This window comes from Sorex fumeus, unplaced genomic scaffold (genome assembly GCF_029834395.1).
Source record: "Sorex fumeus unplaced genomic scaffold, SorFum_2.1 ptg000008l, whole genome shotgun sequence".
In the NCBI taxonomy this organism is placed as follows: Eukaryota; Metazoa; Chordata; class Mammalia; order Eulipotyphla; family Soricidae; genus Sorex; species Sorex fumeus.
This window is the reverse complement of record NW_026606065.1, coordinates 5,587,501-5,712,500: the sequence shown is the minus strand read 5'-3', so window position 1 is coordinate 5,712,500 and position 125,000 is coordinate 5,587,501. Positions and strand designations below refer to the sequence as shown.

At 43.4% G+C, this 125,000-nt stretch overlaps 1 protein-coding gene and 1 non-coding gene across 2 annotated transcripts; one reads left to right on the top strand and one right to left on the bottom strand.

Annotated features, from left to right (window-relative positions):
• Positions 1-40,132: 40,132 nt before the first annotated feature.
• Positions 40,133-103,219, top strand: SH3BGRL2 (SH3 domain binding glutamate rich protein like 2). Its single transcript, XM_056109909.1, has 4 exons — positions 40,133-40,234; positions 78,466-78,651; positions 94,410-94,490; positions 98,133-103,219. The coding sequence occupies exons 1-4, from the start codon at positions 40,190-40,192 to the stop codon at positions 98,142-98,144; spliced, it is 324 nt and encodes a 107-aa protein (XP_055965884.1). The 5' UTR covers positions 40,133-40,189; the 3' UTR covers positions 98,145-103,219.
• Positions 47,649-47,755, bottom strand: LOC130019437 (U6 spliceosomal RNA). The gene has a single exon (XR_008791767.1). It is a non-coding gene; the product is annotated as a U6 spliceosomal RNA (small nuclear RNA).
• Positions 103,220-125,000: the final 21,781 nt, after the last annotated feature.

Sequence of the window (125,000 nt, the reverse complement as noted above, 5' to 3'; positions counted from 1 at the left end):
GAGACGTTACTGGGCCCGCTCGAGCAAATCGATGATCAACGGGAGGGCCTTTAAAGGATTTCTAAAAAGGGGCTTTCACAAGGTTAATATTTATTCTTATATTTGTATTTTGTCTGATCTCCTGGGCTGGAGCGATAGCACAGCGGGTAAGGCGTTTGCCTTGCACGTGGCCGACCGGAGTTCGATTCCTCCACCCCTCTCAGAGAGTCCAGCAAGCTACCGAGAGCATCTCACCCAAACAACAAAGCCTGGCAAGCTCCCCATGATGTATTTGATATGCTAAAAACAGTAACAACAAGTCTCACAATTTGTTGTGAGACGTTACTGGTGCCCACTGGAGCAAGACTATGAACAACGGGAGGACAGTGCCACAGTGCAGAGGCAAAAAGATACACAGATTAATGATGGAAATGTAATGAAAAAAAGTTTTCCTCCCCTACTTACCCTTGTAGGTCCTTGCTGAGATGCATCTTGTAATACAAGCAGAGAAATGGGAAGAGGATCAACTAAATTTTATAGTATAAGAGTCCCACAGCTATGACATCTCCTGTTAGGAAAATAAGGCTTAAAAACCTCCCTCTAGGAAGAAGGGAATAGGGGTCAGGACTTCAAAGTAGAGGAAAACTAAAGGACAATGTAAAGAAAGACGGAGCTAGTGTTTAGGATCATGCCATGCCATGAAGAGACAAGGAGGCACAAGAATTTGAGTGAAGAGGTGTTATAATGTGTCTTCCAGTCTCCAAACATAGTTCATCATTTTGTAATATGTGATAGCTGATGAGAAACTGATGTGGTGATAGCTCTCTGGTGATGGCTCTCCTCCTGGTAGGAAGCTCTAAGTGACTTCAGGCAGATAAGAGGAAGGTAAGAAGAAAAGCTTCCAGAGTTTTCTGTTTCTTTCAAATAATCAGTCTAAAATACCCCTTGTGCCAAAAAGACACACTTTAGGGTGGAATACTGTGTTTCCCTACAGAAACTTAATAATTCAGACTTGGATTATGGTCTGAATAATTCAGGGGTTGAAAAACCAGGGGGTGGAGTTATGTGAAACTTCTTTTGGTGTTTTAATTTTTAAATTTCAGAGAAGAATACAGCAGAAAGATGGGGCAATAAGATGGGATTAGAGAGAGAGAGAGGAAGGGAGAGAGAGAGACAGAGAGAATGGGAGGCAGGGAGGGAGGGAGGGAGGGAAGGAAGGAGGCAGAGAAAGAGGGAGGGAGAGGGAGAGAGCACCTCTGCTTTAAAAGGAATTTGACGTTGACAAAAGCCGACAGGCAGTAAATAAGCCTAAGTATTGTTGCTATGGAAATCACTGTACCATCTGTGTTCTTGCATATCCTACAACAAAGGGTTTTATAGCCTAGTAAGCAGCTAAACATTGAAATGAACCTAACAGTGGAGCCAATTATTTTTGTTATTTTCAAAAGGATAATTGTAAATCAAAATGAAATGCTACACAACTTCTCTCCATGTCTGCCTCCATAGGAAACGCTCTAGGATATAAATACAAATTGTCTTGAGGACTTTAAGGAATAGCCGAAATTCTGGCCCCAGTTACCAATCCTTGGGCAACTATGGTTCTAATGTGATTTACAATTAGGCAACATCACAGCAGTTGACTACGTAGATATATTTTTCCATTGCAATTGATTTCCAATAAATTTAAGGTGCCCTGACTAAGGAAATGAGACTCGCCATTGGCCAAAAAAACCCAATTCCCTTCCCCGGTGGGAGCATGCAAAAAATTGAATGTAGCACAGAGAAGAGAAAATTCTAAATACAGCTGTCACTAGAATCAAAGCTTTGTTGTGTATGTACACAAAAATGAACACATTGAAGCCCTAGCCAATCCGGGCATTCAAGACAATACATCAGGATCCACCGTGAGCTGTATTGCGGATTCACTACCAGGATCTCACCATTCTACAAAGAAGTAATCGTTGATGTCAAGAGAGGGGTGCGGCAGGGTGATACCATTTCACCGAAACTCTTCAGTGCCACCCTCGAGAACATCATGCGACGACTGGAATGGGAAGGAATGGGAGTGAAGATAGATGGTCGGCAACTACACCACCTCCGCTTTGCTGATGACATTGTTTTAATAACACCAAACATCAGCCAAGCGGCACAAATGCTGGCCGACTTTGACCGTGAGTGTGGAAAGGTAGGACTACAGCTGAATCTTACGAAGACAATGTTTATGAGAAACAGCCTCGTTCCTGACACCCCATTCGCTCTCAACGGAACAACCATCTCCGAATGCAACAGCTATGTGTACCTAGATCGAGAAGTCAACATGACAAATGACCTGGCACCCGAGCTGCGCAGGAGGAAGAGAGCGGCTTGGAACGCCTTCAAGAACGTCGAAGAAATAGCTAAGAGGACGAAGAACCTCCGGCTCCGGGCACATCTCTTTGATTCCACTGTTCTTCCTGCATTAACATATGCCTCAGAGACCTGGGCCCTACGCAAACAAGATGAGAACGTTATTCAGGTCTCCCAAAGAAGAATAGAAAGAGCTATGCTTGGAATATCACGTTTCACTCAAATGAGAGAAAGAATCCGGAGTTCTGACATCCGTCGACGATCAAGAATCAGGGACGCTGTCTCATTTGCCAAGGTGTCGAAAATCAGATGGGCTGGTCACGTAATGAGATTTAAAGACGGCCGCTGGACTAGAGCTGTTACCGACTGGATTCCACGGGATGTCAAAAGACCGCATGGCCGCCCACCTACCAGATGGTCAGACTTCTTCGTCAAGATCATGAACGATCGGTTTGAGGCTCTTCATGTTCCCAGAGCGAACAGATGCCATTGGGCTACACTAGCACGCGACAGGGACAAATGGAGATGTTACTGGCGCCCGCTCGAGCAAATCGACGACTAACGGGAAGTTAAGTGATTAAGTGAAGTACACAAAAACTCTAATAATTGTTCCATCGCCGATATGGATTACTCATGGCCTGCAACATGAGGCATGAGAGATGTCAGCCACAGATAAGTAACTTAAAGTCATCACAAGTTAGAGTTGAGCTGCTGTGGGATTTTGCCAGAGTTCCATCCACATCAGTTTCTCAATGTCAAGGCCCCATGGAAGCGAGTCAATACGTCTGTATTTCCAGCGATCACTTTTCTTCTACAAATATCAATGAAGGTACCTCAAACACACGTCTGAAGAGTAATTCAACCTTTCTACCTCCTATTACTTGTTCTGCTTTCTTTGTCCCAGTTTATATTCAAGCTGGAAAATGCAAAACTACCCCAATTTTCCATCTTACAAACACTTTAGCCACGGTGGATTCAGACTTGAATAATGTTTGAATAATTCAGGGATTTAAAAACCGGGAGGGGGGCTGGAGCGCTAGCACAGCGGGTAGGGCGTTTGCCTTGCACACGGCTGACCCAGGTTCGATTCCCAGCATTCCATATGGTCCCCTGAGCAACCACCAGGAGTAACTCCTGAGTGCAGAGCCAGGAGTAACCCCTGTGCATCGCCAGGTGTGACCCCCCAAAAAAGCAAATAAATAAATAAAAAACCAGGAGGGTGGAGCTATGTGAAACTTCACTTAGGAGTCTCACCTGACAAGTCTTTAGTTTGAGTTTTCCTCAATTTATTTTTGGGGTTTTTGTTTGAGCCTTGGGCCGCACAAAGCAGTGATCATGGCTTACTCCTAGCTCTGTGCTCAGGAATAAGTCCTGGTGAACTCAGGGGGCTAGAGGATGGAACCCAGGTCAGCCTCATGCAAAGGAATTGCCTTACCTGCTGTACTATCTTACCAGCACCCTCCATTGCTTTTTTCTCAAGTCAGTGTTGAAGGGTGAGAATATGGCAAGAGGGTTCGGATTAGTGTTTAGCACTGGTTAATGCTCAGGGAATGGAAATGGTTTCATATGTAGGTTACCCCCTCACATATGACATCAATGGCTCCCAATCCATCTTCCTGACAGCCGAACCGCCCTGCTTGTTCCAACTTATTCTCTGCTCTCTATGGGCCCCTGTGCTGCTAGGAATATAGTCATTTGTCTAGTGCAGATTCCTATCCTTGTGTCACTCCAAAATGGGTGACTGGGAGGCAAAATTCTGATTAAGTTGCAGATTTCTAGCTGCAAGAAGTCCAGCAGAATGACTGCGCTTGAGAGCACAAGAGCCCAGCCCCCCAGGATTGTACCAATGGAGGTGACCAGACTTCCACTTGGAGAGGGAGCCACTGGTGCGAGGAATGAGAATCCTTAACACTAGGGGGTGGAGTGTGTCCACGTGTTCCCCAAAATGGTTCCATCCCAATCTCCCATCCTGATTTTTTTTTTTCAATGTGACTTCACCACTTTTCTCCTCAAAAGGTGAAGACTGGCATCTGTTGAATCTGGGCTGGCTTCATGACTTGCTTTGACTACTAAAATGTGGCATCAGTGAAATAGGACTTTCAGCATCTACTTAAAAGGTCTTCATGGGTTTTGGAATGCTGCATTGAAACTACCACACTATAAGAAACCCCAAATTGGCTTTGAGAGAGGCCAAATTCTGAAAGATCAATGTGCCGTGACTAATAACCCAGCCAAGTTCAGCCCCCAACCAATCTGACACATGGGTACCGCCGCATGAGTGATGCCAGGAGAGATAAGTGGGAGAATCACCCAGGCAACCCACAGAATTTTGAGAGAAATAAATAAATCATTGAGCCATTAATTATATGAATGAATGCCTTCACAGTTATCTCCCAATTTTCCATTACCACTGATTTTCCTCTCCTCTGCCCTTACAGTTGCTTGAGAAATTATTCAGACACATATTAAGATCACAACTCTGCAGAATACCGTTCAAAACCACATTGACTTTTCGATGCTGTGACAAAGCTTTAACACTTTAGTAAAATTTTAAATGAGGGAAATTAATTCAATGTTCAAAAGCTATGTGTGAATATAAAATCTATGGGTTGGGAATTCAAGCATCTGAACAAGCTTTGTTATTATTCATTGACTGCTCACATGTGAAAGTCAAATGTAAGTTTGTGAAAAAAATCTTTGAACATATGTGGTTATTATAACCAGTATGAGTAAACATATTCGAAGAGAAATTATTCCCTATCAGGGGAAGTAGCCTAGTGGTAGAGCCCTTGCCTTGTTGCCTTGTGTATGTGAGGCCCTAAGTTCAATCACTCATGATACACACACACACACACACACACACTCGGTGTGCTAAGGGCCAGAGATGACTGAGTTCCAGGTTCAATCCGCAGTCTTGTGTGCTCCTGAGTACCACCAGGCATGACCCCTGAGCATCTAGCTAGAAGTAGATCCTGGGTGGTTCCAAGTATAGCCCAAAACCAGAAAGAGAGAGAGAAAAACAGACAGACAGAGAGAAGAAAGAAAGTGGGCGAGAGAATTAGTTTTCTCTTGAGTAAATTAAGAAACAAAATCAAGTATCTGAAGATATTATTATAGGGCTGGAGCGATAGCACAGCGGTAGGGCATTTGCCTTACATGCAGCCAGCCCGGCTGAGCCGGGTTCGATTCTTCCACCCCTCTCGGAGAGCCCGGCAAGCTACTCATGATGTACTTGATATGCCAAACACAGTAACAAGAAGTCTCAAAATGGAGACATTACTGGTCCTGCTCGAGCAAAATCGATGAACAATGGGAGGAGAGAGAGAGAGAGAGAGAGAGAGAGAGAGTGTGTGTAAGATATGATGGCAGAGTTGGTCACTGAGAAGCAAATTTCACCTAAAAATATAATATTGATCAAAATTCTACTTTGCTTAATTCTTCTCCTAGGCATAAGATGGTCGATAATGTAAAGTCATATCCAATAGAAGGAATTCAGAGGTTTCTAATCTAACATAAATAATACTGTAATGAGGGGATTCTTCAGGATACCTCAGTTGACTAAAGGGACTTCCTGGCCAGTGAGAGGCCTTGATCCATCCCTGGAGGAACATCCACATGCGCTGACCTGATCCTGGGAGCTCTGTTATATGGTCACCACCGACCCCCTCCCTATCCACCCGTTCCATGCCACGACAAATGTGTGTGATCTCTGGAACACAGACAGTGTGGGAGCACCACAATTCCCTCCCAGGGATCATGACAGCCAAGCATTTGGGACCAACTCGTGTCACCACAACTACTGCACAACTGCAACAAACGGAAAAGAAGGGCATGGGAAATATTTTTCATCATAAAGAGAAATCATGGAAAGCAAACTTGTAGTACTGCAAGACTTCCCTTCAAAATCTGATTTTACAAGTCGGAAATATCATTCATAAAGGATAGAAAAGCCCTTCTCAGACACAGAAACTGGGAAGTCCGAGAGATCATAGATGGGGATTACAAATTGCCTCTTTTGCTTTTCTTTCTTTCTTTTTTTTTTGGGGGGGGGGGCGTTGTTTGTTGTTTGTGTTTGCAGAAGCAGGGAAAAGCTTAACCCACTTAGTTATGCTTTAAGTCAGGAAAATCCCTACAAGCGATATTTAGAGTCAACGTGGTGAGGCAAATACTTTTTTCTCCGATTCTTCTTTAGTACGTACACACAGCTACCTTGTTTTGTATGCCCTAGACTCTGAAGACTTGGTTTCTTCATGCTGGGCACTATGTATCCTCACTAGAAGAAAGTTAACAATGCTTTTACACCCCTGAGAGCCCCTGAGTTGCTCTAATTGGCACTGACATTGCTGCTTCCTGCTTCTGACCCCAGGTGCCTCGCTGGTTGGTCAACTCTGTAGAAATCATTTGCATTTTTATTAAAATGTCATTATGTTAAAAAAAAAGTTCATCTTAGACTTTTTAAGAAATAAGCCCGTCCTGCCCCTTCTTTTTACTAGATCCCATCTTTTGGTCACGTTTATCAGTATTAGTTCCTTTTTCGTACTTTCTATAAATAACAACCTTTATTTTTTATTTTTACACAAATTTAAAATCAAAATCTTGCCAATCATATATACTTATAGTAATGCTACTACCTTCTACCACATTATTTTTTTCTTTTCTTTAAATATTTTCTTTCCCTGCCTTGGGGCCACCTCCACAAATACTTAAGGGTTACTCCCAGCTCTGTGTTTGGGGGTCCCTCCCACCAGTGCTCAGGGAATCTTGTGATCCCAGGAATCAAACCCAGCATTTTTTCCCCCTTGTTTCGAAGAAAATTGTTTCCCTTTTGAATGTCTCTGTACTTTTAGAATTAAACCTTGGCTTCCAGCTTTGAGACAGACATGAACATTTTTTTTTTCTGGTTAGGATGAAAACATACTTTGCTTTTTTATTAGAAAATCAAATTCTCCTCCACAGTGCAGTTTTGGGATTCTTTAGACCTTTAAAAGGACTTTGTGGTGGACTTGAACTCTATACATCTTTCCCCCCAGCACGAGTTTTATAAGAATGTAATTAAGCTTGTTCCACAGTGTGCCCTTTTCCTCATGGGCCTTGGTGGTTCCCAGACTTACTGTCTTCGTACTTGATGCAGTTTGTTTTAGCTGGTCTTGTCTTACATTTTTCTGGTTTGATGTTTCTTGTCCCTGGTTGATTCCTTGACCGTTCAACAGCACAACAGCAGAAATTAATCTTACAATGAGCATGTATGAATAAGAGAACCGCAGTCTGATGGGCAGATCTGGAGATGCAAAGCAGTGCACTGGAACATTAGGCACAGAATGCACAGCTGGGAAAATAGGACTTACTGGCCTCCCAGTGTACTAAGCAGAAAATTTGGCTTTTCTTTCTTTTTCTCTTATTTTCCACTATCATCATCTCCTCTCATTATTATTACTATTATTATTATTATTATTAGCTTTGGAATCACACCCAACAATGCTCAGGGGTTATTCCTGGCTCTGCACTCAGGAATTACTCCTGATCGTACTAGGGGGCCTGCAAGTTTGTCCAAAGTAGGAATGAGATAATAAGATATCATAAAAAGATGTCCTGATAAGATGCCGCGCGGCAGCGACAAACTTGCAGGCTATCGAATGTAGCCTGCCCACAGGGCAGAGTCTGGCAAACTCCCCGTGGCGTACCCAATATGCCAAATACCAGTAACAATGATGGGTCTCATTCTCCTAAAGAGCCTTGAATATAATCTCAGGGCTAGGATGAAGGAGACATTACTGGGGCCTGCTCAAGGCAATCGACGAATAACAGGATGATGAATGAATGAAAAGTGTACTAGGGGGACCATATAGGATGTGGGATCGAATCTGCGTTGTCTGTGCACAAAGAAAATGTTCTACCCACTGTACTATCTATCCAGCACCCCAACTATCTCCCTTCTTTAAGCATATGGTTCTGTGGAATGCAAACTCAGATCTACGACCTCCCTTGGTATGCCAGTCTCTCTCTTAAAATCTTACCTCTAGACCTGAACATGCTTTCGTACTGCCCAGTCCTAGCCTGGCAGATGCAGTTGTACCCTACATGGATGTATTACACTCTGGATATTTTGTCCATTCTGAGAAATATACAGCAGGAGATTGGAATAAGATCCTTCCCGGCCTCCCAGGAAGAATTAGTATAAGCCCCTTACTAAGGAGGACCAGGAGCACCCCTTTGGCAACACCAGTTCTGTCAGACTTGAGATCATCTTCAAATTATTCATGTCCAAAAGTCTTGTTTTCCAGGGTCTAGATTCAATGTTGGCTGCCTGTGAACAGAAAACACATTTACTACATTGTGTTGCCCAAGGGACTTTGCATGTGTTGACTGCTCACCAAGTTCTAACTTTATAGGATCCAGAGTTTCCTTCAAAAAGATTGTAATTCCAACTGAGGACAGTAACTCAGTAACATGGTATTGGGTAACATTGCCTTGTCCTTCCACAAGAAGCTTAGGTTTATCTGGTTACACCCATTAATCTGGTTAAACCCATCACAGTGCTCCTGAAGCACTTCCACATCCATTGTGTTTATCTGTAAACAGTCTTCCCTAGGCTCTCCTTCCCACCCAGTTAATCAGCTTTCCCCTTAATCAGACACTGTTAATTTGTAAGATCAGTTTCCCAGAAATCTATGATTTTATATGTATGAGTGAAATATTGCCTTTCTCCTCTCCTTATGCCTTATGAACAGTTTACTTTAAAGCAATATCCTTTTGTATAGATACAGGAAGACCGTTAACATCATGCTTTATAACTTAGGATTTGATTGGCCTTGAATATTATTCACTCCCGGGCATCTGCTTTCTCGACTTAAGCCTCAGTTGCCCTTAGTTCCTAACACCCCAAAAGCAGGGTCCCGACGAGGGACTGAATAGACCCAGGGCAAGCGGTGAGCTACCCTGGCAGCGAAATGGGCCAGGCCAAAGTGCCACGATTCTTAACTATAAGTTAAGAGTTTGATCATAGACAAATGCTGTCATGATCCAAAGGTAACGACAAGACTAGGATCCTGCTAGGGATGGGAAAGATTATCTGGCCTGAGCACCGTAGTCTGAGATCGAGATGGCCCTAGGAGAGCAATTCTATAAGTTTAAGATATTTCTTACTGTATCTATACAAAATGATTTATATTATAGTCTTATATGCTTGTGGATCTGGATTTTATAGTCTCTGAGTCTTGGCCGCTGATGGGATTACACAGCGCCAGGGGGCCAGGTGGTGGGTGTGACCCCCGCCTACTGGAATTTGGAGGATCTGGGTGGAAGATGCTCGACTCCAATTCGAGTAGGCTTGGAGGTCTCGGCCCCAGAACCCGCGTGGCTTTGTCCCTCTGCCAGTACCTTCATGTGTGCGGAGAGTGGTCTCAGCATGGTGGTGGCTGGTCCTGGAGGTCTTCGGCTGCCGGAGCCCTAGTCGGGGTGGGGAGGAAAGCTCAACTCGCTCCCCTCCAAGGGGCTCCGGGAAGGAACACCCAGGCGCGGGGGCAGAAGACTGCACTGTTCTCGTTCAAAGCCACACGGGTTCCGGGGCCGAGACCTCCAAGCCTACTCGAATTGGAGTCGAGCATCTTCCACCCAGATCCTCCAAATTCCAGTAGGCAGGGGTCACACCCACCACCTGGCCCCCTGGCGCCGTGTAATCCCATCAGCGGCCAAGACTCAGAGACTATAAAATCCAGATCCCGGGCGAGAACAGTGCAGTCTTCTGCCCCCACGCCTGGGTGTTCCTTCCCGGAGCCCCTTGGAGGGGAGCGGGTTGAGCTTTCCTCCCCACCCCGACCAGGGCTCCGGCAGCCGAAGACCTCCAGGACCAGCCACCACCATGCTGAGACCACTCTCCGCACACATGAAGGTACTGGCAGAGGGACAAAGCCACGCGGGTTCCGGGGCCGAGACCTCCAAGCCTACTCGAATTGGAGTCGAGCATCTTCCACCCAGATCCTCCAAATTCCAGAGACTCAGAGACTATAAAATCCAGATCCCGGAACCGCGCGGCCGCATTTGCGGCCGCGCGACATCTTATCACAACCTTTTTTTTTTTTTTATGACATCTTATTGTCTCTTTACTACTTTGGACAAACTTGCAGGCTATCGAATGTAGCCTGCCCACAGGGCAGAGTCTGGCAAACTCCCCGTGGCGTACCAAATATGCCAGATACCAGTAACAATGATGGGTCTCATTCTCCTAAATAGCCTTGAATATAATCTCAAGGCTAGGATGAAAGAGACGTTACTGGGGCCTGCTCGAGGCAATCGACGAATAACAGGATGATGAAATGAAAAATGAAAATATGCTTGTGGACAAGAAGAGGAAAGGCACGCCCATGGGATTATGCTCTAGGGTGGGTCCTCCTGCTGAGGAAAGATCTGTCCTAGGGGCGGCCTTCCCTGAGGCTAAGATTTCTACCCCTATTGATTGTGACCACACCTATGTGTAATTGTTCCCCCAATTCCTCTTGGAGAGAGATATAAGTAGACGATAGATTGGGCATGGGGGGCAGAGACAGAGAGAGACAGGAGCAGAGACAGATGAGGAGAGAATCAGAATAAACTACGACTAATACCAACCAGCCTGGCCCTCGTTCCTTCCTCCGCCTGACCATCGCCATCGACTTCTCCGGGGTGGGAGAAGGGTGAGACTGCCGAACGCGGGCGGCGGGAGAGATAGAGCCACCACCACCGTGTGAGTGCCGTGTGCCCCCTTTTGTGTGCGTTTACACAACATGGGGCATTATGATAATGTGTCTTATTCTTTATAAAAATATTCCTACAATGTTTTAATGTTTATGTGGTGGCAGAGGGGAATCTGTGCTATGACCTACAAAGTCTTTTGTCTTCCAAAATGCAATCTAGGATTCTAGAGTCCCGTCCTGACTGTAGATGAGAACCCTGTGAAATTACAACCGTCTTGCTGCTGCTCCCATTTTCTTTTTTGTTTGTTTTTTTTTCTTTTTTAAAAAAATTTTTTTTATTGAATCACTGTGAGATAGACCCTTACAAAGTTGTTCGTGATTGGGTTTCAGTCATACAGTATTCCAACACCCATCCAGTGTACATTTCCCAGCACCAGTGTCCCCAGGTTCCCTCCCATCACCCCCCACACCCACCTCCTATTCTTCTCTCTCTCTCCTCTCTCTCTCTGTTTCTCTCTCTCCTGCAATATGTTTATTTATTTTTATTATTAAAAATTTTTTTAATAGTGAGACATCATGAGGTACAGTTGCAGACTTACACATTTTTGTGCTTGGGTTTCAATTATACAATGATCAAATACCATCCCTCCACCAGTGCCCACTTCCCACCACCATGGATTCCAGTATCCCTCCACTCCCTGTTTTGATTCACTAGATATGGGAAGGGCTAGAGTGATAGCACAGCAGTAGGGCATTTGCCTTGCGCACAACCAGCCTGGCCGAGCCGGGTTCGATTCCTCTGCCCCTCTCAGAGAGCTTGGCAAGCTACTGAGAGTATCTCGCCCGCACGGCAAAGCCTAGCAAGCTACCCATGACGTATTCGATATGCCAAACACAGTAACAACAAAGTCTCACAATAGAGACATTACTGGGCTCACTCAAGAAAATCGATGAACAACGGGAGGACAGTGACAGTGTCAGTGACAGATATGGGAAACAGTTGGGGGGAAATGCATTTATTTGTGGTTGTCCAGGTGATTTTGTCATGTCCAATATACGCAGGTCACTATATATGAGCCACTATCTCCAAAGCAATGCAGAAATTCAGAGTCATGAGCTAAGAGAGTGATGAGACTAACTTGTCTGTACTCTACAAAATTACTTGGGAGAAGGAGGGTGCAGCCCTCTGGGGTCCTATCAGTCAGCTTCCGATTGAAGCTGAAACAGGCATGGGTGGAGGTTCAAGTTTATCATTTCCACTAAATATACATTTATTGTTGCTGCTCAAGATGCCTCATTATTAGTAAACAATAGAAGTTTGCTGGTGTCATAAGCTCTTTTTCGATGCATGACATTGGACATTAAGATATGTATTTGAAGTTGGTGGAGCGATAGCACAGTGGTAGGGCGTTTGCCTTCCATGAAGCCAACATGGCCAACCCAAGTTCGATTCCTCCGCCCCTCTCGAAGCGAGAGAGTCTCGCCCGCACGGCAGAGCCTGGCAAGCTACCCATGATGTATTCGATATGCCAAACACAGTAACAACAAAGCCTCTGATGGAGACGTTACTGGGCCCGCTCAAGAAAATTGAACAACAGGAGGACAATGCAGTGGACAGTGCAGTGCAGTGTGGAAAGTAAATTAGGTAGCTCTTTTTTCAAATGAAAGTTTAAAGGGGGGGAATGCATATAAAGAACTGAAAGTATGGACCACTCGAAAAGTCTCTGTGTGCTGCACTGGATCTGGCCTATACAAGTTTGGCTACAAAAAGAGGAATGACCATCCTCAGTACTGGCTCAGATTCGGGAATGGGTCCTGCCTTATTCGGGAATGTGTCCTGCCTTTCCAAGCCCAGAGTCCCAACCTGCACCAGTTCTACCTTCTCTGCAGACAGGATAAGCTCCCAGTTCGAGTTATCTCTTTTTTTTTATTCCTCATGTTTCTCATCCATCCCCAACTCCACAGCCTGATGAGACCTTTCTCTGGGGATCGACATAGAAAGATTGCATTCATCTGGGGAACATAAAGTAACAAAATAGGAGACTGACACCCAAGAATGGCTGAGATTAGTACCAGGAATTTTATTCCAGGGCTTGGAGGCCAGCCACACATGCTGGGGGAAAAGGGAGCTCAGATAGAGAAGGGAGCACCAAATAAAGGGTGTTGGGAGGATCCTCCTAGGATGGATAAATCATGCTGAAAATGACTATAGACCAAACATGATCGCCACTCAGTGCCTCTTTTGCAAACCACAGCACCCAAAAGGAGAGAGAGAACAAAAGGGAGTGCCCTATCACAGAGGTAGGGTGGGATGGGGCAGATGGCGGGTGGGAGGGATACTGGAATCCGTGGTGGTGGGAAATGGGCATTGGTGGAGGGATGGGTATTTGATCATTGTATAATTGAAACTGAAAAATAAATAAATAAATAGAAAATCTTATAAGTATATAAAAGGTACTTCAGAAAGAAATAAAACACAAGTCCCTTCTAATAACAACAACAACAAAAAAGACCTTTCTCTGTGAATTCTAATTTTCTGTTAAGTCAACAGAAACATCTGAGTCAGCACAATCCTTTCTCTCTGGCAATTAAGAATGTTTCCTTTATAGTTAATTCAACAGACATATCAGTCTAAGCAGTCATGTAGTTATATTTCCATTTGCTGTCAGGATTCCAAAAGACTGAGTCAGTCATGTCTCAGCCTGGCCACCTTTATTTTAAAAACAATCTCATTTTCCACTAATGCAGCAAATATGCTTGTGGACACAGAGTAAGAAGAAGAGACTGGCTAGACTCTTATCCATTTATCTGACCAAAGGAGGCAACCATTCAAGTTTCATTTTTCGTGTAATTCAATACACAGAATTATTATTACTTTCTGAGGCTGGAGAGATAGGACTGCAGGCAGGGTGCTCGCCTTGCATGTTCAACCCTGGATGTGGCCTGAAAACAAGACAAACAAACAAACAAAAAAAGAATTATTATTGCATCTCTGTACACGGAAGACACATTTCCAATGCCACATTGGAGCACTTTAGAAATGCCATTATGTAACTTGTTGTAGTGTTAGACATATGCTGCCTGACAAAATGTCTGCCTTTTTATATACTGTGATTATATTCGCTGCTGCAAAGATTGTAAAGAGATTCCGCTGACACCTCTGTACTGGAATAAAGAAAGACACACTGTTAGTATACAGTGTCCAATGACTCCAAAGAAACTAATTGTTTTCACTGGGAGTATGAAACATATTGGATTGAGGCTTCAAGTCTAAGACTATCACTAATTAGTTATGTAACCACTTAATTCTGTAAACTCTCTTTTTTCAAGGCCAGCATTTTTCTTCCCTTAAAATTGTGTGCAAATGATCTGGCGCTTGGAGACAAAAGATTTTCACAAAGTGCTTCTGGGTGTATGCTTTTGACTTAAAGAGACAAAGTTCTCCTACCCTTGAAGTCAGTGGCAAAGTGGGACCCAAAACCTATCATCTCATTTCCAGGGGCACTGCTCTTGTCTGAACAGACACTCCCAGCAGTTCACAAGTCACAAACCCGATTATGGCCTTCATTTTAGAAACAGAGGCTTCTTGATATTTGCATTAGCTCATTCAAAATCATCAAAAGTTCTAAATTTAATGTCATGCAAGACAAGTCATGTCAAAAGCAACTTAGAACGGTATCAAGGTATACTTGATGCTCCAGCCCTCATCTCTCCATTCAGGCTTCAGACAGGGCAGGTTGAAAATTCTTTCCCTGATCATCGTCAGTCCCATTACCTCATTTTCACATCCCTGGTCACGTAACCTTGTACAAGGTTTAGGAATTATGTGCCCATCTGCCTTCGGGTCTCCCAAAGAGGAATCGAAAGAGCTATGCTTGGAGTATCACGCTTCACTCAAATGAGAGAAAGAATCCGGAGTTCTGACCTCCGTCGACGATCAAGAATCAGGGACGCTGTCTCATTTGCCAAGGCATCAAAAATCAGATGGGCTGGACACGTAATGAGATTTGGAGACGACCGCTGGACTAGAGCCATTACCGACTGGATTCCACGGGAGGTCAAAAGATCACATGGCCGCCCACCTATGAGATGGTCAGACTTCGTCAAGACCCTGAACGACTGATTTGAGGCTCTTCATGTTCCTTGCCATTGGGCTGCATTAGCATGCGACATGGATGAATGGAGACTTACTGGTGCCCACTTGAACGAATCGATGAATAACGGGATGTCAAGTGATCAAGTGCCACATTTTACATTTCAAGAAAAAAAATAATTGTGTGGCACATTAATATTCCCTGGACAGAGGTGGGGTGGAGCTACATGAACTTTGGTCTCATTTCCTACTTTCTATCCAAGATCTGAAAGAAAAAGTCCCAGGCGAGGGAGATATCAGAGCTAGCTATGTAGGCACATGGCAACCCCTCAAGTAACATTGATTGATCCTGGATCTACTGCTAAGTACATACTGTGTGACTTGGATGGCAAGTTTCTAAACCTAAATTTCCCCATATAAAATGTGAGAGTTATATTAGATCACCTTGATAATGCTTTTCAGCTCTAATAGTCGATTGTTTTGTTATTTTATATCCTATACTTACTCTTCTTGGACCCACAGCCTAGTCTTCGTAAATTTGGCCCTTGGCCCCTGAACTATTCCATTAAAGTGGGGTAGATGACTTTTCAGAGTTTCCTTGTCCTCATCTAAAAACAGAGACAACAGCCCTAGGCTCTTTTATGATTTATAGGAAATAGCTGTGAGATGCCTTGAAGCATTTCTGACTCATAGAAGGTACCTAAAAAATTGTTACTGTGTTCATTTTTGGCATCTTCCTTCCACCCTTAGCAAATATAGCATAGCTGAAACAACCAGCTTTCAATTAATTACAGTATGTTATTCATTTATTATTTGAAAACATTTGGTCATTGAATCCAGCATCAGTAAACCAAAATTCTAAAAATAATTCACCTACAATTTTATAATATCTTAAAAATCAAAGTAATTTGTGAGTCCATATTTACTGAAGTGCTATTCACAACTGCCCAAAGTTAGAAGCATCTCAAGTGTTAGACCACAGAGGATGAACGAACAAAATGTGATATAGTCACACAATGGAACATTAGTCTTTAAAAAAGCAAAAATTTATGACACCTGCTACATGAACAAATGTTGGAGACATTATTTGTGAGATAATAAGTGAGATAAGTCGGTCATAAAAGAATTAATGTTGCATGATTCCGTTTCTATGATGTACCTGGAATAAACTCATAGAGAAAGGGAATATGGTATTTTCTAGGAGCTGAAACAGAAGGGAACAAGAACTTAGTGTTTATCAGGTATGGAGTTTCAGTTAGAAAATATAAAAACCACTTAGCAATGTAAGTATACTTAACAGCAAACAATTGGACATTAAGTTAATTGAAAAAAAAATTCATCTATGTAGCTGTTTAAACCTTGAGAGCTGAGGGTAGCCCCTTGAGCACCGGCTAGTATGGCTTGAAAACAAAAACAGTTATAATCACAAATCCAGGACGTAAATAAGGCTGAACTGGGGTTTTGTTGCTTTTTTGGGGGGGGGGGGGGAGTTTAAATGTTTTTAAATTTTAGGCACTTTGTGGTTTACAAAACTTTTAATGGTACTTCTTCATGTATAAACAGTCCAGCACCAGGGGGTCGGCTTCCCTCCACCATCTCCCAGCATCCCCAGCTTTCCACCCCCCCTCCTCTCTGTAAACCTCCTCCCAAAGAGCAGCTCTCAGTTTCTGTTGCCTTTGGGCATTTGTTATTGACCTACTTTGTTTCTTCATATCCTGAATAAGAGAGAGCAAACAGAAGCGAACGTAAACAAATGGGACTGCATCCAACTATCAGAATAACAAGAAAAAAAAAAAAAACATCCCACAGAACTGGAATCCTATGACTCAGAATGTGAACCCTCACTCAGGAATGGAACCCTGGGCGCTTTGATCTTGAGGGATGAGAAATACCTGGGTCATCCAGTTTGTTTCCTTGTAATAGAAGTCCCTAACTGACTGACTCACACAGGCAGGATGTTAAAACACACACACACACACACACACACACACACACACACACACACACATAATTGAGAACCTCAGATGTGACGTAATGGCAGAGCACTTGCATATATAAGGTCCAGGCTTTGATTCCTTAGAAGGAAAACAAATTGCAAACATTATCTTGACTCAGTCTGATCATTTTAAACCGTCTGTGAGTCTCCTTTTCAGAGTCTGATGTAACCCCAGAGGGGAAGAAAGATCCTAATTTTAACTGGATAGAAGTACAACTCTATTCAAGCAGATAATAGGAAAAAATATTTGTTGCTGAAGCACATTTTCGATTTAAGAAAGATGTCAGTAAAAATTCTGCAGGGGCCTAAGCATTTCTGTATTCGGACACAAATTCATTAGCTGATACCATTTTCTCCTCACGATGGAATTAGAAGGTGGACCTTTGGCAGTGATTAGATCACTAAGGCAGAAGTTCACAAATGGGACTAGTCTTTGTGAAAAAGGATCCCACAGAGCTTTCTCGCTCCTTCTACCCTGAGGACTAGTCTCACACTCTGAGAAGTCTGAGGCCTGGAAGAGCCCCCACCCACCTCTTGCTGCCACGTTGATCTCAGACTTGGAGCTTCCAGAACTGTAAGAAATAAATTTCTGTTGCTTGTAAGTCACACAGCTTGTGGTATTTTTTTTTTATATAGTAGCTCCGAAGAACTAAGATAGATAGTTTTCTGTTTTCAAACTATTCTAAATTTAAGTTTTAAAGTTTCATAATTTTCTGTGGTTAAAGCAAAAATAAATGCAACTCTTCTCTGTCTAAAAGTTTTGATTTCCCCCCAAATATCATATGCATGTTGAGCTGGTTATCTTGGCTCAGAGGAATTGCTTTTCTGGTTTTGTGCTACCTTTTAAAATATATATGAGCTTTAGGAATTCATTTAACCTCCCCTAACCTGCAAGTGTTCACCTGCAATATCAAGAACACACCTACTGAATTAAGAATAGCTAAGCGCAAATTCAGGAACTGATATTCAGTCTCTGACCGTTTTGCTCTTGATCTCCGTGGCAATGTTGCATATGAATTTGCTTCTTTGCTTGTACCTATAAAATGCTGGGTCAACATTTGGCATTTTTAAAACAAAAAATAAGGATGATCCCTCTCTCCTTCCCTCCTTCCCTCCTTCCCTCCTTCCCTCCTTCCCTCCTTCCCTCCTTCCCTCTTGCCTCCCTTCCCTTCCCTCTTGCCTCCCTTCCCTTCCCTCTTGCCTCCCTTCCTTTCCCTCTTGCCTCCCTTCCCTTCCCTTCCCTTCCCTTCCCTTCCCTTCCCTTCCCTTCCCTTCCCTTCCCTTCCCTTCCCTTCCCTTCCCTTCCCTTCCCTTCCCTTCCCTTCCCTTCCCTTCCCTTCCCTTCCCTCCCTCCCTCCCTCCCTTCCTCCCTTCCTTCCTTCCTTCCTTCCTTCCATCTTTCCTTCTTCCTCCCTCCCTTCCCTTCCCTTCTAAATAACATTTTTTTCTGATTCTGTTCTTACAACATTTGTATATGGATTCCCAATGTTACCTCGCTTTCCTTTGTCTTACTTGGTTGGATTTTAAGCACTTTCTTTTGAACCTATTTACTTATCCAACTAGATTCAGGATGGATTCAGGGAAGCTTATGAGTATCTGTTTGGCACACTGTGTAGGAAAATCTCTGATTCAAACTGAAATAAACCCCGAATCGGGCCTATTGATGCAAAGAACCTATTCCCCATAGGTTATGAAGGTCAATTCCAACACCACTGATAATATAAAGCTAAAGTGATGAGTCAGAGGTCTTTTCACTAGAATAGTAAATTCTTTCTAGCACTGTCCTCCTGTTGGTCATCAATTTGCTCGAGCGGGCACCAGTAACATCTCACAACAAATTGTGAGACTTGTTGTTACTGTTTTTTGGCATATCAAATACGCCACAGTGAGCTTGCCAGGCTCTGCCATGCGGGCAAGATACACTTGGTAGCTTGCCGGGCTCTCCGAGAAGGGCAGAGGTCTACACTGCGGGTCCCAAGCTGCAGGGACCCAGGAACACCTCCGCCCCAGAGCAGTGCTTCCAAGCCGGTCCCGAGTCTTGATCATTCACAGTTAACTGCCTTAGAAAATCTTTTTTTGAACAGAGTGTGGATAATCTGTTTCACAAAACCTTTTACTTAATGTGTAAGTATCTTGATATTTATTAATTGAATCTATTATTTGTTATTACAAAATGGTGATTTTATAACTATCATTTCTTCATCTATGTGTTTGCATGCCTCTGTAAGCTTCCCAACTGGGGAAGACTTCACTTAATCACTTAACTTAACTTCCCGTTAGTCGTCGATTTGCTCGAGCGGGCGCCTGTAACGTCTCCATTTGTCCCTGTCGCGTGCTTTCAGGGTCAGGTGAATGAGACCAGTTGTAGTTACTGGTTTTGGCATATCGAATACACAACGGATAGCTTGCCAGGCTCTTCCGTGCGAAGAGGGGGAAGACATATAGTTCTTTGTAAAAGGGCACCACAGATTCTTTCTCTTTTGTTTGTTGTTTCTCGAGCAAATCGATGATCAACGGGAGGGCTTTTACCTTTACCTTTACCTTTTCTCAGTGTCACAACTATAGTCATTTTCAATGGTAGCAAATTAGTTTCCTTTGGATGATCCTATGACATGTGGGTTTTTGTTCATTCACTTTGGGGAACGGATAGCCACACCTGCAGGTGCTTAAGTTTCATCCCTAGCTCTGTGTTCAGGCTTCACTCCTGATGGTGTTTAAAGGATGCTATGGGGTGCTGGGAATACAGCAGCAGCTGTCAGACCTGAACACCTGAAGAACCTGCCGTCAGTACTCATCAATACACTGGCTCGGCTCTTCACTCGCTACCTGTCTGAATGCAAGGTTCCATCTCAATGGAAAACCAGCAGGACCGTACTACTGTTCAAGAAGGGAGACATCCATGACATTGGCAACTATCGCCCGATCTGCCTATTGTCTGTCATCTACAAGTTGTTCACTCGAGTCATCCTGAATAGGATTGGCAGAACACTAGATGAAGGACAACCATGTGAGCAAGCAGGGTTCCGCAAAGGATTCAGCACCATCGACCATATCCACACGATAACCAAACTCATTGAGGTTTCGCGGGAGTTCAAGATGCCGCTCTGCTTAACGTTCATTGATTTAAAGAAGGCCTTTGATTCTGTTGAGACGGAAGCGGTCATTGAAGCCCTAGCCAATCAGGGCATTCAAGCCCAATACATCAGGATCCTCCGTGAGCTGTATTGCGGATTCACTACCAGGATCTCACCATTCTACAAAGAAGTGATCGTTGATGTCAAGAGGGGGTGCGGCAGGGTGATACCATTTCACCGAAACTCTTCAGTGCCACCCTCGAGAACATCATGCGACGACTGGAATGGGAAGGAATGGGAGTGAAGATAGATGGTCGGCAACTACACCACCTCCGCTTTGCTGATGACATTGTTTTAATAACACCAAACAGCAGCCAAGCGGCACAAATGCTGGCCGACTTTGACCGTGAGTGTGGAAAGGTAGGACTACAGCTGAATCTTACGAAGACAATGTTTATGAGAAACAGCCTTGTTCCTGACGCCCCATTCGCTCTCAATGGAACGACCATCTCCGAATGCAACAGCTATGTGTACCTAGGTCGAGAGGTCAACATGACAAATGACCTGGCACCCGAGCTGCGCAGGAGGAAGAGAGCAGCTTGGAACGCCTTCAAGAACGTCGAAGAAATAGCTAAGAGGACGAAGAACCTCCGGCTCCGGGCACATCTCTTTGATTCCACTGTTCTTCCTGCATTAACATATGCCTCAGAGACCTGGGCCCTACGCAAACAAGATGAGAACGCCATTCAGGTCTCCCAAAGAAGAATAGAAAGAGCTATGCTTGGAATATCACGTTTCACTCAAATGAGAGAACGAATCCGGAGTTCTGACATCCGTCGATGATCAAGGATCAGGGACGCTGTCTCATTTGCCAAGGTGTCGAAAATCAGATGGGCTGGTCACGTAATGAGATTAAAGACGACCGTTGGACTAGAGCTGTTACTGATTGGATTCCACGGGATGTCAAGAGACCGCGTGGCCGCCCACCTACCAGATGGTCAGACTTCTTTGTCAAGGTCATGAACGATCGGTTTGAGGCCCTCCATGTTCCCGGAGCGAAGAGATGCCATTGGGCTACACTAGCACGCGACAGGGACAAATGGAGACGTTACTGGCGCCCGCTCGAGCAAATCGACGACTAACGGGAAGTTAAGTGATTAAGTGATGGGGTGCTGGGAATTGAATCCAGGTTGACCATGTGCAAAGTGAGCACCTTACCTGCTGTACTATAGCTCTGGCCCCTGTTCACTTTTTGGTCACAAATTTGGCCAGAGGGAACACCTTTAAGTTAGCTCTTTTCTTTCCTTCTCTCTCTCTCTCTCTCTCTCTCTCTCTCTCTCTCTCTCTCTCTCTCTCTCTCCTCTCTTTCTCTTCCTTTCTTTCTTCCTTTTTCCCTTTTTTCTTATATATTTTGCATTGTTTACACAGTGCCAGTTCTCTTAGGTCCTTGTGGTTTTGGTTTCTACTGAGGTTTTCCAACTGACAGAGGGAGGAAAACCAGGAACCATTGATTCCCAGGGGAGCCACTGGCCAGCTCACTTGCTCTCAGTGGAAGAAGGGTAACTGCTTCTGTCTTTCCAAAGAGGCAACCAAGGCCCCCAGGGGTGTGATCGATTAAGCTGAAGCTCTGGGGAGTATTGAGTGAGGAGTTGATGTGGCCTTCACACCACTTAAGTTGTTTTTTTTTTTAATGTTTAACACCAATTAAAATTTTATTTTTTTTGTAAGATGTGCTTACTTTTATTTATTTTTTAAAAATTTTTATTTGTGAAACACCATTAGGTACAGTTGTAGACTTACACATTTTTGTGGCCAGCCACACGTGCTAGGGGAAAAGGGAGCTCAGATAGAGAAGGGAGCACCAAATAAAGGGTGTTGGGAGGATCCTCCCAGGATGGGAGAAGCATGCTGAAAGTAGACTATAGACCAAACATGATTGTCACCCATTGCCTCTTTTGCAAACCACAACACCCAAAAGGAGAGAGAGAACAGAAGGGAATGCCCTGCCATAGAGGCAGGGTGGGATGGGGGGGATGGGGGGTGTTAGGGATACTGGGACCCGTGGTGGTGGAAAATGGGTACTGGTGGAGGGATGGGTACTTGATCATTTTATAACACAACTTACTTTTAACTTCTCTCTTTTGGTCTTTTCACTTCAAAGGCAGGCGCAGGTAGGAATCATTTCCCTTTTGTGTTAATTTAAAGGCAATTAACAAACTTGAAAAAATTTTTGTTTTTTTTTTTAAATGTTTTCATTTTGAAAATGTTTCCCTTTCCCAGTCATCTTTCCCAGCCACTATCCCTCCTCCGTTCCTGTACAGAGCTGCACACTTGGTTTCATGCTCAGTGAGTATGGGGAGGTACCTGGTACCCAGGCAGGGTTATACAGACTTGCAAGACAGGAGCTATCCCTGGGTTCCCCAAGAAGGCATTTCTGTAATTTAAAGAAAAACAGGATTTTACCCATGTTCAAAAGTAATATCTCTTAGTTGAAATATTTTATTATAAACTGAAGCTAATAGTACTGTCCTCCCATTGTTCTTCGATTTGGTTGGGTGGGTACCAATAATGTCTCCATTGTGAGACTTGTTGTTCCTTTTTTTTTTTAGTGGAATTATATGAGAATGATGGGTGTTTGATCATTGTACTGTTGTTACTGTTTTTGGCATATTGAATACGTCGCGGGGAGCTTGCCAAGCTCTACCCTGCGGGCAGGATACTCTCGGTAGCTTGCCTGGCTCTCCGAGAGGGACAGAGGAATCGAACCTGGGTTGACCACATGCAAGGCAAACACCCTACCCGCTGTGCTAACGCTCCAGTCCAGAGTTTATAGTATAACATAATATTATATTATATATTATAATATTATACTAGGGCTTCCTTTTTAAGAGGTGGGAGTGATACACACTTGGCTGTGTTCAGGGTTCCACCTGGCCCAGTGCTTAGGGATCACTCCTGGCAGGACTCAGGGAACCAAATGCAGTACTGGGTGCTGAACACCAGTCAGCTGCATGGAAGGCAAATGCCTTCTACACCGTACTATCTCTGTAGTTCCTAATCTAACCCTGGGAATTCCTTTTTCAGCAACGAAAGTTTCTAATTTCTCAGAATGGCTTTAAATTTACAGTGTGTGTATTCTCTTTATGCTGACCCATGCCTGTTTGGCAGCAAAACCAGTAAATAAAACACCCAGTTACTCTATGTTTTTTTTCCCCACTGTCATGCCACATCCATTAACTCACAGGAGCCAGTTTCTGTCCTTCTTAAAAATAATAAATGCTTATATTTTTAAAAACAAGTGGGTAAGATAATTCAGTCAATGGAAAGATTTTTGCTTTTCTATATAATTATGTTCTTATTTTTATGAGAGCAATACAGCAAAAAGAAATGAACGCAAAAAAGTATGTGGATCAGTTGGTGCTTAGGGGCTTAGTGATCTGTGGTCTGATGTGAAAGAACAGTGCTTTCACTTACGCAGACTAAATGAACTGAGTCCTTTGTAAACCTGATTAGTCCTGGAGTAACTTGTCTCAGGGGCATCTGCAGAGTCCTGTGTGGGGATGAACGTTCATTTAAACCTCAAATTCAGGAGTGAGGCAGGATTGGTGAGAAAGAAAAGGATCGTGTGGGGGGAAAAAAGGTAGAAGTACAGGTGAAATAGCGAGAAAAGGGAGAAAAAAGAATGGGGAAAAAGGAAGAAATGAGGGTACTGCTGAAAAAAGAGAGAAAGGCTCAAAACAGTTACAAATGTCTGATAGAAGGAACTCTCATCTAATCCAGATTTTTTAGTTCTAAACCTGCACCTGCTGGTATCCTGAGAATGTAAGGAATTTTGTCGATTATCAAGCATGTTAAGAAAAATAGTGTTTTTTTTTATTAACTAATTTTTCTGAAGACCTTCTATTTATTTATATTTTTTGCTTTTTGGGTCACACCCAGCGATGCTCAGGAGTTACTCCTGATTCTGCACTCAGGAATTACTCCTGACGGTGCTTGGGGGGCCATATGGGATGTCAGGGATTGAACCAGGTCAGGCGCATGCAAGGCAAATGACCTCCCCACTGGACTATCACTCTAGCCCCTAACTAATATTTCTGACTGGTTACTTGAACCAGGAATTTATTCATACATGTATGATGGATTATGTTATTTAATTCTCACCCAAACCTATGAACTGGGTTTTATTATTATCATTTTATGGATGTGGAACTAAATACAGACACTAAGGAATTTTACCAAGAGTAACAATAAGCAAATGACTATGGCAGTGGATTTTCACCTTAAATTCATCTTCCCTATCACACTATACCATATTTCTTGCTAGCAGAAATCCGTTAGTTTGGGATACAGTCTACTCACCCTCTATACTAGTCTCAGAGTACTGTTAACGACAGATCTAAACCCACCTTGGCTCTCAATTTTTTTTCTGACATAACATTCCCCTCCCCTCCCAGTAATTTTTATAGTTGGCTATGTGACCCAGATTTGACTTGAGAGGTATGAGAAGGCCACTGAATTGGCAATGGGTGTTCTGGAAACTATTCCTCCCCCCCTTCCCCCCATTTCATTTTTCATTTCATTTCATCATCCTGTTATTTGTCGATTGCCTCGAGCAGGCCCCAGTAACGTCTCTTTCATCCTAGCCCTGAGATTATATTCAAGGCGCTTTAGGAGAATGAGACCCATCATTGTTACTGGTATTTGGCATATTTGGTACGCCACGGGGAGTTTGCCAGACTCTGCCCTGTGGGCAGGCTACATTCGATAGCCTGCAAGTTTGTCCAAAGTAGGAATGAGATAATAAGATGTCATAAAAAAGATGTCCTGATAAGATGTCGCGCAGCCGTGAATGCGCCTGGCTGTTCCTCGCCGGGGCCCCTTGGAGGGGAGCGGGTTGAGCTTTCCTCCCCGCCCCGACCAGGGCTCCGGCAGCCGAAGACCTCCAGGACCAGCCACCACCATGCTGAGACCACTCTCCGCACACCTGAAGGTACCGGCAGAGGGACAAATCCACGCTGGTTCCGGGGCCGAGATCTCCAAGCCTACTCAGATTAGAGTCGAGCATCCTCCACCCAGATGCTCCAAATTCCAGTAGGCGGGGGTCACACCCACCACCTGGCCCCCTGGCGCCGTGTAATCCCATCAATGGCCAAGACTCAGAGACTATAAGACTTCCCCCCATACACAAAGGAAAGCATTTTTTGCTTTGTCCATTTTTTTTTTTTTGAGAATTTGGAAGTTCATATGAAGATGCCATACTAGCAGCCTTTGGAGATACTTTGCAACTAGCCAGGAGGCAACAAGCTCAAAGAAGCATGTTTGGCTAAGGATGATATAAAAGAAAGTGTTAAGTTTCCTGATCTTGAAGACATTGTTGAGCTACTGCTATAATAAACCTGAAGCACCTTTTAACACTTTTCTGTGCTGGAAATTAGTCTGGTTAGTCAAATTTACTGCTGCAAACTGATGTATAAATAGAAATGGATTTTGAAAAAGGAAAACCTGTTTTTATTTTAGACTGAGAGTTTGCTATTCAGTACTGCAGAATTATCTCCTCTGCACTTCCCACCTTGTCCTTGACTATATGCATAGTTGGGCTGGAGCGATAGCACAGCAAGTGGGGCGTTTGCCTTGCACGCGGCCAACCCAGGTTCGATTCCCAGCATCCCTTATGGTCCCCTAAGCACCACCAGGAGTAATTCCTGACTGCAGAGTCAGGAGTAACCCCTGTGCATCGCCGGGTGTGACCCAAAAAGAAAAAAAAAAGAATAAAGGTAAAGCCTAGCAAACCATAGAAAATTAATAGACACTGATATAATATCATTATATTTTGTCTAAAATTAAAATAATGATACATGTTGCAAGTGAACTTTAGATTACAAAGAGTCCTTTCAAAAGACTTATATTTCATGCCTCTCCTCATTGTTCTTCATCACTCACTGACCTTTGCTGTGTTTACAACCCAGATTTGATTTTAGTGAGCGCTAAAACTATTTAGCTGATACTATAAGTAGGCTCTATCCATTTTACTAATCTTCACATTTCATGCATCAGTTAGAATGACAGGGCATAGTAGGAACTAGGTAAATTCTTGTGATATAGAAGTTTTAACTGTATGACAGCAATTATATTGTGTATTAAATAACTATCAAACTCTTAATGTATTTTAGAAATTAGAAGAATAGAAAAAGCATTTTCCTCTCCCTAACATATTATTTTATGATTCTTTTTTAATTTAAAGAAAAGCAAATTGCTAGAGAGAACATTTGATAAGCTTCTGTTAGAGAGCAAGTGTTTAACAAATAAATTATGTTTCTGTTTTTTAATTTTTTCCTTTAATTGTTAGGCATGAGATGGAAAGTAGGGGTGAGTATTTGGTTCCAGGAATCAAACCCAGCAACTCACACATGTAAGAGGCCAGTGCTCTCTCCCTTTGAGCCTGCCCCTGACTATTTTTTTGTACGTTCTGGGAAAATAGAAACTGAGATTAAAGTAGAATAAGGCCATTTTACTTCATTTTTTTCAAGAGCTAATAAGAATTTAATGAGTGTTCTTAAAGAAGTCTGATTTATAACTAGGGATCAATTAACAAGGAGAAGCCTGGAATTCCATTAAATTCTTTACTTTGTCATAAACTTAATGAAATTTGGGTCAGATCATGGTTTCTGAATACAATGAGCTGCATTCACGGGCAAATCTTGCTGCCTGATTTCAGTGTTAAGTGGAATGTCGCTTATTGCAGTAACATGCTTTTCTTTTTTTCAAACCCAAAGGCTCTCCTTGCACTGTTGACAAAGTGCAGCAATAGCTCCCATTTCAACGGCCTCTGAACAAATTGTATGGAATTAAACGCGAAGAGGAGAGGGAAGGAGATGGTGTGAGCAGTACCCTAATGTTACAATACTCCACTTTTTTTCTCGTTCTTTACATTTACTCTTGAAATAATTAATAACTCTAAAGGAAAAAACTTAACTGCTCCCTTTAAAAGCACAAGCCTTAAGCCATATTAAAAAGCGGTAAAAGAAAATGTTCATAATTTCCACTTAAGTAGTCTCAACAAAATCACAGAAAAAAGAATAATAAAAATCAACTGCCGCAACAATAACATGTTCTTTAACCTGATTTTTCTATTTTCTCTAATAGCAGCTATAAATAAGCATTTCTTAGACTTCCTCAGTTGAGAGGATTCTAAATGGGTTTCATGCCTGACATAATGAGAAATACTAATGAACTGAAAATTCATTAGCATTCTTTATGAAAAATCACAATAGTTTTAGAATTGAACAGTGAACTAAATGTAAATTTTTGCTTCTTTTAACTTAGTACTCATTTACAGAACAGTGAGTTAATAATTAAATATCGTAAAGTATTGAAACTTCCTCTGGGTTTCCTAGAAATGGTTCATCTATATCCATTTTTTTAAAAGACTTTTTCAGGAAAGGGGTTTCCCCGGGGGAGTTCAGAGGTCAGAGATCACTCCTGGTAATTAACTGCTGGCCAGGCTGTCTGATAGAACTAGGGTGCTAGGACGTAGTACTGCTTGGGCCTTGTGTAGGTAGCTCTGGTAGTGCTGGGCTTCAAAAGCTATACTCTGGATGTCTTTTATTTGGGAGGCCATGTGGTGCCACAAATCAAACCCAGGTTGGAAGCAAACAAAACATGTACCTTAACTGCTATAATATCTCCCTGGGCCATTATACTAAGTTTAACTTTTATTTTGTCATAATAACATCTTTAACCTGGAATGCAATCTGGAGGGGTAGAAGATTAATATCTACTTCTGATCTACTTCTGGATCTATTTTTTTTTATATTTTAAAATGTTAATTGGGAGGAGCTGGAGAGATAGCACAGCGGGTAGGGTGTTTGCCTTGCACGTGGCCGACCCGGGTTCGATTCCCAGCATCCCATATGGTCACCTGAGCACCGCCAGGAGTAACTCCTGAGTGCAGACCCAGGAGTAACCCCTGTGTGTTGCCGGGTGTGACCCAAAAAGAAAAAAAAAGTTAATTGGGAGAGTATCACAAAGTCAAAGAGTAACAAAAGTGAAATAATATAATCCGACCTTTTCCTTCAAGCATCAAGCAAACTCCTGTTCTACTTTCAATTTCACAAATTCGGCCGTAATCTTCATGAGAATAAGGACTACATGTTCCTGAATGTCATGCAAATATCATGGCTTCTAGAACGTTCTGAATAATACAGCTGCAAGAAGGCAACTGTGTTCAAGATTTTTAGTACTTACTATGCAGATCTCAAATCCTTCTTGTTATGTTCCAGTGTGGTTACTTGTCTTTACCCTCCCGTCTCATATTTTGTTAAGTTTCAGGTGGAAATAAGGCATTTAGGAAATGAAAGTTTGTTACAGAGAATAGGAAAAATTCAACTGGCTAGGCTGAATATGAATTGATTAAAGAATATGTCCTAAATATTAGTATCAAGGCCAATTCCTTGTTTTCTATTGATCTATAGTACTAGTTAAATAAGAGTGCTGAAATTTCCATCAAATTCAGTGTCAGGAAATATGGTTCCTGTTAAGATTCTCACTGTCTCATTTGCCAAGCTGTCGAAAATCAGATGGGCTGGACACGTAATGAGATTTGGAGACAACTGCTGGACTAGAGCCATTACCGACTGGATTCCACGGGACGTCAAATGACCACGTGGCCGCCCACCTACCAGATGGTCAGACTTCTTCATCAAGATCCTGAGCGATTGGTTTGAGGCTCTTCGTGTTCCTAGAGCGAACAGATGCCATTGGGCTACACTAGCACGCGACAGGGATGAATGGAGACATTACTGGCGCCCGCTCGAGCAAATCGACGATTAACAGGAAGTCAAGTGATCAAGTGATCAAGTTCAGATTCTAGATTTTATTATGGGTAAATAGAAAGGTTGAGTGGTAACACAGTGGGCTTGAGTGCATGCTTTCCTTGCAGGTGACTCTTTTGATACCTGACATTGCATGCTCACCTGAGCACCACCAAGAAGGACATGTGATCACTGAGAAGAGGTGTGGTCCCTAAAACAATGACAACAGCCAAAAAAAGGAAAATGGATAGATAGAAGGGCCCAAGATAGCTGAGTTGCAAAGTGCCTGACTTGCAAGTATGTAGCCTTGAGTTGGATCCCAGATCCTAGCCCACATGTACCAAGCATGACCCATAGCATTGCTATTTGAAATCCAAGTGCCACAGCAAAATGTGTAATATCTAGTGTACTCTCACCAAAAGTGAGAACATCACAATCAAGTATGTTCAATCTCTGGTTTTTGCAACAATAAAAACAATGGAAGAGAAGGGGTCTAAAAATAACAAGAGTAGGGTGTATGGTGCCGCCAGCAGGTCAGTCTGTACCTGTGAGGCGAGTGCATCAGCAGCCTGATGGCGCCTTCAGACTTCCAAATACCCCAAAATTGCTGCTGTGCCTTTGGCCAGACCCCCAAAACTTGGGGCAAAGTTTACCAAGAAAGTAAATGGCAAAAAGTGAGGTATGTGGGAAACACACCCACAAACCACCTCCGGCTCAGCTATATAATTGGAGACATGGCCTCTCTGGCTCCTGATTGAACTGCTTAATGGCCATGATCCCAGAGATTCAGAAACAAATCTCAAAACCCAGTGGCTTTTGGCAGAAATGCGTCTGGTCCCTGCAGTAGGTTACTGGTACTGGGCCAATCCAGTGGGAATAGGTTTCATGCCTTGGCCTATTTCCCCTGTGGCCCAATGGCCACCATCCTCCAGAGGCCACTGGACAGTCAGGTTTGGGCCTGCAGTGATAAAACATTTTGGACCTCACGGGATGAGGATGGAGCCAGTCATGTCCTCCCCACCTCAAGGAGACCCCAAGTCATCACCCAAACGGCCTCTCTGGCTCCTGATCAAGCTGCTTAATGGCCATGATCCCAGAGACTCAGAAACAAATCTCGAAACCCAGTGGCTTTTGGCAGAAATGCATCCAGACCCCACAGTAGGTTACTGTCGCCGGGCCACCCCGTGGGGGAAAGGGTATTGTCACTCCGCCTGCTTCCCCTTGGTGGCTCGGTGGCCGTCATCCTCCAGAGGCCATTGGACAGTCAGGCTTGGGCACACAGTGACGAAACCTGTTGGGCCTCACTGGATGGGGGTGGAGCTGGTCTTGTCCTCCCTGTCCCAATGAGACCCCAAGTCATCCCCACGAACGGTCTCTCTGGCTCCTGATCAAGCTGCTTAATGGACATGATCCCAGAGACTCAAGAGCAAATCTCGGAACCCATCAGGTTTTGGCAGAAATCCCTACAGATTTAAGTGTTAAAATTTCAGAATTTCAAAATCGTGTGGCCACTAATGCAGCCACGCGATATCATATGTTATTCATAACCAGCAATAGAAAACAAATTGTCTACTGTTGCCTTTTCAGCAGATCTGAGTGTTGGGGTAAAATCTCAAATAATAATGGTGGGTCTGGTGTCAAAATATTGAATGTGATCAAAGTAGAAGGATAGTAATGTGGAAATCATCTGCCCCACAGGTAGGGGGAGGGTGTGGGATGAAGGTATACTGGGGTTGTCGGGGGTGGAGAATGGGCACTGGTGAAGGTACGGTTGTTTCATTGTATGATCGAGACTTAGACCTGAAAGCTTTGTAACTGCTGTCACGGTGATTCAATAAATAAAATTATAAAAAATGAAAAAAAAATAACAAGACTAGTAACAAATAGACTAGAATGGATCTGATGAAGCAACATAAAAGGCAGAAGAGCTTTTGTTATTGTTAGGGTCCCCAGAGTCCTGGGATATAGTGCTCAGGGGTCCAGGTTGGGGGGTGGGGCATCAGCCAAGTGATCATAAATTTCTGTGCTTGGGACTGAAGATGCAGTGATGCTCTGGTCCTGCGATGCCAGGGGCCACCAGGGCTGCATCTAATACTTTGGTTGTGTTGAGTATAAAATCTGAGTCAGGCAAATACAATGAATGCACCCTAAGTACCATGCTATATCTCAGCTCACTGGATGAATTTGCTTCTGAAATGAAGGCCAAAATTTATTTTATTGTTGCTTTATTTCACTAATATTCCTTTTATCTCAAGCATGCCTTCTAACTTTTATTGATATCAAAAAGATTTTGTTAAATACTTTAACTGAACTTGACACTGTACAAAGAGACACATTAAGCAGAACACTGTTTAGAAAGTTGAAATCACAGACGTGAAACAAATATTTATAGAATTTATATGTTTTATGTGAGCCTTTCCCCTATTTACTTAGCGTTTGTAATAGGCAATACTGAGTTATAATGTGCTCTAACCACTTTGTGAAAAGGCACTTGAAACACATCAGCTCTACTCAGTCCTCCATTAGCAATGAAGACAGTCAAGTAAGGTATCGGGCAGTTATATAAACTGTCTAGGAAATGTCATATAACTATGACTTTAATTCAGGTCTGCATCAAAGACCCGTTCCTTAGTCACTCTGACCTACCCCAGTTCTTTGACTTCTAATCTCTTCTCCCACAAATCTGTCACCTGCTAAGAGCCAATTCAATTTTCAGAGGAGCTAGTGACTGAAACAGTGCAAGGATTGTGACAGGCATGATGAGGTGACTGAAATACCTTAAAAGGTTAAAGGAACTTGCTCCTTGGGGAGCAAGACAGCATTGGGTTAAGAACTGCTAAGAGGAGGAGATCCCTGACCGAACAGAACTAGCAGATTCGATTCCAAGCTGAAAAGAAAATCTGGACAGCTGAAGTGCCAGACTGTGTAGAAGAGTTCTTTATTTAATCTGTAGATAAACCTTAATGAATAATGTGTATGTTTCCTGATTCTCTTTCAAGCTTCTGTCTTTACTCATCCCTTCTGATCTCATTGCAGCTTGCAATTAGACAAGACTATATTGTTGTCTCTACTGCTTCATTGGCCTTCAGTCCTGATGCCATTACAACCTGGCCTCTACTGGAAGTGCTCTCACAAAGGTCAGCAATGGTAATAAACCATCATCATAATAACACTGGAGGCTTCTTGTGGATTTATCACATGCCAAAAGCTGGGCTCTGCACATTGTGTTAGAGGGAGAAACCTGAAGAGCCAAGGGCCATTCCAGAATGTGCTGAGACTTTCAGCTTTTCAGCTTCTTAGGCTTCTTTTGTTTTGTTTTGTTTTCTTTGTTTTTGTCTTTTGAGGTCACACCTGGTGATGCTCAGGAGTACTCCTGGCTCTGCACTCAGGAATTATTCCTGGAAGTTGTTCAGGGAGCCATATGGGATGCCAGGGATTGAACCCGGGTTGGCTGTGTGCAAGGCAAATGCCCTACCCACTGCACTATAGACTTAGTAGACTTAGTAGACTCAGTTTTTTAAATTTAAGTCAAGGGGCTGGAAAGATAGTCCAAAGTTGAGGCATTTACCTGACATGTCGCTGTGACTGCCCATAGCCCTGATTCTAATCTGGTTACCACACACGGTCCCCCCAAATGATTCCTGAGCACAAAGACAGGTGTACAGCTGGCTGTTCCCCTCTTGCGCCCCCACCTCCCAAATAAAATCAAAATTTTACTTAAAATCACAATGTTTCAGGTAACGATTCCATTTGGGGGGATATTCTGCTCTATGAATTATCTGTGGTCCTTCTGCTGAAAACCCTCACCCTCGGAGGTCCCTCCCCTCTTTCATTCACACCACCTGCCTGACCCCTATATGAACATGGTTTATCAGCCACACTTTACATGGATATTTTAGTCAGAAATTTATAGTTGCCAGTAAAAGAGACACACTCTCACAGTAGCTCAAGATGAAAGGGCGGGTATTCTTAAAAGCATGCCCAGGGCAAACTGTGGGGAGACCTAAATTTACAAAAAAAAAAAGATTAGAAATAAGATAGTACTGACTCTTTTGCACACCTTGGTGACTTCATATTTCTCGTCTTATGAACTGCCTTTCTCCTCTTCAGTTCCATTTCTCTACCTACCTCTTGTGCAGTTACAGCTTCTCTTCCCTACCCCCTTTGGCCCCAACACCCTCCTTTGGACCCCTGCTGTTAATGGCCTTTCCATTTTCCAACTGAAAACTTTTGACAGAGGGTCAGGAGCTCGTGTTTTCAAGCCTGACCGTACCTGCTATAAATAGCTTTTAAGTTGCACTAGAGCACTTTGGAGGAAGCACACAGACATGACTCAAGCATGTATAACCAAGAATAATTTGAAGAATGTTCTAAGCACAATAAAATCTTATGGCCATCTTGAGTGATAGCCATCACTTATACTCATTTTACGGAAATGGAAAGGCTTACAGAGGTAACAGCCTTTGCCCAAGGCATTACCTGGCAATGTTGGAATGTGAACTAAGAATTCCTAACAAACTCAAAACCTCCATTTTCAGTATATTTTGCTTGACTTCAGCTGACTAGCACTGTGAACTCTTTTGTATTTCCCCAAACTTAAAACTCTTGGGGGTTGGTGGTACTGAATGCGTAGGCTCTATACTTTTCCAATTGGTTCTATTTTTGGTTCCTCATACTTCTCAAAGTTCTTCAAGGGCTCTTCCGTGCTTCTTTTTGTTTCTTTTATACTTTAAGAGTAGAAAAAAATGTAGATTTTTAATTTGGGGTGCACACCCAAGGATATTCAGGCTCTATTCTGGGGGGTTGCTCCTGGCAGGACTGAATCCAGGCATCTTTCATGCAAAGTATGTACTCAGTCTTTGAACTCTCTCTCTAGTCTCATAGAATTTTTTTCAATTTTTAAAAATTTTGATTGGGGTAACAAAGTTGAAATCATTGTTTTTTATTAGCAGTGAGGTGACACAAATCGCTCCACTAATGTGTCAAGGTCTCTCCATCACTGTTCCACCCTCACCTCTCTCCCATCCTTAACTCACTCAGCTTCCAGTTATGCTGATCATGCCTCAGTAATTGTTTCTATTGTGGATGGTCTAATACCTTTGTTTCTTTATAGCTACATCACGATCACGATCATCCTGTTGTTCATCGATTGCCTTGAGCAGGCACCAGTAGCGTCTCCTTCGTCCTAGCCCTGAGATTTTTTAAAAAAGTGCCATATTCAAGGCTCTTTAGGAGAATGAGACCCATCATTGTTACTGGTATTTGGCATATTGGGTACGCCACGGGGAGTTTGCCAGACTCTGCCATGTGGGCAGGTTACATTCGGTAGCCTGCCAGGTTGTCCAAAGTAAGAACGAGATAATAAGATGTCCGGGAGCTGGGTTTTATGGTCTCTGGGTCTTGGCCGTTGATGGGATTACACAGCACCAGGGGGCCAGTTGGTAGGTATGACCCCTGACTACTGGAACACGGATGATCTGAGTGGAGGATGCTCAGCCCCGATCCGAGCAGGCTTGGAGATCTCAGCCCTGGGACCCTCATGCCTTTGTTCCTCTGCTGGTACCTTCATGCGTGTGGAGAGTGGTCTCAGCATGGTGGTGACTGGTCCTGGAGGTCTTCGGCTGCTGGAGCTCTGCTCAAGGCAGAGAGGGAAACTCAACCCGCCCCCCTCCAAGGTGAGAACAGGCAGGCGCGGGGGAAGGAGACTCTGCCTTTATAGCTACATGTAAGCAATATCTTCTCTTGTGCTTATCTTTTACTTTCTGATTCACTTCGTTTAGCACGACACTCTCCAGTTTCATTCAAGTTGCAGCTAACTGAAAAATTTTCGTCTTTTCTCGTAGTTGAGTAGTATTCCATACTAGGTATATTTGACGTATAATTTATAAAGGGTATCAAATCCTAGGTACTACAAAGCAACTTCTTAAAAGACTAATACTGAGCTATCTCAGTCCTGTTTCAGATGACTGTTTCATTTGCAGATTTTAACTGAGCAGATTGCCAGGTAGTAGCCTCTGCCATTTCACTTTGTGTAATTATACTTTACAATGGTTGTAGCACAACAAAATCATGTAATGACATGTTTCGCGGAACATAATCCTATTGTGAAGTCTATAATACCAGGCCCTGCCTCAGACACTCCATCATTTCTCTCTTCCGGCTTTTACAGATTTTAACTTACCAGCTTGGCATTCCGCCCTGTGGTAGATTACCCGCATTGATCTTGGGTCTCTAGTTTATCGCTCAGATGATTTCTTTTCTAGTCACTATTTCACTTTGTTTTCTAATCCTTGGATCTCAACCGCCTTTCGTCCACAATGGGTTCTTCCTGGATTGCTAACACATTTTTGTCCCGCCTACAGGCTTTTACGGATAAACTTCTCGCTTTGATCAGAACAAAGAGAAAAAAGGCAAGTGACCCTTAATGGTATTTCAGGCAACAACAAATCACAGATATATTGTCAGTGCCACTAAATATGCTATAACAAATAGTCCAGGTGTGCAAATTATTAGAGTAAACTTGTTGGTATGTAATTCTAATCCTATTCTTCTTCAGAATGATTACAAAGTACACATTTCTCAGTCAGGGCATTTTTGTTGTTGCTGTTGTTGTTGTGCAAAGCAGAAATCTGGTTGGGCTAGTTTGAGCAAGAGGAATACAGGGATCTGACAGTCTTCAAGAACAGAGATTCTGAATCATAAATGGGGACTGGCAAACTTTTTCTTTAAAGGAACAGAGAGTCACTCTATTAGGCTTTGCAGTTTAGATTTCTTTTTTTTTTTTTTTGGTCACTGTATTATCGGTTGAAAAGTAATGTAAAAGTACAACTTTATTTAGAAAAGAGAATATGCCACATTTGACATACTTTCTGGAGTTTGAAAGCCCTAAAAGTGGACTAATTGAAACTCATGTCTCTCATCCTTCAAAAATCTGCCTTTTTGCTTATCTCCCTACTGGATAAATCACTTCATCTTCTTTAGGTCTTATGACAAAACATGGCTTTGGAAAACTGAGTTTTCAAACTTTCTTTTGTTGACAGCAGTTGTGGCCTGGCCTTGCTAGGAGTCAAGTCTCACCACTTACCAACAGGCAGTGAACAAGGCTTTGAGGAACCACCCCTGCAATCCTCTGAATCAGAGCAATGGATTCCAGGAAAGTGTTTGGAATTAGGCCTCCGGGTCCTTGCTGCAGTCCTTCAAACCTGTCTTCCCAGCAGTTTCCCCTTAAACTCTTCAGATCCTTTCTCAAGCAAAATTGACACTGTCCTCAAGTTGATTATTTTCACCCTGTACCCCCATCTGGCACAGCAGAAATTCTACTAATCTTTATTTTCACGATCATGATCATCCTGTTGTTTGTCGATTTGGGCAGGTTACATTTGGTAGCCTGCCAGGTTGTCCAAATTTGTGGCCGCAGGCTTCCGGGAGCTGGGTTTTATAGTCTCTGGGTCTTGGCCGTTGATGGGATTACATGGCTCCGGGGAACAGTTGGTGAGTGTGACCCCTGCCTACTGGAAGATGGAGGATCTGAGTGGAGGATGCTCAGCCCCGATCCGAGCAAGCTTGGAGATCTCAGCCCTGGGACCCACATGCCTGTGTTCCTCTGCTGGTTCCTTCATGCGTGTGGAGAGTGGTCTTTATTGTATTTAAATCAATTTTGGGGTGAAGGGATTATATCCTGTAGTGCTCAAGAACCACTTCGGGGGTCACTTCTGGTAGTAAACTGGGGAACCACTTGTTGCTGGACATGAAACCTGTGTGTCCCCCATGTAAAACATATGTTTGGTCCTTCGAAATAACTCTCCTGCCCAATCCTACCCATTTTTTAATGCCTTTTCTGAATAGCCATCCTTCCTTTTTCTCTCCTTTTTGCTTAATATCCACCCAATACCCTTTGGTACAGGGGTGCTTGCTGGGTTGCTAGGTCTGTGCCTAAAAAGGCATATTTCTATGCTTTAAAAAATGCAGACAACGGAGGCTCTGCTGATAAGAGAAATAATTTAACTTTTCATCCAGTCTGGTGCTTTTCAGAGAATAGGGGCCACACTCATTCAGTTCAGCCAAAACTTCATAGTACCATGATCCCAAATTGAAGAAAATTTTGACATTTATAAGGACTTGCGAGGATTCAGGAAAAAGGGTATCTACCACTTAAGAAAACTATTCATTTCCAGCCAAATTAAAGTATACTTTTTTGGTAGAGCGATATTAACTAAAGGAAAGTATTTTTTAAATTGTTGGAAAATAAGAAAAAAAATAAAGTTCAATTAGGATGGTATCTTTTCCCATGACGATAAAAAGGACTAATTACTACAGTAATAACAGGAAAGATTATAAAATTGAAATATTCAAAATTCTCCTTCAAAATGTTCCAACATGATTAGAGCTGGTGCACAAAATTTGCCAGAGTCGAGACTACATGATCTTAGTTTCTTCTATTAATTAACAGTACTAGAAAAATCTGCCAAACTCCCCTGCTGAAAGGGAGAGTAAATACAGTACAGCGGGGAAAACTGGTTCATTTGTGCACGAAGCTGTGAGAGGCTTATGCTTCTGTCAAACGGAAAACGCTTGCTAAAGAACTGTCCCTAAACTATTCGCAACCACATAAAACCTCTTTTTTTTTTTTTTAAAAAAGTTCACAGCATCCTCCGAGGGGACCACGCTGGAATGCACAGCAGGTCTGGAAAAGGCAGAGTCGGCTCCACTGTAAATATTAGGCGCACCAAGGCAAAGACATTGGGTGGTGCAGAGGGTGGGGTCCAGATTTTTAGAGTCCGTAGGATTCTTATTTCACTTGGGACGTTTCCCCCCATGCTAAGTTACAGTCTTGCTAAGCAAAATAGAACCTCGATTGCACACTCATCTGGGTTTCTGATTTTCAGCATCTACAGAGGAAGAGGGATGAAAGGAACCACCTTTCTGCAGAGTATCACCTCAAGGGCCCCCTACAGCCGCACCCAGGGGCATCAGGATTGGTCCAGCCACAGGGCAGGGACACGGGTGTATCTGGATGGAAAAGCACCAAACTGCTCAAGTTTGGACTTTGGAATAGCGCCTGGGCTTCCTCCCTGCCCCCCCTGTCCACTGTCCCCTCTTCCTCCCTCCTCCACTGTCCACCCCCCTCCGGTCCTTCCCTCCAGCCCCCTCTCACCCCTCCCTCCTCTCCTCTTACCCTTCCCTCTCCCCTCCTTCACCTGCTGCCCTTCCTCTGTCCTCCCTCCGTCCTCTCCTCTTCTCTCCTCCCCCCTCCTCTCCCCTTTTCCTCTCTTCTCCCCCTTCCCTCCTAATTCATCCCTTCCCTCTCCCCTCCTTCACCTTCTGCTCTTCCTCCTCTCTTCTCTCCTTCCCTCTCCTCTCCTTTCCTCTTCTCTCCTTTCTCCTTCTCCTCCCTCCCCCTCCACTTGCTCCCCTTTTCCTCTCCCAGCCTCAACTCTTCCTCTCCTCTCCCTCCCCTCCTCTCCCCCCTCCTCTCCTCTCATCATTCCTTCTCCCCTCCTTTACCTTCTGTCCTTCTCCCCTCCCCTCCCCTCTCCTCTCCTCTTCCCTCCTCCCTCCCCCTGCTCCCCATCTCCTCCCTCCTCCCCTCCCTCCCCTCTCCCCCTCCCTCCTCCCACCTCCTCTCCCAGTCCCCCCTCTGCTTCTCTTCCCTCCCCCTGTCCTTCCCCCCTCCCCTCCCCTCCCCTCCCCTCCTCCCCCCTTTTCCCCCTCCCCTCCCCAGCCCTGCTGTCCTCTTTCCCTTCCTTTTCTCTGCCTCCTTTCCCTCCTCCCTCCTCCCTGCTCCCCATCTCCCCTCCCTCCCCTCCTCTCCCCTCCCCTCCTCTCCCCTCCCCTCCTCCCCCCCTTTTCCCCCTCCCCTCCCCAGCCCTGCTGTCCTCTTTCCCTTCCTTTCCTCTGCCTCCTTTCCCTCCTCCCTCCTCCCTGCTCCCCATCTCCCCTCCCTCCCCTCCTCTCCCCTCCCCTCCTCTCCCCTCCCCTCCTCTCCCCTCCCCTCCCCTCCCTCCCCTCCCCTCCCCTCCCCTCCTCCCCCCCTTTCCCCCCTCCCCTCCCCAGCCCTGCTGTCCTCTTACCCTTCCTTTCCTCTGCCTCCTTTCCCTCCTCCCTCCTCCCTGCTCCCCATCTCCCCTCCCTCCCCTCCTCTCCCCTCCCCTCCCCTCCCTCCCCTCCCCTCCCCTCCCCTCCTCCCCCCCTTTCCCCCCTCCCCTCCCCAGCCCTGCTGTCCTCTTTCCCTTCCTTTCCTCTGCCTCCTTTCCCTCCTCCCTCCTCCCTGCTCCCCATCTCCCCTCCCTCCCCTCCTCTCCCCTCCCCTCCTCTCCCCTCCCCTCCCCTCCCCTCCCCTCCCCTCCTCCCCCCCTTCTCCCCCTCCCCTCCCCAGCCCTGCTGTCCTCTTTCCCTTCCTTTCCTCTGCCTCCTTTCCCTCCTCCCTCCTCCCTCCTCCCTGCTCCCCATCTCCCCTCCTCTCCCCTCCCCTCCCCTCCCCTCCTCCCCCCTTTTCCACCTCCCCTCCCCAGCCCTGCTGTCCTCTTTCCCTTCCTTTCCTCTGCCTCCTTTCCCTCCTCCCTCCTCCCTGCTCCCCATCTCCCCTCCCTCCCCTCCTCTCCCCTCCCCTCCCCTCCCCTCCCCTCCCCTCCTCCCCCCCTTCTCCCCCTCCCCTCCCCAGCCCTGCTGTCCTCTTACCCTTCCTTTTCTCTGCCTCCTTTCCCTCCTCCCTGCTCCCCATCTCCCCTCCTCTCCTCTCCTCTCCCCTCCCCTCCTCCCCCCTTTTCCCCCTCCCCTCCCCAGCCCTGCTGTCCTCTTCCCCTTCCTTTTCTCTGCCTCCTTTCCCTCCTCCCTCCTCCCTCCTCCCTGCTCCCCATCTCCCCTCCTCTCCCCTCCCCTCCCCTCCCCTCCTCCCCCCTTCTCCCCCTCCCCTCCCCAGCCCTGCTGTCCTCTTTCCCTTCCTTTTCTCTGCCTCCTTTCCCTCCTCCCTCCTCCCTGCTCCCTGCTCCCCATCTCCCCTGGTGCTCCCCCGCCCTTGCTCGGCGCAGACTACATCTCCCGGCGCGCCCCGCGCCCGCCCTCGCCGCCTCCCGGCCGGTCCCCGCCCGTCCCCGCGGCTCTGCCCGAGCGCCCTGCGCTGCCGCCAGCCGGTCCCGACCCCCGACCCCCGAGAGCCGCGCCCCGTCCTTCGTGCCGCGTCCAGCCGCGCCGGGCGCCCTCGGACCCGCGCCCTCGGCCGCAGGATGGTCGTGCGCGTGTTCGTCGCGTCCTCCTCGGGCTCCGTGGCGGTGAGTCGGGCGGGACGCGGGCCGGGCAGGGGGCAGGGGGACCGGCCCTGCGCCAAGGGGCAGCCCGGGAGGCGGGGGCAGGGGCTGGCGGGAGCTCGGGGTCCAGGTTGTGCAGTGCGTTCATTGCTCCGGGGGCCGGGAGCACTTGTCCCGGAGTCCTCCGCTCGCGCAGCGCCTCCTTGGAACCCGAGCCCGCGGCTCTGGCCACGGCCGCACGCGCTCTTGCCCGCCACCCAAAGCCAAAGCCGGCTTGAGCCTCGCACCTGCGTGGACCCTGGGAAAGTGGGTGTTCGCCCGCTCTTGCCATCGTCGCTTTTGTTTTTTCCAGCTTCGGGGCTTTGCGTATTTTTTCTGCGTGTTTGCTGTGAATCTATTTAGTTCCTTTTCCTCTTGAGTGCGGTGGCCAATTTCACTTTGGGATATATAGATATATGGAATATATATATATATAGAATATATATATGGAATATATATGTCTCTATATATGCATACATGCAAATCTATATTACACACAGATTGAGGTCTCTGAGCTGAAGTTCTTGACTTTTTTTTTAAGAAGTAATTTATTTTTTCTCCCAAAGAAAAGTGAAATAGCTAAGAATTTTTCAAGGAAAAATTAAGTAGGAGGCTGGAGCTGTAGCACAGCGGGTAGGGCGTTTGCCTTGCACCCGGTGGACCCGGCTTCAATTCCCAGCATCCCATATGGTCCCCTGAGCACCGCCAGGAGTAATTCCTGAGTGCATGAGCCAGGAGAAACCCCTGTGCATCGCCAGGTGTGACCCAAAAAGAAAAAAAAAAGAAAAGAAAAAATTAAGTAGTGTTCTTGCCAGACCACCGAGAGTGTTTTTTATATGGTGGTTAAAACTTGATTTCCTTAGCTCAGAGCTGAACTAGTGAAGTCTATAATCAGCTGACCAGAAAGTGCCCTATTGATTCCTTTAAGTTTTATTCTGCTGGTTCCCTGCCCATCAGCTCAACAAAACTAAGTTGGGATGGAATAAAGTATAGCTTGCAAATCCTTATAAACCATTGAGACTTTTTATTTAAAAAGACCTCGCAGAAATGATCCCCTTTTGCATTCGGATGGATGGACCTAGGAGGGTAACTAGCTTATCTGTGTCTGCAGGCTTGCCCTGGTCCTCGGACTGCTGATAGTTTTGGTTTTTCTAGTTATTTGTGGTTGCTTAGTCATACTGCCTTTTATAGATTTCTCCACCGAAGCTATACTTTGTGTTTGTAAACCAATGCTGTTTTATGGTTGGGTTTTCTTCAAACGCACTCCTTTATAACAAGGCTACCAACAAAGCTTTTAGTTTCCCCGTCAGCTTGCATGCCTCAGTAATTGTTCCCACAGCATTTTATTGATTGCAGAAGGGATGCTTCATAATATTAGAAGCCTGGGCTAGGCTGGATAGGTCAAGAACCAGACAAGATAATGACATGGCTTGTCTGGTCAATAGGTAGTATATCAACAAAGCCAGGACTAAGCTCTGAGCACTGCAGAGTGTTACGCCCCACCCTCCTTCCCCCAAAGTCCCAGGCTCCGTATCTCTATTTCCTTCATTCCGTTGACAAATATTTATTGCCTACCTGCTTCCTCAATGCTTTTTTTTTTTTAATTTTCAGATTCAGTGTTCTTTTCATGAAGCTAGATTGGCAGGGTTAAGTTTTCGCGTGGGTTCTGACTAGTGACATGAGCTGCTGTAAAGTCCGCCTCAATTTCCCTTGGGTAGAGAGAGTGAAGGCTTACGTTGAAAACCTCAGAATTGAACGCTTCCTTTAAGGTCTTTGATTTCATCAGGGTGGAAGGAAGAAGATGAAATAAGTAAGTAATGGAAGGAACACAGTTTGGGGCTTAGCTTGTACTGAATTGGACAGCGGTATAGTTAGACATGCAAAGTACAGACTCAACAACACTGAAAACATGGGCTCAAAGCTGCAACCACTTAACATGGAGTCTAAGCTATAACCTCTGAACCTGTAAAATGCTTGTCAAGGTGATAGGTGGGGATGGGGTGGGTACCCCTCCCCTATGGAGTATGGGGACAGTGGTGGAGGGAAGATGACACTGGTGTTGGGATTGGTGTTGAAATATTATATGCCTAAAACTCAGCTGTCAGTGACCTTGAAATCACTGTTCTTTAATTAAAAAAATTTTTTTAAAGTCTTTGATTTCATCAGTTGAGAAAATGTGGCTAAACCCATATAAGCGTTTGCTTATGCTTTAACAATATACATCTTAGCCTCAAAGTGAATTTATTCTTTTCCTTTGATCTGGGGTGCCTTTGCTCCAGATCCCCAGTCTGAAACCTGTGTTCTCACGCGGTTTGTCTGAACTGAAAAATAGATTCAGTTGAGTGATACATGCAGCTCATAAATAGTATCTTAGGGTCGGGAAGGAGTGCATGAAACAGGCTGGGAAAGAGAAAGCCCTTGTTTGAATGCTTTGCTTGTACGAGGCACATGGTCTGGTCCTCGGAGGGCTGCTGACAGGTTTCCCCCAATCAAAGCCAGGAGTATGATAGGTATTGCCTGAGCATGGATAGGTGTGGCCCCCAAACAAAACAAAACAAAACAAAACAACCACTACTCTAATTGTATCTGCTTGAAGAGCTGATGTAATCTAGCCTCAGATAATTCTCAACCACTGAATCAATTGTGATATCAGTATGCAGTTTTTTTTTCCTTGAATAAGGTGGTATCAATACTTTGGCTAAACTAAGTTTACGCTTATAGGTTAGGATCGTAAGATGGTTTAGGTGAACTGTGGGCATGAGAAGGCAAATGGAGCCTATAACATTATGCTGTGTTGAGCTTTTGTGGCTGAGCCATTGTGTCTTCCTTCAGTCACTGTGAGCATTGTTTTATTTGGTGAGCAGCTGTGACCAGGAAGATCGCAGAAGGAGCGTTTCTTTTCCCAACTCAGTTTGATTTTAGCCAAACTGTTTGAACTCCAAGGAAGGAATGTGACTAAAATTAGTCTTAGCTAAGGTAAGGTCCAGGGATTTCCAGAAAGATGTTCTGCTTGAATCAGTAGTAGACTTAAGTAAAGAAACCCTGTGTTGTGTTCCATTCTTCCCAAACACATGAATATGAGCAGTAATTGGAACAGCTAACACCCGAAGGGTCAGTGTCTTTTTTCCCTCCAGAACCCCAGGTCACGATCACGATCATCCTGTTGTTTGTCCAGTAACGTCTCCTTCGTCCTAACTCTGAGATTCTAAAAAGTGCCACATTCAAGGCTCTTTCAGGGTTAGGAGAATGAGACCCATCATTGTTACTGGTATTTGGCATATTGGGTACGCCAGGGCCAGTTTGCCAGACTCTGCCATGTGGGCAGAGCCCCAGGCAAAATGTTTTTTTTGAGAGAGGGAGGGAGAGGGAGAGGGAGGGGGGAGAGAGAGAGAGGGAGGGAGAGGGAGAGGGAGAGAGAGAGAGAGAGAGAGAGAGAGAGATTATGAATGTACAGGGTTAAGGTGCTTGTTTGATTGTAGCCCCTGTGAAGGGCATTTTATTTCAGTTCTAGTATATATTAGAGTCACAGAAGTGTCATTTTAAAATTTGTTTTTTGGTTCTATATCCAGAAGAGGTCTTGGTGAACTTTTTGTTCAAAAAATACGTTACTATATCTTTTCACATTTAAAAGATTTTGAAATTGGTCAGTTATTTTATTTATTTACTATTTGGTAGTGGTTTGTTTAGGGAAGACCACTCCTCGCTCTGTGTTCAGGGGTCACTCCTGGCAGACTTGGGGACTGTAGAGGTGCCAGGGATTGAGCTCGGGTTAGACGTGTGCACAAGGCAAGAACCTTACCTGCTGTACAATTCCTTAAACACCATCAACGTGTATTCTCTAAGGGTGTGCAGTGCCTCATCTCTGCTGCCTTAGAACTGGATGAGAATGGAGGGTGTGAGATCTCTCCTTCTGAAGCTCAGTATCAAGTGTGGAGAAGAGATAAGAAGGTCGAACCAGCCCTAATCTGCTACAGCCCAAGGACACATGCCTCTCTCGGGGACATTCTTAGCGGAGACAGAAATAATATAGGTAGCAGAGGGATGCATTGCAGGATGTCAAATAAGGAGGAAATACGCCAGAAATCATGAAATATGCATGTGGGAGCCGGTGGCAGATGGTGGGGCGAGGGACTGAGTTGGATTTGGAGCATAGGGGAAGGCTTATGAACCCACCTTGTTCCTATGGGGATGGGAATAGCTTTGGGTCGGAGGAGGGTGGACAACATTGGTCCCCAGAGACCAGATAGATTCTTTTTTTTTTTTTTTGCCACACCCTTTGATTGCCAGGGCCTGCTCCTGGTTTTGTGTTCAGGAATCACTCCAGGCAGACTTGGGGTACCATATGGGATGGTGGGGATCAAATCCAGGTTGTCAGGGTAAAAGGCAACCAACAAACTCACTGCACTACTGCTCTGGCCTCCAGATAGGTTTTTAAGTCTCATAATAACGCCCATAATAATAAACTTGACAATGCACACTTTCTCGGTGAATCTCCAATATTTGCAGCTTATGTGTTTTTTGTCCCCGGGGTGTTATCTGACTGGGAGGCAACCCATTAATTGACGTTAGGAAAAATGTTTATCTCTTGCTCGCCTTGACTAAAAGGTCTCAAAACAGATACATAAAGTCTTTTATTCTTCATGAGCTCCTCAGCTTAGTTGTTAGGGCTGAGAGAGAATTTTCTAGTGAAACCTAATCACCTCCGGATTTCCCAGAAAGGGAAATTTGGACCTCGGTATTCAAGTGACTAGCATGGAGGTAATTTATGTCAGACACAGGCTAAGGGTTAAAGGAAGTGGAGGGGTCTCCTGATTTCAGAATTCAGCCACTCAGCCTGTGTCATGGATTGATTGGTTTCTGCCTTCAGAACCGTGTGTTAGAACAGTACCAGGTTCTGCTAGGTGCTGGCCATGTGTGATTGATGGTCAAGCACATAAAGTTTGTCTTGCTGACTCTTACAGCCTAAAGACGTGGGCACCTGCCATGTCATCCAGTCATATTCAATCTTTACCACCCCCATTGGTTATCTGCCCCGTTAAAAGGCACTGATTAATCAAGGAGAAGAAAGGACTGATGCTGGGGAATGTTTCCTTGGGCTGATAAGCTAGACAGCAGTTTTACCAGTGACTGTCGGAAGGGGGGTGGGGGGGAAACCTTTGCTGGGAACAAAAGATTTGAAGGAAAATTGGAAAACCTGGAGCTTTGCCCAGGGCTGCAACTGTGTATTCTAGTGGGAGTGGAGCTGGAGGGGGTGGGGGGATACAGAGAAATTGCTCTAGGATCAAAGGAAGTGACTGCATAAAATAGATCGGCCTCTGAGATTAGTACCAGGAATTTTACTCCGTGGCTTGGAGGCCAACCACACATGCTAGGGGGAAAGGGAGCTCAGATAGAGAAGGGAGCACCAAATAAAGTGTGTTGGGAGTATCCTCCGAGGATAGGAGATGGATGCTGAAAGTAGACTATGGACCGAACATGATTGCCACTCAATGTCTCTCTTGCAAACCACAGCACCCAAAAGAAGAGAGAGAACACAAGGGAATGCCCTGCCACAGAGGCAGGGTGGGATGGGGGGGATGGGGATGGGAGGGATACTGGGACCCGTGGTGGTGGGAAATGGGCACGGGTGGAGGGATGGGTGTTTAATCATTGTATAACTGAGACCCAAGCACAAAAATTTGTAAGTCTAGGGTGTTTGGAGGATCCTCCCAGGATAGGAGATGCATGTTGAAAGTAGACTATGGACTGAACATGATTGCCACTCAATGCCTCTCTTGCAAACCACAGCACCCAAAAGGAGAGAGAGAACAAAAGGGAATGCCCTGCCACAGAGGCAGGGTGGGATGGGGGGATGGAGGGGGGAGGGATACTGTGACCCGTGGTGGTGGGAAATGGGCACTGGTGGAGGGATGGGTGTTTGATCATTGGATAATTGAAACCCAAGCACAAAAATTTGTAAGTCTGCAACTGTACCTCATGATGTCTCACTAATAAAAATTAAAAAAAAAAATAGATCGGCCTCTGAGATTCCGGCATGGTTTTAATCCCAGAAAGAGCTGGAGAGACTCAGCCTGGATTTATGTGAGAACTTGCACTTACTGCCTCAGTCACCTGGTACGGTCGTGATTTCCGTTTTACAGTCAAGTTGGCTGACCTGATTGAGATCACACGCAGTTGGCGGTGGTGTCCAGGGTCACACTTTCCGGTGCACAAGTGACGCAGTTAATTCTAAAGCAGAATTAACTCCGAATCATTCTGCAGTCTACGGGACCATGCCCCATGCGAGCTGCGCCCTTCCCAATAGCAGAGGCTCTCCTGTCAAGGGACAGTGCTGAAGGTCATTGACCGGATAAGTCAGGGAAGAGGTGACGCATACTAGAAGCCAGCAGGAAAAGCAGGAACAATTTGGGGTGCGTGAACAAGGATTGGGGTTTATTTGGAGATGGTGGAGTGTCCCAAGCAGTGTTTAAGGGACCTGAGGGGCCACACCTGGCGATACTGTCAGCTGGATTGATTGGGTGGTTCAGTGCTTGGGCCCTGTGTGCTGGGGACCACCTGGGCCAACCTTGGAGGATGGGGGGGGGGGTTCTCCAGGGCTGCACCCGGCAATGCTCAGTGGCCTCCAGGATTATAGGTGGGCTGGTGGAGTTGAAATTGAGTTCTTAGTACATGTGATGCATCTGCCCCAAATGCTGAGGATTTGGTTTTAAGGGAAGGAAGGCTGAGAAGCTCTGTGTCTGGGTTTCCGGAGATGTCCATCCAAAAAGTCTACCCCCAAATTGGGATGCTTGAACAACAGAAATTCCTCTCCTTCTGGAGGCTAGAAATCTAAGTAAGGACAGAGATGCTCCCTCCCCAGGATCATGAGGAAGAAAGTCCCCTGCCTCTGTCCTGGTTTCTAGTGTTTTTTTTTTTTTTTTTTTTGCAATCCTCAGTATTCTTTAGCATGTTCTGAAGCAGCCTGATACCTGCCTTCAAGTTCAGGTGACTTCTTCTGCCTGTCTGTCTGTCGCAGTTTGAATTTCCCCATTTATTGATTTATTTCTAGATTTTTTTTTATTGTTAATGTAGACAAAAGCCACAAGGGTTGATAAATTTCGAGAGTTGAAATTGATTAGATAACAAAGCTCCAATATTAAAATTGATAAGTTAAAAATCAAAATGTTAGGGCTGGGATAGTACAGCGGGTAGGGCATTTGTCTTACACGTGGCTGACCTGGGTTTGATTCCCAGCATCCCATAGGGCCCCTGAGCACCGCCAGGAGTAATTCCTGAGTGTAGAGCCAGGAGTAACCCCTGTGCATCACCAGGTGTGACCCAAAAAAGAAAGAAAAAATTAAAATTTTTTTTGAACAATGGGATTACAGTGATATAAAGATTTGGAAATTTAGACATATTTAAAAATATGGAATGCTTCACGAATTTGCGTGTCATCCTTGCGCAGGGGCCATGCCAATCTTCTCTGTATTGTTCCAATTTTAGTATATGTGCTGCCGAAGCGAGCTCAAAATGTTTTTAAAGGTGAAAATTGTTATATTTTGTTTGATCCTTGTCTAAAGATTTACTAAGCTCTTTGATGCTAGTGGAGCTTTCTGTTGGCTTCTCTGTTCCTTTCCCATCGAATTTTGTGTGCTCCTACTGGAATTTCAGTATTGAGGAATTTGGAAGGTCCCGAGACGTTGGGGTCTATGGTCTGGGTAAAATTTCCCCTTTTAGAAGAGTGCATAGGCATATTGAATTAGAGCTTTCCCTGGGGACCTCATCTTAATGCGATCATTTGCAAAGATCTCATTTCTACACAAACTGGAACGAAGTCAAAGTCATCTGATCTGAAGGTTAGGACTTCAGCATATTTGGAAGGGCTGGGTTGAAACAGACGAATGGGTGGAATTTTCCTCCTTTATTTTCATTCAGACATGCTTTTATTTTGGCCATGTGTATACCCGACCTTGGTCTTCCAGGACCACGGGCACTCTGGGGAAGGGGGTGGTGCTGATGGAGGTCATGGTGGTGATGGTGCTGTTTCTCTTGGTGGTAGTGATGATGGTGATAATGGTGGTGATGGTGCTTCTGGGTAGGGTGGAGGATATTCACGGGCTGGTGTGCTTCTCATTTGCAAGTCTTGAGTCTATTCACTTGGCTCACTTCTCTGTGCTTTCTTTTTATTTTTTTCTTTTTTGCTTTTTGGGTCACACCTGACGATGCACAGGGGTTATTCCTGGCTCTGCTCTCAGGAGTTACTCCTGGTGGTGCTCAGGAGACCCTATGGGATGCTGGGAATTGAACCTGGGTCGGCCGCATGCAAGGCAAACGCCCTCCCCGCTGAGCTATCTCTCCAGCCCCTTTTTATTTTTTGGGAGAGCCATGCCCCTTGATGCTCAAGTGCCCTTGTGCTCTGGGGCCCCTATGTGGTGCTGGTGGTCCACTCAGGTCAGCCATGCAAGGAAGGCTAGCCACCTAACCCTCCAATACTGTATCTTGGCTCTTAGTCACACCCTGGCTTCCTTGCTTGGATTGGAAAGCTTGGGGAATGGACGCCTCAGCTCAGTGGCTGGCTCTGCCTTATGTGAGATCATAGTCATTGTCTACGACCTGCTACTAAAGAGAAGTCTTCTCAGGATCCCACTGATGAACCCAGGCGTTCTAGATGGTTCTTTATTATTTACTACATATGAGATTTTCTGCTTTCCAATAATATTTCTTGTAAACCTAAGGGCATGGACTCCTTTATGGAATTGGGGACTTAATCCATTTGCATGAGGACACTCTCGGTAAATATTTCAGCACATTTGAGGAAATGACAGTTTTACAAATAGGATATAAAGTATAAGTGGTTTCCACATTGCAGGAATGAAACACGACCTCAGTCTCTTTTTTCCTGTTATTTAAAGTTTTTTTTTTTAAAAAAAATTTAAAATGAAAGAGAAACTATTGTGAAAAACTTAATTGGTAGAAAGCAGCGTTAAGGTTCTAGAAAGGGGAACTAGAGAGATTGTACATCGGGCAGGTTGCTTGTTTTGCATACCATCCGACCAGGGTTTGGTTCCAGACACCCCATATGTTCCCCTGAGTCCCACCCGGAATAACTGCTGAGCACAGAACTGGGAGTAAGTTCTGAGTACTGCTTGGTGTAGCCTCTTCCTCCCCCCACCTCCAAAAAAAAGAATTCTAGAAAGGACCTTTTTTTAAAAAAGATTTTTTTCATATTTAATATGTTTTGAAATGAATGATATTGTCCAGTAAAGTTAGAAGTGGGTGACAGAGTTAGATTAGCATGACATCTAGATTATTAGATTTCTTTTTTTATTTTAATTTTTTAAAAAATTTTTATTAGTGAGACACACCATGAGGTATAGTTGTAGATTTACAAATTTTGTGGTTGGGTTTCAGTTATACTAGATTATTATATTTCTAAGTTAAAAACTTTTCGTTGTTGCTGTTGCTTCAAAGGCAGTACTGGGGTGGTGGTGGCCATCTCCCAGGGCTATTCCTGGTCAGGTAGGGGGTGACCCAGCTCAGGGCCTCAGACATGCAAGGAACAGACATGTAACAAACATACTCCACCTGGCCTGAAACTGCTTTATGTTAGCCCTATCCTAAAAGTCACATCCTGGCTATAAAACGCTTTAATTTGATGGGGCCAGAGATGATACAGCAGGCAGGGAACTTGCCTTGCAAGCAGCCGACCTCGTTATTTTTTTGTGATGGATTTTATATATTCTATTGTTTCCCATTCTGTGGAAAAGGATCTTAGCTTTCCTAATTAGAAATTTAGTGAAATTTAATTTTTTTTTTTGTATGTGTGAAATGGCAAATACTTGTTTGAGGAAAAAAATCTCCGTTTGTGATCATGTACAATTATCTTTTGGGGACTCTTCTTTCTAGTTCTTTCTAGCTGTAGCTTATAAACATTTCAGTGGCCCTTTGAGTTCGTTTTTTTTCAGACAATAGTGATAAGTATGCATACCACTGCCAGCCTGGTGTTTTGCTGTGGTCAGGGTGACCAGGAGGGAGGGGAAGGAGTTGGAGATCGAAAACCTTTTTGACAGCTGCTGCTGGAGGAAGGCATCGCCCTTCTCTTCTCTGCCTGCTCTTAATAAATAAGCTTATCTGAGCTTATCTGTCTACCTGCGGTGACTGATTTCTAGGAGCTAAAGGGTAATAAGAAGTGGGCATTATTAGTTTTTCTTTTTTCCTTTTTCCTGGTGATTGCCCCCTTCCCTCTCCCCCAAACTTATCAACCTAGGAAAACATTAATTGAATGTTTCTCTTCCAGACTGATGACAATTTTTCTCTGGGACTGAAAGCTGAACTGAGATCCAGGCAGATGGACTTCCCCCTCCCGGGAAAACCCAGTTAACTTTTAGATTGGAGCAGCCCTTGAGAGACTCAGGAAAAGTTTGGCTGGTCCCCGGGATCTGATTCCCTCAGTGACAGTTTATTTACTCTGAGGAGACCTGACTCTTTGGGGTTGGCTCAGGAGCTGGTCAAACCCCGGTGGGGATGGAGGGAGGGAGGGAGGAGGGGTTCCTGGAACTGACCCCTGAACATAAAACAGCGTACACCAGGGTGGATCTGCCTCCTGTGGGAGCGGGTGGGCTCTCAGCCAACATTATTTCAGAGCTCCTGAAGCCGGAAATGGAATATTGGCTGCCAGAGCGAGCAAAGAGTTCTTACTAGAAGGATGTATTTTCCCTTCCTCACTGTTAATGACTCAGATCGGAAGAGGCCCTTTGTCATTTGGGATCTAGTGGCTTGGGAGTGGAGGACTTTGAGTAAGAGACTCTCCCGTAGGTGACTTGCTGGACAGGTCAGTTCAGTGGTATTTGCTAAATGCAAATATGGTTAAAGGCAGGAGCCTGTGCCCTTTGCTGCATTCCAATCAGCTATTCAAAACAAAACAAAGCAGATCAAAACCTCAAAGCCACCCAAGCAGCACGGCTTTCGAATTTGTTTTCCTTCTGTGGCTTGTACAGGGAGTGGGAGTGTGGTCGCCTTTATTCACGACATTCCACTGTGGATTGAAACGTGCTGGTGCTCTGGTCAAGCAATTGTGTCCACTAGAACAGTCCTTGGAGTGGCAACTGACCGCCGTCTTAAGCTCATTTCCTTAGTTGAACAAGGCTTAATGTTGTACTGTCATCTGTGAGAAATGAAATTAATGAATGACAGTTGATGTTTGGGTTGGATCTGCTGGTATCTTTGAATCCTTGAATCAACCCAAGTACCTCCATCTGCCTGTCTATGAAATGTCTTATCTTCGGAGGATATGTACTCTCATGGTTAAGTCAAGGGCTGAGGTACAATGCTAGCTGCACAGCCTTCTGTGAGGAACGGGCTGTTCACAAGTATTATCAGCCTTTTTGTCAGTCAAAGTGGAATGGTGATAGTCCTTCTGTAGGGGATGACTATGCACTTTGAATAAATGAAATATTTATGTAAGACATTTTGCAGTGCAACAGTGTGCTCAATGCACGTCATTGCTTCCATTAGGTTATCCCTGGCAATAATATTAATTATTACATAAGTATAAATTAAAACCTTGGTTAGTTTAAGATCTTTAATCATTAAAAAAAATGACACGCAAGGGTTCGAGGTATAGTTCAATGGCGCAGCCCTCCAGCATTCCTGGGTTTCCCCAGACCACCCCATCCGCCCACCAACCTCCTCCCAAAGCACTTAGTATTTACTAAACTGAGTATAATTCAGAGTTTTAAGTAAATTTAAGTATAAAAAGCTTTCAACTTAAATTTGAGTGAGTGAGAACGTTCTCAGCAGAAAGAGACCACTGAGAGGCTGAGACCACTCTCCGCGCACCTGAAGGTACCGGCAGAGGAACAAAGGCAAGTGGGTCCCGCGGCTGAGATCTCCAAGCCTACTGGGATCGGGGCTGAGCATCCTCCACCCAGATCCTCCGAATTCTAGTAGGCGGGGATCACACCCACCAACTGGCCCCCTGGCGCCGTGTAATCCCATCAACCGCCAAGACTCAGAGACTATAAAAACCAGCTCCCGGAACCGGAGCTGCGAATGTGGCCACGTGACATCTTATTATGACATCTTATTATCTCATTCCTACTTTGGACAAACTGGCAGGCTACCGAATGTAGCCTGCCCACATGGCATAGTCTGGCAAACTCCCCGTGGCGCACCCAATATGCCAAATACCAGTAACAATGATGGGTCTCATTCTCCTAAAGACCCTGGAATATAGCACTTTCTTAAAAATTTCAGGGACAGGATGAAGGAGACGTTACTGGGGCCTGCTCGAGGCAATCGACGAATAACAGGGTGGTCGTGATTCGTGAGAATGTGACAACTTGATGTTATCCCCCAAACAAACCACTTTAAAGTCCTTCTGTAATTTTGAACATTTTATAGCGTCCCAGCCTGTTGTACCTGAGTCACTAAACCCTATTTTTTCGTTGCCCACAAATGTGCTTATTACTATGCAAATGGTGACAGTTCTCTGCCGGGTACAGTACATGATCTGAAAGTGCCAGTTTGATTTAAGGTTTCCGAAACATGACAAATAGATTTTGTTCCAAATGACAACTCTGATTGATGGATGGTGACTTCCTGAGAAGCCGAGAGAGGGCTAAGCCTAATCTGGCATTAGCTAGAAATTAGTGATTGATTGTTGACATCTGTGCAGTCACCAGAGTTGAGTTGACTAGGGCTATGTGATATATTTCTCAGCCTTCTGTTAGATCTTGGTTGGACTCCGGGTGTTTTCCAACTATGAGGAATATAAGAAACCAAGTTAAATTTTGTCCACACTGTGTTCTGTAATTGCGTCATTGCAGTTAGGAAGGTGGTGGAAAAAGGTCAGGTTTTCTGTTTTTAACAACGATGAGTGGTTGAAAAGACTCTGATTACCCCACGCATGAATTTGAACACCGAATCTTGATGCTTGTGAAATGGCAAGGTATTTTCAAATCTGATAGGGAGGGAGGTAGTGGAATTGGGGTACGGGGAAGAGAGGAGAGAGAGAGAAAGAAAAGGACTGGAATTGACGGCGTTTAACTATTCCTGTCCACTGTCTTGAGAATTGAGAGGTCAGGCAGGCCACTCACTGGTGGGATTTTTTCCTAAGGGTTATTTAACCCTTGTTATCACCCTAGATAGGATGGTTTATATACCCATTTTGCAGATGAGAATATTGAGGTTCTGAGGATAATTCAGCTCACTGAGTCTTTCTTTTCCAACCTCTGTCTTCTGATTTTTTTTTAATTAAACAGGTTTTATTGGCTCACCGTAAGATACAGTTACAAACTTGCATGAGTGTGTTTCGTTTGAACAGTGCTCAAAGACCCATTCCTCCACCAGTACACATTTTCCACCACCATGGTTCCCAGTGTCCCACCCTCCACCCTCTTATTTGACTGGTATTTTCTTCACTACACTGCATTACCTATCAGGAAGGGAATCTGATCAGAGCCTCTTGAGAACGTGCTCTATGCTGGCTGCCAAAGAGAAGGGACAAGGCTAGATTCCTAAAGAGTAATTCTGGGGATCCCTACTCAGCCGTCAAAAAGGTAGTTGTAGGCACGTTGTTCTCAGAGCATGTGCAAGCAATGGACTTGCATCCGCATGGCTTGAAAAGAGTTATAAGGAGTGAGAGTTAAAGATAATATATTTATAGAAACAATGGCACAGCAACAAATACTGTACTCATTATGAATGGGGAGTCCTAGGGGATTGGCTTAACAAGGTGCCATGTCATAGAACCTGGAAGTTACAGCTGTCCAGGTCTGGGTCATCACGCCGGGTGTGACCCCAAAAGAAAAGAAATATATAAAGTTGAAAAAAGAAATAAATACAGTTTATGTATTGAACTTGCCAGGTTGACAAATCTGACAGGCTACCGAATGAAACCTGCCCACACGGCAGAGTCTGGCAAACTCCCCGTGGCGTACCCAATATGCCAAACCCCAGTAACAATGATGGGTCTCATTCTCCTGACCCTGAAAGAGCCTCGAATATGGCATTTTTTAAAATCTCAGGGCTAGGACGAAGGAGACGTTACTGGTGCCTGAAAGAGCCTCGAAAGTGCCACTTTCTAAAATCTCAGGGCTAGGAGGAAGGAGACATTACTGGTGCCTGCTCGAGGCAATAGATGAACAACAGCATGATCGTGATTGAACTCGAAGGTGCAAGATGGGAAGAAATAGGCTAATGAGGGAAAAGGAAAAGATGATTGGGATGGCAAAAAAGTGGGTGAACTGGGAAGGGTGGGGGATGGGGCTTGGAAGAAGTGATGGTGTCTCTTGGCACCATTTAGACAACAGGAGACCCAATGGGGTGCTGGAAATGTATGTCCTCACTGTTTCCTCCCTGCCAGTGAAGTATTTTGAGGAGTTGGAAAGAGGTTATCTGGCTAGGGCTATAAGACCCAGAGACTATAAAACCCAGCTCCTGGGTTAGCGGCCGCACAACATCTTATTGTCTAGTTCTTACCCTGGAGAACCTGGCAGGCTACCAAGAGTATCCTGTCCACACATAGAGTCTGGCAAACTCCCCATGGCATATTCAGTATGCCAAAAACCAGTAACAATATTGTTGGAATTTTTTTTAGCAAATATTTTAAATGCTGGGAGATACCTTTCTCTTATCCATATTTAATGTGTTTCCCACTCTTCAGATATCTGATGTATTTGTGTAACGGGGACTACATTGAGACGCACCCACCCCCCCGCCCCGCCCCACCAGCAGTCATATCATGTCCTGCTCCTTCTTAAGACATCTGAAGGTTCCTTGACCCCTGTGCCTTATTCCGTTAGGGCATGTATCTGCTAGAGTTAATTAAGTGATGCACAGGTGTACTCTGTCTTCACAGCACCTCACTGTGCCCCTTCTCTTACCTGTTTTTTCAGTGAGCTTGTGGGTGTGGTGTTTGTTTTTATTTTGTAATAATGCAACCCGGTATCTATGTCTTTCCAAGGTGGGAAACCACACGGTTATATGGAGAGGGTCATGCTTGTTTCATGAAGAATGGGAGCCATCGGGAAAGTTTTTATGTGGAAAGAAGCACCAGAAATAGTCCTAGCTGGTTGTTAGGTGTTGGTTGACTTTATTCTTTCGGCTTTGGACCTGGGAGTCTTCCGGTTCTGGTAGCTGGTCCTCCTGGAGCTGTGAAAGCGTTTTTCTCTTGCCCTGACCGTGCTGGGTGCTTAGTCTCTTCGTCAGTCCCACTCTCAGCTCCCAGCTCATTACACTGGACGTCAGAACTTCTTTGGAAAGTCAAAAATAAGTCTGACAGAAGGCAGAGTTTCCCACCAGCTGCATGGTTGGCATCTGGGGTCGCGTTATTCTGCTTTCCATTCTCCCTTGCCTTTGTGTGCTGCTGTTGAAGCTCACGCATTCTCAGGCAGAGGATCACACGCCAGGTTACCCCAGGTCATACCCTTTCATTTTGAGTTACTGTGATGTGTTTGTGTATTTGTTGCGTGTGTGTATGTTGTGTATGTGTGTGAGTGTGTGTTTTCTCCTGTACTTCCCCATTCCATCTGATCTTCCAGAAAACACAGTGCCACACCCTTCTTGGTGGCGGTGTTTGCTCTGATGTGTGCCAAGCTTGGACTGTAGCTGTGCTGATGACCCTCATTCAGCTGTAGCTGGGCTGTAGTCACACTTGAAACACCGAGCTGGGCCACTCTGGCACTCTCTGGAGCGACGGTGGGAGGATCCCCACAGCAGATGCAGGGACTGGATTCTGGCAGCCGGGGGTCGGGAGCCTGCGGCCTCATGGTGTAAGGTGGGTCTCTTACCAGTGCATCATCCCAGCCCTGAGCTGTGCTGTTTTCTGGTTGGGGAGTTGTTTTACTCATCAGCGACAGAAAGCAGCGATCTGGGCCCTGCCTGTCAGCTGCTGCTCTCCATTTCCCACTTGGAATGAACAAAAAAGTCTTCAAACTTGCTCAGCCATCCTCCGGGGAGGCAGTTACCCCGAGTGAGAACTCCTGCTCTAATGACAGTAGCCAAGAGGGAGTGCAATCCAGCAGAAGATTCCATCCTTTGAAACTGGAGGGCACTGAAGAGATCTTTGATTTCATCATCTTCTGACAAGGCGGGACGAGTTAAATGGCCTGTAACAGCACACCGAGCATTGGATTGGGAGACTTGGGAGTCCAGTTCTGGTGTTGCCATTAGAACGACTGTGTGAGGGAGGGCCTGGATGGTGATAAGAGCATCCACCTTGCAAGGCGTTGGTCATGAGTTCGGATCCCCTGGGCCCAGATGCAGAGTGTGTTCCTGGTAGCTCTGCTTCTTAAACCCGACAACTCTGGTGTCTGTGATCCCAGTGTTGGCAAAAAAATTTGCTTTCTTAGACTTCCGGTTTCTCTTGTTACTGTTATATTCTAATTGGGATTCAATTTACACATCATGAAATTTCACCCCTTTCAGTGGTGCATCTCACTGGTTTTCAGTAGATTCACTAAGTTGTGTAACTGTTGCCCCATCTTAATTCTCAAATCTTTTATTCTCTCCACTCCTCCCTCCAGCTCCTAGCAACTACTGATCCTACTTTCTGTTCCTATAGATTTGTCCCTTCTGTACATTTTCTTGTAAGTGGATCCAATCGGATCTGTGAACATCTGTGTCTGAATTCACTTTAGCACTGTGTTTTCAAACTCTATGCAAATTGTAGAATGTGTTTGTTTCTTTTTCATAGCTAAAAAATACTTCATTGTGTGTTTATTATACATACATACATACATACATACATATAGATTACACACTAGACTTTGCTTATTCACTCCTCAGACGACAGAACTTTGTGTTGTTTCCACCTTTTAGCTATGATGAAAAATGCTTCTTGAGGAAAAATGAGCATTTTTGTACAAGGTTTTGTGTAAATTTACTTTTTCGTTTTCTTGGAAACATCAATTCTATTCTTACTGTAACACTGTGAACTCTCCGTGGAACTGCCAAATTGTTTTCCAAAGCAGCTCTTACCTTTTACCTTCCCACTAGTAATGAATGAAGTTCCGGTTTCTGTCCATCCTCTCCAGAACATGCTCTTGCCAGTCTTTTTGCTTGTAGCCACATGGATCAGTAGTGGTATCTCTGCGTTAAAGAGTTAAAGGTCTAACTTTCTGATTTCTTCCTGCTTGTTTGTACATAAACCAGTAAGACATAACAAGACATAACTGAATCTTTAGGCAGACATAATTTTGGATATTAGTTTGCATTTGTTTATAAATACCTTTTATTGTCCAGCGTTCAGCCATGTTCAGATTGCAGATGGAGTATATGACCTGATCCTTCCTACCCCAAAATAGCGTATAATCTGAGGAGAAAAGATGAGCATAGAAAATGTAGGACAGCCTCGAGTCGTGGAGTAGAATGCTAAAAGTATCCAATGGGGAAGTCTCAAGGACATGCATATCCATTTGCATAAGGACAAAAAAAGAGCCATAGTCTGAACTAGATGGAAAAATAGACTCTCTAGAGTTGGGAGAAGGACTGCTTTTAAGATTCTAGATAATGCCACGTAGAGTCTCAGTAGAAATTGAGAGACTTTCTTTTTTGAAAACACTTTGAGTTTGGGAACTAGAACAGCTGCCACCCCCGCCGTTCTTTTTGTTCTAGAAGTGAACTCCATCTACAGAGGCCTGCTCCCTTGTTCTTATTTTCCTTCCATTGCTCGAGTCTTCCTGTGCACAGGACAAATGGATGCTTAATAGTGAGTTCCGCTGTGAGACTTCAATAGCAAGCGTGGTTCCGAGCCATAAGTCACAGGGATGAAATGATTAATAATTTAGTTTTTTATTTCCTTTCCCTTAAAGGAGGGGGTGGGGCCCATCGCCCTTTTAAGAGGACTAAATGTATGTAGATCCAGAGAGCTTAGAAAAGCCTCACTGATCTTGAGTGGAGCACTTTAAGGCCTCATTTTTGGGCCTGGTATTTGGGGCACTTTGATCTGATGCTCACCCACCTTTGCAGCATTTTCTCTTGCTGTTCTTTTGACTGCTGTATAAATGTTCCAGGCATCCTGTGTCCTGTACCTTCCTCTTTCTGTGCCCTTTCTCCTCGTCCTTTTACTAGCCTGGACTGTGCTCACCTTGAATCAGGAGCAGATGTCCTTTGTCAGAAATCCATACTGTTTCTCCTTCCCCTCTAAACTGGGAGGTCTCGGTGCCCCCTGTTGTGTATGCGACAGCATGTGTGACTGTTATTTTGGAGACTCAGATGTCTTAACCCTCCATTTTTATTATTTTGTACCTAGGCTATTTGAACTGTGACTTGTCAGTTCTTTGTAAGGTCAGGGATGATTTCCTTCATCTTCTGATGGCCCCAGGTATCTTATTGGAGAACTTCACATGGAGTGTTTATTGAGGGAAGTTGTTTCTGTAGCTTCCACATCAACTGTGTCATGTGAATCAAGAGTCCCTGTCTTTGCCAGAGTTGGGACTGGAGGGCCAGGCATAGATGGAAATCTGCTTTGGAAAATACAGTCCCTGGGACGGATCAGATCATGATCACAACTGCACCTCAAATCAGTGGCAGAAAAAGTCACGGTTACTAGAGATAGATTTTTTTTTTCCCACATTACTGCTTCATTCTTACTTCTTGGTATTACTTTTCTGATGCAAGTGCCAGAATTCTGGAATCTCTGTGTGGGATGAAGCTGCAGATCCAGAAAGGCCTCTGAGCGTTGGTTGACTCTTGACGTTCTGCAGGCAGAGGCCATGCCCTCTGGGGTCCACCTCGTGAACAGTGAATGGCACAGGCCCCCCGCAGTTCAGGGCACATGCGAGGGAGTCAGAAGCAGAGGGAGCAAGAAGCGGCAGCCGTCTTGTGAGGCAGGATGGCTTTGGGCTTCACCAGGTACAGATTGAAACGGCGGCCTTTATACACCTCAGTTGACTTTGAGAATGTCATGGTGTCACGTCAAAGTCAGTCACGGAGCAGGACGATGATTCGTAGTCCGGAACAGCTGGGTCAGTTTGGCATGGTTTGTTTGATGTGCTGTGCTAAACGGTCTCGTAATAAGGGGTGCATTTTTAGAAAGATTTCTGAATTTAGAGCAGATTCAGATAAAATAATAATGACTTTGTGTTAAAAGGCCAAACTTAATTTCTACAGAAAGCCTCGCTCTCTTGTTCAAAGGAAAGTAGTTGCTCTGCTTGGAACTTTCACACTTTGTGGCCCTTGCCCTTCCGGTTTTCCTTCTCCACATCCCAAGGTCACACCTGTGCATTTTCTATCATCCTAGGAGCAGTGTATTCCTTCTCTTTTTCTTTTTTCTTTTTTTGAGGGGGGTGGGATTGGGGAGGCCCACACCCAAAGCTACGACATCATTCCCAGCTCTGTGCTTAAGGGTCTTTCCCAGAATTCCTGGGGGATTCTGTGGTGCTGGGTTGGAAGCGCCTGAACCCTCGAACTGCCTCTCTGACTCTGTGCTTTTGTTTTGGACACGGTGCTTTTTGTCTCTGTGTCCTGATTGTGGCTTTTTAGCCCTCCCTCTGCAACTCTGTGCAACTCCACCTTTGGGATGTCCTGGAGATGGAGACGCAAGCCCCTCTGTGTCTGTCACTTGCCTCTGGATGTCACCAGTCAGTCGTGAGCAGACTTTTCTTCCTCTGCCTGCCCGCCTCAGTTCTGCATCAGTTTCAGAAAGTGGAGGCTGTGTTTGGGCACCCTCAGCCCCCTCAGTTTTCAGAGCTCCAGCCTGCCCATCTGTGCTGAGTCTCCACATGTCTTATGAAAACCTGTCAAGTGAATAATGTCTCCTTGATCTTTTTTCTTTTTTTTTCTGGTTCATACCTGGCGATACACAGGGGTTACTCCTGGCTCTGCACTCAGGAATTACTCCTGGCGGTGCTCAGGGGACCACATGGGATGCTGAGAATCGAACCTGGGTCGGGCGCGTGCAAGGCCAATGCCCTACCCGCTGTGCTATCGCTCCAGCCCCCTCCTTGATCTTTTAAAGAAGTTCTTATTTTTTCTTTGAAGTAGCTCTCTTTCTTTCTTCTCTCCTTCTCTCTTTCCTCTCTTTACCTCCTTCTCCATTTTTCTTCGTTGATTTCTGGTGCTTTGGGGGATGATGTGACAAGAATTTTCAGGTGAAACCATCATCAGAATTTAGAGATACTTTTCTCGGGGACTTCATCGTACCTGGAAGGTAGGATTTAGAATCATCGGTAGGATGGGCCCCCAGAGACTTTGTGCATTTGTGTAAGCTTGGAAAACTCCCATGGCAGTTGTGTTCCATCTGGTGAGGTGGTTGGAGCTTTCAGCAGGAAAGGCACATCATCATCGTCGCCCGGAGAGACAGGAAGCTCGGGCAGTGCCCAGCCCCGCACAGGGCAGCTCCCTAGAACACCTGGATAAGCCTCCAGGCTTTCTCTCCCAGGTTATCTATTTCTGCCTGCTCTGGAAAGGTGGCCCAATTCCCTCATCTCCTGTAATATGTAATTATAAGAAATGACTGGCTGTTTCCAAGTTATTCTCTACATAGGAGTAGGAACATAAACAGTCCCTAACTCGTCACTTGTTCAGGGACCGACTGATACAGAAATGGGAACAACATATTCCAAAACATCCTGTGCTATAGCGTAGCATCTCTGGCCCTTGCTAAGCCATGGCCTTTGACTGAGGTCCTGTAATTCTTGCCTGGGGAAAGTTACTGTCCTCAGCAGAATTTCCTCCTCACCGGAAAGGCTTCTGACGATCACAGCAGATTTTGCTGGAGCAGCTCTGCTAATTAACTGGAAGCGTGCGTATGCGTAGGTATATGTAATTTTCATAAATAGCCTTGTAAAACCGTGGCATTCGAGATTCATATTTTATGCTTGGCTCTTATAAGAAAGCAAACATGTCATCGTGACAGGGAATGAAAGAACAATCAAGTCAGACTACCTACATCTTTCATTCCTTCCCCTCCCTTTTTTTTATTTTTGCTCGTGGTTTTCCTTTTTTAATTACAGCTTCGTGTTTGCTTGGTACTACGGGTTTTGTTTGTCTTGTTTCTAAAATGCAGACTGAAAAGCAGTGTACTAAACTTGTTGAGAAATGAGTGAGAGCCTCACACACCAGTGGCAGGAGGCAGATGGGAGAGGATCCAAATCAGCTGGCAGGTAGGGTGATGAGCCCCCTCTAGGCTACCCTGCTTCCTTCCCTGGGAGATGGATTTGTGCTGCCAACATGGTTTTCACCCTGCGGTGAATTCCATGGTTACACTGAGGAAAGAGGCACAGATACATAAAAATGTTACGGTACAGTGCCGGTTGTAGAGATCATTCCTGGCTAGGTTGGTGGTGACTGTAGTTCTTAGAAGATTTCCAGGGAGGGCAGAGACCAAGGCTACTGAATTCTGGTACTCTTCATATTTGAACCAGACAGTTCTTTGTGTGTGTGTGTGTGTGTTTTGTTTTGGGGTCACGCCCAGTGGTACTCAGGGCTGACTCCTGGCTCTGCACTCAGAGTTCATTCCTGACAGCTCAGGGGACCATATGGAGTGCCAGGGATCGAACCCCGATCCGCTGCATGCAAGGCGATCACCCCACCCGCTGTATCATTTCTCAGGCCCCTAAATAGTTTTTTGATGTAGGCGGCTGCCCTGTACCTACCTCGTGAGATGCTTAGCAGCATCTCTGACCTGTGCTCTCAGGATGCCAGTAGTACGTGCAAGTTTTGACAGCCCTCAATGTCTGGGGAGACATTGTCCGATGTATCCCAGGGAGCAGGTGAAAAGACCTCCCCCAGTTGAGAGCCATGGGGAGGCGTGGTTGAGCACAATAATTTGGAGCTGAGCCCTGAAGATCAGCAGCACTTGGCTATGTCAGGCAAATGGCTGATCGGCAGGTGTGTTCAGCTGGTGACACTGGAGTGAAGGCTCAGTCAGTCCCAGTGTCTCTCCGTCCCAGAGCCCTGGGATCCGGGAGCCGAAATGTGCCACTGCTCTAGTTCCACAGTTGAGGGTGCATGTTTAGAAACTTTTAGTCAGTTGGGTATCATTTAATTATGATGTTCTTTATTGTAATTCTACAGTGAAGACTATAGAAATGTCTGTTGTTCCATATTTAAGTTTTCTAGAGACTCATTTTTCTGGAAGTATCGCTCCAAGACAGTTTGGAACATTAAGACAAGACCAGAGGGATGCTTTTTCACTGAAACTTGGAGCATTTGAGGTGGTGAGAGACCGTGTAGGGTGCATGGTGGGGAGGTGAGGTGGGTCCGACCTGGCCTAATGGGCCCAGGACCTTAGACTGGTTTCTGAATTTCAAAGGGTCTCTAATACATCTTAGGCCTAGGCGCAATACATATTTTTAGAATGGGTAAGTGAGTGTTTAGGAAGCCTCCAAATAGCTGAATGGATCTCAGGATAGGGAGCGAGCAGAGAACCAGTGGATATTTATGAGATGAGAGTTGACTTTTAGGAGTACAGTCTGATGCCACTTTTCCCTGTCTCTCTGGATTTTCCCTCTCAGTTGTCTCATAACACCATTAGAAATGTTCTCTAATCATATTCTTTTCTGTTTTGTTTTTGTTTTTGTTTTGGGGTCACACCTGGCAATGCACAGTAGTTACTCCTGGTTCATGCACTCAGGAATCACTCCCGGCGGTGCTTGGGGGACCATATGGGATGCTGGGAATCGAACCTGGGTCGACCTTGTGCAAGGCAAATGCCCTACCCGCTGTGCTATCGCTCCAGCCCCTAATCACATCCTCTTGCCCTACACTTTTGAACCGATAGTTGCCCGTGTGAAACTTGAATTTATACAGATCTGTTTATTTCTTATTTTAGGTTTCCTAAGGCAAATTATGTGTGCTCTTTTCCTCCTAAGTTTTATTAACATATAGTCTCTTTGGCACATGGTAGCTTTTGTGCTCATTTGGCTGTTCTTATAGTGGTACCTTAAAGAAGGGAGGGTGCATCTGGGTTCATTTATGTTTTCCTTGGGGGAGGACGGGAGGGGAGCGAGGGAGGAGGTCTGTGCCCTTGCACTGTTTCTCTCAAGGAAGGTCTGTGCTTCTCTGTGTGAAGTTTGGATTTCAAGTTGGGCTCAAGCCAAGTGTTGGTGTGAAGTTGTGGAAGCTGGGTGTTAAGCTGTGCTCATCCTCCTAAGACGTTCTGGAGAGTTTGAGTTAGCCGACATTCTTCCTACCACTTTCTCTATGGCCTCTTTTTATTTTTGAACGAATTCAACACACTTTATATTCTATATTCAACCTTTTCAGTATCTGAAGTGTTTATGGATGGTACCTGCACCCCTCCATTTCTGTAACACTGGGTCAGTGATGTCTAATTATGGTAAGCAGGTTCTTTGGAAATTCGGAGGAAGTAAGTGGAGAATGTTCTGGTCTGGGGTGATAGTAGCATATAAGGGGTGAGCTCAAAGTTGGACCTTGTAGGAAGGTTCCAATTGAACTTGGCTCTTGATAAGCCATCTTTCAAGGCGAGGGAAACAAGGGCCAGTTTCTGTGGTGTAGAAAAAGGAGAGAGGGAATCACATGGAAAAGTAGGGACCTCAGATTCCAACCCAGTGCCTGTTCGCTATTGCTCCAGCCCCTCAATTTCTTCACAGGTCTGTCTGTAGGTGGGCCTAGTCTGTGAACATTCCATGTATATAGAATCATATAGCATTCTATCTTTTATGAGTAGCTTTTTCAGGTGGCATGTTCTCAAGGTTCACTCGTCTCTTGGTATGTGGCAGGACTTCATTTCTGCGGTCTGGTCTGGTCTGTTCCTTTGTATGGATGTGGAATGCAAGGTCTTGAACCTCCACCCAAGTGTTAATGAATCAGAAACTTCTCGGTTGACTTCCAGGTGACCCAGAATTACCAGCAGGAAGGAAGCTGCTGCTGGCTGAGTGCTTGGGGCCAAAGGGGCAGGTGGACCCTGTGGGCCCCTGTGACTTTCCACCTTCATCTCATGGATAGTGAGAAGTTACTGAAAACTTTTTTTTTTTTAGCAGAGACATAAAATTGTTAGGTTTATAATGTTAAAAATTAGCTTCTGCACGAAAGGTAAAATTCGGAAAAGGCAGTGTTAGGTACTTGAGAATCGTCCTGCCTGCTCATAGGTGGGAAAGGGCAGTGGGATACAGTCCCTGGAGAGAGGCAGGATGGAGGGTAGTTCGGGGAGGGGGAGCTGTGAGGAGGACTCGGATTTCCAGGACTTAACGACGAACGTGTGACTGGCACAAGGTGACCACCATGGTTACGGGGAGAGGATGTAGCTGCTATATCTTCTGATGGTCTTTAAGCGAGCAGGGCTGAGATTGGTTTTTAATTTTGTGGGATTCAGTGTTTAAGTAAGCACTAAGAAGAACATGTTAAGGTAGCAGACTCTACAGATTCTTTTATAGTTCTTAAATATTCACTTCTTGCCTTTCCTTACTTAGTAATCTCTGAAAGAATTAGTAGCAAATGTCGGTTCAGTCAGTTCTCACCCAGATATGAAGAGTTGACTGTACTAAAAGTAACCTTTTTTGTTAATGGTGGGTTAGATTCCTGTTTATAGAAAGAATCCTTTTGCCAAGAACACTAGTAATCTCTTTGATCTGTTTTGAAATATTTCCTTAAATTTAAGTAGGACATAAACTCTGAAATCTACCAAAGAAAAATGGAGTGACTTGAATTTATTTACGTATTAACTTCTTGATCTTAATCTGTGATTCCAAGAGAGAGACAATCCAGTGTGACTCAACATTTAAGAACAAGGTTTAAATTGATGGTTATCAGCTTAAAAAAAAATTCCAGGGTAGACCTTAAGTACTTAGGGATAACCATGGTGACATTTATTTATTTTTTTCATGACATTTATTAATTCCCCTTTACGTGGTGAGAATCTCTCTCTCTCTCTCTCTCTCTCTCTCTCTCTCTCTCTCTCTCTCTGGGTTCTACTTTGTAGTTTAACCTTAATATTTCTTTCCTCAATTTCCACATGGAGCAGAGATGATACCCAAAAGGTTATTTGTGTATACGTACAGCAATGAGAAGCATCTGTTTGCTCTCCTGGTTTCTCTAATCTAGTTGGGTCAGTGGAATTCTGTCTTGCTAACTAGAGTTTGTCAGTCGTGTGTTTGAGACCCTTTCTTCTAGTCATTTTCAGTGTGCTGCAGGGGTTGGGACTGCCACATGGCTGGGCTAGCACCAGCTTGGGTAGAAAATAACCACAGAATAACCACTAAGTAACCACCAAACTAGCAAAACCAAATGAACATGTTCTGCTACTGTGACATCATGCTTAAAATTAAAAAGAAACCTTTTCCTCCCTGCCTCCCTCCCTCCCTCCCCTCTTCCTCCCTTCTTTCCTTCTTTTTTTTTGTCTAGATACCATAAATTACAGTACCGCTAACAATAAAGTTTCAAACTTTCCGTGTTTCAACTACACCAGAAGTGTCAGTGCCTCTCCATCATTTTCCAAGGTCCCCTTCCATCCCCTACCTTACCTCTCTAGCACAAACTAATTTTTAAAAAAAAAAATTTAACTATTATAGTGGCCAGGACCTTTGACCAGTGCCCTCCAGTTCTCCTCATCCTCCCATTTATTGGCATTCTCAGCACTGTCATTCACAGCCAAAAGTTGGAAATCGTTTGAGTCCTTCCATTCCCTTGTCTTAGTGCTCTTTATAGCACAGTTGAGATTATCTCTATTTTTTCTTCTCCCTCTTTTTTATTTTACTTAACATGATTCCTCTGGTTGGTTCCATTCATGTAGCTGCAATGTTCATGATTTCATCTTTTCTTTCAGCTGTATAATTTTCTACTATGTATACAACTTCTTTGCCCAGTTGGATATTTGGGCTGGGGAAACCCATTCTTTTGGTAGTGCTGGGGTAGAGGTGGGCGTGGGGTATGGTGCATATGTTGGTCCTCAGGGCTTACTCCTGTCTCTGTGCTCAGCAGTCTCTCCTGGCAGCACTTGGGGGACCATATGTGGTGTCAGGGATCACACCCAAGTTGGCCACATGCAAGGCAAGTGCCGTAGCTGCTATACTCTTTCTCTGGCCCCAAGAAACAAAATTTAAAAAAAAATTTTTTTATTAGTGAAATACCATGAGGTACAGTTGTAGACTTACAGATTTTTGTGCTTGGGTTTCAATTATACAATTTTCGAGTACCCATCCCTCCACCAGTGCCCATTTTCCACCATCACTGATCCCAGTATCCCTCCCACCCCCCTTCCCTCCCATCCCACCCTGTCTTGGTGGCAGGGCATTCCTGTTTGTTCTCTCTCCTTTTGGGTGTTGTGGTCTGCAAAAGAGGCATTGAGTGGCAATCATGTTCGGTCTATAGTCTACTTTCAACATGCTTCTCCCATCCTGGGAGGCTCCTCCCAACACCCTTTACTTGGTGCTCCCTTCTCTATCTGAACTGCCTTTCCCCCTAGCATGTGTGGCTGGCCATGGAGTGAACCTCCTGGTACTTATCTCGGCTATTCTTGGGTGTTAGTCTCCCATTTTGTTACTTTATATCCCCCAGATGAATGCAATCTTTCTATGTCTATCCCTCTCTTTCTGACTCATTTCGCTTAGCATGATGCTTTCCATGTAGTACCCCTTGTATGTAAATTTCATGACTTCATCTTTTCTAACAGCTACATAGTACTGCATTGTGCAGATGTACCAAAGAAGAAACCCATTCTTACTGAGACTAATGTTCCCAGAAACTGGATCCTGTGTGTTTTTTTGTTTTGTTTTTGTTTTGAGCCCAGCCCAGCAGTGCAGTCTTATTCTTGACTCTTTGTGCAAGGATCACTTCTGGCAGTGCTCAGGGAACCATATGCGGTTCCAGGGACCAAATACCAGTTGGTCATGTGTAAGGCAAGTACCGTATTTGCTGTACTATTACTCTAGCCCCAGATCCCGCATGTTTTAGATCAAATTTTATAGTAGGGACACTGTCAGTGCTTGGATATCAATGCCCTATTATTTATCAGTCTTGTATAGGCAAGCTGAACTAAGACAGAGGTAGGTGTGTACCCAAACTAAATGTAACACAGTGCCTCACACCCGCAGAGCCCTCAAAGTGTCCTAGTGAAATGAACATAAGTGTGGATTGATAAATGAAGAAAACGAAGCAAATGTCTGTGGACATTTACTGGGTCCACCATGGGTACACTTGCCAGTGAATAGAACCACGGGCCTACGGTTGTGACCTTAGACTAAAAGTACAATGATAATAGTGACCCACGTGTTTTCTTTTGACAGACAATGCACAGCTGTGGTGGCTTTCTATCATTTAACTTCCACCTCCATCCTTTGAACTTAAGTGTGTGATGCTTTTCACTAGTGAGGCCCCTAAAACTTTGATAGAAAAAGAAATTGATCCGGTCCCCCCTGCCCCAACTCTATATCTACTCAAGGATTAGAGCCTAGAAGAGTCAAGAAGGCCCAGAAGAAGCCATGTCCAGCCACTGGCACTGTTAGCAGTGTTCTGGGTTGTATTAGCACAGTGAGTTGATCATCGGGGGAAAAGTCCAGTGAACTGACCTCAAGGTTAAGCCTGCTGTGGCCAGATTGACCTCATCATCTTCTGTCTACATTTCAGGGCTGCCAAACTGAGCATCAGGGACTAGTCTTAAAATGTGTCGCAGGTTATTTGGGCCTGTGGATGAAGATTTTGATTTTCTTAATAGAAACAGGTTTGAAACTTGTAGGCAGTTCTAGGGAAGTTAGGAAGAGGTGAACGGATAGACTGACAACAGGCTTTGTGTTGTTTCATCAGTTACAGTTGAAGGATATGGAACATCTAATCACACATTTCCAGAAGAGCTTCAGAACTATGAGATTGGCCCTTGTTAAAGAGCCAGTGTTTTGTGTGTTTTTAAGTTTCATTTTATGTTATTTTTTAAATTATAGTTTAGGGAGTACAGTTACAATAGTGTTAAATAGTGTCAAGTTACTAGACACCATCCCATCACAGTGCTCATGACCTTTCACCCCATTCTTATGTCACTTCCACTGAGATTTTTATCCCTTTCACTCCTCTTCCCATGTTGTAGGGGAATCCAAGTTTTGTAATCCAAGGTCAAGGGTTTGTTTATCATCGTTCAGTATCCTCTATTTCCTTTTTTTTTTTTTTTAATTTTTTTGCTTTTTTGGGTCACACTCGGCGATGCTCAGGGGTTACTCCTGGCTCTGCACTTAAGAATTACTCCTGGTGGTGCTTCGGGGACCATGTGGGATGCTGGGAATTGAACCTGGGTTGGCCGCATGCAAGGCAAACACCCTACCAGTTGTCCTATCGCTCCAGCTCCCTGGGGACAATTTCCTTTTGTCTCTAAATTACACAGATGAGTGAGATCAGTTTTAAGGTCAGAAATGCTTGAAATGCAAATTTTGTTTATCTTTTCATAGAAATGATTGTTGACATTGTGGGATTCTGTGTTGTCTTCAGTGGCCAAACGTTAGAATTCATGCAGGCACAAATGTAGCTGTGAAGAAGCAGAAACTACTCATTTTTGTTTGCTTGCTTGTTTGGGGCCAGACCTGGCACACGTGGAGGCTGCTGCTGTTCCCGTACTTTGCAGTCATGTGCTTTGCCCATTAAGCTGTCTTTATCGCCCTGGAAAATGCATGTAACACAGCTGAAACTTCCCACCTTGAAACAGGTGTTTGTTATGGCAGCTGTGTTCAGTATATTTCTAATGTTGAAACCTTGGAAGATAATGGGAAAGATAGTTGCATTAGCATAATGAGATTTGTTTTTTCTTTAATTTATTTAAAAAAAAATGGAGAGGGAGAAAGTATTCTCGACCCACTAGGCTGTCTCTCCAGCTAGATTTAAAAAAAAAAATTAATGAAAAAGATGATTTAACATTTTAAGCATGACAAAAGAAAACAATGGAAGTAGGCTAAGAAAATGCCAGAAGTTGACTCGTATATAAAAAAAAAGAAAATATGGTAGTATTTATTTAAATCCAATAATGTGTTTAATTCAAACATATTGAGTGTCTGGTGGGTACCAGGGACTCTGCTAATGATACAAAAATAAAAAAACTACAATTTGTAAAAATTGTTCTCTTACATTTAACCTGTAATAATGGTTCTTTCAAAAATTTTGCTGTTTCTCATAATCCATCTTTCTGATACTCTGATTCTTTAAAACTCGAGTTTCAATCTCTTCCAAGAGTCTCTTTCATTGTTATCTTTGGCTAGGTAACTGGTATTTGCTTTCTAGTAAGATAAAGAAACAGAAACCAGAGACAGTCCTTTCTGTGCAATCTCATGCTTAGTTAAACGCTGTTAAGAGTATCAGCAGATGACTTGTTGTATTTGATACCCTGGCCTGTCTCCCTCATGGTGCTGCGTATTGGTGAGTGTTTAGAACATGTTGATCTGTAAGCAGGGGAGGACCTGGCTAATGCCAGCTTAGTGAGTAGAAGTGTTTTTGGTCTGCCCTGGCAGTGTGGAGGTTGAGCTTAATAAAGCCTTTGTTCCCGGGAGTCTTGGCCTTTCCTGAACCTGGAAAGGAAGTCTAGCATCTTTAATCCTCACACCTAGGGTCTAGAGCTCCAGGCTGGAGGAAGGACAGATACCATCTTTATCCTTCTTCATTAAGGCAGCCAACCTTGCCTGAGAGCTTCTCTCTTTGGACTGGGTTTCATCCTTCAGGTCCCCTTCTCTGGCTGACGAGACTGTCCTGGCCACAGGGCTGACTGCAAAAACGGGAGTGATAGTTTTCCCGGGCAATGCAAGAGAGTCCTTTAGGCTGCCACAAAACTTTATGATATTTGCATCCTCTTTACGCTAATGCACTTATGGATAAAGGTCCATAAGTGAAGTTTTACAAAATCAGATACCTTTGAAGCACTCTCCTTAGTTCCTGGAGTGTTGCTGGCATCTTGTAAATTTTTCAAGTCAGCGGAAAATCTTTTCTCTTTTCTCGGCTTAGTTTTGGCCTTTTCCATTTGAGCTATATAAAGGGCCCTAAGTAAGCTTTACGTTTACCTTAGGTCAGGAAAAAAGACGAGTGCATATCTGAAGCGTGAAAAGAGGTAAAATGAAGAACAGTTGCTTTAAAACTGAGTCTTAAAGTACCCAGAAATCACTTTGTATTTTTTCATAGAAGCCCGTATCTCAGACAAAGAGAGAAAAGCTAATATGTTTGAACGAATGAAAGAGTTGTGTAGGTTTCCTATTACTAGTAGCTTTTTGCTTAGTTATTTTTCCCATGAACTATGGGGAAAAAAAAAAAGATACTAGGTGCATTTCCTAGACTTGGAAACTGAGGCAGAAAGAGAAGCCATGCAATTTCCCAAGGCTTCTGAACTGCCAGGGTCAGGAGTAAAACCAGGACTAACTCTGAAATATTATACTGCCATCTGCTCCAGTTTTCCTTCCGGGCCTCATTTGTCTTTAAACTTCTTCTCCCACAGAGGCTCTCATTACATCTCAATTAAACACATAAACAACAAATCTCCGTTACTCAAATCAGTTGTCCTCTCGATGAACAGTGGCTCCAGAGGTCTCAGGGTGCAGCATCAGCTGTGTACATTCTGGAATTCAAATGTGACTAGACATGTCTGGAAGTCGATGGGTGAGATTTGGCAGGGACTGTGTAATTACATCAGTCACCTGGCAGCCTCTGGGGCAGAATGGATCCTCCCAGAAGAAAGGGTGGGGTTTGCAAGTTTACTTAGAAGTCACTGGCGCCCAGTAGGGAGTCTATCAGAGTCCAGTGCGTTGTCATTTATTTACCTAGTCCTCAGACCCAGGGCCTAGCGATTGCTCAAGTCGGTAGGATACTTTGGCATCGTCACTAAGTGTTCCACCGGGGCCTTGAGAGCTCACCCATCTCTCAGACTCAGCAGTGCCTGCCGAGATAGCGTATCATCCAGGCACCTGTGGACTGGGGCAGCCGGGATTCTGGTGCAGCCATTGGGGTCCTCAGTAGATCCATGTCCTATGGGGGTCTGGAGTTGAAAACGCCACTGTGGCTTGCAGCCACAGAAATGTGTGCGTCTCAGGGTTCTGCAGGCTGCAAAAACCAAGATGGGGGTGGAGGAGGAAGGGCAGCCTGGGGGAGGATTCAGTCCTCTTCTGCATGGCAGCCCCAACTTGTGTGTCCTCACATGCTTGAAGGTCAGGGAGTGTGGGGTCTTTTTTAAAGCGCATCTCCCTGTGCTGTGTCTGCTCTCATAATCAGATTGCTTCCCAGAGCCCACCTTGGAGGTATCGTCCCATCACCTTGGAGGTAACAATTCAATACACTGTTAGGAGAGTGGTGATTTGTTGTGTGTGTGTGGCAGGCCCGATTAGAGGGGCACAGCCTGATGATAGCATTTGTGCTGTGGCTAAGTGGGCTCCCGGGAAGCATTCTGCGTTGCCCGAGTTTCCTGCTTCAGAGCCGTAGGAGATATTTGGAGGAAGTACTTTAGGGTGCTAGAATCCTATGGTACTAATTGGGTGTAACATAGGGTTTTGTTTTTTTCACATGGTCACGTCCTCCCGTTGTTCATCAATTTGCTCGAGCGGGCCCAGTAACGTCTCCATTGGAGACTTTGTTGTTACTGTGTCTGGCATATCGAATATGTCACAGGGAGCTTGCCAGGCTCTGCCGTGCAGGCGAGATACTCTCGGTAGCTTGCCGGGCTCTCCGAGAGGGGCGGAGGAATCGAACTCGGAATAATTTAATAGAAATATTTGGGGAAAAGGTCACTTGGAATTTTTCAAATTGAGTGACACTAGGAATTATTTAAACAAACCAATCACAAACAACTATCTTCTCCACTGTCGTTAATGTTAAAAGCAAAACCTTTTTCATCGTTGGGTTCAGAAGATTCTTCTGAATTATTTAGACTCTAGTTAGGTATAGCATTCTAGACACGCTGCTTTTAAAGTTCCTGTATCTTTACGGTACTGGGAAATACTGTCAACTTGGGTGTACGTGTTCCTGTACGATTGAGCTTCAGTTCCATTTGTTAATAAATTACCAGACGAGTTTAAACCATAGAATTCTAATCTCCTAGAAATCGTCGTTGTTCATCTGGGGGCTGGTGATTCTTAATCAGTCATCCAGTTAGTATTTACTAAGGACCTACGTCCTGCATATTAGATCCTGCGCATGCAGAATTTCCAGGCTTGGGAGAGGGGGACCTAGAAACAAGAAAGCAGAGAGTGATAAATGCATTTATGAAGGATCTTCGAGGAGATGGTTAGAGAGGACTCTGAGGAGGTGGTGCTGAAGTATCTCAATCTTCGTGGGAATGCTGGGGGGTTGGGAGGGAAACTCTGTGTTAAGCTAGGCCTTCCACTTACGAAAAGCCTGTCTGTTCATTAACAGAAGTTTATAAGGCGTCTGTTTTGTGCCAGACGTGCTAAGCCCTACAGCTTAGAACAAAACTGCAGACATGATCTTTGTGGACTTTCAGGAGTGGGACGTGGTCAGAGAAATAGGTAAAAGGCAGATTTCACGTGCAGAGTGCTAACTTAAATGTTGGAGGGAAATTTGGGGGTAGCTGGTCAAAATGTCCAAACAGGCAGTTACGAAAGACCTCACTGAGAAAGTGAACTTTGAATCAACCAGAAACCAGTTTGGCAGACTTTCTGTGAAGGACAGCTGGTAAATACCTGGGCATTAGAACCACATTCATTGCCTGTTTTTCTGCAGCTATTTTCAGTGCCTCTGTAGACCCAGGACAGCCAGTAGCTAAGGTGTATATAGATGGGAGTAATTGACTTTTAACATCTTATTTATGTACACTGAAATTTGTGCTACATATAATTTTTATATACAAATACTTTTATTGTTTTCATTTTTCCAGCTGTTTAAGAAGGCAGTTTTTGGTTGTAGAGTGTATGGAACAAGTTAGTGGGCTCAGGTTTAACCTGTGGGTTATAATTTGTTTATAGGTGATCTAGCTGGAGCAATTTGCCAGTGTCTGCTCTTTCAGTTGCTCTGGGTAATGGGTCATGATCTATGTTTTTTTTATTAATTAATTAATTTTCTATTAGTGAAACACCATGAGGTTCATGGTCTATGTTTGAATGGCAAGGCAAAATTCAACTCCCATTCTTTTTTGTACCAAAGCTTTTTGTACATATCGTCCAGTGACTTGGTTGTTTCATGAAGAAAATAATGAAAATTCATCAGTTTACTGAGTGACAAATACTTCAGTTAGGTTAAATTTCTGTCTTATGGCTTTTATTTCTAAGCTCTGCTGTACAGTAATAGCTTTTGTTTTCCATCCGCTGTGCTACAATATTCCTGAAGGCATCTTAAGTAGTTTAATTAAGAATTTTACCCAGTAGCAGTGCATTTGGATGCAGGCTTAGGGAACTTGATGAAGAGCGGCTTAGCCACTTAGCGATTTATTTCTCTGCTACAGGTGAGGGGTCTGCTGCGCAGGACTGGCCTGGCAGCTGTAAGATGTCCTGAAGGACCCTGCTCCCATCCTTCCCTTTGCCTTTAGCACACGGTGTCTCTTTTTCAATTGGGAAAATGGTCCTCTACCTCCAGGCCCGACAGTGGTATTTCCGCAAGTGAGAAGGAAGGAACAAAGCTTAACATTTTCGTCTTTGTTTTTTCCACTTTTCAAATGGAAGCTTCCCAAGGAGCAGCTGCCTTAGAACTCATTGGCCTGAACTCTTGTCATCTGATCACCCCTAGTTGCTGAGCCGTTGAACAAGTGTGTAGATAGAGCTGAGTGACTTTCCTCAACCAAACTGGGTTTCTGGTATTACGAAAGGGAGAATGGCTAGTGGGTATATAGCATTATCTGCCATGGCATTTTAGTGATTTTGGTTTTTTTTTAAAAAGACAAGAAATAATGTCTACTTACAACTTACTGCTACTTACAACTCAACGGTCATGGGCGAAGATAGTGATTTTTGCTCCCAGACTTACTTCTGGTGTCTTTCACTGCCTCTCCAAATTGATCGTACATTTTGTTTCAGAACAACGCAAGTGTAGGGAGAATAAAGCTCTTTGTGTCACGGAAATGACTGTATGTTATTGTTACTGAGCTCTGGGTTCCCGCCAGCAGATGAAGTGCCCTTGGCAGCTTCCCCACGCCACATGGGAAACCTTTCTGTTACCTGGACCTGCCTGTCAGGCAGGTGCCTTCTCTCCAGTCCCTGCCTCCCAAGCCGACCTGCACCCCCAACTCTCAAGCCTGACCCACCACAGTTCTCCCAGTCCACATACACTTCAGGACTTCTTAAAAACAGCCTTAAAAAAACAACCCATGTTGCTGTGACTCATCTTCCTTCCTGGTGCTAATATCACAAATAACCACTTGAAAACTTCCTTTTCTGAGTTTAATTTCTCCCCTTGGTTTATTTGGATAGTTTGCTGTAATATTAGTTCATTTTTAAAAATACAGCCTTAGCTCCTTTCAAGTATTCTCTTTTATAATCTTTTTGGGCTTATAACGGGAGGAAAGGAGGAGAGCAGCGGGTCACAAAGTACTTCAAGTCCTGCTCTTCTCTTGGGGAAACTTGATTTACCTAAAACACCAGGTCTTTAGGGCTCTCCCCAGCCTGAAGCTTCTCTGTGGGAAGGTCTCTTTCTCAGAAGAATTTCCTTCTACTTAATCTTCTGAGTAGAGAGAACGTTTATACTGTCCTAAAAGTTTACATAGGTAGAGAACGAAAACTCTTATTCTTTCTTCGCCAAGTTCTCACTTCCCCAGTTGCACAAGAATTTTAACCAGCATTTCCTCCTTATTAACTTAATGTTATATTAATTTCAATATTTAAATCTTAATTTCAAAATTCTACGATAAACTTTCTATTCTTTTCTTACAATTGGCTATGAAAAGGGAAGATACTAGGTCAAGAATACTTTCAAACATAGCTAATAGGAATGTGAATTGATGAGGTCTTGTTGAAAAATGGCTCCGCCTGGATTCTTCAGGGGTCTGGAAAATGTCACTGCCATTTGACCTGGTGTCATTCATAAGGCTCAGTCAGTGTTGAGAAGCAAGGAATGCCAAATAAAGATACTCATTATGTGAATTTTTAATGCCGAAACTTGATAAGTAAGCTGAATATCTAATACCAGGTTAGTAGTTGATTTTTCATCTACATGATGGAATTTTCAAGCAGATATTAAAATTACTGGTTTTGAAAATATTATATTGTGGGATAGAAACATTCATGGTCTGCTGTGCTGTTGAGTAAAGGGCAAGGTGCAGCTCTTCTTACTGAGTGTAGCACCGCACCGTAGCACTGTCCTCCCGTTGTTCAGCGATTTGCTCGAACAGGCCCAGTAACATTGTGAGACTTGTTGTTACTGCGTTTGGCATATCGAATACGTCAGGTGGAGCTTGCCAGGCTTTGCCGTGTGGGTGAGATACTCTCGGTAGCTTGCTGGACTCTCCGAGAGGGATGGAGGAATTGAAGGTGAAGGAATTGAACTCGGGGTCGGCAGGTTTGCTGCGTGCAAGGCAAACGCCCTACCCGCTGTGCTATCGCTCTAACCCTTACTGAGTGTAGTTCTGTGAAAATAAAGACCAGTTGAGCTGTAGAGGACTAGAGTTCAGCAAAAAATGCTTCAGGGGGGTGGTGGGGGATAGGAGCTGGCCAAGGGTTGGGAAAATGCAGAAGCTGTATACCTGTAATTCCCTGAATTATAAAGACCATGTAGGTACAATTTTTAGGTACTTTCACTTTATGTCGTAGTATATATGATATGTACACACATCACATGGGAAAAGATGCATTGGGAATTGCCACAAAAAGAGTAATAAAAGTGGTTCGAATACCCAGGTGTTTACCAGCTGTCCTTCGCGGAGAGTTTGCCAAACTGGTTTCTGGTTGGTTCAAAGTTCACTTTCTCTCTGAGGCCTTTTTTTTTTTTTTTTTTTGCTTTTTTTGGGTCACACCTGGCAATGCACAGAGGTTACTCCTGGCTCTGCACTCAGGAGTTACTCCTGGCAGCGCTCAGGGGACCATATGGGATGCTCGGAATCAAACCCAGGTTGGCCTCGTGCAAGGCAAACGCCCTACCTGCTGTGCTATCACTCCAGCCCCACTCTCTGAGGCCTTTTGTAGCTACCTGCTGTGACATTTTTACCAGCTACCCCCAAATTTCCCTTCGTATTTCAGATCACTCTTACGAGTATTGGAAATATGCTAGATAATATTGAGCTACACAAATGAACATAACAGCCAGATTCATGCACTGACTTGCATTTTTTCAGTGATTGGTTGGTAGGACTGTAGGTAACTGTTTGTTTGTTTGTTTGTTTATTTATTTATTTATTTTTGCTTGACAATTTTCAAACAAAGGAGCGTTACATCATGAAGTGGAAGCACCTGGAACTGGGTCCTGGAGGACATGGTGCTATGCTGAGTTGTATTCTTCCAAGGGCAGGGGGGACCCACACACGAAAGCAGAACCGAAATAGGAGAATGACAAGCTGTCTGAGGACTGTGATCAAATGAATGACAGCTTTCAGCCAACAATAAACCAGCCTTGTGGAGTTGTCAAGGGGACTTTAAGAGAGATGGATGCTTGCTTGTTGTTTTTTTTAAACTGAAGTTTTTTTTTTTTTTAAATGTGACTATATTTCTAAAATTGTATAGCAGTGGGAAGGGGGAGTAGTCACTCTTAGAAATAAAAAGTGACATTATTCAAGAGTACCTCACTACTAATTAGAATTTAAAGCACGCAGCCAGTAATCCTCTCATTTTCTAACAGCGACTTTAAAGACGTTCTTTCATTTCTTTCTGCATGCCCTCTTGTTATTTACTTTGCCTTCTTCAGCCCAGTGATTAGAGTATCTTTAAGCATTAACAGATTTTCACCTCAGAGAGATAAATCAGGCTGCGGGGGCAGCAGAAACAGGGAGAACAGGGAATTCGAGAGCATTCTTCAAACATTTTATTTTCTTGTGACAAGAGGTCCATCTGGCTGCTTGATTTATTACAGGGATTCTTGGCCATTATAAAATGCACCGTTTAAGTTGCAGGGAGAGGAGGGTGGCATGGCCACAACCGCCGGCCGTTCAGGGCTTCCTCCTGCCTCTGCACTCAGTGATCATTCCTGGCAGTTCCTGGGGGACCATCTGGGTGCCGGGGAACAAAACCTGGTTGTGTTGACTGCCTGCAAGGCAAGTGCCTTAGTCTGTGTGCTCTCTCTTTAGTCCCACCATTTAAGTGTTTTCTGCAGATTTTTTTTTAGACATGTAGAAAAAACAGACTGACTTTGTTGTGTGTATTTAAGATCTACCTCGTCTAAGGCTCTACGTATTGTCACCTCATCCAAATTAGTTTACTACCAAGCCTGGAATCAAGAAAGGACTGAAATTTCAAAAAGGTCCAGAGGCATTGACAGCTCTTCAGAGCACACCTGACCCCTAGTGACTGGGGAAGGAAAGGAAATGTATAAGAGCTGAGGGAGGCAAAGGGGAGGCAAAGGCAAAGGGTTAAGCAAGAGTTGGAAGCAGTGGTGCTCACTGTTGATGCTCAACTTAGAAGTGGAGAATATTATTCTCTTGTGAATTGATAGAAAGGACGCTTTCACGGCAGTGGCTACTGGAGTACCTGAAAGAGGAGACTTAGCAGAATGAGCTGCTGCTCCCCAGAATCAATGAAATGTTGATGTTCACATCTCAGAAGGCTGGACATGGTTTTCTCGATGGTTTGGGGCACAGGCATCAAATGTTATGACGGTAAACGTCAACTTCCTGGAACTGTGTCTCGGAGGAGACTGATCCGCCGAGAGCTCACTGAATCTCTAACCGATTCTATTCCTTCGAACCTATTCTATTCCTCTCACCTATTCTATTCCTTCCTGGTATTCTGAGCCATACCCCCAGTTCTGGGGCGTCAGGGTGAAGCGGTCGCCGTCTCGGGATTTGCTTAGGCCTCTGCTAACACCGGTGACTGGAGCCTGCTGTGGGGCTGTGTGGATCTCCGCTTTGTGGCGTTACCTCCTGCAGTGAAAATCAAATCCACTTCAGCTTGAAATCGTTCCCCATTATTGAAAAATGAGCATTGCTCAGTGAGGATAGAGAAGGGTCCACTATGACAAAGGTAGCTGGAAATGATCACTCTGGATAAGAACTGAGTGCTGAAAGTAGCTAAAGGGACAAACATGAGGGAAGGGTTGGGGGAGGGAAACTGAGGACATCGATGGTGGGAACTGCACACTGGTGGAGGGATGGGTGTTGGAACACGAGGGCTGAAACCTGACCAAGAACCCCTTTGTAACTCTATCTCGGGGGTGACGCAATAAATAAATGAATACCATTTTTAAAAATAAAATGAAATGAAGTATTTCTCCTGATGTGTTTCTTTTCTCTCTAGATAAAGAAGAAACAGCAGGATGTGGTTAGATTTCTGGAAGCCAACAAGATAGAATTTGAAGAGGTGGACATCACCATGTCTGAGGAGCAGAGGCAGTGGATGTACAAAAACATCCCTGCCGAGAAGAAGCCTGCTCAGGGGAACCCTCTTCCTCCACAGATATTCAACGGCGACCGCTACTGTGGAGTGAGTAGCTAGATTGTTTTTCGCGTGACGCCTGTGTGTTATGAAACCGGAGAATCGCCTAGAAAGGGGTTAGGACTTTTTCTGTGACTCTTGCAGCCCATGACTACTTTGTCAGTCTCCACGTTGGTGGAGGGTGAAGTTGAAGGGGAGATGAGTTCAAGGTCATGTACTGTGTATAGTTGTGAGTGCCTCTCTCTCTCTCTCTCTCTCTCTCTCTCTGTGTGTGTGTGTGTGTGTGTGTGTGTGTGTGCACCTGGGAAAAGGGATGGGAAGGGAAATTATATGGATAATTTTATTGTGCTCTGACTTTTAAAGCATTGTTTTCATTATCAGTACATTTGGGGGACAGACTAGAAGGGTTCGTTGCTGTTTTTGAGTATTGGTTCCTGTAATAATAAAAGCTGATCATTGTAGACCAGGGTTTCTCCCTACCCACCCAAGAGGCCATACTGTGGTGCTTGGGAAGCCAGCGGCCACTCCCTGCCACCAGGGCCAGATGTGGCTCAAGGCCACCGCCAGCAGCGTTCAAGGTGGGGCATGCAGTGTTTAGAATTGGATTCAGTGCCTTGCTCCTGCTGGGCATGTGCTGTATCACTAGAGCCCTTTCCTCAGCCCTAGAGTTTTACTTTTTAAGATGGTAATGAGCCAGATGGATCATTTATGGAAACATCTAAAATACATTAGGTGCCTTCTTGCTTATGAAGCATCTGAGAAGGCAAAATCTCCTGTCTATTTATTTTCCTCCTCACTTAAAAAAAAATGAAGAAACGTCTTTTTTTTTATGAGTAAGTCAGAGCTTGCCTATTGCTTTGACTCTGTCCTATTTATTTTGTGCTACCGTTCTTTAAGGATGATCTGTAGAGGAAGGAAAACAGAATGTCGAGGAGGCTGAACTGAATGAAGTAATTGAGCTGCCATCAGGGCAGAGGAAGGTGAAAGAGTGTTTCTGGGAGATTGAAAGGAAGCAGTTGCCCTTCTTCATGTTTGGAAAGGAGAATGCGACCCTGGGACATGGAGACTTGTACCTGAAGTTCTTATATCCATACCCTGAGGATCCTGGACATGGCACGAGACCTGGTGAAATAGAGTCCCAAAGCTAACTCATCTTGACCAGGACATCTTTGGGAAACCATGTATCTCTTTGAGCCCCATTTGTCTCAGAGAGACAAGGGATAATGCTTATCTTTGTGCAGCTTTTTAATACCATGGCATAATATTTCGCTGAGGGAAGTTTGTGGCAAACCTACTCTGTGTCTATTATTCATCGATTGCCTCGAGCAGGCCCCAGTAACGTCTCCTTCATCCTAGCCCTGAGATTATATTCAAGGGTCTTTAGGAGAATGAGACCCATCATTGTTACTGGTATTTGGCATATTGGGGACGCCACGGGGAGTTTGCCAGACTCTGCCGTGTGGGCAGGCTACATTCGGTAGCCTCCCAGTTTGTCCAAAGTAAGAAGGAGATAATAAGATGTCACTTCCGGGAGCTGGGTTTTATAGTCTCTGAGTCTTGGCCGTTGATGGGATTACAAGGCGCCACGGGGCCAGTTGGTGGGTGTGACCCCGCCTACTGGAATTTGGAGGATCTGGGTGGAGGATGCTTAGCCCCAAAACGTTTTTCTTAAATAATCGTAATCTTTTAAAAGGATCTGAAAATATCTCTTTTTTTAATTTTTGGGTCACACCAGATGGAGCTTAGGGCATACTTCTGGCTCTCTGCTTGGGTATCACTCCTGGCGGTGCTCAGTGGACCATATGTCATTCCAGAAGACTAAATCAGGGTCACCTGCATGCAAGACAGGAAAGCTAACCCTTGTATTATCTCTATGGTTCCAAAAATATTAATTGGCTTTACTTTAAGTTCATTAATGACACCGGATTCCATGGGCTCTATAACTTTCCATATCAAGTTTCTTAAAGTCTAAGAAAGCCAAGTTTCTACTGGCATATCTGACTTAGACTCCCAAACTGTGACTAAATGACGCGATATGAAATGATTGGAGGCCAGACAGTTCAAAATAGAGTAACGCTGATAGTCAAATCATGCCCCAAACCTTAAAAAACATTCAGCAGTTTTCTTTCTCTCCCACTTTGCTGGTATGAGAAGGACTTTAATTCTGACCCCAAAGGGTGGTTCAGATGGGCATAAAATTCTGGGTTTGAAAGAACTCCTGGTGCTTGTTCTTCATTGTCTGGTTATAGTGCTACCATTTTCTCTGTTTTTTTTTTTTTTACATGCCATGTCAGTTTTTATTTTCTGTGTGAGTTGCTAAAGCCTGTGTCCCAGAGTTCTGGTAATAATTATGATATTAGCTACTTTTCATTTATTGTCCTGAGTACTAAGAATGAAATTTAATCTAAGAATGAAATGGTTGAATTAGTAAATATGTTCTTGTGTTATTTCTCCCTGATTTTTTTCCTATTCTGTTTCTCTGAATTGCCTTATCAGTTTGGATATTGAGACTTTTTACACTGATTTTCTGATATTCATATCGCCCCTCTCGGAGAGCCCGGCAAGCTACCGAGAGTATTCGATATGCCAAACACAGTAACAACAAAGTCTCCAATGGAGACGTTACTGAAATCGACGATCAATGGGATGGCCTTTACCTTTACCTTTACCATATCTCGTAATTATACTGTCAAGCTTCTTTTTATTCCCATTTCTGTAATATGTCTATAACTTATTTATCTTTAATTAACACAGTGGATAGGGCATTTGCCTTGCACATGGCCGACATGGCCAACCTGAGTTCGATTCCTCCTCCCCTCTCAGAGAGCCTGGCAAGCTACTGAGAGTATCTTACCCGCATGGCAAAGCCTGGCAAGCTACCCATGACGTATTCAGTATGCCAAACACAGTAACAAGTTTCACAATGTTCCTGGACCCACTCGAGCGAATTGATGAACAACGGGAGGACAGTGACAGTAACTTTTAGCCATCTTTCTCTTTTCTTACTTTTTAAGAGTGCTGTTTTTAAAATGATATGAGCACAATACCTTAGTTTAGTGGAGATATTCAGTATAATTTCTTTTAAAGTTTTGTTACCAGTATTGTCCATCCCATCAACGTCCAAGAACCAGAGACTATAAAACCCAGCTCCCGGAAGTGCACGGCCGCATTTGTGGCTGCGTGACATCTTATTATCTCGTTCTTGCTTTGGACAACCTGGCAGGCCACCGAATGTAACCTGCCCACACGGCAGAGTCTGGCAAACTCCCCGTGGCGTACTCAATATGCCAAATACCAGTAACAATGATGGGTCTCATTCTCCTAACCCTGAAAGAGCCTCGAATGTGGCACTTTTTAGAATCTCAGGGCTAGGATGAAGGAGACATTACTGGTGCCTGCTCGAGGCAATCGACGAACAACAGGATGATCGTGATCGTGATTGTCCATGTGTGCACTGGTTTTATTTTGTTTATTCTTGAGTGTGGTGGGATGTTCTCAGATGGTCTTTATTGCCCTCCTTCATGCAGGAAGGAGAATGAGATGCTGGAACACAAGAGGCAAGTGCATGGGGCTGGGAAACCAGTTCAAAGCAGTGAAGCACATGCCTTGCTTGTGTGACCCAAGGCCCTCCTAGCACTGCTGAGTATTGCCTTGGGGTCCCTAAGCATCCCTGGGTCCCAGCAGCACTACATTGTTTATCCCAAGCACCTGACCATCAGGTGTGGCACCACCGACCAAGTCTTGCTCCCAAGTATTGCTAGGAATGGTCCCCAGGCTCCTGAACTCTGCTGACCCCAGCCCCCATAAAGGGAAGCTTTGTGTTCACCTAGATCTGTTTATAGGATTGCTTCCCAGTGGGTTTCCGGGTTGGTGGCTGGTCAATATTTCCTTAGCAGATATTGATAGTAGAGTCTTTCTCGGGCAATGGTGTTTCCCTGGGAAGGGCCCTCAGTGTCTTGCTTTGGTACTGCCACCTGACTCCTGGAGTTGCGGGCTGGTGAGATGAGACAAGAGTCGCCTGTGTTTCTGGTCCACTCTCCATATTAGTGTTTCTATGTCTGTAGCCTCCTGGAAGCTGTGTGTGTTGACAGTGCACCTTCTAGCTCCTTCTGGGGGCTGAGGTCCCCCGTGGGATCCAGCCAGCGCTTCTGTCAGTTTTCCTACGTCTCCCTGTGCCTGCGGCTGCTCTCTCCACTCTCCCAGTTGCTAATGCCTGCAGCTTTTCTCTGGCTAAAGCTGCTTCTGCTGACGCTGAGAGATTTGAACCTCCTCTTTTCTTTAATGCTTCTCACCATTCCCTAGGACTCCTGGAATTACGTTGCAGTTCTGGCTCCTGTCGTCAGAAATGCAGGAGTCTTCCAGAGCTCTGTGACCAAAGGATTGCAAGTGATATTTTAAAAACAAATGAATTCTTTTATTTTCACCCCTTTTATCCTTTGTAAATCTCTATTTGCTTTCTACTTTTGTCTTTCAGAGTCTATGAAAAGATTTCAGAGTCTATGAAAAGATTTTTTTTTTTTTTTTGGCTTTTGGGCTACACTCAGCTGTACTCGACTCTGAGCACAGGGATCACTTATGGCAGACTTTGGGGACCAGGGACAACCTGGGTATATATATACCGCATGCAAGACAAAAGTCCTACCCACTGTAGTACCTCTCTGACTCCTATGGAAAGTTTTCTGATCAGCAGGCTTGAGATTTTGTTGTTTCTGTATTTATTATCCCTCACAGTGTTGGATAAATATATAAACGCAAGAGCCGTGCTGGTGCTTTTGTGGCAGTGACAGTGGACAGGGCCATCGGTGTCTGCACCCACTTCCTAGTTGGTTCTGGCTATTAGGAAGAGCGCCTACTCTTACAGGATGCAAGTATATTCTACCTAAGTGAAAGCAAAGGCACAAGAGAGCTCACTAGCCCCATCACTTCATTTAGCCCCTCTGGGGAACCCAGTGATAATTTATGGGTGGTCCTGTCTGCTTGCATAATCTGTTGGACATGGGCCACATTACAAGTGAATCATCAAGATTCTCCTTTCTTCTAAAATTGGTTAGAAATGTCCTTTATTGTTTATTTTTGATGTGCCAGGTATCAAACCGATGGTCCGCCCGTGCCAAGGATGTGCTCTACCACTGAGCCACATCTCCAGCACTTAATATTTTATTTTACACCGGATAAGGGAGGAATGTGAGGTTTCTACCAACAGCTGCTAAGCTACTTGGAAGTCTTTTTTCTCCTTAGCACTGGAATTTTCTGGTTATTAGGACATGTGCCTATCTTAATGAAGCTCTGGCATGTAGTCAGTATTCCCTACCCCAGAATATTAACATTAAGAGAATGATGCAGAAATGCATGATCGATTTCAGGCGGCAGTAAGTGTCCAGGGAGATGGGGCCAGGCAGAGGCGTGGCTGGTCATTGCTGAGGTTAAACCTGGACATTTTCTCAGTTACTCATTTCCCCAAAATTAAAATAAATGTCGTACTAGAGAGAAATTTGAATAATGGAAATGGGAAATAAAGAGGGGGGAAGCCACTCACTTTGCTTTTCAAATCAGACTGTAAACATTTCATCTGTTCATGTATTCTTTTCTCATAAGTAGATTTAAAATTTTTTTAAAATCACATTTTTGATCATTGTGTATATTCATGGGCTGGAGCGATAGCACAATGGGTAAGGCGTTTGCCTTGCATGCAGCCTACCCGGGTTTGATTCCTCCATCCCTCTTGGAGAGCCCGGCAAGCTACCGAGAGTATCTCGCCCGCACGGCAAAGCATGGCCAAGCTACCCGTGATGTATTCGATATGCCAAGCACAGTAACAACAAGTTTCACAATTTGTTGTGAGACATTACTGGTGCCCACTTGAGCAAATCGATGAACAACAGGAAGACAGTGCAGTGCTCCAGGGCAGTCTATATTCATAAACACTGCTTGTGCCCTTATTTGTTCTGTAATGAAAAGAGTTTCGATGTCATTATAAACCTGTTTTCTAGAGGGTGAATAGTATTTCCCGGGTCATTTATTATAATGTAAGTTCATCATTCTCCTACTGTGGACTGTTTAGTTTGTTTCCAGTCATTTAAAGCAATACCCCTTATTTGCAAGCTATTCTGAAGATTGCATTTAAAATCAGTGTTGTTTTAGGAAGTGAATTTTCACTTTAAGCTATTCCTTTTTTCTCCTGTTCTTAGATTCCTATCAAATAACAAAAAATAGATTATATTGTAATATTTTGGGTTATACTGCAAACAAGACATAAAGGATTATTGCTGGTGGCCCTAAAAAAGTTTGTGGTCAAGAAAAAGTCACCCGGTGAAATTAAAACTAGTAAAAATTTATAACAAGATGATTTTCTTATTTCTTTTTGGTAAAACCAGGGGTGCATTTTATCGTATTCAGAGATGCTCAGTTCTATAGAAAAAGATGCCCATCTGCACAGAGCATCTCTTTGACTTGAAGATTTTGAGCGCACTGCCAAAGAGTAACTTTTTTTCTTTCTTGTTTTTTCTCACTTTTCTTTCTTGTTTTGTCTTTCTTGTGGTATGGCAACTTCTGGCTTTATGCTTAGGAATCACTCCTGGCAGGTTTCAGGGACTATATGGGATTCGAGACTCAAACTCAGGTCCACCTTGTGCAAGGCAAGGCCTTACCCTTTGTGCTATTGCTCTGGCCTCCTGTTTCTTCTATTTGTGCCTTTAAATTGGTGACTTACTTTTGTTATGTGGAAACAGTTTCTTCTTTAGTCTCTTCAAGAATGTTAAAAGCTTGAAGCTCATGTCCAATTCAATCAGTTTCATCAATAGCTGAATAAATAGCAGTACTCCTACATTATTAAAAAAAAAAGTTAATATTGGATAGTCAGGTATGAGCCGTCGGTTATGGGGCAACTGTAGCCTCATGGGATGGGGGTGGAACCGGCATGTCCTTCCTTCCCTGCCGAGGCCAGAGTTATCCCCTCCACGAGCGGCTCTCCAGATGGCCATGGCCCCAAAGGCACACAAACCAATCTCGTAACTATCCGGCTTTTGGCAGAAATCCCTCCAGACTTGATTAGTAAAATATCAGAAATCCAAAATCGCGTGGCTGCTATTGTGGCCACGTGACATCATATGGTCTTCATAACCAGCAATAGAAAACAAATTATTTCACATGCCTTTCCAGCAGTTCTGATTGTTGGGGGGAAATTACCAATAATAATGTGCATCTTTTGTCAAAATAATGAATGTAATCAAAGTAGAGAGTTAAGTGGAAATCATCTGCCTCACAGGCATTGGGAGGAGTGGGAAGGGGGGTATATTGGGGTTCTTGGTGGTGGAAAATTTGCATTGGTGAAGGGATGGGTGTTTGATCATTGTATGACCGAGACTTAAACCTGAAAGCTTTGTAACTTTTCTCATGGTGATTCAATAAATAAATTTTTTAAAAATGTTAAAATAAATTTGTGGGTGAGGAGAATCTTTGAGGCTACATGGTGCTCAGGGCTTACTCCTGAATCTGTGTTCAGGGATCAAATCAGGGTCTGTCCTGTACAAGGAAATTGCCTTAACAACCCTGTACTATATCTCTGCCCCCAAAGCACTTTAAAAAATACATATTCTTATGTTTGATGAATTACATCACTGTTCTTTGGGGGTCAGTTTTGGTTGTTAATTTCCATCTTTGTTGGGTTCCTGGCTTGGTTGGTTTTTTTTTCCACCTTTTGGGTCATACCTGGCAATACACAGGGGATACTCCTGGCTTTGCACTCAGAAATTACTTCTGGCGGTGCTCAGGGGACCATTTGGGATGCTGGGAATCGAACCTGGGTCGGCCGCATGCAAGACAAACGCCCTACCCGCTGTGCTATCGTTGCAGCCCCTGGCATGTGTTTTCTCCTGACTAGTGCAAGACTGCCAGCTTAGCTGGAAGGGCTGCGTAGGTTAAGTATGGGTGTGCAGGAGCATGCAGGAAGGCTGGTGCTTCTCAGGGCTTGCTGGAAGAAGAGCCGTCGTCGGGGAGCAAGATTCACACGTGTCCTTACAGGATCATTCTTCCTTTTCTCTGTCAAGTATGGAATCTTGTGTTTCAGGCATATGGCAGGTAGACGATCAGCATTCCTCTGAGAGCCTTGTGGATGCTGCAGAAAGAACCACATATGCCGCCTCTCAGAGGCTTGTGGTCCCCTTGCTGGTGGCCCCATGGCTGCCTGCTTCTGCTCCTGGGGCCCTTCCCTTGTTGCACTGTATTGAGGCTTCCAGGGAGCGAGCAAGAATTTTCTGTTATTTTGGATGGTGGTGTCCCTCTGCTTGTTTTTCACTGTCAGTCTGGTTGCATCTGTTTACATATCCCAGGCATTCCTTAAAACCTGATTGCAGGTTCCCTGTTCTGTGTTGAGTGAACACGTTGTCTCCATTTGCAGTTGGTACTTCTGTAGAGATGATTTGCTTCAGCCAAGCCTGAATCAGTAATGGTCAGAAATATTCAACATGCATTTGGATTTTAAAAATCCCCAGCTTTGAGGTTAGTCATTTTTGGTTTGGGGATTTTTTTCTTTTTTTTCTTTTTTTTTTTTTTTTGTATTTGGCATAAAAATTGCTGAATAAAGCTGTTTCAGACAACTGTATCTTACATATCCCATCAGGATGGAACTGCCAACTCCGTTTTCCTTCTGTCTCGAGATTTCATCAAACAGGATGTAGCAACAACCTTCCTTAAGCACTCAATCAAGAAATTCTGCTCAGAGGCTACCCTCAGGCTGGAAGGAAAATTCTAGGAGCCTGCGCCTATTTTAAGCTGCAGCAGTGGCAGTAACTCTTGTCTTTACATTTTTTTTTTCTTTTAAGTAAACCCGATTTGCTCTGGCTCATTTCGAGCTGATTGCTGCCACCATTTCCGTGTAGGTCACATGTTGTTTCGGTTCCCTTTAACCTCCGGTTTGGGTCATGCCCTTGGTGTGTAGAAATAATATGAGTCTGTCACCTAATTGTCATTGACTTCGCACGCGGAGCTTTGCAGCTTTTCAGAGTGACCGCTGAAGCCTTTCACTGTTCTCTCAGGGAACACTAAAAGGGCAAAGAACTTTAAGGTCTTTGTCTCCTTGCTTTCCTAGTACTTAATGGTCAGATCAGAGTGCCCGTAATGTCCTTAAGTAAGCTCTGCGGAAGAATGAGACTATTGTGAACCCTACCTGTTGTAGATTTTATCGGGAGTTTATAAATGTCTCAAACGTTGGTTTTTATTTCAACACCAGTACAGGTATAGGTGATGGAAGTTCTTTCCGTTTTAACAGCAGTTCAGTTTGCTTTATTCTTCCAGTCGCCACGTTTTAGATCAGTGTTACATTGGTAACAGTGTCCCGTTTTACAAATATCTAGAGATTCAATACATATGAAGCAATTGGCACTAATCAAAATAGAAAATTTGAGGGGCAGAGGGTGGGTGTAAGGGAGAATGAAGACAAATAGAAAAATTTAGAGGGGTCTTCCAGGAGATGTTTAGGGGTCCCACGGGTTGGTTGACTGGTAGGTCTGTGTAGGGGCCTGAGGACAAAGTATTCAGAACCCACGATGCCGGGGACCACCAGGGTACTCCGCTGATGCTTGGGGACCAGTAGTCTGATACCCAGCTATCCAGCAGTGTTTGGGAGAGGGTGGGCTGGAGGGCTATACCCGGCGGTGATGCTCAAGATCAAAGAACACATGCAAGTTAGGTGACCTCCACCCTACACTATCTTCCTGGTTCCTGAGACCAGTTTTTCATCTTTTGTCCTTAATGTAATAAAACTAGTGCTAAAATGGTGTCTTGTAAGGATGCTTTACTTGCTGGTGGAGAGACTGGTATATTGACTCTGCCATTATGAAACAAGGACTTAACTAATATTATTTACTGTGATACCTAAATAAAAATAATTCAACAATGCTTTGTGTGTGTACCTTCTCTAAGGGTGGTATTAATGCCTTGCTGTGTTTTTGGTTAGAGAAGGCTGATGGCCCAAGAAGAGCAGTTTGCTGACATATTCTCTAAGGCTTCAGTCTTTGTCAGGAAAGTGACAAGCTTATGAAGAATTATGCAGTTAGTAAAATAGTATGTTTTTAACCATTTATACTATAAGTCCTACTGTAAGTTTTAAAATCTATTTTCTCTTTCGTTTTTCTTTCGAATTTGGTGCCACATAGCATGGTGCTCAGGGGTCACTCTTGGTTCTGCATTCAGGGATCACACGTCTCAGGCTCAGGGGACCTATGGAGTACCAGGGATCAAATTCAGGTTGGCCGCATCCAAGGCAAGCGCCCCACCTGCATGCCTGTCTCTTCAGTACCCCCTCCCCATTTTGTTGTCGTTTTTGGACCACACTGAGGAAGACTCGGGTTATTCCTGGCGCTGCACTCAGGATTCTCTCTTAGTGGTGCTTAGAGCACCCAATGGGATGATGCCAGGAATCCAACCTGGGTCGGTTTCATGCAAGGCAAATACCCTCTCTGCTGTACTATCGCTCTGGCCCCCAGTTTTAAAATTTAAGTCTAGTAAGTGAAATGAATTTGTTGGGAAAGCAGATCTATGAGATGCCCAAGGTTCTAATATTAAGAACTTACACCTTAATAAGTAGTTATTTTAGTACTTGTGCTATTTATTTGCTTTTAAATTATTTCTCATTATACTATCTAATTTTTTACTATGAAAATGGTGTTACCTATTATGGATTCCTAGATTTTAAAGTAGAAATCACCTGCTTCCTTCCTAAATATTACAAAGAAAATAACTGTCTGCACTTTGGGATTCATCAAAGCACTCTGAGTCTTTGAATATCAAAAAGTAAATTTTTACACAGTTCTTTAAAACCAATTAGTAGAAGTAGGATTTACATATTACTGTGTGAAATTACCTGAAACGTGCACATAAGTCATTAATTAGTAAACACAACTCACTCATCCACGTGACAAATGTTACTGCTAACTTGGTGTGTCAGGTATTATTTTAATAATTGAGTTTAGAAGTGATTTTCTTTAAATTATCATGTTTTTAAAGCTAATTACTATTTTATATTTGGCAATTTGGAAGGAGCAATTTCCATTAAGTGACAGTTTCTTAAAACCATGGAAAGATAATTCAATATTTGTATAAGAGACTCTCTAGCTATAATGGTATGGCATTGAGTTAAAGATTCATAAACTAAAAGTAATATTCGTGATTTATAGTACAAGTACAGTTTCATAAATATTACCATTCTGAGGTCTGAAGTTTGGTAGCTAATATTTTAAGAACAGCTTGTGGAGCAGTGTGGATAAATGAAATGTTTCTTTTACATACTATTGCCACGTGTGTGTAATATATTTCATGTTCTATATATGTAAAATTTGTTTGTGAGAATTGACCTTACTTCTAGTTTTGTCATTTTAGGATATTGTGTGTAATTACTTTACAGATAACATTTTAAGTACAATCACTGAAACCTGAATTAATTACACTGATATCATTGAAAATTCCCCTGTTGATATTCACACATATAATATCTTCATGTTTGTCTTTTAGTCACTTGAAATCAAATTCATACTATATTTATAGATGCTAAGTCAGGGATTGTTTCTCATTATTTTCCCTACGTTACTGTTTTTTTTTTTCATTTCTGCAATACCCACTGTCAGAGATTGTTCAAGTAGATACGGATAAAGACCTTACAAAATTCAGGAACAGGTTTAGTGTGTTGATTACTAAGTCATGAGGCCTCAGTCTTTTTTTCTCTTAGTATCTCTTCCCATTCCTCTTCCATGAAACCAGAGAGGATTTGACTTTTCAAGCAGTTGTCTCTAGTAACAGGCATATGTAGGCTGAACCTTACAGTTGGACACAGCTAACAATTTTGGTAATATCTGATACAGAATCCAGAAACCATGTGAAATGGTTATAAGAGTTGATTAGGTCCTATAACTCAGAATTGCTAAGCATCATGTCTAAAACTGAGTGTATCTGCTGCTCCATTTCTCAGACAGGAATTTGTGAACCAGACAGTGGATGGTGCAGGTGAAAGTGATGAGTTCCTGTCTCCTGGCTAAGTTCGAGCCAGACTCTGCCACCTCCCTTTTATTGGACACATTAAGAATTTTAATCTGTATTGTAAGCAATGGGGAATCCCAAAAGATTAAGTGAAGGGTAGCTCTGTAGCACTGTCCTCCTGTTGTTCATCAATTTGCTTGAGCGGACCCCAGTAATGTCTCCATTGTGAGACTTGCTGTTACTGTTTTTTGGAATATCGAATACACCACGAGGAGCTTGCCAGGTTCTGCCATGTGGGCAGGATACTCTCAGTAGCTTGCCAGGCTCTCCAAGAGAGATGGAGGAATTGAACCCGGGTTGGCCGCATGCAAGACAAATGCCCTACCGCTGTGCTATTGCTCCAGCTGAAGTAAAGGGTAATATGACGGAATTTGTGGGTTTTTTTTTAAAGATCCGTCTGTCCTCACTTGAAAATAATTGGGTGGAAGTAGATTACATTGATCAAAAAACTGGTAATTTGGGGTGCTATTGCAGAAATCTGTATTGGATTAGGGCAAAAAGACATGTAGGAAAAAGGCTTGATTGATGTGTGAGGTTGTGTGAGGCTTTGAGTAGTCAAGGGAACTTAAGAGTCCTCCATGAGGGACTGGAGCGATAACACAGCACGTAGGGCATTTGCCTTGCATGCGGCTGACCCAGGTTCAATTCCCAGCATCCCATATGGTCCCCTGAGCACCGCCAGGAGTAATTCCTGAGTGCATGAGCCAGGAGTAACCCCTGTGCTGCATCGCCGGGTAGCTTGAGTGGACACAAAAAAAATAAATAAATAAAAAGGTCCTCCATGGTCTTGGTAGAGCCCTGTAATTACTGGTGCCATTTCCCTAAAAAACTCATCTTGTGTGGTAGCTGAAAGATCATGAATTGTAGTTGAGCCCCTTTGTGCATAAAATTCTGTGATCACTGAGAGATCAGAGTTAGAGATAAGAATTTCATTAGGATTGAGTGATGGCAAGCCCTTGGCATTTGACTACAAAATTGTGGTTCCCCTGAAAGCGGGTTGAGGACTACTTGAGTGGGAGTGGGAAAAAGCCAAGTAGAAGTGACTCAGGGACACAGTGGTGGAGGGTCTTGGGCACTTCCGTGGTGATGAGAGTGTGTAACTCTGTACATCAAAACCATAAGTCGATACTCTTATTGACACAGTATAATACTATTGTAGATTCCAGCTGGGGACCAGGGTTAGAGCTCAAGTGGCAGAACATAGGCATTGTATGCGTGAGGTGGTGGATGTGATGCCAAGCACTGTATGCCCCTTCTTCGGCACCGTGGAGACACCGTGGAGATACCGTGGAGACACCTGATCTTCTCTGAGCACCTATCACAACTCTTAAGTTTCAAAAGTACTGGTGATGGCCATTGGCTCAGGACTCATATAGGGGTGCCCTGGGTTTGGTTTCTTTTTGCACTAGAAACGTTGAGTATAAAAATCATCCATTTCATTATCAATTAGAATGTGCCCAAATTTTAGCTCTCCCACCTATTGAGTGTCAAACCTTGGCAGCCCAACTCCATCCTGGTGGGCTGTGGTGTAGAGTGAAGATTGTACTGATTTGCAAGGCACCTGGTAGCAAGTAAATGTCTGAAAATGGCTCTGATCTTGTCTTCTAGGAACATTTATTCATAGTTATGGAAGAGACTTGTATCAGGTATTAGTACTGCTGTACTTCAGCTTAGAGATTAAGTCGTATCGGATGAAAACGTCCAAAAAGAAAGTGGCAGAATATACTAAGCAGAAAGCCATGATGACTTTTCTTGTGAGAGTAGGAAGAGATGCAGGGTGGAGTGTCTGAGGAACAGCTGCGTATTAGAGGCTGTAGTTTCCTTTAGCTTCTATTTGATCTTTTTATTCTCCCTGAAGACCCAGTATCAGAGAATGTGGAAAACTTCAAAGGCTGAATAAAGCATTTGCACTGCCACAGGGAGACTATGCTGTTTTTGTTTGGTGTGTGTGTGTGTGTGTGTGTGTGTGTGTGTGTGCAAGTGCGGCCATGTATTGTGTGTATATCCCTAGGAAGCAGCTTTTCATGTTTAAGTGCTAGAATATGTTTGGTAAATGAGAGGGGGAAACATTTTGTAGCTTCATTTCTATTGTCATTTTACATTGTAATCTTATTACAGGTTTTATTTTTTTATTTTTTCATTTTTTTATAATTTTATTTATTGAGTCACCGTGAGAGCAGTTACAAAGCTTTCGGATATAAGTCTCAGTCGTACAATGAAACACCCATACCTTCACCAGTGCCCATTCTCCACCCCCAACAACCCCAGTCTACCCCCATCCCACGCCCTCCCCCTACCTGTGGGGCAGATGATTTCCACATTACTCTCTCTCTATTTTGATCACATTCAATATCTTGACACCAGACCCACCATTATTTGAGATTTTACCCCAACACTCAGATCTGCTGAAAAGGCAACAGTAGGCAATTTGTTTTCTATTTCTGGTTATGAATAGCGTATGATGTCGTGTGGCTGCAGTAGTGGCCGCACAATTTTGAAATTCTGAAATTTTAATACTTAAATCTGGAGGGATTTTTGCCAAAACCTGCTGGGTTCCAAGATTTTCTCCTGAGTCTCTGGGATCATGGCCATTAAGCAGCTTGATCAGGAGCCAAAAAGGCTGTTCATGGGCAGTGACTCGGGATCTCATTGGGACAGAGAGGTATAGGCCAGCTCCACCCCCATCCTACGAGTCCCCACATGTCTGGTCACTGAGGACCCAAACCTGACTGTTCGGCGGCCTCTGGAGGATGGTGGCCACCAAACCACGTAGGGGGAGCAGGCGGAGGGACAACACCCTTTCCCCCCTGGGGTGGCCTGGCCACAGTAACCTACTGCAGGGTCCAGACGCATTTCTGCCAGAAGCCGCTGGGTTTCGAGATTTGTTTCTGAATCTCTTGGATCATGGCTGTTAAGCTGCTTGATCAGGAGCCAGAGAGGCCGTTCGTGGGTGATGACTTGGGGTCTCCTTGGGGTGGGGAGGACAGGACGGCTCCACCCCCATCCTGTGAGGCCCTACGTGTCTAGTCACTATGGGCCCAAACTTGACTGTCCAGTGGCCTCTGGAGGATGGTGGTCACTGGGCCGCCAGGGGGAACAGGTCAAGGCACAAAACCTATTCCCACCTGGAGTGGCCCAGCACCGGTAACCTACTGCAGGGACTGGACGCATTTCTGCCAAAAGACGTTGGGTTTCGAGATTTGTTTCTGAGTCTCTGGGATCATGGCCATTAAGCAGTTCAATCAGGAACCAGAGAGGCCATGCCTCCAATTATATAGCTGAGCCAGAGGTGGCTTGTGTGTGTGTGTCTCCCACATACCTAGCTTTTGGCCGTTTACTTTCTTGTTAAACTTTGTCCCACGTTTATATTCCCATGATTGCTGTATATTAGAATTTTTTTATTTATAGATGCCATTTGTCAAAGATTTAAAGTAGCAAAAGTAGTTGATAAAGGCCAAAGGCACAGCAGCAACTTTGGTGTATCTGGAAGTCTGAAGGCACCATCAGGCTGCTGATGCACTCGCCTCACAGGTGCAGATTGACCTGCTGGCAGCGCCATGCCCCGTTATTACAGGTTTTAGATTACAGACACTAAACTTATTATCATACTTAAAACTATTTTTAGTCTCAGGTTAATTAATTCCAGTAGTCCAGTGTTAACTCTTGGCCTGGAGAGAGCAGGGATACAGGTTTTATGATTCTATAAGAAATTTTTTAAAAGCAAGTGAAAAAGGATAATTATTTGCTTTTATTTATTTTCTTTTTCCCTTTTGTTCTAGGATTATGACAGTTTTTTTGAATCAAAGGAAAGCAACACAGTCTATTCATTCTTAGGCCTGAAATCACGGTTGCCATCAAAGGTATGTAAATCTTTACTTTTGTATGGAATTCATCTTAGGTACTGAGGCTCAAAATGTGGGAAGAATGTAAAATTTTAGCTTTCGGTTCCTCAGATGTATAATTAATAAGAGTGTCCGATGTAAAAACACAATGAATCAAAACTTTTCTTTCTGTGTTCCCATGATTGCTGTACATTAGAATTTTTCATTTATAATTCTGTTTATTTATAGATGCCATTTGTCAAGGATTTAAAGTAGCAAAAGTAGTTGATAATTTTCCTTTGAAGTGCAAAGTTTCTAATACATTTTTAATAGTCGAATCAAAGCCACGTTTCTAATATCTTTCACATGTGTATGATCCTTTATGGGAGGGGGTTGTGCAGAAATGAAAGGTCAGTCAAACTTGAAAAAATGCAGTATGTCAGCTTTTAGAGAACACGAAAGACTCAGACTTCTCTAATAATTCTACCTAGAAGTGAAGTGTATTATTGCAGCATTTTGAAACATAAGGATTTCCTTTCAAAATAAGAAATAGCAGGCGGCTGGAGTGATATCACAGCGGGTAGAGTGTTTGCCTTGCATGCCGCTGACCCTGGTTTGATACCCAGCATCACATCTGGTCCCCCAAGCACTGCCAGGAGCAATTCCTGAGTGCAAAGCCAGGAGTAACCCCTGTGCATTGCCGAGTGCGACCCAAAAAGCAAAAAAAAAGAAATAGCAGTTTTGGGTTTGGGTTTGGCTTAGGGGTCACACCCAGAGGTGTTTAGGACTATCCTCTCTCTCTGTGAGGTTTTTGGGTCGAGGGTGTCCTCTATGGTACTCATAACTGTGTGGTTCCAGATGAAACCCGGAGTTCATGCATCCAACGTATGTGTTCCAACTCTGTGAGCCATCAGCCTCCACCCTTTAGTAGTTCTTAATCAATTGAGAAGCAATTATAATTCAAGATCATTTTGATTGCTATGTTCCCTGTTTAAAAAATATTGTTTCTGTTCTGATTATGAAAGTTGGCTAGGTTCCTGTTGAAAATGAAAAAAAAAATACACAAAGTATAAGGTAGAAAATAAAAAATCACTTATTAGCCAGAGACAACTAGCATTTTTGTTGTATTCCTTGCAGTCTGTATATAGTTCATAGTAATTGAGGTTTTGACTGTATTTCAAATTCAGACTGATTTCTAAAGAAAGTACCTATTTTTAACACCGAATTGAAACGAAAGTACATTGCAGGGAACTTTGATGTCTATAAGTAATAGGTCTTTTGAGGCTGCCCAGCATTTGTACCATTTCTGGAACACCTGTGGGAGGAAGATGGAGACTTACAGCAGCATAAATTATACACCAGCACCTGCAGCTCGGGGTGCTGGGAAGCCTTGCTTTGTTTTCACGTCACTAAGTCCACAGATGGCGGTGCGTGGGTTCACGGGCTTGTGGCAAACTCACACATACAGTGTTTAGAGGTTCGAGAGCTGTTTGTCTAACTAAAATATTGGAATGTTTGTGAGGAAATTACATCATCCTGATAAAAATGTTTTATCTAAAGATATTAAGTCATGCAGATTTATCTCTAAAGACTGGAGGGGCAAGAATACGGTAAGAATACATCATCAGTTCGGTAGCTGTCACTGTCAGTGCAAAAACCTGAAAGAAGTTCTGGGTACCTGCCCTCGTTGCTCTCATTTTCCTCAGAAATGGCAAGTTTCTGAGAGGCTCTCCGGGCTGACTTTCTTCACGCTCTGAAAGAGGAAGAAGGGTATCATCTTCAAATTGCTTAGGAAATCTATTGCCTGGCAACTTGGCGTTCATACCACCCCGCCCTGATAATTCTGTGCCACTTGCTGGACTTGTGGGTTGGTGGGCGCTGCTCCCTCCCCCCCCCCCCCCACCGCTTGTGGCCTTCCCAGCGTGGAAGCAGAGAAGGGGGTGAAGGGATGGAAGGAAACCCCTGGTGGAGGACAGGGCAGATCCCCTTGGTTGGAGCTTGCTACGATCTCCCTCTCCTGCACTCTGTGTCAGGAGCTCCTCAGGGCCTCTCTCTCTCTCCCTCTCTCTGCTCCCTCTCTTCTGCAGCTCTGGGCTCTGCTCTCAGTGCTCCCCATAGTTCTGCTCTGTCATGAGCTCCCGCCCTCCCTGGCTCTCTGCGCCCATCTCTGTCAGGGTCAGGGGCAGATCCTCACTTAGCAGACCTCAGCTAACTAAATCCCACTGTGTCTCTTCTCTCAGGCCTCCTTCCCTCTTTTCATTATTTTTTTTTAATGTTTGATTTATTTTTTGTTTGGCGGCCACACCCAGCAGTGCTCAGAGCTTACTCTTGGCTCTATGCTCAGGGATCACTCTTGGCAGGCTCTGGGGACCATATGGGATGCTGGGATTGAACCCGGGTTGACCAAGTGCAAGGCAGGCCCCCTACCCATGGAACTCTCTCTCTAGCCCCTCTAAATTATTCTTCAGTGACTTGTTGGGCTGTAGTTTGGGAATTGACACTATTACTTGATTTTCAGTAAGCTATTCTGGGCCTCCTCACTCACTCACCCCCTCCCCCACTCCCGGTTGTCAGGTGCCAGGAGTGGGAGAAGTCCTGGAACCGGAGTGTATTTCTGGGATGCGGTATCTGTGCCTCTCCTCTCAGAAAGCAGGCAAGGCCTCACAGGTTAACAACTCATACTTCATCTGCTTCGAAGTGAGTTGGGGGCCAGAGCGATCGTCTAGCAGCAGCCTGGGTTCAATCCTCGACATCGCATTACTCAGGAGTAATTCCTGAGTAACTCCAGAGCCAGGAGCAACCCGCGAGCATCACTGGGTGTGGCCCCCCCATAAAAGCCCCCCCCCCAAAAAAAAATTTAGTTGGAGATTTATAAATATATTTACGAGGAAATCGGGATTTCTCCCCCTTCCTCGTCATTCTTGTCAAGGGCTAGGGGATACGTACAGGGCTTAAGGCCCTTGGCTTGCCTTGGAAGTAAATCACCCCCACAAGCCACAGAGTGTGAAGGGCACGACAGCGCCCAGGTATATTGTTCTAAACGGTGGAAGCCTCTCTTTCTGCTCTCCACTCCTGCCTCCTCCACAGTATCTGTGCATGGTGGCCAGAGCTGGAAATCTGCTCCCGGCCGTATAAAGGCATCACTGACCTCTGTCTCTGGGCTTACACAGCAGGCAGAGACAGGAGATGGCCAGAAAAGGCTAATTATAAGTCCCACAGCCAAATCTGCAGTGGAGCCTGACGGGGCTCAGAGGCAGACAGGGTGGAGGAAGGCGGGTCGCGGAGGATAGGTTGGAGGCCATGCCGACTCCGGGTGTGTTCGTCCTGGGAAGAATCTTTAAAGGAGTCGACTGGGTTGCTGCTACTTCAAAGCCAGGTTGCCCAGCTGTGAGCGCCGCCGCACATCTGAGAGGAGGCTTAGTCATTACTGGAAACATCTGGCTTTCCGCCCACTTTCCTCTCTGGCAGGTTGGGTGGGTGTGACTTCAATCTGGGCTCTGATCCTAAAACCCAGAATTTGCTCTTATCAAGCATACGCGGGCGATGGACTGTGCTTTCCAGCCTCCCTCTTGGTGACATTTCAGATCTCACTGCCAGGGCGAGTTATTATTTTGTCAATGATTGTTTTGTCAGTGCCATGCAATGCGGTGATTGGCTTTTTGTTTGTCTTCGAATGAACAGGCGGAACCTTAGAGAAGAAAAGTGGAAAATGAAGGAGAGGCGTTCTGGATGGAACACCCCTGAAACACCACACACACCTGCTTCCTGTTCCATCACTGTGACCAAAGCCACACGCATCAGAAAAGGGTGTTTGGACAAAGTGGGTGTGATGGGGACCGCATGATCGCTTTAAACCAAATCAGGACTGGGCTGGGTTTTTCTTTTTTTCCCCCTTATTTTTGGGTTTGCCTGCAGGTGCTTCTGTCACCTGGAGGTTCTGGGACCTGGTGCAGGTGTTCTTCCTTACTAGCAGAGAGATCAGTGGGAAACATCATCAGAGACCATGGCACATCTGCCCTGAGTTGCCCTTGACACGGCTGTTGTTCCCGCCTGTTTCTCTTTGGGCTGTTTCTCCTTGCAGCCTTGGAGTTGGTGTAACAGACTGAAGCAATGGAAAGATAACAGAGAGGAAGGTGTGTGCTGCAGAGTGACAATGTTGTTCCGCTGATTTGCAGTAGCACCTGTGGAAACAGTTGGAAGTTCTAGCCTCCTCTTGGTAATGGAAATTCTTCCCTAGCCAAATTCCCCAAGCTCCTACAGATGTTTCCAGAATCACTGTCATGAACAGTGTATGATCAGAAATGAATCACAGAGATGAAAATAATTGCTGTTTTGAAAAATTTATGCTTCTTTATCTCTTCCGAGGGGAAAGCCTCACCTAAATGCGTACGACTGCTCAAAAGATATATTTTAAGAAGTGCACGAATCAGGTAGTAAATTTATGGGGAAATTAACTGATATTATAAAAAGCATTTTCAGCTCCAGCAACTTATTTGTGTGTAAAAGCACATATATTTTTTAATGCAGCCCCCTTCCTGTATAGCTGCTTACTCTATTTTGTGAAGGGATTATATTTTTTGAGAAAGGAAGATCTTAAGATATATTTTGTGAACTCTTGATGAGGCCTATTAAAAGACACTAATTGTTCTGTACAACTTGATTGGTTTCCTGTGTGACTTTTCATTGGTCCTCTAAACTTTGCTAGCTCATTTTTTTCTGGCCAACTCACAGTCTCCTAATTTTCAAAATATTGTAAATGTTCTCTTTCCATATATGAGCACCGGTGAGTTCTCAGAGCAGCATATAAGGGAGAGGAGCTGTTGGAGATTAACTCTGAATTGTATTTGCATACAAAATCTCAGTTCTGTTGGAGTAAATGCCGAGGAAGGCTGAACATGTGTATTTCATTAGGGTATACGTTACTGTTATGCATCTCAATCCCTGTTTAACATTTTTCAGAATTTTTAGTGGCTGACCCTGGGAACAGTCATAGATAGAGTCAGTGCTCAGTTGGGCTGCCTAAAATATTCTGATATCCTCAACATCCCGGTATTGGTCTTGCCATTCAGATTCTGTGCAGGAACTTTGTAAGAAGTTGAAACAACGGAAGAATTAAAGCTTCAGATGCGTTCTTCCACCTCCCACCTCTCTCATCTCCTAGATTGCTCAATGTGAACTCTTCTAGAAAACTTGTTGAATGCTAAAAATGAACTCCCAGCCTGAGATTTGCAGCCCCAGACTACAGCCAGAAGAAAAGAATGAGACAGATTTCTACTTGGCTGGAACAGATAGGCATGTAACCACAATTTCTTCTCCAAGGAAACACTATTGTGAAATCATATTGTTGCATTATAATAAGATTCAGGTCAAATTCCATTTGCTAAATCCCAGGGACTATCCAGAAAATAAAAAAGAGTTCAAACTGGATTCTGTATTGCAGTGTGTGAGTCTTTAGATAAGAATTGGAATTTCTTCTCAATAGAGAAGTTTTCAGGAGGATAATGATAAGGTTTTCCAACTTATATTCCATCTGCTCTTGCTCCCAGTCAGCACCCTGCACCAACTGGCTAAACGTGAGTTTATAAGTTAAAGTTTAGAGTTCGAAATCCAGGAGACTCTTGTAAGACAAACCAAGTTACCTAGATTGGTAACTTGATTGGTTGGTGTGAAAAACTGATTCTTCTGAACAAACTAGATAGTGTTATTGAATTACCACCACAGTTAAACATCATTTACCCCATGCCCCCCCCCTTTTTTTTTTGAAATCAGAAAAACAAAGGAGAGATGCCCTGCTGGCTGGTACTGGACTTATGCAATGAACTGGAGGGGTGTGACCTCATTTCCTATAGCTCCTTGCTCTGCAGAGTGCTGAGAGGCTGCCTCTGCAGACACATTTTGTGCGTGCCCAGGCCATTGTGTCCTCACTCACCTTTTACCAGCTGAGTTCCGAGCCTGTGAAAGTTTTCTAGTTTCCTTCTTTAACTAGCTGCCTTTACGTTTTGATAACCAGAGACTTAAAAGCCCAGGGAAGAAGTGGATGGTGTTGCAGACATAGGTGAATATCAAGGATATTTTAAGGCTGGATTTGTATTTCCAATGGTAGGCTTGTTAGGGCAAAGGAAGTATGCTACTAATAATAAAATCATGTCATTTTAAAATTAGATATGATGCAGAGTGCTTGTCCTGCTTGGTTATGGCGATCAAGGGACAGTTTTGCTGGGAACCGACATGATTTTTGCAAACTCTGGGGTTCTTTTTAAATTAAAGGGAAAAATGAAGGATTCTGTTCTCTCAGACTAATTTCTATTTGGATTTTTTTAACAGATTGAATAAAATACTCCTTCATAGATGTTTTATTCTATAATAGTGAACTAAACTTATTTTTTGTCTTCTATTATTGAAGGTACCAAAGCCTCTTTCTGTTTTATCTAATTTCGTTTCCTTATTTGTTTGGTTTTTTTATGGTGTAGGATTTATGCTTTTTCTAGAGACTTTTCTTAAATGTTAAGGTCCATTTTGAACTGCATAATTATTGTTCGTTGATTTAAGTTTGTATACATTTTTCTCTAAAAGCATTGTTGAAGTTTGAAATTTTATATTGAGCTTTAAAAGGGGAATAAATTCCAGAAAACTCATTCTGAAAATGGAGTGTTTATTCCCTACTCTTTGGGTTCTGTTTGGTTGAAGCCTTCCACAGATACAGACTCTCTGCTCCCACCCAGGAGCTCTGTACATTAAAGCTGCAGAAGAATTCTAAAAATGCAGACCATTTGCCCATTCCAGGGAATGCACACGTCATTCTAGGTTTGTGGATGCATGTTGGAAGATGGCCAAGGAATCTTCTCAAACTGTGGCATAGCCTGTGCTGGCAGTACACGCTTGCCCCATGCATGGTTCAGAGGGATAACTGTGTGGAACCCACAGCTGGTGGATTTGTTCTTCAGTTGGATACAGAAAGCAATGAAGTGTAGCCCCAACCTCTCTTAGCAAGGCCCCTTGGCTGCATCACTCTGAGAGTAGAAGAAAAGTGCCTCTGAAGGCATCAGTGTATAATCTCATCACTCAGCTACTTCCGACATTAAAACCCAAGGCGAGGGCTAGAGCAGTAACACAGCGGAGAAGGTACTTGCCTTGAAGGCACCTGACCTGGGTTCAATCCGCTGTATCCCAAATGGTCTCCCAGTTACTGCCAGGACTAACCCCTGAGCATCCCTGGGTATGATCAGAAAACAAACAAACAAAAGATCCCAAGGCAAAACAGGTGAGATAGTTCAGATGTTTGCTTGGCATGTGGAAGTCCTTGGTTTCGTGGTTCCCCAAGTATCACAGGAAGCAAGCAAGCCCTCAGCATTGCTAGATGTAACCGCCAAACCTCAAGACACCAAGACCAGTTGGGGCTGCGGGGTGGCTACGGGGGGAGATGGCTCTGTGTTTTCAGAACCTTGCTAAATGGTGAAACCAAACCAAGAAAACATCACCTGTTTGTTCCAGGCCTTTTTCAGTTCCCCTAGAGATACAGACTGGGCGAGTTCCACCATCCTGAGAATCAGCTTGAGTTGAGTCCTAGAGTGTCACATAAAATGTTTTAGGGCAATGTACCTGGGCATAATGACCATAGTCCCCCCGCCCCCGAGTGGAAGGGAGACTGAGATGCAAGATTTACAGCTGAGTAGTGATTTAAGTTCCTAGTGATTGTTCGAGATCATCCTTGGTTCAGCACCTGAAACACCAGACATGTTTTTCTTCATTATCACAGTTCCAGTTTTAGAAAATTATTTAATAGAATATACAACTATATTTAATGAAACATATATGCATATATTTAATGGAATATAAATGTGTGTGTATATATATATGTATATGCATACAGGCACTCTTAAATGTGAAGAGCAGTAGTCACATCCCTGGGTATCTGCCACTAGCTTGCTCCTTTGAGGCTTGGTGTACTCACTCTCCTGTATTTGACAGGGTCCCTCTACTAAGCCCTGGGCTGCTCAGAACTTTCTGACCTTTACCATGTAAACTCTGTCCAATTTCAAATATGTTCTTCTGTCACTTGTGTGTATCTTTGTTGTGGTTGTGTGTTGTTGATTGAAGTAAGAATCTATTTGATTTTTTTGCTGTTAACTATAACTTGATTGTATGAATAAATCCTTTTTTTTTCCTTTTCTGTTGCTGGATAATAAGTTACATCTCTCCTTGAAATAGAAACAGGAAATGTTGCTATAACCAATATATTAATACTGGTGCATAAACACAAGAGGATATGTACAATTTAAATAGAATCATTGTGTTGTGTAATAAAAATCACATAATGAACTTTAATAGTTAAGTCCAAGTTATTTTCCAAAGTAATGGCACCCACTAACACTGCTGATACCAGTGCATTATAATTTCTAGTATTTTATTCACCAACATAAGATTGTTAGACATAAATATTTGCCAAGCTGAGCAGTTTTATTGGTATCTCATTGTCATTTCATTTTGTGTATATTTGATTACCAATAACTTAAACATGTTTTATTATAGGAGTTCCATTTTTCTTGGAGATCCTTCATGCCTTTTACCTTTTTTTACTATTGCATTGGATTTTTTTAATGATTTTTAAAAGTTCTTTATACTTACCTTTTGTCAATTAATGCTTATTCAACTATTAAGATGAAGAGAAACCATATTTAGAATAGAAATTCTTCTGATGCTTACTTCCAGGAATCTGAAAAGCATGTGAAACTTCATTCTATTTGGAGAAAATAAAGTGAAACACACATATTAGATGTTTGTATTGTGTTCTGATTTTCCACTTTTCAGCATATTAGCCAAGAGAAAAATTCGTGGTGGAAACTTGTGTTCTAGAGGATGCCTTTTCTGAAGCTACATTAAGGTTCACCAATCCCAGTTTCTTGATAGGAAATTAATGTCATGATATTTTGACTGCAGAATTTGGCCCGAATAAACCTTTATGTATCATTTATATATGTAATGTGTATGCCAATATATAATATAGATTTACAGCAATTCAAACCGATGTTAAAATCAGTACTTCTATAAGTCATAGGAGATGTATTGAACCTATACTCATAATTAAATTTTCCTTAAAATGAATGAGGTAGATTAAGCTCATATGAACTTAAGCCAGTGTATTGTGGCAGGAGTAAGTTTCACCTGTCTAATCCAATTGGTAAGTATAAGAACAAAGAAACTACGGTGTCTTCTGAGTCTACTGCTAATCCTGAATAACATTTTTCATAGCCAAAGGATCCTGGCACTGTTAACTGAAAATTTAGAAGAATGACATGAAGATTTAGACTTTTCTATATAACAGCATTCTAAGTCTTTCAGATTATATATCACTTTTTCTCTATAATAAAATTCACATTAGTGAAACATTTGTTTTCATTTTAAGCACTGTGATTTATCATACTATTACTGGTAGGGTTGCATGCATACAGTCTTCCAACCCTGCACTCTCCACCAGAGTATCTACGTCCCTCCATCATTGTTTAGACTTTTCATGGAAATGCTTTGTTACAAATAATCATCATCAATAATATTAGAGAAATAAAAGTTCTATAATAAAAGTGTTTCTGTGAGTACTGTCTAGTATGCTACCAACAGCTAACAGCATTGAAGCCTTTCAGGCCCAGTGGGGCCAGAGACAAGAGAGCTCCGTGGGTTGGGTCAAATGCATTGAATCTAGGATACCTGTGTTTGATCCTCAGGCATTACCAGGTGTGGCCTCCCCACCCCACCCCTCACACACACAAAAATTCTATGTATTATGATACTGATAGTTAAATATATCATGTGCTTTGCATATCAAATACACTGTAGGTTTTAGAGGCCTAATATGAAAAGGAAACACCACAGACTTCATTTTTATATTTGCTCCATTTTGAACATAATGGGTTGAATTACATATGTGGCTTGCATTATATTTTTTTGGACAAAGCATCCTAATAACTTGAATTTATAATTAGAGAAATGCCTTCAAAAGATTTTGAGTTGTGGCAGAAGGATAGAAAAGTGGATATCATTTTTTTAAAAAATTTGTGTTATAACACTGGTTTATCAAGTTGTTCATAATACAGTTGTTTAAGGCATTAAATGTTCCAACACCAATCCCACCAGCAGTGAGACCTTTCCTCCTCCAATATCCCCAGTTGACCACCCACCACCCTAACATGCCCCCTTGCAATCACAAACAAATTTACTTCGTGTTGTTTGTTACAACACAAAGGCAAATCAAAATTTGGATCGATAAAAGACAATTTGTGATACTTGTTTTCTCTCACAAGGACGATACTGAAGGTGGTCTTACTGGGCTGGTTGGTGATGGTTGAGCCTTTTGTGTTACCATTTTTTAAAAAATATTTTTATTAGTGAAACACCATGAGGTGCAGTTGTAGACTTACAAATTTTTGTGCTTGGGTTTCGGTTATACAATGATCAAATACCCATCCCTCCACCAGTGCCCATTCTCCACCACCATGTATCCCAGTATCCCTCCCACCCCCATCTCACCCTGCCTCTATGGCAGGGCATTCCCTTTTGTTTTCTCTCTCCTTTTGGGTGTTGTGGTCTGCAAAAGAGGCACCATTTTTGCTCATTGAATTTGTCGGTCTTCTACAGATTTGTTGTGATCTTCCTGGGCTGAGTACTGAGAAATAGGGGAGTGTTCCCGGGCTATGGAATTAGAACAATTTCGGTGGCTTGGCAGCTTGATGTGGGTCAGTTGTGGAGCTGGGCTGTTTTTATGTCAGAAGGTGTCTGTCAGGTATGGCTTCTGGCTGCCATACCTTTAGACAGAAGGGGGGATATGCCGGCCTCCATTCTGAGAAGAGCCCAGAGTTGTCAGCCCAGACCTTTCGAACTGGGAAGATTCAGTAGCACCAGGTTGTTTCAGAAACTAGTTGTGGAGCTGGACTGTTCCTCTGCTGGCAAGAGGCAGGTGTGGGCAAGGGCTGCTGGGTTTTCTGGTGGAGGCATGGGGTGGGATGGGGAGACTCTTTCATCCCTCATTCTTAGAACACCCCAAAGTAGAAAAAGGAACATCTAGAAGATATTTTTTAATTTATATTTTTTTTGTCTTGATCCTGTGAGCTTTTATTTTTTTATTTTTTTTTATTAGTGAAACACCATGAGGTACAGTTGTAGACTCACAAATTTTTGTGCTTGGGTTTCAGTTGTACAGTGATCCATTGCAAACCACAACACCCAAAAGGGAGAACAAAAGGGAATGCCCTGCCAGAGGCAGGGTGGGATGGGGGTATGGGGGGTGGGAGGAATACTGGGACCCGTGGTGGTGGAAAATGGGCACCGGTGGAGGGTTGGGTGTTTGATAATTTATATTTTTAATTGAATCGCCGTGAGATAGTTACAAAGCTTTCATGATTGAATTTCAGTCACGCAATGGTTGAACACCCTTGCTTCTACCAGTGTGTATTTTCCACCACCAGTGTCCCCAGCATCCCACCTGCCACCACCATCCCCCCCACCTAACCCCCATCCCACCCCTGCCTCTGTGGCAAGCACTTTCCTCCTTCCTATCTTGGGCATCAGGGTTTGCAATACAGATACTAAGAGGCCATAGAAGATAATTGTTTAATGCTTCAGCCAAGACAAGTGTTTTTCTCAATTTACTCTTTGTCTTCCTTTCCCGTGTCATTTCTCCTGAAATGGACAGGATCTACACATTGTGGAAGCCCCTGCCAGCATGCCCAGCCTCTAGTTGCCTTAACGTACAGAGGGATTGTACCCTGTTCATTTGGTCCACCTCTGTTAACTAAGTCATGGTGGCATTTTACCTTTTTGAAAAGAGTATTTCTGAGCTACGGGTACCATCTATAGTTTGTGGAAAAATGATGAATATTAATTGATTAATTCCTAGATTTTTCTAAAATGTTAACTCTATCTGTAAGCTTCATTTGAGCTCTTAAGTATATTTGGATAATCAAAAATTTTAAATGTTTTTTCCTACTCATTGCTCAAGATCAAAACCATGTGAATATTAAAGGAAAATATCTTTGGCAAGAATTATAAGTATTTTGGTTTTTTGCTTTGATTTTAGGAGAAAAGGTTTGTTTGGGGGGAATAGTTTTTTTTTCTAATTAGAATATTGATGGTAACAGCACTCATCTAGTGGAAAAATAAGGTAGAGGTGGGGGTTACCTGTTTTATATGGTGCTTTCCTGAGATCAGAACTGTGTGCCTGGAGAGACCAGTCCTGTACTTCATTGCTTTGCATGATGTTTTGGGTATCATTTGTTACTAATGAACTGCCATGTGTGGGTAGAATAGAGCTTTTGGGGGTGGGTGGAAGAGCTTTGTCCAGGATAAATATAGACAAACATTTTTCATGTTAATTTGGTTTTGCTTATTGTTATCCCGTCAATTTATTTAGCTTATTATATCCCATCTGTTAGATTATCTCTTACTTTTCTCCCTGTTGATTGGTTTCCTGTCACATACTATACACGAGGTTGAAATACAGCTCCTCGGCTCTAAAACTCGAAGTTAGATTCAAAAGTGCATCTGAGATTTATACCAGTAGTGAATTGAACAGGAATTTGGCAAAGTTTCCTTTCATTCAACTCTCTCCCTATTTATAGTGGTGAACCATTTAAATAGTCTGTTCGTGCCACATCTTTACCAGCTAGAATGGGTGGCAAGCGTGATGACAGCCGCAATATTTTCAGTCCCCAGATGGCACCCAGAAGGAATGACAGCAGCTGCAGCTTCTCTTATATTCCTGTTTACCTGCTAAAAAATACTGTCCATTAACCTGTATCCCAGTCATAAATAAGAGACGGAATATTAGGATTTTTTCATCTTCATCATAAGGTGACCGGGCAACCCATTTTAGCAGTTTCATATTTAGCAGGGAAAATGATTTTAGTTGGACTTGTGGACGATCTCTGAAGGACAATGAGAGGCCCCAGGCTGCGCTCTGTGAGGTCACTGCAGAGTGATCCCAATCTCTAGGGACACTTGCCCCGGGACCCAAAAAACCTCTGAAGAGACCATACTGAAATCTGATGAAGGTGAGGTGCAAATTGGTGATAGGGAAGGTAGGTGTAGAAATAAGACCTTTTAACAGAGAATGGGTTGTAATTGTCAGTGAAGATGTTTTCATCATTACTAAAAACTATTCACTCTCATTGCTGGTGAGAAAAAACTCATTGGGTGTGTTTTTTTCCCCCAATATATTGCTATAATTTACATTCTTTTCACTGATTATAACAGCATCCTTTGCATGATCTATAGTAGATTTAAGTCACCAAATCCAGTCAAATTCCCCAAACTTTGTATTTTTTTCTGTTCTGTTTGTGTATTTTATCTGATGTGTCTATTAAAAAGGGGAGAATAAACTCCTTCCTGTTTCAGTAAGGATATAATCACCAGTTACCAACTAAGTGCCCAAATATGTTGTTATAAAAAGCAGATTCATTATCCTTTAATTTCTATTAACATGTAGAGTTTGTTTGTTTGCAGGATATTCATGAAAGTATAGTATTTGCCATAATTATCTGTGAGCATAAATATTTACTCTTTGGATCTAGGAGCTGCCTTTGGGGAGGGGGTGGTATGTTTTTTACTTTGTTCTATTCTGGGTCAACTTTGATTTGAGAGCAACTTGCTTGCATGTCTTCTTTTTGCTTGACTAGAGTACATTGGTTATGTAAAAGCACAGTACAGTCAAATTAAACACGATTTGTTAGTGTGTGTTGAAGTCCACTTGATAAAAAAAAAAAGTATAGAACCATGTACTGAAAAGTCTAGTCTTTTCTAATTGTCTGACTAGCAACCTTGATTCCTTCTGTCTTTTTTTCAGCTGTTAAGCACAGAATGTGCTGTTTGGTCGGACCAATCAGGCAATAAACACGTGTTGATTTAAACAGGGAAAGTTAAATATAAAGGTTGTTAGATTATGATAAGGAGTGGCTCTCAGACAAAAAGAAACCTTCGTTTTATATGTGATGAAGGAAAAATGCACAAGAAAGGACAGTTGGGAAGAAAGATCAGACTGAATGTCAGACTGCTCTGGAGGAGGGAGTCACAGTCCCCTGGGTGGCAGCAGAATTTGCTGGTTTTGTGAGTAGGGCTGGTCTTTGGTTGACCTCACTTTGTCCACTGGAGTGTGGGCAAAGCTGGGTGAGCCCCAGCTGGTGACCTGGTGTGTGTGCTGGTGGGAGTCACAGCATCTGAAAGGATAGGAGCCTGGATCGGGTCAGGCCAGAGTTCTGAGGTCCCTGCAAGGGAGTCTGTGCTGCCCTGGTACTGAGGCTTCGACATTGTACCACACTGCTAAGCCGTCGTGTAGCGTAGCCTCTGCAGGGTTCCCCTTCCTTCACATCCCACCAGCACCCTCCCATCAGAGCTTTCTGTGAAGGGAGAAGGGAAAAAAAATCTTAGAGGAGTTACCCATTATTTGAAGATAAGCGGTCAACTGTAAATGTGAACCCAAGACACTGGTTCCCGCCATTGTCATAAAAGTCCCTTTTACCTGAAATTAGCAATGTAAGATAAGAGCAAAAGGATTGTCAGTGTTTATGATGGATACAAAATTTAAGTGGATTTGCACGAGAGATAATACTGATTCCCAGGGAAACTAGCAACTCATTTATTTACTTCTGGGTCTCATGTTAGAAAGAACCGTATTACAGAACGATTGAATTCTCGGAATAGGATGGGGTTCCTTCTCATCCTTATTTTGTGATTCTCAGTTTAATCAAGCAACTGAAATTTTCCTGAACAGAAAAGGCATAACCTTGAAGCTAAAGCCTACAAGAATGACATGTCATATAATCTGTTTTTCAGAGGTTATGCACCAAACTATATTTAAAACATCGGTTTTATAGCACTAAAATTCCCTACTAATTCCAGAACAATAGATACAAAGAGCCTTATTCTCTGTAAAGCAAGTAGCTGTTGGCACTTTCTCTTTTTTATTTTTTTTTTTTAGCTTGCTTCTGTGACAAATAGAAAATAGAAGAGTCTCTGTAAAATCTGACCAATTCACTCGGTCTCAAAAATCTTACCTCTAGTGGAAGACAAAGTAGAGGTTATTAAGAAACAGAAAGTGCCAGAACCAATTAAATCTAGTGATTATGTGCATTCTCAGACCCTCAGTCCATGGTGGCTAATGATTAAGCAGGTCGTTAGAAGGAGAGATAGATGGTTCTGCCAGAAACCTTCTTTCATTAACTTTTAAGTGAGCCTAAAGGAAGTACAAGAAATATTAATTTTGCTGAGAAAGTAGCTGCCTTCTGTAGATGGTTTGGCTCAAACACTTTGTCCTTTCCAGTGCTTCTCAGCTGACTGCGGCAACACTGGGTTTGCCTGTTTTCTGTCGATTTTCACAGTAATATATCAAGCTTTTGTGTAGCACCAAGACATATTTGCCAAATCCAAAGTGATGAAAAGATTCACAGCGTCCTCGCAGCACTTGGAGTATTGGTAGGGCTTTAAAAGCAACTTCTGGCATGGTTCTGTCATGGTTGGAGTGTCCAGGGTGGATTCAGGTGTGGCAGGAAACCCACCTATGGGATAGTCTTGGACAGTGCTGAGGACACGGAAATGGGAAACAGTACGTTCTCCCTTCCAGTTCTTAGCTTCTGAGTTGACAGCTGTCACTAAGTTGGGTGTGACATTGGTGTAAATTCATTATCCTTACCCCACAAGTCGGATTCTAGCAACCATTAGTATAAATAAGGCCATAACTATAAGTAAAATATTACTATAAAAATATAATAGAAGGGGCCAGAGCAAGAGTCCAGTGGGTAAGATGCTTGTATTGCAAGCAACTAACTGACCCGGGTTTCATCCCTGGCATCCCATATAGTCTCCCAAGCACTGCCAGGTGGAAATCCTGAGTGCAAAATCAGGAGTATTCCCTGAGCGAAGCCACGTGTAGACTGAAAACATTATACATTACATATATATGTATGTGTGTATTTATATAACTATGTTATACATAGTAATATATATAATATATGTAATTACTATATTAGAACATTGATTATGTATGCCTGAGAGAATTGGGATTATCGTATCAAGTATTAGTTAAACAGTGTATTTTTACTACACTGGCTAAGTGGAAAGGCTTATATATGAAAGCAGATCAAAATCTGATTAGTTTAATACAATTTGATTTATATTCTTGTATTTTCATACCTAACAATCCCTTCTTGCAAAAACAAACAAAAAAACACTAACACAATCAACCCAGCCACTGATAAATCCTCTCATTTGTTTCTCTGTTCAATGAAAATCCTTGGTCTTCTTGGACTCCTTATTATTTTTAACTCCAAAGTCAGAAATCAATACAAGTTGCTTTTAGAAACCTGACAGAAGTCTGCCAGTTTAGCAGGAACTGGAAATAGCCCTTAATATGAGCTAACTGCTGTTCAGTATTTTTCTTGGGTAGAGCAAGTGGGTGGATGATAAAACAGTATGTTCTCTTGTCTTACAATAATCTTGATTATACTCAAAGTTCCTTGTCTAACAATAGCTTTGGCTATATTCAAAGGTGTCAAAAAGACTACATAAATATGAAATGTACGATTTGGAAAGCTTTGTGTGAGTGAGTGAGTGTGTGTGTGTGTGTGTGTGTGTGTGTGTGTGTGTGTGTGTGTGTAGACATAGATATCTTAGGGTAAATTTGTCTCCAGTTTTAGTTCTACTAAATCTCAGTTTAAAAGAGAAGAAAAACAGGGAGTAACTTTAAGCAGAATGTTTTTTCAGCTATTCACTTTTAATCTTGGCCTAACCTATGGAATGTGAGCTACAAAGGACTTCAGAAATAAAATGTACCGAACGCAAAGCCAGTTGACTGTGGAACTTCAGAAGCTATTTCAATGCTATAGAATAAATAAAAACAAGAAAAACAAGAACAAATGGGAGCCATTTCAAGCATAAAGAGAAAAGGTAAAACTACCGACTTAACGGTTTTTTGTGTGTGTTGCATGTTTTTTGAGGCAAAAGTCTCCTGGATTTGGCATTGTAGAGAAATACGGGCTGGAGTGATAGCACAGCGGGTAGGGCGTCTGCCTTACAAGCGGCCAACATGGCCGACCCGAGTTCGATTCCTCCGCCCCTCTCGGAGAGCCCGGCAAGCTACCGAGAGTATTCGATATGCCAGACACAGTAACAACAAAGTCTCCAATGGAGACGTTACTGGGCCCGCTCGAGCAAATCGACGATCAACGGGAGGGCCTTTTGTAGAGAAAAATGGTTCATAAAATCATAAAGGAATGCTTCTTCTGGATAACGCTTCAATCTTTCCTAACCCTTCTAAGCTCTTCCATCCAGCTTTGCTATTTCAAGTTCAAAATATTGGACATTTCAAACTGCAAAATTTCAAAAGAGGGAAGTGCTAGAAATCATTAGAAACAAATAGTGAACTTTCGGAGAATTTCCCAATACAAAACCATTCACTCTTTAATGTTTACTAATTTCCACTTGCCTTGCAAAATAAATCAACTCACAGCAACTCCCAGAAACACATGCAAATCCAGAACAAGGGAAAATATTTGGTGGTGCACAAGAGAAACACATTTTTTTGGTTGGGTGTCTTTGGAACCGGATGCATCTTTAATGAATATTCTGAAAGCCAAACAAAACCCAGAATGTTCTCACTCTAAGGCAAAAAGTAGAATGAACAGATAAAGATAAAATGTAAAAGTTACATCATTTACTCTTCTTTTAATTTTGTACAAAAAATTAGAGCTAGAGCTAGTAACTGATGGAAATGTCAATATTCAGTATATATACATATATATATAGAGAGAGAGAGATTTATTTAAGTGTAAGGTGGTTCTTAATATATAATAAACTTGTTTAATTAAATGCAGTTGTAATCTTTTGCATTTTGTTATATTGTATATTTGTAAATTAATATACTACATAGATAAAATGGAATAAACATAGGTATTGACAGATAGATATACTCCCCCCTTGAATAATCTGGAAAAATGACCAGATGGGAAGCGGCACTTGTGCACATTAGCCTGGAATTCTTTGATAACTGGGCTTGGGTGGTGGCGACACCGTGAGGTCAAACATCTAACTACAAGTTACAGAATGAACTTCCTGTTGCATTGTAACCCTCACTTAGAAGGACCTGAGAAGGAAGCTGTGAAAGGAAAATCTACCTGTCACGTGGCTTTTTCCCCCCTAATATTTGCTTATACTAAATTGGAGGGCTGGAGCGATATCACAGCGGGTAGGGCATTCGCCTTGCATGCGGCCAACACGGCCTACCTGAGTTCGATTCCTTCGGCCCTCTTGGAGAGCCTGGCAAGCTACTGAGAGTATCTCGCCTGCACGGCAAAGCCTGGCAAGTTCCCCGTGATGTATTCGATATGCCAAACACAGTAACAAGTCTCACAATGTTGCTCGAGCAAATCGATGAACAGTGGGAGGACAGTGACAGTGATAGTGACAAAATTGGAAACTTAGGCCTTCAGAAGGGAAAGCAGTGTTTCATACCTGCGGGTCAGGAAATGTGTATTCAGAAGGAAGTAGTCATTTGGCCTCCAGGGCAGTCCCAGTCTTGTGAGGGGAAGACCTGGTCTTGTGGAGGACAGAACTGGTAGAGGCAGGCCTGAGGTAAAGGCCCTTGTTTCACCTTTCCTCCTGCTGTGCTCATGGTTAAGGAGTCCTGGGAATTTTAAAGTAAACTACCAATAAATTTCCCCACAGCATCTGTTACATGACCTTGCATCAACAGGCTAGAAAAAAATAGTGAAGTAAACACAATTTTGTGTTTGTATATAATAACCTGTGAGGAGACCCTCAGATCCTCTCAGCCCACAGCCCCTGTGCAAGCGGAGCCCACAGGCAGAATGCCTGCATGTGAAGGGGATCTGCGTCAGATCTTAGAACCATCACCTACATCTTGCAGTTCAGGGAGGAAGGAGAGGCAGAAAGAAAACAAAGAGGGGGTTGGAGAGATTAGTACAACAGGTAAGGCACTTGTCTTGCGTTCGGTGGACCTGGCTTCAATCTCTGGCATCCCCTGTAGTCCCTAACTACTACCGAGAGTCATACCCAAGTGTAGAGTCAAGAGTAAACCCTAAGATTGCATTCATCTGGGGAACATAAAGTAACAAAATGGGAGACTAACACCCAAGAGTGGCCGAGATTAGTACCAGGAATTTTGCTCCATGGCTTGGAGGCCAGCCACACATTCTAGGGGAAAAGGGAGCTCAGATAGAGAAGGGAGCACCAGATAAAGGGTGTTGGGAGGATCCTACCAGGATGGGAGAAGCATGCTGAAAAGTAGACTAAACATGTTTGTCACTCATTGCCTCTTTTGCAAACCACAACACCCAAAAGGAGAGAAAGAACAAAAGGGAATGCCCTGCCACAGAGGCAGGGGGGGATAGGGGAATGGGGGGTGGGAGGGATACTGGGACCTGTGGTGGTGGAAGATGGGCACTGGTGGAGGGATGGGTATTTGATCATTGTATAATTGAAACCCAAGCACAAAAATTTGTAAGTCTACAACTGTACCTCATGGTGTCTCATTAATAAAAATTTTTTTAAAAAAAGAGTAAACCTTAGGGACCTTCAGGTGTGGCCAAAAAAAAAAAAGAAAAGAAAAGAAAAGAAAGGGAAGGAAGGAAGGAAACAAGAAAACAAGAACGAAAACAAAGAAGACAATCTGAGAGACATTTTTCGACTCTTGCGTTCTATAAAGACATTAATTGAGCACTTTCTTAGCTTCCCTTTGTTCTATAACTAATCATCTAAACTTACTGACTTCAAAGGACACAAATAGCTCTTACTTGTATTCAGGAGATCGAGAGTCTGAAACTAAACATTTACAACATCGAGAGTCAAGATGTCATCAGGGTTGGGTTTTTCTTTATTGGCCCTAGGCGAGAATCCTTGCTTGGTTGGAGGGTCAGGAAGAGATTTCCAAAGATTTCTAGAGGCTGCCATATGCCTTATCTTAAGGCTGCATCACTTGGCCCCCACTTCCTTTTAAAGTAGAATTTTGAGTCCACCATATCTTACATTCAGATAGACTCATTTTGAGATCATAAAATCCTTCTGCAAAGTTCCTTTAGCCAAGGTAAAGAAACACCTTTGAAAAGTTCCAGGGATTAGGGCATCATCCAGAAAAGAAGGTCAGTCAGAAACCAACACCGTGACAACTTCTGTAGGAGAGGTGCAGGTCGGGGGAAGTATCTTGCAAGGAAATCAGTTTTCCCATGATTGCTACAGAACGGGATGAACTGTAAGAATAAAATCTTGCCTTTTCTTGTAACATGGATGGAGTTAAAGGGGAAACATGTTAAGCAAAATAAGCCAGAAGGAGAAAGTCTGGTGCCAGGTGATTGCACTCATGGGACGTTTTAAGAAATAAAATAACAGAGTATAAAAAATTTCAATAAAAGCATTCCCTTAGATTTGTGACAAAACTGAATTACCAGGAGTGGATGGAAAGTAGACTGAACGGATCCCGTGGACAGCGGTGGAGAGATATTGGCACTTTGCTGGGTGTGCTGTCATAGCAGTAAACACCTAAAACGATAAACATTTCATTCTTGTGAACCAAGAAGATAAAAGAGGCTAAGTAAGTTAGTTCAAGAAGATATATGAGGCTAACGAGGCAGAAGCAGTCAATTCATGCAGCCTAATCCAAATGACATTTCACCTTGTTTTGGTGTGTCAGGGAGAGTTAGCTGAGTAGGTAAGAAGGGACTTTTTTTTTTTTAATTTATTAATTTATTGAATCACTGTGGGAAAAGTTACAAAGCTTTCAGGTTTAAGTCTCGATCATGCAATCATCAAACACATTTCCCTTCACCAGTACTTATTTTTCACCAAGAAGAACCCCAATATACCTCCCTCCCAACCCTCCCAATGCCTGTGAGGCAGATGAATTCTAGTTAACACTCTATCTACTTTGATTAGATTCATAGTTTTGACAAAATATGCACTATTATTATGTAGAGTTTACACCCCCAAATCAGACCTGTTGAAAAGACATTCTGAAATAATTTGTTTCTATAGCTGGTTACAAGAATCAAATGATGACACGAGGCCGCGAAAGCGGTCACACGATTTTGGATTTCTGATATTTTACTTATTAAGCCTGGAAGTATTTCTACCGAGAGTCAGATAATTATAAGACTGGTTTCTGTGGCTCTAGAGCCATGGCTGTGACGGAATGCCGCTCGTGAGGGGCAACTCGTGACCTTGGTAGGGCATGAAAGACAAACCCAGAACACCCCCAAGAAGGGATTTGTTTATATAGTTCTCTTCCTAGGCAAAGAAAGGCAATTTAGGGTAGTTTTCTTTGGGGAGGTGGGTGAATCCCACTACTACTGCTCTAACACGGTACTCAGGCGAACTTGTGATGCCAGACCGGACTCAGGACTCCTGTGTGCAATGCACATATTCTAGCTCCTTGAGCTCTCTACCTGGATATAAATTAAGTTAGAGAAAATAACATGTACAGAAGTATAGCCGTGGATAGAATAGTTCTGCAGTCTCCATAATTAATATAATGTTACTAGAGAGGAAAAGCAAGATGACACTGAACCTAATGGCTGAAGTATTTTGTGAAAGTTGGTTCTTCCTCCAGCGATATCTGTTCTGGACTTGCAAAAAAAGGGAGATTGATCTTCTCTCAGATAAACATTGTTTCTGAGTGTTCATGGTCTAGAAAATTTTGGTCAATGCTGGTCAAAGCCAAATGCATTTTAATCTCCATTTTATTGGTCACGTCTAAAGATAAAAGAAGCTACAAAACTAGAATGAAGATCAGCGATTGATAATTTCATAAAAATATTAAAAGACAATATCTGGAGAAAGATATATAATGTATTTTTCATAAGGCTTTTAATATAGTTCTGTTCTCACACCACTGGCCTCATGAAAATTTTAGTGAGATTTTCATTAAGAAAAAATGGTTACCATGGTAAAGACCCAAAGGTGAATTGTTAAGAGATGTGAAACAAATGTGATGTTATTGAACTATTTCACACCAAAGAGCTTGTAAAATATGTATTTCCTTACTATTATGGAAATTGTATTTGAGTTTTATCTTTTGCATAAGAACTAACTCACAGCTGCTGCTTAATATCACTTACCAGAAAAGATATGAGAATGTGACTAGAAGGCCGGGGTAGGGAGGGCCTGGATGGAGATGGAGAGACTGAAGTGTCCAAAATGCATTCAGGGCGAGGTTGGAGCAATAGCACAGCGGGTAGGGTGTTTGTCTTGCACGCAGCCAACCCAGGTTCGATTCCCAGCATCCCATATGGTCCCCTGAGCACCGCCAGGGGTAATTCCTGAGCACAGAGCCAGGAGTAACCCCTGTGTGTCGCCAGGTGTGACCTAAAAAGCTAAATAAATAAATAAATAAATAAAACAAAATGCATTCAGGGCAATACCAGGAACTGCAGCTGTAATGTTAAGTGGGGAGAAGACTTAGTGCTTTGGGGAGTTGATATGGCCTGAAACTTCTGTTCTCAAAGTATAGATTGAGGAGAAGCAGCATATGGGACTTAGTAGACCCACAACAGTTAAAATCTCATGCTCCCCAGGCTCATGGCTCCCCAGAGCCACATGAAGGTTTGTGAAGCACAGTTGTAGACATTAGAAGACATTAGGAGACACTGAAGAATTTGTCAATAGGTCAGTATACTGTCCCTGAAAAGTTCAAAGAATCCTATTTGTGCTTTCAAAATTTTTCAGAGTTAGCAGTGAAGGAGAGCAGAAAGGGAGTGAGGGAAGGGTATTGTGAGGAAGTCCAGAGACTTGGAGACCAATTAGAAAGTAAATTCAGGGATAATTGGGCCTTCAAGTAGGCTCCCAGCCATGGAGATGGCTTTTTAATCTGTTGGTGAAAGAGAAAAAGAAAAGGTGAAACATTTTTCTGGCCTGTGTGATGGATGAGTTAACCAAACTATGGGAGATACTGAGGTTTCCCAGGACACTCTGCAAGGGAAATGCCCAGATGACTAAATCCATCTCTGGGAAGCACAGTGGCTATGAAGAGATAGTTCAGGAAGGTCCTGGGAAACTAGGGAAATAAGAAAGACAGTAGAAAATATTATATGAAATTCTGGAAGAAAGAAAAGAGTCTCAAACCAAGTCGATATCAAATTCTTCCTTTGGACGGATGTTTTGCAAGAGTTAGGCATACTCTTTATTTATATGCAAAGTATCTATTAAAATATGCAGGAAAGAATTGCTAAAATTGGGAAACAAAATAGTAATAAAATGAGACCCGAGATGCATATAGAATGTTACCAAAGAAGAAAAATGCAAATTGGGGCAAGTGGACTTACATGCTTTATTTTTTTTTAAATTTTTATTAGTGAAACACCATGAGGTACAGTTGTAGACTTACAAATTTTGTGCTTGGGTTTCAATTATACAATGATCAAATACCCATCCCTCCACCAGTCCACCAGTGCCCATTTCCCACCACCACGGATCCCAGTGTCCCTCCCACCCCCCATCCCCCCATTCCCCCCTCCCCCCCCCCCCCCCCCCCCCCCCGCCGCCTCTGTGGCAGGGCATTCCCTTTTGTTCTCTCTCTCCTTTTGGGTGTTGTAGTTCGCAAAAGAAGCATTGAGTGGCAATCATGTTTGGTCTATAGTCTACTTTCAGCATGCTTCTGACTTACATGCTTTAAAGGAGTCTCGTGGATGAAAGCCTACCACTTGAAATGGAGTAGGCTTCAGCAAGACTGTTAAAAAAAACTTCATAGCATGAAAGCCAAAAAAATAAGAGGAAATGGAGATCAGAGGTGTTCCAAGATTTTACTGAAAGACAAACAAGAAAGTCAGAAATGAATAAGGGTGGCTCTCCTTAAAATTCTGTAGCCATTAATAGCATCTTACATGTTATCTCCTTTAGGTCAGATATATAGAGTTAAACTTAAACCTCCCTCGGTTCCTAGGTTTGGGGAATATTTTATTTGTTTTTCTATGGGTGCCTTACCTGATGGTGCTCAAAGGCTACTCTTTGCTCTGCACTCATGAATTACTTCTGACGGGCTTAGGGTGGCCATTTGTGATGCCAAAAAATCCAAACCCCGTTGGCCGCGTGCAAGACAGGCACCTTACCCACTGTACTATCTCTCCAGCCCCTCGATGACTAGTTTTTCAGAGGTGTCCATATTGTTTTTCAAAAGGATTTGATCAGTAGGCATTCCCACCACCAGTAAATGAGGCGTCTTCGTCCCCCACATCCATATCAGCACTGGTTGTTTCTTATTTTCTGTGAAGTATGCCAGTTTCTCTGTTGTGAGACCACTGTCATTTTGATTTGCATTTTCCTGATGTTAAGTGATACTGAGCATTTTTTTCCCCATGTATTTTGGGCTGGAGCAGTTGCACAGCGGTAGGGCGTTCACCTTGCCTGCAGCCGGCCCAGCTGAGCCAGGTTTGATTCCTCCGCCCCTCTCGGAGAGCCTGGCAAGCTACTGAGAGTATCTCACCCATGACGTATTCAATATGCCAAACACAGTAACAACAAGTCTCACGATGGAGATGCTACTGGGCCCGCTCGAGCAAATCGATGAATAACGGGAGGACCGTGACCATGACATCTTTTGGCTATCTGTATGCTCTCTGAGGAAATCTCTGTTTATCTCTTCCTCACTATGTTTTTTTTTTAAATCTGATTGGTTGTTCTTTTTTTGTAAAGTTCTACCAGTGATTTATATGTTTGGATACCTTTATTTGATGAGTACTGGGCAAATAATTTCTCCCAGACTGTGGATTATCTTTTTATTCTGGTCTTCATTTCTTTTACAGTACAGAAACTTAATAGTTTATCTTCATTTCCATTTGCTTGGAAATTGAAACTTTGAAGGTTGAATCTCAAAATCACATGTTTTGCTGGTTTTTTTTTTTTTGCTATTTTCTTCAATATATTTTATGGATTCAGGTCTGATAATGAAGACTTTAATCCATTTTTGTTTGACTTTTGTACATGGTGTTAGAAAGAGGTCTGAATTCACGTTTTTTGCATGTGACCAACCAAATGCCTCATAGTCTGTGAGCTCCAGAACTATTTGTTTTTTATCATAACAAGCAAGGTTCTCGGATAACATGGTTTTGTTCAAGTCATTTAATTGAAATGCTCATGACAACAAAAAATTACTGTCAATATTTAACAAAAATAGCATTATTTTAGGACTTGCTTTCATTATATAGTTTCACTTAAAGTCCCAGTTCCTAAGAGCATACTGATGATGGCAAGGAAGGACTTTCTGCAGCTTATTTTTCAGTGTATTTGAAAACAGTGTGCTCTCAGGTATCTGTTTTACCCTGGGAGCAAGGTTAACAGGAAGTCATTTAGATAGGAGTGATTGGTAAATTCTCTCATTAACTTTGTTACTAAGTTTACTTTCTTTTAATCTATAAAAACTCACTAAAATTTGATTTGAAGATTTCCATCATTTTCAGGGGGTAGGTCCCTTTTTAAATTTAACTGAAACTAAAAGCAGGAGATTATTATATTTGGAAGAAATTTTAATCTCTTTTGAGATTTATGAGTCTCTGGAGCAAGACTGGTAGATGAGTTTACATGACAGCAACAGTTGGGTGTAGGCATCGCTGCCAGGTCTTGCAGAAGTACAGGGAGATGGATGGGGAATAGTCACCCATCCCAACTCTGAGAAGACCTGGAGTGAGAAATCTTTGTTTTATGCAATAATTACATACAGTAATTTCCTCCTCTAAATGTGGAATAATAAATGTGTAATCTTTCACCATAAGTGTGTAATATCTTTTATTGTATTATGTATTATGTATGTAATATCTTTTATTGTATTATGTATTATGTATTGTGTATTATGTATAATGTATTATGGAATTGGTTTAGTTCACTTGTGGTAAGAGGGAGGCCTCCTATATACACATCTTTATTTAACACTTTGTTCCCTGTTGTATTTCTCAGTATGCACCTTTTTTCTGTTTGTATAGTGCACATGATTTAATTCACCTGGCTCTGAACCCAGCTTCTCTCTTACTCCTTAAGCGGACTCATGACCTGCCACACCAGTGCTCCACATCAGGTAACCTGGAGTTCATGATCGGCTCACATAAGCCACATTTATAGCCCAAGGATAACTTTGAACGTAATAATAGCAGAATAGTGATTTGAAAAATGAAACAATATACTTCCTCTCTAACTCACTGCTCAAGTCTGTATTTGGTTTTATTCCACAGAGAGGTTCTTTCATCCTGAAGGAAAGAGACCATAAAGCTCTCATGGTACTTGGAACTATAGATTACACTACAAGAAACACATAGAGTAGGGAACAAGGACTCCCCCAAAAGAAAACTTGGAGAAGAAGGGCTTCTGCCAGATGGCAGCATCAATGCTAGTCGGATTAAAACAACTTGTCTCTTAAATCCCAAATACTAAGTGAAGCTGGCCATTTGGAACTGTTCTGAAAAGGATTAGAAGCCATGCAAATCAAGATGCACTAAATTAAGACCAAGTGAAAAGTAGAACTTGATTTCAGGGAGTGAAGGGTATGACAGTATAAAGATTGCAGGCTACTCAGATAGATGTTTCACACTACAAAACTAGCTGTAATGTGAAGGGAAGAGGTGTGACAAAGAGCAGAGCTTTGTCAGTGAATCCCAGAAGGACTCTGGCAGGAAGAAGCAGGTCTCATTCAGCAAGCACACAGGGTTCCTATTATATTTTAAACGACTGGTTCTTGAAAATAATTTGAACATAAGCCACACTTAAGAAATACGCCACAGATCCAAGATCCACATGTGCACACACCTTAAACACACATAATTAGAGTAAAACTAAATGGTTTATTATAGTGCTCCCTGACATTTTCCCTTCTAATTAATGTTATTTAAACTCCTGAGTAGTCATAGTCATCATGAAATATCAAGACTAAGTAGCTGGAATAGAAATCAATTTCCTCACAGGTCACAAGGCCAAAGTCCTATATCAAAATCTCGGCAGCATTGGTTTCTTTAGAACCCATGGTTGAAGGACTTGACATGATCTTGACATCATCTGTGTCTGTGTTCAGTTCTTCCTGTAAGGACATCAGTTAGAAGGTGGACTTCAATATAAAACATTTGGAAGACAAAATTCAGTCTATAATACCTTGATTTCTAGTTCATCTTTAGTTTTTCAAAGTTTTTAAAATAAAGTTTATTTTGTCGTCTCATATATATTTATTTTTAAATGTAGGAGTACTGCTATTTATTCAGCCATTGATTAAGCTCATTGAATTGGGCATAAACTCCACATTACTTTTTTTTTCTTTTTTTAATCACCCTGAGATACAGCTACAAAGCTTTCATGTTCGAAATTCAGCCATGCAATGATCAAACACCCATCCTTCTACCAGTGCACACTTTCCACCACCAGTGTTCCCCATGTGTTCCCCCACCCATCCCAGTCCTTACCACTAGTGCACAATGTCCACCACCAGTGTCCCCAGTATATCCCCACCCCCATCCCTGTCTTCACCCTGCCTCCATGGCAGGCAATTTCTCCAATACTATCTCTCTATTTTGGGGCATTATAGTTTGCTTGAATTTTTCCTCCACCATTCAAGCCTGCCATCCAGGGGCAGATGCTAGAACATTTACTGTCCACTGCTCATTTTGAAAATCTTGGGTGCCACTGCCACACGCTTCTGGAATCTTAGATCGTAAATGGTTGGGTTCCAAAGGCATTTCTGGAGAGCACTGATTCATTTTGGGATTCAGTTGGGCATTTCTGGACCAGGGCTGTTGGTGTGCTAAGATGGCACCCGGAGGCACATTATGGGTGTGACACATTATGGGGAGCTGGGGAGGGACAGCCCAGCGCCTCTGCCGCCATGCAGCATGGAGATTTAGTCCCGGAACCCACATACCTGGGCCTTGCTTGTGGAAGCTCTTGATCACCAGGATTCCTTTTGGAGTAGGCGAGGCAACTGCACCTGCTCCATCTGGGGTGCCCTGGTGAAATTGGCACAGTATGGGACCTGGAGAGATCTCCAGCTCTGTGGTGTTTTCCAGGACTCGCTGCTGTGTCTCTGGCTTTTGATCTCTTTTGAGATTTATTTATGGGTCTCTGAATCAAGGCTAGTAATAGAGTTTTCAGGGTGGCTCTGGAGTTGGTTTGTGGGGACGACTGCCAGTGCTTCCATGTGTATTGGGAAGTGGGGGGAGGTATCCCACTCCAACTCCGTGAAAGCTTGGAGATTTCAGTCACAAAGCCTGCATACCCAAATTTTCAGCAGATTATGTCTCGGTGAGGTCCGTCCTGAGACAGTGGAGTCAGGCCAGAGGTATGGCAGCAATGTTAGATTGTGGAACAAGGGCTGCTGGGGGCTCTGCTTGGGTGGGCACATGCCAACCTGCCCCCCTCCAATTTACCCCAGACTGTTCAGTCATGTGTGGGTCCAAGATTAACTGTGGCTTTTTATCTCGTTTGAGATTTATCTATGGGTCTCTTAGATAACGCTAATAAATCAGCTCGTGTAGCTGAGCTGGAGGTAATTTGTAGGTGTGACTCCCACATACCTAACTTTTGGCCGTTTAATTTCTTGGTAAACTTGGTCTGAAGTTGTTGGGGTCTGGCCAAAGGCAGAGCAGCAATTATGGGGTGTCAGAAAGCCCGAGGCACCATCAGGCTGCTGATACAGTCACCCCGCAAGCAGGTTGACCTGTTGACGGCATCATACCCCCTGTAGTTCATCTTTAAACAAGTTATTTTCACAGCTCACTATTGGGTAGTGATTTAATAATAATAATAATATTCCGCGGTCCTCCCGTTGTTCATCGATTACTCGAGCGGGCCCAGTAACGTCTCCATCATGAGACTTGTTGTTACTGTGTTTGGCATATCGAATACGTCACGGGGAGCTTGCCAGGCTCTGCAGTGCGGGCGAGATACTCTCGGTAGCTTGCCGGGCTCTCCGAGAGGGGCGGAGGAATCGAACTCGGGTCGGCCATGTTGGCTGTGTGCAAGGCAAACGCCCTACCGCTGTGCTATCGCTCCAGCCCTAGGTAGTGATTTAATAGTTCATAAATACTGTTCTAGAGAGCCACTGTCACTGTCACTGTCCTTCCACTGTTCATAGATTTGCTCGAGTGGGACCAGTAACATCTCCACTGTGAGACTTGTTGTTACTGTGTTTGGCATAACAAATACGTTATGGGTAGTTTGCCAGGCTTTGCTGTGCAGGCGAGATACTCTCAATAGATGTTCTAGAGAGTACCTTCTGAAAATAGTTTATTGTTTATTGCAGACCCTCAGTACAACTTCTTGGTAAAGTGCCAGATAATAACTACATTGAGCTTGTCTAGTTACATAACTACCTGTCATATATTTTTTGCTTTTATGCCATCTTCATTCTTAACATGAAGGAAGGACAAAAATAAATCTTGGGTTTGATTTAGCTGATAGAATATTCTATTTGAGGGGCTGGAGAGATAGTACAGCAGGTAGGGCATTTGCCTTGCTTTGTCTTACATGCGGCTGACCCAAGTTCAATCCCCTGCATCTCACATGATCCCTCGAGTACCACCAGGAGTAATTCCTGAGGGCAGAGCCAGGAATAACCCTTAAACATCATAAGGTGTGACCCAAAAAGCCAAAACAACAATAACCAAAGAATATTCTACTTGGTTGTCTATTGGCAGGAACCTCTTCAAGGGCTTCTAGAAGTGGCAATCATACTTAGACCTTATTTTTTTGGTTCTGATTCTAATTCTCCAGGCATAGCCCCTGAAAATGTTTTGACTTTTAAGATAGCTTGTCCAACTTCTAAGAAAAAAATATGCACTATGAGGAAGAAAAATATTCTGAATGATTTAGCAGGTAAATTCTAATTTTAAGCTCATAAATTGCTCATGTGTATAAATGTAATATATTTGTTTCAGTAAATCGTACTAGGCAAGCATATTCTGGAAAACTTCAGTTTGGAGGTCTTACTTTGAACACAAGAGTTTGGAATGTCATCACCGTGGCTGTGTCCTCCTGGGTGATGCTGGCTAAGAGTCAGACAATGTCTTTTTTCCTAGCACTCTCTTCTCCAGGGACTAATAATTAAATAATTGGAAGAAGAATGAATAAACTATAGCAGATACACATAATTTGTGGTGCCAAAAAACTGAATTGCACACCATCCTACTTTTTCATCAGTTTGACTTCTCTGTCTCTGTGCGCACACACACTATCTACAAAAGTGGTTGCTGAACTGTCTGCCCATCCCTGTATCTGCTGGGCACTTGCCTTATTAAAGGTGGAGTCTGTTTCCCCTGACTTTGAATCTGGGTTGCCCTAGTGACTTACTAGGTTTAGCACGATGTGCTGGGAATGAGACTCTCCTGATTCCAGACCTGGGTTTTACAAGGAAATTGCTGGTTTCCCTATCCTGAGCTCTAGCTATGCTGTAAAGAAGCTTACTTCTTTTTTTTTTCCCCTTTATTTTATTTTATTTTTTTCAGTTGTAGATTTACAATTTTTTGTGCTTTGGTTTCAATTATACAATGATCAGATACCCATCCCTCCACCAGTGCCCATTTTCCACCACCATGGATA

Excerpts from the sequence above, each read along its gene's own strand:
- SH3BGRL2 (XM_056109909.1), top strand. The coding sequence starts at position 40,190 with ATGGTCGTGCGCGTGTTCGTCGCGTCCTCCTCGGGCTCCGTGGCG. Across the intron at positions 40,235-78,465 it reads CCTCCTCGGGCTCCGTGGCG|ATAAAGAAGAAACAGCAGGA; the intron begins GTGAGTCGGGCG and ends TTTTCTCTCTAG. Across the intron at positions 78,652-94,409 it reads ACGGCGACCGCTACTGTGGA|GATTATGACAGTTTTTTTGA; the intron begins GTGAGTAGCTAG and ends CTTTTGTTCTAG.